Source organism: Eubalaena glacialis, chromosome 11 (assembly GCF_028564815.1).
Source record: "Eubalaena glacialis isolate mEubGla1 chromosome 11, mEubGla1.1.hap2.+ XY, whole genome shotgun sequence".
Classification (NCBI taxonomy): domain Eukaryota; kingdom Metazoa; phylum Chordata; class Mammalia; order Artiodactyla; family Balaenidae; genus Eubalaena; species Eubalaena glacialis.
This window is the reverse complement of record NC_083726.1, coordinates 89,933,050-90,077,228: the sequence shown is the minus strand read 5'-3', so window position 1 is coordinate 90,077,228 and position 144,179 is coordinate 89,933,050. Positions and strand designations below refer to the sequence as shown.

General features: G+C 39.1%; 1 protein-coding gene across 7 annotated transcripts; it reads left to right on the top strand.

The window, feature by feature from the left end:
* Positions 1-48,139: 48,139 nt before the first annotated feature.
* On the top strand, positions 48,140-122,525 carry RESF1 (retroelement silencing factor 1). Of its 7 annotated transcripts, none has more exons than XR_009702504.1 (6): positions 65,323-65,418; positions 65,696-65,760; positions 65,999-66,132; positions 70,015-75,007; positions 76,279-78,223; positions 78,852-78,913. XR_009702504.1 is itself a non-coding variant. In XM_061204929.1 (6 exons), exons 4-6 carry the CDS (start codon positions 70,072-70,074, stop codon positions 79,016-79,018), a joined length of 5,187 nt encoding a protein of 1,728 aa, XP_061060912.1. In that variant the 5' UTR covers positions 65,323-65,418; positions 65,696-65,760; positions 65,999-66,132; positions 70,015-70,071; the 3' UTR covers positions 79,019-79,532. The 7 variants fall into 7 exon arrangements, 6 of the variants coding, with proteins under 6 accessions (XP_061060913.1, XP_061060915.1, XP_061060912.1 ...); XM_061204929.1 differs by having other exon boundaries at positions 76,279-76,362; positions 78,852-79,532; XM_061204931.1 differs by having other exon boundaries at positions 65,696-65,782; positions 76,279-76,362; positions 78,852-79,532.
* The last annotated feature ends 21,654 nt before the right edge of the window (positions 122,526-144,179 follow it).

Genomic DNA, 144,179 nt, shown 5'->3' with positions numbered 1-144,179 from the left:
AGACCACACAAGCAGAAAAAGGCACCTTGAAGAAAACAGACTATGTAGGTGAAAGAAAACTTTACATAATTTGTGTTCAGTCAGTTTCCCAGAAGAAACCACCAAAGAAATTTGTTATGATTGCAAAAATAAACACCAAACTTAGTTTGTTAGAAATGTGCCAGGCAAGGGAGACACTGGCCAAATGAAACCAGTCAAATGGACTCTCTGAGAACTTTATAAAGTTTTGCTGGGAAGGAGTTAGTCAAAGGACGGAAGTTAGCAAGGGGTGGGGGGAGGGGCAGGAAGGAAAGTTAGGCAAGACAGGAAAGAGGTGGTCAGATTGCAAGTGAGTTGAGTCTCTGACTGCTTTGATAGGCTAGGCGAGGCTGTTTGTGAAAAAGTCTGTGGCTTTATCTTTCCTGAACACATGGGTCCAAGCTGAGCTGTTGATGAAATAATTTATCTGTTTTGCAAGTTGTGGTTTCTGTACAGTTTTTCTGTGTTTCAAGTTGTGGTTTCTGTAGTTTTTCATTTCTCAGTCCTGAGAAGTAAGAGAAGATATTGCATCCTTAAAACAAGAACAGGATATTATTTTTTAAAAGAGGAACATTCATAGAACAAAGAGGTTTTGGAAGTTAAAAATATGATAAGAAAAAACTGAATAAACGACAAGGAGATACGAAATAGGAGAAAAAAGATAAGAAACTTATACCAGTCTATGAAGTTCAGCAGCCAAATAATGGGGTTTCCAGGAAGAAAAAAAAAAACAAAAAACAGAGGGGAAGAAATCAACAGTGAAAAAATTCAAGGGAATTCCCTGGCAGTCCAGTGGCTAGGATTCTGTGCTTTCACTGCGGAGGGCGTGGGTACAATCCCTGGTCGGGGAACTAAAAACAACAACAACAACAACAACAAAAGAAATAATTCAAAGAAAATTCCCAGAACTGAAGGACCCAAATTGAAAGAGCCATCATAACAGATTAAAATTGTCCTACACCAAAGCATACGATTGTAAAATTTAAAACATTTAGGACAAAAGAAGAGATTCTCAAGCTTCCAGAAAAGTAGGTGAAAGGGGACAAGGGACAAAAAAGAAGAAAAGGAATCAGAGTTGCTCTGGACTTCTCAACAGCAATGTGGTGTAGAGAAGGAACAAGTTTCCCTTGACCCTCTGAGGGTCCCTGACTGAATCTGAAAATTAAACTGACAGACAGATTTACAGGAGAAAAGCATACAAATTTTATACAGTTTTTACAAGTACATGGGAGCCTTCATGGGAGAATAAAGACCTGAAGAAGTGATCAGAGCAGAAGGGTTTATACCTTTTAGACAAAGAAACATACATTTTGAAGAACTGACAAGACAAAGAGTTTGGGGCTATGAGTGGTAAATAGTGAAGAAGTAACAAGGTTTTTTATACAGGCTTCCAGGACCCGAATTCCCTGTCTCTAGTGATAAGAACGTCTTTCTCTTGATACAGAGAGGGTACCTAGAAGATTTATCTCCTGCTTTTTTGGGGAAGTGTATGCCAAGGTGCCATATTTTGGGGTAGCACATCCTGACATACAGTAATGTTTTAAAAATTCTGAAGGAAAATTTATTCCAGCAGAGAACTCTATTCAACCAAATTATCAAACAGGTGCCAGTTTATATAAAGACTTGCAAAGAGTAAGAAGAATACTTTCCATATGCCCTTCCTAAGGAAACTACTGAAGGATATGTGCACCAAAATGATAAAACTGAGAGAAAAGCAGGTGTGAAATATAGGAAACAGGAGAGAGGCAAAGGGATGCCTGAGATGATAGTGACAGAAAATCACAGGGTGAAAACCAGGCCACAAGTGTAGAAAAAGCAACTGGCCCAGACTGGGAGCAATGTAACTCAGGAGACAGATGTGTTGAGAATTATCCTCAAGATACCTACTGCCCTATTTAACCTGAGGTCAAAATCTTGTCTGCACTCGGCTTGTTTGTATCACTTGTGCTTCTCCCTCACTGCCTAGATCACCTGAGAATCATTTTATCCCATAGAAGTGTTCTACTTTAATCTATTCCTGAGATCTAGATGTAGGCCACAGTTAGCTAGAAATAGAAAATATAGAGCACTCTATGCTCCCTGACCATATTCCTGCTGGATGTCCTTTCCTGGGCCTACACCACAATCTTTTGTATGTTTTTCAGGACTCGTGACCCTGCCCTCATATTGCCCCAGATGAGGTTCTTACAAACTCTCAGAAGACACTCAGTTCTGATTGGGGATTTTGCACCAAACAGTGGCAGTGTTACATTTTCTTATCCAGATTCTTGCTATCTTACGTTCTTGCTACACATTGTTTCACAACCAAAAAGTACAGTGAATGCTTTCCTAATGAATGATGAATGGTCCCTCAAAACTGAATTGCAGAATATCTGGGATCTTTTTATTGCCAGAATAATGAAATGACCAGGTGCGTCTGCACAGTTAGGTTGCTGAGAATTCTGGGGAACAAGGAACTAATTGCCAGTTACTGTATATCATAATTCTCATTAAAAGGTTTTGTCCTTATATTGTTTAGACATACAAAGTAAGTTATGAAAGTTGTAAAGAAAGGAAATGGAATGATTAACATAAAAGTCAGGAAAGAAAGACCAGGAGAGTGTTTACTTCGGAAGGAAGGGAGGAAGATTCAGGCAAATTACCCTGGTAAAATCAGGACTTTCCTCCTTAATTTGCAATTCTCCAATTACTTCCTAAAGGAACACCAAAAAGACCTAGTGATCAAGCAAAGCTAAGTTTATTGGGCTTACTGCAATAAGAAAAGACACCACTCTGACACAGCCCTAGTAGTATCTCAAATGGACAAAGACTGGAGACTATTTTTAGGGTTTTACGGCCAGTGCAGGGGGACTTTATGATGGGTCTCCCAAAGTAGAGAGTTTAATGGAATTAGACAAAGCATACCCCATAATAGCTTTGAATTGTTTAGGAGAGCCAGATGAGGGCCTTGAGATAAGTATTGACCAGTAAGCTTGATGAATAAGCTATTTTAGTTGGTTCCTAGTTTTGTTTTCTATGAATAAATATTTCTGTGAAAGAGTATGTATGTTCTTTTTGCTTATCCTAGCATTGTTTAGCACAAAGGCAGGAAAGAATGCTTCATCTCAGAATTACTTAACACAAAAACAGGGAAATAGGGGCTTCCCTGGTGGCGCAGGGGTTAAGAATCCGCCTGCCAATGCAGGGGACGCAGGTTTGAGCCCTGGTCCGGGAAGATCCCACATGCCACGGAGCAACTAAGTTAGCGAGCCACAACTACTGAAGCCCACGCGCCAAGAGCCCGTGCTCCACAACAAGAGAAGCCACTGCAATGAGAAGCCCACGCACCACAACGAAGAGTAGCTCCCGCTTGCCGCAACTAGAGAAAGCCCGCACGCAGCAATGAAGACCCAACGCAAAAATAAAATAAATAAATAAATTTATTTTTAAAAAATTAAAAAAAAAAAAAGGGAAATATGTTGGTTTTGTTACCGAACTCTAGTTCATGTGCCTGATGCACAGTGAGGCTAAAAAAACCGAACCATTGAACTTCAGAGCAGAGAAAGATTTATTGCAGGGCCAAGCAAGGGGAACAGCTGACTCCTGCTCAAAATCTCCAAACTCCCCAATGGTTTTTTGGGAGAAGTTTTTACAGGCAAAATTTGGGGCAAGGGTGAAGCCAAATCCAGCCTCTGTACCCCAACACCAAGTTAAATCTAAGAGACAGACTTTTGGGTGAAGTAGAAAAGAATAGCTTTATTGCTTTGTCAGGCAAAAGGGGCCGCAGTGGGCTAATACCCTCAAAACTGTGTGTCCCCCACCTGGAGGGGGGGGGTAGTGAGGAGTTTTATAGTAATAATACAAAGAGGGCGTGATCAGCTCATGGACATTCTTCTAATTGGTTGGTGGTGAGGTAAGTGGGAGTCAGCATCATCAACCTTCTGGTTCCAACAGGTCTGGGGTCTACATGCTTGTGGACAGCATGCAGATAACTTCTCTCACCTGGTAGGGGTTTCAGTATCTGCAAGACAGCTCAAAGATATTGTTATATATATGCCTTGAGGGGGAACCAGGACTCTGCCCCAAGGCTGCACTATTGTTTCTTGACTGTTCCTCCCTTGTCTCTGCATCTTCTCCCTTCCCTAATTAGCAACTATTTGAACCTTCCCATTGGAACTCAGGGAAGGTCATGGAGGCTGAATGAAGCCTATTTCCTATAATGAGGAAATGGGGGATACCAAAAGGCTATTTTGCCCAGGAGCTTGCCCAGTAGCCCCACAGGGTCCTGCTCGGTTTCAACGGCTGCAGGGTGTCTGACTTTCCTCTGATTGGTTGGTGGTGAGGTAACAGAGCAGTGTTCCAGGAATATCAATCCTCAGTCTCTGGTTTCAACCAGTACGGGGTCTCAGCTTGTAGTTACCATCCTCCACCAGGGTGGGGGCCGTAGTTCCTGTAGAAGAACTCAAAGATATTGTTATGTATATTCTTGAGGAGGAACCAGTATCCTGCTTTAATCACTGCACTATTGTTTCTTGACTGCGCCTCCTTTGTTTCTGCATTCCCTCACTTCTTTGATTAGCAACTGTTTGAATCTGCCTTTTGGTACTCACTGAAGGTCTAGGAGGCTGAAAGGGCGCAGAAAGGGGCCTTGTACCCAGGAGGGTCTCACAGGGGCCTGCTCCGTTTCAGTTTCAGTTATCATAACTATTGTCTAAGATCCAAATAAGATAGAGACTGAAGAAAGTTGGGATATTTTTATTGAATCTGTAATTCCCTCTGGCATTATGGGAGAAGATTGTAACCAATCTCAAGTCTGACTAAGAGTTGGAAACCTTTACAAATATTTTTCTAGATGAGTCCCTGATATCTTCTACAACAGCAATAATTCCAATTCAAGCAAGCCTCTCCTTGATCTTAACAGCCAACAATGATAAACACTCTCCAGGGTCTTAAAGTAAGACCACAAGAATACAGATGAGAAAAGAGAACACTACATTTGCTGGCAGTTGGAGGGTCAGTCAGAAGTTGAGATGGTTGGGACTTCCCTGGTGGCACAGTGGTTAAAAATCCACCTGCCAAAACAGGGGACACGGGTTTGAGCCCTGGTCTGGGAAGATCCCACATGCCGCGGAGCAACTAAGCCCATGAGCCGCAACTACTGAGCCTGCGCTCTAGAGCCCGCGAGCCACAGCTACTGAGCCCGTGTGCCACCACTACTGAAGCCCACGTGCCTAGAGCCTGTGCTGCACAAGAGAAGCCACCGCAATGAGAAGCCCATGCACAGCAAACAAAGAGTAGCCCCCCACTTGCCACAACTAGAGAAATCCTGCACGCAGTAAAAAAGACCCAACGCAGCCAAAAATAAATAAATAAAATAATAAAAAAAGAAATTGAGATGGCTCACCACCCTCCCACTCCCGCCCCTTCTGACAGAAATTTTATAGGTCATAAAGGACATGAAGGAGTAAGAAAACAATGTAATGTGAGAGGTGAGGCAAATGTTCTGTTTCTTGTTATCCAAGATAGGTGGCTTAAGGGTTAGCCAGGTCCAGTTTAGCAAGGAACTTATAATTTAAGCTAGTCCTGGAGAATACATTCCTTTTAGCCAGAAAAATGAGTGCTTTAACCTGGGGCCTGCAATTCTGTTATGTAAAAGTTGTGATGGGGCTCAGGGTTAAGCTGCCCCTAAAATATGTAAATGTGGCATATTGATTATTTTAAATTAAAGGTACTTGAGAAACAGTCAGTGCAATAAGGACACTCTGACCCTCCTCTCTGTCCCCTTGAAAACTGGAAATAAATCTCTCATGGGAAAGGCACCTCCCTGCACCAGGAGGTAGGGAGACATCCTTATTGCTAGAAATAGGGAGCTCAGGGCCCAGAAGGCTATGTAAACAAATTCTGCTTGATTTCTTCGCTAATTAGTACCCAAGCTGAAGCTACTTTGTCTTGTCAGTTCTTCACAAATTTATTGCTTCTTTGTCTAAAATGTATATAAACAGCCTACTCTGGTCAATTCTTGGGTCCTATATCCATGAAACTTCCACACATATGAAATTAAAATTTTTCTTCTCCTTAATCTGTCTTGTGTCAACTTAATTATTAGACCACCCAAAAGAACCAAGAAGGGTAGGAGAAAATTCTTCCTTCCCCAACAGTTGTAATAGATTTTAATACAAGTTAAAGAACATCAAGTGCCATGGGAAAAAAAAAAATTTTTGCTATTTGTTTTGGGGTCCCCTATTCTTGCCATTTGGTGGTCTACCACAGACAATCAAGCTTCTAAGTGCCCATTAGGACATGCTAAAATCAAGAGTTCTGCATTGCTTATCCTGATTTAAGGCTAGAAAAAATTATGACCATTAATTTCCTGAAGTGTACCTCTTTTTTTTGCCTTTTTTTTTTTAACTGAAGTATAGTTGATTTACAATGTTGTGTTAATTTCTACTGTACAGCAAAGTGATTCAGTTCTCTCTCTCTCTCTCTCTCTATATATATGTATATATATTTATTTATTCTTTTCCATTATAGCTTATTACAAGATATTGAATATAGTTCCCTGTGCTATATAGTGGGACCTTGTTATCCATTTTATACATAGTAATTTGTGTCTGCTAATCCCAAACTCTTATCCCTCCCTCCCCCTTTCCCCTTTGGAAACCATAAATTTGTTTTCTATGTTTGTGAGTCAGTTTGTTTTGTAAATAAGTTCATTTGTATCATATTTTAGATTCCACACATAAGTGATGTCATATGATATTTGTCTTTCTCTGTCTGGCTTACTTCACTTAGTGTGATAATCTCTAGGTCCATCCATGTTGCTACAAATGGCATTATTTCATTCTTTTTTATGGTTGAGTAACATTCCATTGTATATATGTACCACATCTTCTTTATCCTCTCATCTGTCAATGGCCATTTAGGTTTCTTCCATGTCTTGGCTATTGTAAATAGTGCTGCTATGAATTTTGGGGTGCATGCATCTTTTCAAATTAGAGTTTTCTCCAGATATTTGCCCAGGAGTAGGATTGCTGGATCATATGGTAACTCTATTTATAGTTTTTTTAAGGAAGCTCCATACTGTTTTCTGTAGTGGCTGCACCTGAAGTGCAGCTTTTGAACTAAGACTTAACCCTGAACTTTGAGACCTGCCTGATCCCTTAAAGCTCCAATTTGTGAAAAATTACAAATTGTTAAAAGGGCATTTATGCTGAATTTTTTCAAAGCATGAATGTTAATCCAAAAATGTCAAGTGTCTAGGACTTCCCTACGGTTAAGAATCTGTGCTTCCAATACAGGGGGCGCAGGTTTGATCCCTGGTTGGGGAACTATGATCCCACATGTCCCGTGGCACAGCCAAAAAATTAAAACAAAAAAAAAAAGTCAAGTGTCTTCTGTACTTTAAATAAATACTCTCTCAGACAGAATCTTCATTCCTTTTTTTTTTTTGGCCTTTGCCACATGGCTTGCAATTCCATGACCAGGGATCAAACCCGGTCCCTGCAGTGAAAGCGCCAAGTCCTAACCATTGGATGAAGGAATTCCCTCCATTCTGTTTTGAAATCATCATACCTTAACTGCATTTAAGAGAGGAACCCTTTAGGGAAGGGCTTCATAAAGAAGTAAGAAAGGCAAAATGTAAGTGGGACATGTACCATCTTTGAAGTTACTTTCAATCAAAGAGCAGGATGAGAAAATCATAATTTGCCTGTATTTGGCATTCATGTTGTTTCCATATATGTTTTCCTCAAATAAATTCACATCATATGAAAAGAGCTTTGTGTGCTGTTTTCAAGGACGGATGTGGTGGGTAGAGAATGACTCTTCAAAGTCTAACTTAAATCAAGGCAGAAAAATGAGTTGCAGTTGTTTGGATGACTGTCCTTCAAATATGTGAGCTTGACATTATTTCGCAGTGCTATTGAACACAGCTTCTAAAGCTAGAAAGCCTTTGGTTCAAATTCTTGTTTTGCCATTTAGTTGCTGCCTGGTCTTGGGACAATTACGTCTGAGCCTTAGTTTTTGCATCTGATAAAAGGGGATAAATAACAGTATCTACTCACTGTGTCACTGAGAACATTAAATGCCATGAAGAATGTAAAACACTTAGTACCTTGCTCAATAAATATTAGTGATAATTTTAGTGACTCCCCAGTGCTATCCTAAAAATGTTAAAGATAAAACTCTTTAAGATGGCATTTCTTAAAAGCCTTTCTTAATCTGGCTCATCTCCCCAGTTTCACCAAACTGCACATAGTTTCCTCCACAAACTATAGTGTTCCTTGAGTCCTGGCCTGGCATTACTTCCTCTCTGAAGTCTCCATTGATTGGGTTAAGGTGCTCCTTGTGTGTACTTATCATAACTCCTGTTCATACCTTTCTATATCTTTGTACTTATGACTTGGTTTGTTTGAATGTTGTGAGCTCCTTGAGAGCACAGATTATGTCTTATTCATATTGTGAACCCAAGAGGCTAGTGCAGTGATTTGTAAATGGTAGATATTCAATGAGCACTGGATAATCGAACAATGAATGAATAAACAATGCTCAGACAAATTACTTCCAGGTTCTAAGCTTTTGTTTTGCAGGCCCTGGACCTCATTTATTTGAACATTCAGGAACAAACAAGTTTAAGGGAACTGAATCACACTAAATAGACTCTCAATGCAGTATATAAAACAGAATGCAACTTATTCAAAAATAACTCCTATCAATGTGATGGAAGAAACGTTCACCTACTGAGTTCTGAGGAAGCCATTCTGGCTTATACATGATTTGGTCTGAACCAGAACAACCTATCTTATGGCCTGTCAAACACGCATTGTACTTCTGCGTTAACCGTTAAAGAAAAGAATGCATTAACCAGAGGTAAAGAATGTCCACTTTGGGGACTTCCCTGGTGGTGCAGCGGTTAAGAATCCGCCTGCCAATTCAGGGGACATGGGTTCGAGCCCTGGTCTGGGGGAATATCCCACATACAGCGGAGCAACTAAGCCCTTGCACCACAACTACTGAGCCTGCACTGTAGAGCCCACGAGCCACAACTACTGAGCCCACGTGCCACAACTACTGAACCCACGCACCTAGAGCACGCGCACTGCAACGAAGCGTAGCCCCCACTCGCTGCAACTAGAGAAAGCCCGCACGCAGCAACAAAGACCCAATGCAGCCATAAATAAATAAATAATTAATAAATAAATAAAACCTTACTTTAAAAAATAATAATAATCCGCCTGCCAATGCAGGGGACACAGGTTTCAGCCCTGGTCTGGGAAGATCCCACATGCCACGGAGCAACTAAGCCCATGCGTCACAACTACTGAGTCCGTGTGCCCACAACTACTGAAGTCCGCATCAAGAGAAGCCACTGCAATGAGAAGCCCTCACCCCCCACCACTTGCCACAATTAGAGGAAGACCACGTGCAGCAAGGAAGACCCAAAGTAGCCAAAAAAAAAAAAAGAATGTCCACTTTGAAAAAAGGGATAAATGCCTCTCCCTCCCTTCCTATGATGCCAATGCTAGCACGTCTTCAAAGATAAGGCTCCCTTTCCAGACACCAAGGTCATGCTGACTTGCTGTGTACATGCTAATCTGTCTCTTTTGAAACATTAAAGGAATGTATCCCTGTCATATTTGATGTTTGTTTTTTGTTCTGACAAGATATAAAACTGGGCTTCCCTGGTGGCACAGTGGTTGAGAATCTGCCTGCCAATGCAGGGGACACGGGTTCGAGCCCTGTTCTGGGAAGATCCCACATGCCGCGGATCAACTGGGCCCGTGAGCCACAACTACTGAGCCTGCGCCTCTGGAGCTTGTGCTCCACAACAAGAGAGGCCGCGACGGTGAGAGGCCCGCGCACCGTGTTGAAGAGTGGCCCCCGCTGGCCGCAACTAGAGAAAGCCCTCGCACAGAAACGAAGGCCCAACACAGCCAAAAATAAATAAATAAATAAATAAATTAATTAATTAATTAAAAACCTCTCCTTCAGCAGGATTCATGTTACAAAACCTTCTTTAAAAAAAAAAAAAAAAAAAAAGATATAAAACTGTCCTGAAAACCATGCTTCTCCAGAGTGCTTTCTTCCATGGTGGAGACTGCACTCTGGGGCAATAGACCTCAGTTTGGCTCAAATAAAACTCACTTCTATTCTTATTATAGATTGTTTATTGATTATTTGCATAAAAAATGCATTGTCTCCCCTAGAGGAAAGTCTTTAGTAATAATCAATGTAATTTCTCAGGAGCCTGGTATATTCTGGGTACTGCCCTGTGCTCACGAAGGGCAAGTCTATCTCTTGATAATGGACCAATGTTAAGTAGGCTGTTGAGATTGCCTTAAAGATCTGGAAAATCAATGTATTAATGTACAATTACATCGAGCTCAGAATGTTCACTTCTGTATGAGGAGCACATTCTCTCCCAGCACTCAAGCTATACAGGAAGCCAATCACAATCATTAATTTACAAGGTAAAATCACTGTGACAGGAAGGGGAAACACTAAACTCAGAGACCTTATGATGTGAACGTTCTCTCTACAGGCTGACCTACCTATGAAGCCAAATCACAATTAGAATAAAAGTACCTACATGATCAAATATTTAATACTATCAGGCTGAAACAGAGAAGATTTGTTAAAGGGAACTGGCTACATCAAGTCTGTGGTTTACAGCCTCCTCCTTACTGAAAAGCACCAAAGAAAACTTGTAAACTATAGCTTTTATAACATTTACCTGGCTGACCTACCACCTTCACACTAACCCACGATGGGTGGGTTACTCTAGTAGGCACACTTTTTCTTAAAGCACCAGATAATAAATATTTTCAGCTTTGTGGGCCATGTGGTGTCTGTTACAAGTACTCAACTGTGTCATCTTAGCTCAAAAACAGCTGCAGGTAATGCTTAAGTGAGAGAACTCCCTGGTGGTCCAGTGGTTAGAACTCTAGGCTTTCACTGCTGAGGGTGCAGATTCAATCCCTGGTTGGGGAACTAAGACCCCACAAGCCACACTATGGTGTGGCCAAAAAAAAAAAAAAAAGGAAAAAAAAACCCCTTAAACGAATGAATTTGTCTATGTTCAAATAAAACCATTTATGGACACTAGAATTTGAATTTCCTTTTTAAAAAATTTTTCGTTCTTGTGGTTCTTTGGAACTCCTTTCTGTTCGCTAGGGGGGATGCAGCCCAATTCATGAATTGCTGAATAAAAGCCAATTCAGTTTTCAAATTTATGCAGTTGAATTTTGGTTTTTTTGAATTTTATTTTATTTATTTTTTTATACAGCAGTTTCTTATTAGTCATCAATTTTATACACATCAGTGTATACATGTCAATCCCAATCGCCCAATTCATCACACTCCCCCTACCGCTGCGGCTTTCCCCCCTTGGTGTCCATACGTTTGTTCTCTACATCTGTGTCTCAATTTCTGCCCTGCAAACTGGTTCATCTGTACCATTTTTCTAGGTTCCACATATATGTGTTAATAAACGATATTTGTTTTTCTCTTTCTGACTTACTTCACTCTGTATGACAGTCTCTAGATCCATGCACGTCTCAACAAATGACCCAATTTCGTTCCTTTTTATGGCTGAGTAATATTCCATTGTATATATGTACCACATCTTCTTTATACATTTGTCTGTTGACGGGCATTTAGGTTGCTTCCATGACCTGGCTCTTGTAAATAGTGCTGCAATGAACATTGGGGTGCATGTGTCTTTTGGAATTCTGGTTTTCTCTGGGTATATGCCCAGTAGTGGGATTGCTGGGTCATATGGTAATTGTATTTTTAGTTTTTGAAGGAACCTCCATACTGTTCTCCATAGTGGCTGTATCAATTTACATTCCCAGCAACAGTGCAAGAGGGTTCCCTTTTCTCCACACCCTCTCCAGCATTTGTTGTTTGTAGATTTTCTGATGAAGCCCATTCTAACTGGTGTGAGGTGATACCTCATTGTAGTTTTGATTTGCATTTCTCTAATAATTAGTGATGTTGAGCAGCTTTTCATGTGCTTCTTGGCCATCTGTATGTCTTCTTTGCAGAAATGTTTATTTAGCTCTTCTGCCCATTTTTGGATTGGGTTGTTTGTTTTTTTAATATTGAGCTGCATGAGCTGTTTATATATTTTGGAGATTAATCCTTTGTCCGTTGATTCGTTTGCAAATATTTTCTCCCATTCTGAGGGTTGACTTTTCGTCTTGTTTACGGTTTACTTGCTGTGCAAAAGCTTTGAAGTTTCATTCAGTCCCATTTGTTTCTTTATAGTGTCCGGTCTTACATTTAGGTCTCTAATCCATTTTGAGTTTATTTTTGTGTATGGTGTTAGGGAGTGTTCTAATTTCCTTCTTTTACATGTAGCTGTCCAGTTTTCCCAGCACCACTTGTTGAAGAGACTGTCTTTTCTCCATTGTATATCATTGCCTCCTTTGTCATAGATTAGTTGACCATAGGTGCATGGGTTGATCTCTGGGCTTTCTATCCTGTTCCATTGATCTATATTTCTGTTTGTGTGCCAGTACCACATTGTCTTGATTACTGTAGCTTTGTAGTATAGTCTGAAGTCAGGGAGTCTGATTCCTCTAGCTCCGTTTTTTTCCCTCAAGACTGCTTTGGCTATTTGGGGTCTTTTGTGTCTCCATACAAATTTTAACATTTTTTGTTCTAGTTCCATAAAAAATGCCATTGGTAATTTGATAGGGATTGAATTGAATCTGTAGATTGCTTTGGGTAGTATAGTCATTTTCACAATATTGATTCTTCCAATCCAAGAACGTGGTATATCTCTCCATCTGTTGGTATCATCTTTAATTTCTTTCATCAGTGTCTTATAGTTTTCTGCATACAGGTCTTTTGTCTCCCTAGGTAGGTTTATTCCTAGGTATTTTATTCTTTTTGTTGCAATGGTAAATGGGAGTGTTTCCTTAATTTCTCTTTCAGATTTTTCATCATTAGTGTATAGGAATGCAAGAGATTTCTGTGCATTAATTTTGTATTCTGCAACTTTACCAAATTCATTGATGAGCTCTAGTAGTTTTCTGGTGGCATCTTTAGGATTCTCTATGTATAGTATCATGTCATCTGCAAACAGTGACATTTTACTTCTTCTTTTCCAATTTGTATTCCTTTTATTTCTTTTTCTTCTCTGATTGCCGTGGCTAGGACTTCCAGAACGATGTTGAATAATAGTGGTGAGAGTGGACATCCTTGTCTTGTTCCTGATCTTAGAGGAAATGCTTTCAGTTTTTCACCATTGAGAATGATGTTTGCTGTGGGTTTGTCATATATGGCCATTATTATGTTGATGTAGGTTCCCTCAATGCCCACTTTCTGGAGAGTTTTTATCATAAACTGGTGTTGAATTTTGTCAAAAGCTTTTTCTGCATCTATTGAGATGATCATATGGTTTTTATTCTTCAATTTGTTAATATGGTGTGTCACATTGATTGATTTGCATATATTGAAGAATCCATGCACCCCTGGGATAAATCCCACTTGATCATGGTGTATGATCCTTTTAATGTGTTGTTGGATTCTGTCTGCTAGTATTTTGTTGAGGATTTTTGCATCTATATTGATGAGTGATATTGGTCTGTAATTTTCTTTTTTTTTTAGTACCTTTGTCTGGTTTTTTTTATCAAGGTGATGGTGGCCTCACAGAATGGGTTTGGGAGTGTTCCTTCCTCTCCAATTTTTTGGAAGACTTTGAGAGGGATGGGTGTTAGCTCTTCGCTAAATGTTTGATAGAATTCACCTGTGAAGCCATCTGGTCCTGGACTTTTGTTTGTTGGAAGATTTTTAATCACAGTTTCAATTTCATTACTTGTGATTGGTCTGTTCATATTTTCTGTTTCTTCCTGGTTCAGTCTTGGAAGGTTATACCTTTCTAAGAATTTGTCCATATCTTCCAGGTTGTCCTTTTTATTGGCATAGAATTGCTGGTAGTAGTCTTTTAGGATGCTTTGTATTTCTGCGGTTTCTGTTGTAACGTCTCCTTTTTCATTTCTAATTTTATTGATTTGAGTTCTCTCCCTCTTTTTCTTGATGAGTCTTGCTAATGGTTTATCAGTTTTGTTTATCTTCTCAAAGAATCAGCTTTTAGTTTTATTGATCTTCGCTATTGTTTTCTTTGTTTCTATTTCATTTATTTCTGCTCTGATCTTTATGATTTCTTTCCTTCTGCTAACTTTGGGTTTTGTTTGTTCTTCTTTCTCTAGTTCCTTTAGGTATAAGGTTAGATTGTTTATTTGAGATTTTTCTTATTTCTTTAGGTAGGCTTGTATAGCTATAAACTTCCCTCTTAGAACTGCTTTTGCTGCATCCCATAGGTTTTGGATGTCGTGTTTTCATTGTCATTTGTCTCTAGGTATTTTTTGATTTCCTCTTTGATTTCTTCAGTGATCTCTTGGTTATTTAGTAACGTAGTGTTTAGCCTCCATGTGTTTGTGATTTTTACGTTTTTTCCCCTGTAATTCATTTCTAATCTCATAGTGTTGTGGTCAGAAAAGATGCTTGATATGATTTCAATTTTCTTAAATTTGCTGAGGCTTGATTTGTGACCCAAGATGTGATCTATCCTGGAGAATGTTCCATGCGCACTTGAGGAGAAAGTGTAATCTGCTGTTTTTGGATGGAATGTCCTATAAATATCAGTTAAATCTATCTGGTCTATTGTGTCATTTAAAGCTTCTGTTTCCTTATTTATTTTCATTTTGGATGATCTGTCCATTGGTGCAAGTGAGGTGTTAAAGTCCCCCACAATTATTGTGTTACTGTTAATTTCCTCTTTTATAGCTGTTATGAGTTGCCTTATGTACTGAGGTGCTCCTATGTTGGGTGCATATATATTTATAATTGTTATATCTTCTTCTTGGATTGATCCCTTGATCATTATGTAGTTTCCTTATTTGTCTCTTATAACAGTTTTTATTTGAAAGTGTATTTTGTCTGATATGAGTGTTGCTACTCCAGCTTTCTTTTGATTTCCATTTGCATCGAATATCTTTTTCCATCCCCTCACTTTCAGTCTGTATGTGTCCCTAGGTCTGAAGTAGGCCTCTTGTAGACAACATATATATGGGTCTTGTTTTTGTATCCATTCAGCAAGCCTGTGTCTTTTGGTTGGAGCATTTAATCCATTCACGTTTAAGGTAATTATCGATATGTATGTTCCTGTGGCCATTTTCTTAATTGTTTTGGGTTTGTTTTTGTAGGTCCTTTTCTTCTCTTGTGTTTCCCACTTAGAGAAAGAAGTTCCTTTAGCATTTGCTGTAGAGCTGGTTTGGTGGACCTGAATTCTCTTAGCTTTTGCTTGTCTGTAAAGCTTTTGATTTTTCCATCGAATCTGAATGAGATCCTTGCCGGGTAGAGTAATCTTGGTTGTAGGTTCTTCCCTTTCATCACTTGAAGTATATCATGCCACTCCTTTCTGGCTTGTAGAGTTTCTGCTGAGAAATCAGCTGTTAACCTTATGGGAGTTCCCTTGTATGTTATTTGTCATTTTTCCCTTGCTGCTTTCAATAATTTTTCTTTGTCTTTAATTTTTGCCAATTTGATTACTATGGGTCTCGGCGTGTTTCTCCTTGGGTTTATCCTGTATGGGACTCGCTGTGCTTCCTGGACTTGGGTGGCTATTTCCTTTCCTATGTTAGGGAAGTTTTCGACTATAATCTCTTCAAATATTTTCTCTGCTCCTTTCTCTCTCTCTTCTCCTTCTGGGACCCCTATAATGCGAATGTTGTTGTGTTTAATGTTGTCCCAGAGGTCTCTTAGGCTGTCTTCATTTCTTTTCATTCTTTTTTCTTTATTCTGTTCTGCAGCAGTGAATTCCACCATTCTGTCTTCCAGGTCACCTATCCGTTCTTCTGTCTCAGTTATTCTGCTACTGATTCCTTCTAGTGTAGTTTTCATTTCAGTTATTGTATTGTTCATCTCTGTTTGTTTTTTCTTTAATTCTTCTAGGTCTTTGTTAAACATTTCTTGCATCTTCTCCATCTTTGTCTCCATTCTTTTTCCGAGGTCCTGGATCATCTTCACTATCATTATTCTGAATTCTTTTTCTGGAAGGTTGCCTATCTCCACTTCATTTCGTTGTTTTTCTGGGGTTTTATCTTGTTCCTTCATCTGGTACATAGCCCTCTGCCTTTTCATCTTGTCTGTCTTTCTGTGAATGTGGTTTTTGTTCCACAGGCTGCAGGATTGTAGTTCTTCTTGCTCCTGCTGTTTGCCCTCTGCTCTTCTATTATGAGTCTTGCATCTATATCTTTCAATGCTGGAGAGATCACAACTTATCACAGCAAGATTATTTTAGTGGAATTGCTGCTAGTGTTGGAGGGTCTCCTGCAGAGGTGGAGGGGTGGCTGTGGCTCACCATGGGGACAAGGACACTGGCAGCGGAAGTTCTGGGAAGTACTCCTTGGCGTGAGCCCTCCGAGAGTCTGCCATTAGCCCCAACAAAGAGCCCAGGTAGCTGAATTTTGTTTTTTAATAGGAGCTTCAAAAAAGTTTCTTTTTCCTATTAGTGATGGAAGGATTAAAGTGGAATCTGGTTGTAAAGGAAAACTCTACTCTTTCGTTTATGTTACACACAATAATCTCTGAATATTCAGAACACTCCAGTACACAGGATTCTCCACTGAAGAGTTCTGGTGTGGGTTTTCCACATGTTGACCTGAAATAAATAGTCTACCATATATTTCTCCAGCAAAGATGGGTTTATTTGGGATCAGCAGCGAATTGCAATTTGGGGTCTGCTACCATGGGGAGCCATGTGCAGGTCCCCACACAAAAAGGAAAGGACAACACTTTTATGAAGAGGAAAGGGAGTTGGAAAGGCTGTAGTAAACAAAGAATCTATGGCTCTTCATTGGCTGAATCCATGTCAGGATAGAAGAGGGATCTTTCTTCTTCCTGTTGGTCTTTGCTATCATCACAGGATGTGAGAGCTTCTCCTTCTGGTCTCTCAACTCTATTCAGCTGAGGTTTCTGTTTATTAATTTTTTACCCTTTACCCTTTTGATCAAGGTCTTTCTCTGAAAGCATTCCAGATCAAGAGTCAGGTTTTCTAGTTTACCAGCATTTTGTCCCTCAATGTCAGGAAGGACCTTTCCTGGGTGTAGTGTCTCATGTCAAAGTGAAAATACGCAGATTGGAAACCTATTGAAGTCACATTCAAGTAACAAGGAGGGGTAGAAAGGAGAACTCTCAGACCCTTTTTATCTAAAGTTCATATGTAATCAAGACCATAAACGTTGGAGATCCTCTAAAGCATTATGTCATCATTAATAGTTTGTCCAACAAACTTTCATCAGGCCTGGGCTGGGCATCTTGGGAAAGCTGTCTCATCAGATGTCATCTGCTTTATTTCCAGGATATCTTTACTTTCAGGTCACCAGATGATATGCAGGTCCAGTCAGGGTTCCATGCTTTTTTTAGGTGTCTCACATGAATCCAAGAGTCTGTTCCTGGAGTTTGATGGCACAAGGGTTGGCAGTACCTGATAGAGGTCTATCCAGTGAGGTAGAAGAGCATTCTTTTGGAAGTGTCTTTTCCCATAGACAAAATCTCCAGGTTGCAAAGTGTGATGCTTGAGGTCTTTGTCTCTCAAGGGAACACTGTGAAAAGATTGCCCTACCAAAGTGTGGTTATTTTTAACAGAAGCAATTAGGCCTTTGCAATATTGGAGTGTCTCTCCTTTTATCAGTTGTGGGTCAAAAGAGGAAGGAGCCAAGTGCACTGGATGTCCTGTGGCTCTCTCAAAGGGTGAAACTTTGTGAGTTCTCAGAGTGGTGGATCTGAGGTTTAGAAGAACCAAGGGCAATGTTTTAGCCAAGGTATTTGGAGGGCCTCTACAAATTTTGCCAAGTGAGTCTTAATAATGCCATTCATGTGTTCAACTAAACCAGAAGATTGAGGGTGGTAAAAGAGGAGACTTTATTCTTCCTATTGGGTTCTGCTATTATCCCAGGGCATGAGAGCTCCTCCTTCTGGTCTCCCAATTGTATTTACTTGAGGTTTCTGTTCATTAATTTTTTTTTTTTAATGTGGCTGTATTTGGAGATGAGGCCTTTTAAATTTATATATTTATTTATTTATTTATGGCTGTGTTGGGTCTTCATTTCTGTGCAAGGGCTTTCTCCAGTTGTGGCAAGCGGGGGCCACTCTTCATCGTGGTGCACGGGCCTCTCACTTTTGCGGCCTCTCCCGTTGTGGAGCACAGGCTCCAGACACACAGGCTCAGTAGTTGTGGCTCACGGGCCTAGTTGCTCCGCGGCATGTGGGATCTTCCCAGACCAGGGCTCGAACCCCTGTCCCCTGCATTGGCAGGCGGATTCTCAACCACTGCACCACCAGGGAAGCCCCATTAATTTTTTATACAAACTCTGAGCAATTCTGTGACACCAGCTGGGTGTCCTACAACTTAATTCAATTCTGACAATATCTACCTGGAGATAGCATCAGATCCCACAGGTTAAGGGTTCAATCCTACAAGACTCTCCCCTCAACTGCACTTCAGAGTCCAATCGCAAGTCCAGGTTGTCACCTGTGCTTCTGACGAACCAGCTGTAAATTGGAGGTTCTTATCGCCCCCTCCTTGGGTTTGATTAATTTGTTAGAGCAGCTCACAGAACTCAGGAAAACAGTTTACTTACTAGATTACCAGTTTATTACAAAGGATGTTAAAGGTTATGGATGAACAGCCAGATGAAGAGACACATAGGGCAAGGTTTGTGGGAAAGGTGGGAAAGTATGTAGAGCTTCTATGCCCTCTCTAGGTGTGTCACTCTTCCAGCATCTCCATGTGTCCAACCTAGAGGCTTTCCAAACCCTGTACTTCATGCTTCATTACACTGACATGACTGATTAAATCACTGGTCATTGATGATTGATTCAACATTCAGTCCCTCCCTCCTTCCCAGAGATGGGTGGTGGGGTGGGAGTGAAAGATCAAACTCTTTAATCAGCCATTGTTTTCCCTGACAACCAGCTTTAATCTTTAGGAGCTTACCAAAAGTTGTCTCATTAACATAAACTTGGGTGTGATTGGAAAGGGCTTGTAAAATTAATAACAAAAGACACCCATTTTACCTTAATTCTCCTGGAGTTATTTCAGGACATGGGAACACAACTAAATGTTATAATGAAAAAAGCCCCAGTGGCTCTTATATCTGAAATTACAAGGGTTTTGTCAGGAACAGTGGACCAATACTGAAAATTAATCAAAGGAAACCTCAACTAAATTATAGTTGGGAAGGCCTGTAGAGAAAGCTTTCACACCCTACCCCTCATTTTCAGTGACACAACAGATGTGAGGGAGAGAAGCCTAGAGTCTGGGTTGCCATTCTGAATTCTCAACTTGTGTCTTTCTTAATTTTCTAGCACATGAAGGAGATTTTCTAGTTATCATTTTATTGTCTATTTATAATTTAATAGTATTATAGTCAGAGAATGTCGTATATGTGATTTCAATCTTATGAGTTTTGTTGAAATTTGCCTTAAAGCCAAATACATAGTCAGATTCATGTATGCTTAAGGTGAAAGTGTTTTTTGCAGTGCAATGCAGTATTCTATGTTTCCAATATGTCAAATTTTGTAAAGCATAGAAATCAAATTGTCTGTTCCTTTTTTGATAATATGAATATTTTATTGAGTGATTGAAGTATTGTTGATTAACAACATTAGTTTCTTGTTTACAACATACTGATTCAATTTTTTATAGATTATACTTCATTTACAAATGGCTGTATTTCCCTCTGCTGTACAAAACTCTTCTGTGTTTTTGCTGAACATTTTGTCAATTATTAAATTCTTCCATTGTGATTATAGATTTATCTATTTATTCTGGTGATTCTGTCAGTTTTTGCTTTATACATATTTTTTCAGGCTATGATTTTAGGTTCATATAAAAGAAATTCAGGCATGGGCCCAAAATAGTGAAACTGCAGAACAACAATGGCAAAGAGAATATCATAAAACAGCAGGAGGGAAAAGAGATGATCTTTAAAGAAGCAGAGTTCAAAGAAGCAACCTGATTGAAGGACAATGTAATCTACACACAATGAAATGTTATCCTCAATGTGCTGAGAGTAAATAACAACAACCTGAAATTCTAACCCACTGAAAATATCTTTCAAGAATGAGGGCCAACATAAAAAAGAATGGAATAATGCCATTTGCAGCAACATGGATGGACCTAGAGATTATCATACTAAGTGAAGTAAGCCAGACAGAGAAAGATAAATATCATATGATATCACTTATATGTGGAATCTAAAAAAAAAAAAAAAAAAAAAAAAGATACAAATGAACTTATTTACAAAACAGAAAGAGACTCACAGACATAGAAAACACACTTATGTTTACTGGGGGCAGGGGGGGGGTTGTAGGGTACATTAGGGATACAGGGACCTACTGTATAGCATGGGGAACCATACTCAATATTTTCTAAAAACCTATATGGGAAAAGAATCTGAAAACTATATATATCTGAGTCACTGTGCTGTACACCTGAAAATAACATGATATTGTAAATCCACTATACTTCAATAAAAAAATAAAAATAAAAAAGAAGAAGAAGGACAAAAAAAGTCATTTTCAGACAAATAAGGCTGAGTCTTCAAGATATAAAAATCTTAGCCAGAAGGAAAGTGATCCCAGATGAAAGGTCTAAGATAAGAGAAGAAATAGGGGATGGAAGAAGGTATTCCATGCAAATGGAAATCAAAAGAAAGCTGGAGTAGCAATACTCATATCAGACAAAATACACTTTCAAATAAAAACTGTTATAAGAGACAAATAAGGACACTACATAATGATCAAGGGATCAATCCATGAAGAAGATATAACAATTGTAAATATATATGCACCCAACATAGGAACAACTCAGTATATAAGACAAATACTAAAGCCATAAAGGGAGAAATTGACAGTAACACAATAATAATGGGGGACTTTAACACCCCACTTTCATCAATGGATAGATCATGCAGACAGAAAATCAATAAGGAAACACAGGCCTTAAATGGCACATTAGACCAGATGGACTTAATTGATATTTATAGATATTTATAGATCAAAAGGATCAGAATACACATTTTTCTCAAGTGCACATGGAACATTCTCTAGGATTGACCACAGGCTGGGCCACAAAGTGAGCCTCGGTAAATATAAGAAAATTAAAATCATATCAAGCATCTTTTCCAACCACAACACTATGAGATTAGAGGTAAACTACAAAAAAAAAAAAAAAAAACCTGTAAAAAACACAAACACGTGGAGGCTAAACAATATGCTACTAAACAACTAATGAATCACTGAAGAAATCAAAGAGGAAATCAAAAAATACCTAGAGACAAATGAAAATGAAAGTACAACAATCCAAAACATATTGGATGAAGCAAAAGCTGTTCCAAGAGGGAAGTTTATAGCAATACAATCTTACCTGAGGAAACGAGAAAAATCTCAAATAAACATCTTAAACTTACACCTAAAGAAACTAGAGAAAGAAAAACAAACAAAACCTAAATTTAATAAAAGGAAAGAGATCATAAAGATCAGAGCAGAAATAAATGAAATAAAGAAAAAGAAAACAATAACAAAGATCAATGAAACCAAAAGCTGGTTCTTTGAAATGATAAGCAAATTTGATAAACCTTTAGCCAGACTCATCAAGAAAAAAAAGGTGAGGACTCAAATCAATAAAATTAGAAATGAAAAAGGAGAAGTTACAACTGACACCACAGAAATACAAAGGATCATAAGAGACTAATACAAGCAACTTTATGCCAATAAAATGGACAACCTGGAAGAAATGGACAGATTCTTTGAAAGGTGCAATCTCCCAAGACTGAACCAGGAAAAAATAGAATATATGAACAGACGAATCACAAGCACTGAAATTGAAACCTTGATTTAAAAACTCCCAACAGGGCTTCCCTGGTGGCGCAGTGGTTGAGAATCTGCCTGCCAATGCAGGGGACACGGGTTCGAGCCCTGGTCTGGGAAGATCCCACATGCCGCGGAGCAACTGGGCCCGTGAACCACAATTACTGAGCCTGCGCGTCTGGAGCCTGTGCTCCGCAACAAGAGAGGCCGCGATAGTGAGAGGTCCGCGCACCGCGATGAAGAGTGGCCCCTGCTTGCCACAACTAGAGAAAGCCCTCACACAGAAACGAAGACCCAACACAGCCAAAAATAAATAAATAAATAAATTAAAAAAAAAAAAAAAAAAAAAAACTCCCAACAAAAAAAGTCCAGGACCTGATGGCTTCACAGGTGAATTCTATCAAACATTTAGAGAAGACCTAACACTTATCCTCTGAAACTGTTCCAGAAAATTGCAGAGAAAGGAAAACTCCCAAACTCATTCTATGAGGCCACCATCATCCTGATAAAAAAACCAGACAAAGATAACACAAAAAAAGAAAATTACAGGCCAATATCACTGATAAACACAGATGCAAAAATCCTCATCAAAATGCTAGCAATCTGAATCCAACAATACATTGAAAGTATCATATACCATGATAAAGTGGGATTTGCCCCAGGGATGCAAGGATTTTTCAGTATCCACAAGTCAATCAGTGTGATATACCACATCAACAAATTAAAGAATGCAAACCTTATGATCATCCTGATAGTTGCAGAAAAAGCTTTTGACGAAATTCAGCACCCATTTATGATAAAAACTCTCCAGAAAGTGGGCATAGAGGGAATATACCTCAACATAATAAAGACCATATATGACAAACCTACAGCTAATGCCATACTCAACAGTGAAAAGCTGAAAGCATTTCCTCTAAGATCAGGAACAAGACAAGGATGTCCACTCTCGCCACTTTATTCAACATAGTTTTGGGAGTCCTAGCTACAGAAATCAGAGAAGAAAAAGAAATAAAAGGAATCCAAATTGGAAAAGAAGAAGTAAAACTGTCACTGTTTGCAGATGACATGATATTATACATAGAAAATCCTAAAGATGCTACCAGAAAACTACTAGAGCTCATCAATGAATCTGGTAAAGTTACAAGATACAAAATTAATGCACAGAAATCTCTTGCATTCCTATACACTAACAACAAAAGACCACACAGAGAAATTAAGGAAACAATCCCATTCACCATTGAAACAAAAAGAATAAAATACCTAGGAATAAACCTACCTAAGGAGTTAAAAGACCTGTCCTCAGAAACTATAAGACATTGATGAAAGAAATCAAAGATGACACAAACAGATGGAGAGATATACCATGTTCTTGGATTGGAAGAATTAATATTGTGAAACTGACTATAGTACCCAAGGCAATCTACAGATTTAATGCAATCCCTATCAAATTACCAATGGCATTTTTCACAGAACTAGAACAAAAAAAACTTAAAATATATATGGAGACACAAAAGATCCCAAATAGCCAAAGCAATCTTGAGAAAGAAAAACAGAACTGGAAGAGTGAGGCTCCCTGACTTCAGACTATACTGCAAAGCTATAGTCATCAAAACAGTATGGTACTGGTACAAAAATAGACTTATAGATCAATGGAACAGAATAGAAAGCCCAGAAATAAACCCATGCACCTATGGTCAATTAATCTATGACAAAGGAGGCAAGATTATACAATGGTGGACAGTCTCTTCAACAAATGGTGCTGGGAAAACAAGACAGCTACATGTAAAAAAAAATGAAATTAGAACATTTTTTAACACCATACACAAAAATAAGCTCAAAATGGATTAAAGACCTAAATGTGAGACCAGACACTATAAAACTCTTAGAGGAAAACTTATGCAGAACACTCTCTGACATAAGCCACAGCAATATTTTTTTCAATCCATCTCCCAAAGTAATAGAAATAAAAACAAAAATAAGCAAATGGACCTAATTAAACTCAAAAGCTTTTGCACAACAAAGGAAACCATAAACAAAACGAAAAGACAACCCACAGAATGGGAGAAAATATATATTTGCAAATGATGTGCTCGACAAAGGATTAGTCTCCAAAATTTACAGACAGCTCATGAGGCTTAATATCATCAAAACAAACAATCCAATCAAAAAATGGGTAGAAGGACGTCCCTGGTGGTCCAGTGGTTAAGAATCCACCTGCCAATGCAGGGGACATGGGTTCGATCCCTGGTCTGGGAAGATCTCACATGCCGCGGAGTAACTAAGCTTGTGGTCCATGACTACTGAGCACGTGCTCTACAGCCTGTGAGCTGCAACTACTGAGCCTGCGTGCCACAACTACTGAAGCCCACACGCCTAGAGCCCGTGCTCCGCAACAAGAGAAGCCACCGCAATGAGAAACCTGCACACCTCAATGAAGAGTTGCCCCTGCTCGCCGCAACTAGAGAAAGCCCGTGCACAGCAAAGAAGACCCAGTGCAGCCAAAAAAAATAAAAAGAAATGGGTCGAAGACCTAAATAGACATTTCTCCAAAGAAGACATACAGGTGGCCAAGAGGCACATGAAAAATGTTCAACATCACTAATTATTAGAGAAATGCAAATCAAAACTACAATGAGATATAACCTCACACCAGTCAAAGTGGCTATCATCAAAAATCCACAAACAATAAATGCTGGAGAGGATGTGGAGAGAAGGGAACCCTTCTACACTGCTGGTGGGAATGTAAATTTGTACAGCCACTATATCTGAAGTCAGACAGAGAAAGAGAAATATCATATGATATCACTTATGAGCAGAATCTAAAAAGAAATTATACAAATGAACTTATTTACAAAACAGAAACAGCCTCACAGACTTAGAGATGAACTTATGGTTACCAGGAGGAAAGGGTGGGGGGAAGGGATAGTTACTGAGTTTGGGATTGACATGTACACACTGCTACATTTAAAATGGATAACCAGCAAGGACTACTGTATAGCACAGGGAACTCTGCTCAATATTATGTAACAACCTAAGTGGGAAAAGAATTTGAAAAAGAATAGATACATGTGTATGTATAACTGAATCACTTTGCTATATACCTGAAATTATTGCAACATTGTTAATCAACTGAACTCCAATATAAAATAAAAAGATTTTTAAAAAAAGAAGAAATAAAGGGTTAAAAAAATGCTAAATATTAGATAAACCTAAACAAATATTTACTATAAAACAATAATAATTTAATAATATTTAAACTTAAAAGAAAAAATCCAAAATAATATTAAAATATATGGTAGGTTCATGTTTTGAAGGAGATAAAGATATTGATTACTTTAGACATTGTAATTTAAGTACTCACATTGCAATTTATAGGGTAATCACCATTAAAAAACAAAAACCACATTCTAAATACAAATAAGGTATATAACTTCCAAACTAGTAGGAAAAATATGAAAATTAAGCCAAAAGAAGGCAAAAAAGAATAGGAAGTAAAAGATAGTATAAACTAGGATAGTTTTTTTTTTTTTTTTTTTTGGCTGTGTTGGGTCTTCGTTGCTGTGCTCAGGCTTCTCTTCATTGTGGTGTGCGGACTTCTCATTGCGGTGGCTTCTCTTGTTGCAGAGCATGGGCTCTAGGTGCATGGGCTTCAGTAGTTGTGGCATGTGGACTCAGTAGTTGTGGTTCGTGGGCTCTAGAGCACAGGCTCAGTAGCTGTGGTGCACAGGTTTAGTTGCTCCACGGCATGTGGGATCTTCCCGGACATGGGATTGAACCCGTGTCCCCTGCATTGGCAGGTGGATTCTTAACCATTGTACCACCAGGGATGTCCTGGATAGTAGATTTTTATGTGACTAATTTCATTAAAGTTAAATGAACTTGATGCTTTAACAGGTAAAAGAAAAATATTGGATTTTAAAATCCATTCTATAGGCTGCCTACAAGACTTTTGAAAGGTTGAAAATAAATAGTAATAGAAAAGAATAGAATAGAAAGTAAATAGACAGAAAAGGTATGCCAGGCAAAAAAAAAAAAAAAAAAAAGCCAGCATATACACATTAAAATGAGAAACCAACAGAGTTCAATACAAATAGCATTATTAAAATGAACAGGTGCTAGCAGTGATCAAGATAAAAACATAAGACTGTTATTGGCTCACTCATCCTTGTCATTTTATAATTTAATCCAACATGGTGGTATGTCTTATATCTTCCATTATCAAAAGCTTTTTCTTTCTTTTCAAATTTCTTATTCTCCCTCTCCTCCCCCTCCTCCTCCTCCTTCTCCTCCTCACCTTCCTCCTTCTTCTTTTATTTCACTAAACCACCAGCATTAACCTTATGGGGGAAAAAAAAGTATCTCAATGTTTTATTTTGAATTTCTGTGATTACTTGTAAGGTTGAACATATCCTTTTTTTGGCATTTGGATTTCGTCCTTTATGTATTAGTGTCTCACAGCCTTTGCATATTTATCTAATGGCATCTTTACATATTTATATCTGGCTTGGTCAAAGAGGGAGACTACCACTCAATATCTGTAACTAAACAAATGAATTTCTGAGTTAAGGAAGGGAGAACTGGGACTTCCCTGGTGGCACAGTGGTTAAGAATCTGCCTGCCAATGCTGGGGACACGGGTTTGAGCCCTGGTCCGGGAAGATTCCACATGCCACAGAGCAACTAAGCCCACGCACCACAACTACTGAGCCTGCGCTCTAGAGTCCACGAGCCACAACTACTGAGACCGTGTGCCACAAATACTGAAGCCCGCGTGCCTAGAGCCCATGCTCTGCAATGAGAAGCCACCACAATGAGAAGCGCATGCACCGCAATGAAGACCCAACACCATCAAATTAATTAATTAATTAAATAAATAAATTAAAAAAAAAAAAGAAACGGAGAACTGTCAGGGAGTCCTTGAGCAAACTTCCGGCCTTGGCCAGGCAAGATGACAACCTCTTGTATGACTTATCTCACAACAGGAGGTCCTGATAAAGAAGGCTGATAACTGACCAGGAGAATTCAGGAGGGGCCGGAAGGAGGAAGGAGGAGACGTATGTCCTGCCAACCTCCCAGAAGCCGTCATGCTGGAATCCGTCATGGCTGAGAGATGTGTGAGCCGCCAAGAAGGACCCTGAGTCAGACCAAATATGGACACAAGCAAGATGACTGGCCAGAGACAACACAGAAACTAACCTCATCTCCATAAACCCTGAGATTGTGAGTCACATGGCAGAGCAGTTCTCCTGGGTTCCCTTACCCTGCTGCTCTCTGCCCAGGTGTCCCTTCCCAATAAAGTCTTTCACTTTGTCAGTATGTTTGGCTCCTTTGACAATTTATTTCCGAGTGTTAGACAAGAGCCTACTCTTGGGCCCTGGAATGAGTCCCCCTTCCTGCAACAGAACTATGCTGATTGGGCACAATATCCTTCAGAAAAGCTAACTTCCAGTCTTATGAGGTTCTTGGGAAGTAGTTTTCTAGTAGTTTTATTGATTATAGAGAGGCAAGAGTGGGTTTACATCGGCTTTACAAATGTGGCTTGTGCTAGTTACAGAGATGAGAGTGGGTTATTCTGGCAAGACTTGCTGAGTAGCTGATTTTCAGGGACACTGGGCTGTCTCGGACTGGTCAGCTTCCAAAGGCATTTTCACAAAAACAAATTGATTTAAGAGGGTTACTTGTTACCATGGCTATGAAACTATCAATCTCTCCTAGGAGCATATTTTTAATATTCAGCTCACCATATTAAAGATATTAAGCTTTTGTCATGTTGTTTACATTTTGTTTTCATTTTGTCTTTTAATTTGGAGACTCTTCAAATGTAAAAATCTACAGTTTGTCAGATTTCCTTGTCTCATTTATTTTTATTTTTATTTTTTGGCCTTGCCCCGCAGCTTGCAGGACCTTAGTTCCCCAACCAGGAATCAAATCCATGCCCCCTGCAGTGGAAGTGTGGTGTCCTAGTCACTGGACCTCCAGGGAATTCCTTCCTTGTCTTCTTATGCTTCCTATATTTTTATTTATTTATTTTTAATTTGCATATGTTTAATCGTTATTTAATAATACCCTTTTTTCCTTTTTTTTCTGTATAGCTTTATTAGAGTATAATTGCTTTACAATGCTGTGTTAATTTCTGCTGTACAACAAAGTGAAGCAGCTATATGTATACATATAGGTCATCACAAAGCACTGTGCTATACAGCAGCTTCCCACTAGCTATCTATTTTACATTTCGTAGTGTATATGTGTCAATGCTACTCTCTCACTACATCCCAGCTTCCCATTCCCCCCCATGTCCTCAGGTCCATTCTCTATGTCTGCATCTTTATTCCTGCCCTGCCACTAGGTCCATCAGTACCATTTTTCTAGATTCCATATATATGCCTTAGCATATGGTATTTGTTTTTCTCTTTCTGACTTACTTCACTCTGTATGACAGACTCCAGGTCCACTCACCTCACTACAAGTAACTCAATTTCATTCTTTTTTATGGCTGAGTAATATTCCATTGTATATATGTGCCACATCTTTATCCATTCATCTGTTGATGGACATTTAGGTTGCTTCCATGTCCTGGCTATTGTAAACAGTGCTGCAATGAACATTGTGGTACATGTATCTTTTTGAATTATAGTTTTCTCAGGGTATATGTCCAGTAGTGGGATTGCTGGGTCATATGGTAGTTCTATTTTTAGATTTTTAAGTAATCTCCATACTGTTCTCCATAGCGACTGTATCAATTTGCATTCCCACCAACAATGCAGGAGGGTCCCCTTTTCTCCACACCCACTCCAGTGTTTATTGTTTCTAGATTTTTTGATGATGGCCATTCTGACTGGTGTAAGGTGATACTTCACTGTGGTTTTGATTTGCATCTCTCTAATGATTAGTGATGTTGAGCATCTTTTCATGTGTTTGTTGGCAATCTGTATGTCTCCTTCGGAGAAATGTCTATTTAGGTCTTCTAACGATTTTTGGATTAGGTTGTTTGGTTTTTTGATATTGAGCTGCATGAGCTGCTTGTATATTTTGGAGATTAATCCTTTGTCTATTGCTTCATTGGCAAATATTTTCTCCCATTCTAAGGGCTGTCTTTTTGTCTTTTCTATGGTTTCCTTTGCTGTACAAAAGCTTTTAAGTTTCATTATGTCCCATTTGTTTATTTTTGTTTTTATTTCCATTACGCTAGGAGGTGTGTCAAAAAGTATCTTTCCTATCTTTTTAGTTTAAAATCTTTCACTACTCATGACATGTGATGAGGAATTTTCCACTTTTTATCATTAACTCTCATTTTCAAAGCAACTCTTTATATTGATTTGCAATAGTTTCATGTCTCCATATCTTGCTTCCTCTAAAATTCCAAGTTCCATGAGTTCAGGGTGTATATCAGTTTTTTCCCTCCACGGCACATATTATGGTATATGTGAGGTATGTGAGACTGCAGTGTGAAGCCTGGGGTGAAACAGGAGTATGTAATTAAGACTGAGAGATGATAGACTATCTAGTGGTGTAAGAGTTAGTAAACATTGATGGAAATCAAGGACAAGTTGGATGTGGGAAAAGATTCAGGAAGAGGTAACTGTGGATCCAAATTTGATAGAACTCAAATTGTCAACAAAACTTGTTCTCTTGGGCAACACAAATTTCTATCATATTAAAAAAATAATAGGGCTTCCCTGGTGGCGCAGTGGTTGAGAATCTGCCTGCTAATGCAGGGGACACAGGTTCGAGCCCTGGTCTGGGAAGATCCCACATGCCGCGGAGCAACTGGGCCCGTGAGCCACAACTACTGAGCCTGCGCGTCTGGAGCCTGTGCTCCGCAACGAGAGAGGCCACGACAGTGAGAGGCCCACACACCGCGATGAAGAGTGGCCCCTGCTCGCTGCAACTAGAGAAAGCCCTCACACAGAAATGAAGACCCAACAGAGCTAAAAAGATAAATAAAATAAATAAATTTATTAAAAAAAAAAAATAATAATAATTCTTCCCTTTATTTGACATTAGTTCAGTAGATTGGAAATAGTGGAGTCCTCTTGTGGGATCTTAGTTAGGGGAGATGATTAAGCATAAAGACTGGTCTTGTAAAAAAACCCCTAACAACTGAACTTAATAAATGCCCAGGGAAGATTAGAAGACTGAGGACTCAGGTGGTAGCTTTATTTAAATGGCTACTTCTGAACTTAGCAGACAAAAGTAACCATAATTATTGTGCTTCCTCTAGGGTGGTCCCTAAAGGTGCATAAATCCCCAAGCCACACCTAGTACATCCCTACGGGTAATCAAAATCACAAGGTGTTTTCCTTCCCCCAAAAGATTCTCAAATAATTTTGTGAATGTCATACTAAGTTAAAAGGCAGAAGGGCCTACATCTGAACCTCCTATTATGTGAGGTAATAGATTTCCTCATGATGATGAAAAAAAGGAAAGGGAGGGAGGGAGGGAGGGAGGGAGGGAGGGAGGGAGGGAGGAAGGAAGGGAAGAGAAAAGAAAAGAAAAGGAAAGAATCAAAGAAAGAAGGAAGAGAAAAGGGAAGGAAAGAAAAGAGACACAAAGAGGAAAAAGCAAATAGCTTAGAAATGAAAAGTCACATTCAATTACTTGACAGATGTGAAGGAGAGAAGCCTAGGGTCTGGGTTTCCTTGAGAAAAGTGCTCTGCCAGTTATAGGCTAATTGTAAAATGCTGTGGTTTTGACATGCAAAGATATCTGGAAGCCACCTAGTTCAACTCCTTGAATTTTTAAAGAAAAAAATCAAATGCTCAAAGGTTAAATCACTTACTAAAGTTAGTACCAGAGTTGGAACTATAATTGAGATCTTCTGATTCATAAACTAATGGTATGTTCTTTACAATATGCTTCATTATACACTCCAACCTCAACAGCTAATGGGTAAGAGAGCACAAACTCAGATAAACAAAAATGTGTAGCTACATGTTAATGATTCTGCATGAGATGATCTCTCTGGATGAATTCCTGAGAATGTAATTAACATTTCCCAGGAGTACTAAAGTCATATTTTCAATTCCTTATGCACCTCACATGATCAAATTTTGCTAGGCCCTAGGAAGAAGATAAATCACTTATGGATGGCTCTGATAAATATATCCTTCTTTTCCTACATCTTGCAAAATAATGAATTGGTATGGCATAGAAAGTTTTTAAGAAAAGATGGTTTTATCTGGTTAAGCATGACTTTTCCTGTTAGGACCTACTATTCATTTGCAGGGGTAAAAGACAACAAACCACACCGGAAAGGAGATTGATTTTATTCAGATCAGAGTACCTCAGCAGGGTGGACTTGCCTTAGACTTTTACAGGCAGGGGTAAACAAATATTGTTGGGGTGATTTACAGCTGAGGTTGTTTTATAAACTGGGTAAGTCTTAGTCAGTTAGTGGACGAATGTTTTTTTTTCTAGTTAGCTAGTTTCAGGGGACAAATAGTTCTAATCTTAGCTGAAAATCAGGAGACAAAGAATGGGAAGTTGGCTAGGTACGAAGCAGGTTCAGGCAAAGGCGCAGAGTCTGTTTCTGGCCTTGTCACACCTTTACCCAATCAACAATTTTTTTTTTTTTTGGCCATACCTCATGGCATGTGGGATCTTAGTTTCCCAACCAGAGATTGAACCTGTGCCCTGGCAGTGGAAGCGTGGTGTCTTAACCACTGGACTGCCAGGGAAGTCCCAACAATTATTGAATCACTCATTATTTCTTAATTAAACTAGATCCCTCAAGTAATCAAATTCTCCATTGTCTTGACCTGGGCTTGATGAAAAGCTCTGAGTTAACAAAATTAATTTATGGAATATATAACAGTTTTTTGTGAATGCTTTCAAATTTTTAGTTATCAATGTTTTTGCAATTGAAGTTGTCTACCAAGAGCTCTCAGAATGGATAGACTTCAGTACTGTAGCCAGGAATAACATAAATACTGTATAGAAAAAACTCAGGATAGTGGTGATAGTTGTACATCGTTGTGGATGTACTTAATGACACTAAATTTTACACTTAAAATGGTATGTTTTTGTTATATATATTTTACCACATATATTTTTCTTTTAAGTGTATAGAAAAAAGAAGAAATCAGAAAACATAATGGAAAAATCTTGTTTATAACAGTAAGAGAAACTAGACTATCTAAGAAGAAAATCATAAAACTGTTTAAAGAGGCATAAAAGAACACGAGGATAAATGGAGAGATTTACTATGTTCCTGGATTGGAGGACTCAATGTCAAAAAAACCAAGGAAGTTCTCCAATTTACCTATGCATTCTATGTAATGCAAAGGAACACTTAATAGAATTTATATACACATATACTATAGATAGACAGACACACATACACATATACAAACATTGATTCTATATTATCAATTATCTGGAATGAATAATTCAATGAGTAGTATTGTGAAAGGTGACTAGCTGTCTGGAAAGTGATAGTTGAACTCCTACAACTTACCTTACACCAAAATTAATTCCAGGTGGATCAATAAAAACAAAGAAAATCTAGACCTTCCTTCTACAAATGTACTAAAATCTTAAACAGGCATCACATTGATGATGCTGAAATTTGGCCTCTGTACACAGGTATCAAATTGAATCTTGGAGACAGAGCTCTGGGTAAAGTAGAAAAGAATAGCTTTATTGCTTTGCCAGTCAAAGGGGGCCACAGCAGGCTAATGCCCTCAAGACTGTGTGTCCCATCTCAGGGAGTGGGGGTTGTGAGGAGTTTTATAGTCAGGGGGCAGGGTTGCTGATAAGGATCAGGGTGCATCCACGGCCTGCATTCTTTCATTCTAGAGATCTTCTGGCATCAGGTGGTCTGTGATCTGTGGTTCTTGAGGCTATTGAACTGTGACCTTCTCTCTGGAACATCTTCTATTTGGTGATGGTTTCAGTTCTGCAGAAAAACTCAAAGATATTCTTATGTATATACCTTGAGGAGAAACCAGGACCCTGCCCCAAGGCTGCACTATTGTTTCTTGACTGCTCCTCCCTGTCTCTGCATCCCCTCCCTTCCCTGATTAGCAACTGTTTGAACCTGCCCTTTGGAATTCAGAGAAGGGAACACAGAAGGACTTTTGTGCCCAGGAACCCCACGGGTCCTGCCCAGTTTCAACATCAAACAGAAATTCCAGGAGGAGGGATGGAGTGGGAATTTGGGGTTAGCAGATGTAAGGGTTTATATATAGAATGGATAAACAACAAGGTCCTACTGTATAGCACAGAGAACTATATTCAATATCCTATGATAAACCATAATGGAAAAGAATACAGAAAAAACGTATATATATATATATATCTGAATCACTTTGCTGTATAGCAGTAATTAACACAACATTGTAAATCAACTATACTTCAATAATAAATAAATAAAATAAACAGAAATTCTAAATAGAAAATAGACAGGTAAAAATGCTAACAGTTCCCATAATAATCAGTAAAACTACAGTAAGTTATGTCTATATACCCACCAGAATGACTGAGTTTTAAAAGGTTGATAAAACCACATATTGGTGAGAAAGTCGGCAACAGGAAGCTTTATGCCCTGCTATTGGGAGTGTAAACTGATACAACTTCTTTGAAAAACTGTTTGGCATTGAACCTACCCAATGACTCCAAACTTCTACTCCTATCAATTCAAAAGAATATAATTTATTAATAAAAAAGAATATCTGGAGGAGTAGATTCACATAAATAACGTACTTTGAATAGAAGAATAAACATAAGGGATATGCTCTCCCAGATATCAAAATATAAAGCTATTAAACATTGTCATATTAAAGCAGTTATAAAGAAATGAGTCATTGAAAAAGAAGAAAGCTCAGAAATAGACTCAAGGAGATATATAGATAGATAGGTAGATAGATATTTATCTAATCTATGTTTCAAAAATAAATAAATAAATAAATGAAAATAAACAGAAATTTTATATATATATATATAAAAAATAACCTAAATTTTCATTTCAAATCAGTGGGAAAAGATGAGCTATTCAATAAGTGGTGTTTGTTTTGATGAAAAAGATGCTTACATTACATCAAATAATAAATACTTTGGGTGGGGAAGATTTAAAAATTTAAACAAAGTTGTAAGGTTACCAAAAAAATATTTTAGGGAAATACCTTTATAATTTTGAAGTGACAAGTATGTGTGTGTGTGTGTGTGTGTGTGTGTGTGTGTATGAATAAATATATACCTTAAATATACATTATATACATATACATTTATTTATAAATATATTTATAAATATATTACATATACATATACATATGTAATATATAAATATATACATTTAAAGAAAAATTTTCCCAAACTTAGAGTTTGAGTGATAATAGCTTGATTTTTTAATGCATGACAGAACATTTACTAAGTCTGTTTGCTCTAACGTGACACTCTTGGGAAATAGCATATATTTGACAACCATAAACAACTGATGTAGATGCAGAAAGACTACTGTTCTGTAAGATGAAAAGTTTACTTGTAAACTTGGTAAGTTGTTAGGATGCTTGCTACCTGGTAGAGATGTTATTACCAAATGTGACAGGTCTTTATTGCTCTGAAAAAGTTAACCACTCATAACGAATTTAGCAATCTTATTTGGTGTTTCTTTCCCCTCTGACTATGTAAGAATCTGTTCTTCAAATGCTTCTCAAATCAACTCTTTTCTTACCTGTTGGTTACTTTACAATGAAGCCAAATCAAGTCTCTGTACCCCGGCACCAAATTAAATCTCTGAGACAGAGTTTTGGATGAAGTAGAAAAGAATAGCTTTATTGCTCTGCCAGGCAAAGTGGGCCACAGCACGCTAATGCCCTCAAAACTGTGTGTCCCCACCTGGGGGGGTAGTGAGAAGTTTTATAGTAATGGTTCAAAGAGGGAGGGCGTGATCAGCTCATGGACATTCTTCTGATTTGTTGGTGGTGAGGTAAGTGGGAGTCAGCATCAACCTTCTTGTTCCAACTGGTCTGGGGTCTACATGTTTGTGGGCAGCATGCAGATAACTTCTTTCACCTGGTAGGGGTTTCAGTATCTGCAAAACAGCTCAAAGATATTGCTATGTATATACCTTGAGGGGGAACCAGGACTCTGCCCCAAGACTGCACTATTGTTTCTTGACTGTTCCTCCCTTGTCTCCCCTCCCTTCCCTAATTAGCAATTGTTTGAGCCTTCCCCTTGGAACTCAGGGGAAATGGAGGCTGAATGAAACCCTATTTCCTTAATCAAGAAACGGGGGACACAGAGGCATAGCCAGCTGGGGAAGAATCTCATCTCGTTGCCTTAAAGAAATGGGGGACACAGAAAGGCCCAGGAGCCCCACAGGGGCTCAGTTTCAATGATTCAATAAAACTTAGATGTGTACTAACAAATCTATCAAAGAATTTTGTCCTTTGATATAATTGTATGTTCACAGAAAAGGCCCTGGAACGATATGGACAGAAGAAATTGGACAGCAATTATTTCTGAGGATGGAAGTTGGAAATTGAATTTTTATAACATTTCTGCATTACTTTTGTATTTAAAAAAAATTCTGACTGGGCTTCCCTGGTGGCGCAGTGGTTAAGAATCCACCTGCCAATGCAGGAGACACGGGTTCAAGCCCTGGTCCGGGAAGATCCCACATGCCATGGAGCAACTAAGCCCATGCGCCACAACTACTGACCCTGCGCTCTAGAGCCTGTGAGCCACAACTACTGAGCCCGTGTGCCACAACTACTGAAGCCTGCGCGCCTAGAACCCGTGCTCCGCAACAAGAGAAGCCACCGCAATGAGAAGCCCGCGCACCCCAATGAAGAGTAGCTCACCGCAACTAGAGAAAAGTCCGCATGCAGCAATGAAGACCTAGTGCAGCCAAAAATAAATAAAATTAAATTAATTAATTAATTTTAAAAAAATTCTGACTTAAAAAAATATTATGTCTAAGTGAAAGTAAAGAAAGCAGAATGATCCATGAACTCTCTGTTCACCACTAGAGAAATGATTTAGCAAACTATGGTACCTCTATTCCTTGGAAAAATATTCCATCATTAAAATTATGATTTTGAAGATTATAACATGTAAAACTATTTTTTTGTGTGTGGCCGTACCACGTGGCTTGTGGGATCTTAGTTCCCCAACCAGGGACTGAACCTGGGCTCTCAGCAGTGAACGCGCAGAGTCCTAACCACTGGGCGGCCAGGGAATTCCCTAAAACTATTTTTTTAAGAAAACAAAAACTATGCATAGAAAAGAAAGCGTATGAGGAAAAACATCACATTGAAGAAAAATTAATGAATTTCTCTATGGGAGAAATGGAGAATTTTATTCAAGCCAACCTGAAGACAAGCCAACCAGGAGACAGATGGTCTTTCAGAAAACTCTGAGGACGGTTCCACTTGCTAGAAGTAGAAGTCACAATTATATACATTTTGGACACAAAGGATTGGCCATCAAAATGACACACTGCCATTTTACACAAAGGTCACCAAGGATACATAATCTAGATCTACAGGTACCAAGAGTGCAACAGGTCACCATGACTCCTCACAGCATTAGGAAAAGAATGTTATCTTCTAAGGAGTTATGTTTCTGGAGTCAGAAGAAGGAAAAAAAAATTGATCTTTATGATTGAGCAGACATTCCCACCTTTGAGGAGGTCTGGTTAATGTATAACGCAGATGTACGTTGCACATTAGCGGGGGTCCAAGGCAGGTAGGGAATATGTTCTGCTTAAATTTTCTTATCCTGTCTTAAAACATGAATTTTATTCCATCAACCAGTATATTAATGATTATATTTGAGTAATAGGTTATTAATAATATTTTATTTTATTTTTCAGGATTTTCCTCATTGTCTAATGAGCATTTATTATTTTTTATAATGAGGAAAATGTTGGTACAAACAAAACACAGCATATTTCAGCATGCCCTGACTCTTCTTTTAAGATGTGTGATGCAATAGGTTGGCCTCTTGGGGCTTTTACAAAAACTTGTAGTTTGTGTTCCTCCCCATACCTAAGAATTTTACCTCACATAATGAGTATTTGATAGTTGTTTTGTAAAGGAGGGCAAGTTAACACTTTAAACTGTGATTGAATTACATAGACAGTAGGTCTCTTGCAAGTTTTAACTAGGAAGACAACATTTCTGTACTGTGTTGTTAAGCAAAGCAACTTCTTCAGATGGTCTATTTGGAAAACAATCCATTTTAACTTAGACAGTGAGAGGAAAAACCCTACCCTCTTAGGTTTATTGCCTGGAGGTGTGCTAATTAAACTAACAAAAGACAGATTAACAGGTGAAAAGGCACTCTTTTTTTGTTTGTTTTTTTAATGTGCATAAGAGTTCACAGAAAAGAAGTACAACTCAAAGAAGAAAAGCTTGTATGCCCTTTCAACAAAAGAAAAGGGGTTTGGGCTTCAAGGGACAAAAATGGTAAGGAAGTGAAACTAATGGAACATAAGGGCTATTTCAGCAAGAATTTGTTTATGCAAATTGACACTTCCCTACCTGTTGGGGTGGGGGTGTGTGTGGAAGTGATACTTAATGTCTCAGCTCAAAATAATCCTTCTGTTAATGTGGCATATTTGGAGGTGGCATATTCTGATCCCTTTCAAACTGCTGTCCTACAAAATAAAACAACCAGTTATTTTACCGGTATAATTGGTTTATTCAGGAAGAGCAGAGGGATTGCAATTAGAGAAAAGAAAGCTGTAACAAAAACCATAGACAAGCCCAATTAGCAAAGGAGGGGAAAGTTACTTTCTAGAGAAAGAAGAGGAAGTTGGGAGGCATTTTTTAAAAGATTTATTTATTATTTATTTATTTAACTTATTTTTGGCTGTATCGGGTCTTAGTTGCGGTACACAGGATCTTCGCTGAGGCTTTGAGGGATCTTTCGTTGCGGTGCGTGGACTCTTCGTTGTGGTGTGCGGGCTTCTCTCTAGTTGTGGCACATGGGTTCCAGGGCGTGTGGGCTCTGTAGTTTGCGGCTAGCAGGCTCTAGCTGAGGCACAAGAGCTCAGTGGTTGTGGTGCGTGGCCTTAGTTGCCCCGCGGCATGTGGGATCTTAGTTCCCTGACCAGGGATTGAACCTGTGTCTCCTGCATTGTAAGGTGGATTCTTTACCACTGGACCACCAGGGAAGTCCCGGGAGGCGTCGTTTTGAACAAAAGTCCATTGGAGGAAAGTGAGAGTCAGGGTGGCCCAGCTTTTCCCATTGGCCGGGCTTGTTGCTGGGCAAAAGAAATCTTCCTGTTGAGGTCTGTAATTGATGCTTCCTGTTGGGTTGTAACTGATGACAAGTGGTAGTGCATGAGGCCTCCCCATTCTGGCCTCTTAATTCCATTTTTTTTTTTATTTATGGCTGTGTTGGGTCTTCATTTCTGTGCGAGGGCTTTCTCTAGTTGTGGCAAGCGGGGGCCACTCTTCATCGCGGTGCGCGGGCCTCTCACTATCGCGGCCTCTCTTGTTGCGGAGCACAGGCTCCAGACACGCAGGCTCAGTAATTGTGGCTCACGGGCCCAGCTGCTCCGCGGCACGTGGGATCTTCCCAGACCAGGGCTCGAACCTGTGTCCCCTGCATTAGCAGGCAGATTCTCAACCACTGCGCCACCAGGGAAGCCCTCTTAATTACATTTTAAATGAGGTTTCCTTTATTCTGTTTCAGAAAACAAAAATGAATAGTCAAAATACTTATGGGGTAAAAAAAAATCACCATTCTGCACACAGAATTTATTGCTGTGCAGAGTTTATGCTCTTCGGGGAGGTAGGATGACCCAGCAGTTATGAGTAGAAGCTCTCAATTGCCCAGCTTTTCGTATTCTAGTAGCGTGCTTTGGGCAAATTTATTAATCTCTTTGAGCTCAATTTGTTCACCTGGAAAACAGTATTGTAGTAAAGATCAAAAGAGATAAGGCACACTTAGCGAAATGTCTGGCACATAGCAAACAATGAATGTAGCAAATATAATTTTATGTTCCTCCTTAGAAGATGCTTTTTTCATAAGTGTACTGACTTCTTGTATCAAGCAGCGTTTGATAGGAGAGGCAGAAACACCATGAATAATTGAATAAGAAATTTATTATAGGCATTAGACCTTAGACAATTATGGTAGCTGATTGAGAAGTCTGTGCAAGGCTATTGGCTCTCTACTGTGTAGGGCCTTAAGTCATCCAGGCTGGTAATCAGGGAGGCTGGATGTAAAGTAAGGACAAGCAAGAACTAGAATCCATAAGGATAAACTAGAAACCACAAGGATAAACCATGATGTTGAGTGAACTACAGGAGAAGTTGGTGCCCTTCACCATGGAACTACCCATGCATATGGCCCAGGACTAGGAAAAGCTGAATGAGGAGATATGGGGTGTGCTTGGGGAACTATGGATTGGTACCACTGTACCCCCAGAAGGTGTGTTAGCAGATCAGTAACAATATATGCTCATTATGACAATGCCTGACACCCTATACTGACTTTCAGTGTGAAAAAAATGAGAGCTGCTTCACTTAGGCCTTCCAAAAAATGCTCATACTTCTCCTGTGGCCAACTGTAACTCAGAATCATGCAGGAAAAGAAATTCTGGGAAAGTTAGTTTGAATTTAGCTATGCTGACATACTACAAAGACATCATACTACTTGTATTGTTTATGATCCTGTCTACTTTAGTCTGAAACTGAAAACTTGGAGGAAAAAATATACCATAGCATTCAGAATTCTTTTATTTTGAAATTTGGGGTCTTCTAATAGCAAAAACAGTTATCTTCTCTGTTCTATTTAATGAATTTGTGGTGAAGAAAACAAATATTATTTACTTCAAAAAATGTAAGTTTTCTTTTTCTTTCTTTTTTTTTTTTTTTTTTTAGTCATGCTGAGTGGCTTATGTGATGTCCCCTGACCAGGGATTGAACACGGCCCCGCCAGTGCAAGCCCGGAGTCCTAACCACGAAGCCACCAGGGAATTCCCTAAACATGTAATTTTTAATGACATGTATCACATCACATAATTTGTTTAGCAAAGGACTGTCAAACTCTTGTGCAGATTTGGCCTCTGGAAGAGGGTTGGATCCAAGCAAATCTGAGTGGGTTGTGTCAGCATGTCTAGCTTGATTGCCTCCTTGTTTGGTACTCAACTAGTTCCCGTCCACAGATGGCTTTAATTATGGACATTTAAAGGAGTTTCTAAGAAGTCAGAGTGAGGCAGGTAAATTCCCAAATAAGCCTATGACAGTTATGAGGTTTGCCTTCCATTGAATGAGGCAGAAAAGTGGTGGGGTCTAGAGTATTCCTGCAATGGATGAAATATGTGCAGGGAGAGAGGAGATGAGTTTTTAGGAAGTCAATCGAGAGGCAGAAAAATGCTACGTATTTTCATCAAAAATAAGGTCTGAACAGCACCATGGACCATGAGGTTAAATGCAGCTACTAAGGCTAAGTAACCAGCTGCTGCCATTGCACCCAAACAAGGTAGATGGGCTTTTGCTATGGGGTCAAAATGAGGGGATATAATCAATGGGTCTCTGATTCCATTATGCTGTTGTTAAGACCCCTAGAGTCTGTCCTGATTTTTTTATACAAATAGAAAGAAACATTTATGATAATTATGGAGTCCAAGAGTAGTGAATCTATTCAGGGCAAGGATTCAGGTGTGTCAACTAGTTAAGATCATACAAAGGAGCAGCCAGTATAGAAAGTCAGGAATCCAATGTCTACAATATCCCATGAGTCAAGAACTCTTCTAAATTATGCTTTGGTTATTAGCCAGGTAAAGTTATGAAGAACTTCCACTCTCAGAAGGGAAAGAGACTTTCCATTTTGTATGACGATGTCATGACCAACATAATGCACTTTGGTCTGAAAATTGGAGTTTATCCTTTGAAAAGTTATGTCCCTCATTTGCTAATACTGTCAGCAGGTGGAGGGAATCAATTCTTCAAGACTTTCTATCTGGAGAGTATAACAAAAGAAGTACACAGTATACTGGGTAGGAAAAACCCAAACAAACTTTTTGGCCAACCCAATATTAGCGTTTCCCCATCTCTGTGTCTCATAAAGAGATGAACTAACTGGTAGAGATCAGAGATTCCATACTATAAATTTCTACGATGACTGTAAATTCTTCAGTAAATTTCCCTCTTTCCTTAGGAGGATTCATAAAGTTCTTAACTACATTATGCAAACCTGATCTTGACCAAAGTCTATGTATTTATTTATTAAAAAAAAATTTTTTTTTTGGCCACACCTTGTGGCCTGCGGGATCTCAGTTCCCTGGCAAGGGATCCAAACTGCGCCCCCTGCAGTGCAAGCAGGGAGTCAACCACTGGAGTGCCAGGGAACTCCTTGACCAAAGTTTAAAGGTATAAGGCCAGCAAGCTTGGTCATAATTTTTACCTGTTATAAGACATTATGAAGGTACTTTGTTTAGTGAAAGGGGTATGTTTAAGAAGGAGCAATGGAGAAAAGGGTAAAGGATCTAGGGAAGGTACAGGAAGAAGAGGATGAACGGAATAAGGAGGAGGAGGAAGAAGGTAAGGTACAGGGGTCAAGGAGGAAAGTCAATCTAGGGTTGGATCAGGAGAGGGAGAAGAGATTTTAAGGTTGGATTTTAGATCCTCCACATTGTTATTAGCCTTTCCTGAGGCATCATTAATGGCAGGAACTTTAGAGTTTTCTTTTAGAGGGCTCTTCATACTGTTGCCAGACTCAATGGGTCCGTCGGTTGGGGTGCATAGTCAACGAACATGCCAAGTACTTTTGATCAAAGCAGAAGCACTTATTACTTGTGACAAGTAAGGAGGCAGGGAGATAGATAGCTCTCAAACCACTGTCTCTCTGAACAGCAAGATCAGGGAAGTTTTAAGCTAAGGGCACATGCATATTCAGGAAAGGATGAGTGCAATCTTCTATGTAGAGGTGGAGTTCTAGATGCGCTTGCCAGTGCGACCATAGGCTCAGACGTTGCTGTTCAAAACATGGTGGCAAGCCCCACCCTTAAGGTGGAGGTTTTAGCGTTAAAATGAGGCAGAGGTTACTCTAGGTTGACAAAATCCAGGCACCTAATTGAATGAAGTCAAGAGGGTCAGCAAAGGTCAGCATCATCAATTCTTAGGCTCCACTTAGTCTGGTGGTTGTGTGCTCCAGGGGGTTTGGATCCTGCAAAACAGCTCAAGAATGTGCTTCAGGCTGATCTTTACCTTTGAAACAGAACTGGGAGTCTTTATGACTGATTTATTATCTTTGCTACGGTTGTTTCTCTTTCTTGATAATAGTCGTTTGTTCCTACATTCTTTGTTCCTTTTGAAATCATTAATTTCTGAGACATATTCTTTGTTTCCACAGGAAGACCTAGGAAACCATAGTTTACCTTTCCCCGGATCATCAGTAAACAGAACACAGAGGGGTTCTGAAATAAACTTGTCCAATGCATGTTACAATTTCTCTCATTGCCTGGTATTCTACTTCTGCAAGATATGATATAATCTGGTTTAACCCCATTCCCTTCCTTACTACTGTCTTACTAACAATGCCCATTTGAAAATGCAGGTGACTGAATTTTGGAATCTTTCAACCATTTGTGTCTAAGGTGGCAAGCAAATGAATTATCTTATTCATATCCCAAGTTCTCCAGAATAACCACTGAAGATCTAAAGTGTCCTTGGTAAGATCCTACCAGAGCTTCCAACATTTAGTGCTATTCACCCCCACAACTTTGATCCCATTTTCAAATGACAAGAGCAGAGAAGAATAAGTGGGCCAGGAAAGCGTCTTGGAACTACGAGCCCAGTTCATCTGTGAGAACCCGGAATAGTGAAAACAAATCAAGTGGCTTGCACCACAGACAATAAAAAGAATAAATGTTTAGGTGGCTCTTCAACACAGAGAGCAGGTCAGGAGCAGGGCTCACTGAAGCAACCAGTCCTTGCAATTTGAGGGGACATGAAAAGGGGTCTCGGGCATGTTCTGTTCTACTTGATGTGGCTGGGGGCTGAGCAGCAGAGGGTCCAGTCCTGATTGGAATTTATTGGAGAAGGCTGGGTATGAGCAGTCTAACCTGTGAAACGATGGCATTTTAGCAGGAGGGGGTCTGTTGAAGTGTGGCCAATTTGGGGAATAGATGGCCGAAGAGGGTTCCTTGGGAAAGAGAGGAATAATTCTTGTGGATTGGTAGCCATTGTTTGGTCAAGAGGAATGGGGGGAGACAGGTAAGGGCTATGGTCATGTGCAAGAAGGGGTGAGGAGGAACCGCTGTGGAGACAAGGACATCAGAGGACCACTCATGTCCTTCAGTCTCTCACAACCTTCAATATCACCTTGGATATCCCACTGAGAATGAACAGACCTGACACAACTGGGCAGTCTTTAAAAGCCAGTTGAATTCATCCCCCTTAACCATGAATCTGAAAAGAATAGTAGCTTCAACAAAGGATTGATTAGCAGCATCAGTCCCCAAAACTCAAAGCTTTTAGCACCTGAATTGCTGAGCTATTTTCCTTTTTGATTGCTGAACCCTGTGGCTACCTTCTCACTTTTTGTTCTTTGTTTTCCAAATTGACCTTGAATTTTGTTTTCCAGTTAGTAATTCAACGCACCAGATCTTTTTGACTGTTCAAATAATCACAACAATGAGATCACTTTACATAGATTGAAAAGTTAATATCCATTGTCAATGATAGAGAAAGAATAACTTTCTTGGCATTACTGAAAATAGTTATAGCCTTAAAAGGATGTAATCTGGCAATATCTGTTATGTTGAAATTACAGTTCAGCCTAGCAATTTTCCTCCTGGGAATCCTTCCAATACTTATGGATTGTTCACAAGTGGCAAAAATTGGAAATGAAGCGAGTTTCATTAGGTAATGATGAATTTTAGGTAATTATTAAAAATGACTTAGAGCTATTACTGTAACCTGGAGGGACTGCTATGGCTTGTTGAATAAAGTAAGAATCAGAGAAGTGTGAACAATATTCTATTTAATAAAATGGTGAGTAAGATCTCTATATACGTATATTAATATATGGTTAAATGAGCATGGAGAAAAGTACTAAAGTACACATGGATTAGGGGGAATTAGTGGTTTATCCTTATACTAATATCACACTTCTTGATTATTATATAGTACATCTTTAAATCAGGTTGTGAAAGTCCTTTTTAACTGTTCTTCTTCAGGATTGTTTTCATTGTCCTCGGTCTGAACCTGCATTTCCAGGTTCTGGTCTCCAATTATTCCCCTTCTTGTCAAATCCAAAGGGTATTTTCCAGTTTATTCTTACCTGATCTTTAACAGGACTGAAGGTTTTTTACTCACGTGAACTGCTCTCTTTCTCTGCCTCTGTGATATCATTCTCCTAGTTTTTCTTCTGTCTTTCTGGCTATTCCCATGTCTCTTTAAGGCGTATCTTCCTCCCTTGCCATTAAACATTGGAGATTTTCAAGACTTGGTCTGGATTTTTCCTCATTCTACACTTCACATAAATGAGTACTGTTTCATAACCAGAGCTTTAATCAACTTATAAAAGATAGAACTTTACTTCTCTCTCAGTAATAGTCTAGGTGGTCCCTGCTGGTGGAGAGCTCTTCTTTACAGAACTTTCAGGACCCGGTTTACTTCTGTTTTGTTCCTTAAACATTCCCTTGGGCAGAGGTTATAACCTGGAGTCCATTATATTGGTTTTCTGTTGCTGACACAACAAATTACTACAAACTGAGCTGCTTGAACAACACCTCCTTATTTTCTCACAGAGTTTCATTTTCAAGCTCATTCAGGTTGTTGGCATAATTTATTTCCTTCTCGTGCTTTCCATGTGGCCCTCTCTATATTTAAGCCAGTGACAGTTGAGCCCTTCTCATGCTTTCATTCTCAGACTATCCCCTGTGCCACATCTCTCTGGCTTCCTCTCCTATCTTCATCTTCTGGGTTTTAAGGTTCATATGATTATGCTGGGCCCACCAAGACCCAGATAATTCAGGCTAAATTGCCTATTTTAAGGTCAGCTGATTAGTGCTCTTAGTTATATCTGCAAAGTCCCTTTTGTATGTAAGTAACATAACCATGGAGTAACACCCGGAGGTGAAGGTCACAGGGGCCAAACTTATGCCTACCATATCCATGGATAGAATTCAGGAATACCATGAATTCGGATGGCAAAACAATTAACTCTGTTTTCACTAACATTTTATTGAAATGTGCCATTTCCTTCAATTATAAATGTTGGCAACAAAGACACAGAAATATAGCAGTATTAACAATAAATGTTTCACCATAAAAATCACAGGTAAGGTATTCTTATATTATGCAGATAATCTTGAAATGTCATTTATGTCCGTCAGTTCCAAAATCACAGTTATTAGATCTGTTACTAGATCTTATTTATTTTGTTAATAAAGAAACACATATTATCATACTACACATTTGTTTTTTTTAATATTTTTATAACTTTCATACTGAATTAATTTCCTTTGTAATCTTATATATTTTATTTTAAGCATTCCAAAACATTATTCTAAGAAGGGGTCTATGGGCTCCACCAAACTGCCAAAGAGATTTAAAGCACCAGAAAAAAAAAAGAATTCCTGCCTTCAGAAATAGTTTTCCTTTCTAAGATTGAAATTAGGTTACTGCCATTTCTATATTCCAATATAAACAAATAGAGAAAGAGGAATTTCAGGGTAAGACATTCCTTCAGGCAGAAGTTGCATACAACATTTTTGCTCATATGTCATTGTAAGAATGTGGCAACACTTAGCTGCAAGGGAGGCTTGGGGAATGTATTCTCCAGTTAAGTGACCTTGTACCTAGCAGGAAGGAGAAACAGAATATAGGGGACAACCAAGAAAAGAAAAAGAAAACCAATGACCTCATTTACCTCTTAAATTAATAATGGGCATCTTTTGTACAAATTTCTTACTATAGACATGCTAATAATGTCATGCACTTTTCTAAAACATGTTTTATAAGTTTAGGAGTTAACAAGCCTTGAGGCTAAGTATTATGGTCTTGAAAGATTGAGATAGCATCTATAGTCAAAGTAATTTGACTAAAGAGAGACTTTCTTTTGAATATTGTGAAACACAGGGAGAGGATTTGTAATTTATGATAGGGGACATAGCATAGAACAATCTAATCTTTTGGGGAATCTTTCCCCAGCCTGACCAGTAGAATAACAAGTTTTTTTGTTTAGCATACTGAATTATAAATACCTTAAAGAGAAGGCAACTTAAAGTCCAGCCCCTGATTAAACAACTTTCAGGTTCTAGAGATTGTGTACTCCCCTTGCAAGTCTCCTTGCTGGTGACCCTTCAGGCCTGCTATATTGACAAATGTCAGTTGTACTTTAGGAGTGGTGGAAAGACCACACTTTTGGAAAATCAGACAAGCTTTATTCATCTAAAGAAGACAGGAGAAAGTCAGCACAAACAGAGGCAAGGATACACAGCAGAGAGATCAGCTGCTTCATTTCAGAATGAGTTGTAGCTTCCCGGGCATTAAATCTTGCTGGGCATTAAGCCTTCCTTAGGCTATATAGGAGTGGGGTCCATGTCAGACTTTCTTGCAACAAAACTCCCTGTTTCTTGGGTTCACTTCCGTTTGCTGACCTGTGTGGCTTAGGCTCTGGAAAACCCCTTATCTGAGCCAAGGACACCACCCCATGTTCTGGGAGCTGCTTTTAGTTATGTATTAGTTCATGTAACTATCTCAACGATCCTATGAGGTAAGTGTTAGTGTTATTTTTAATTTACAGATGAGAAAACTGAGCAGAGACAGGTTAAGTGATTTCCCCAAAGTTGTATGTCTAGTGAGTGCAGAGCCATGATCTACACCTTAAGAGGGCAAAGGACTACCCTGCCCTACATATTACAAGAACTAACCAACTCTGCCCTTTCTCATTCTTATTCACTCAGATTGGATTCCCTTGTTTACTTTGTTGACTTTAAAAATAAAAGTTATTTTACCAGCAAAAATGGGTTTATTCGGGAATAGCAGAGGAATTGTAACAGAGAAGAACAAACCTGATACCTTTAGCTCTAACCTTTGCGCTTTGTGGCCCCGTAGCCTGTGCTTAGTCATGCTGGTTCTGCACCTTTGTCCAAAAAAATGTTGCCTAGAGCCTGAAATGTACTTTATAGCGCATTCTCAAGGCTCTGCCTTCCAGGCTTGACCTTTAAAGGTATAAGACTTTTCATTTACATAGAGATAAACAGTTGCAGAACAAAGAATAACATTTGTCTTGTTGGAGGTTTACAGGAACATGGTGACCAGACCTTTGTGGACAGCTACAAGAACAAAGGATTCTCACATCCCCTCCAGGGTCTGGCCTGCACCAAGAAGTCTACAACAACCAACCACACCCCCTCCCCCTTTAGTATTAAAAGAAGCCTGAATTCTAGCTACTGTAAGATGTTTCTTTGGGACACTGGTCTGCCATCTTCTCCAACTGCTGCCTTTCTGAATAAAGTCGCTATTCCTTGCCCCAACACCTGGTCTCTCGATTTATTGGCCTGTCATGGGGCAAGTGGTATCAGTTTGCACTTGGTGACCGAATTGCAATTTGGGTCAAGCAAGCTATAGCAAAAGCCATAGGCAAGTCCAACAAACAAAGGAAAGTTACTTTATAGAGAAAAAGGAGGAATTTGGGAGGGGTTCTTTTGAAGGAAAGTGCATGGTGAAAAGTGAGTGTGATGACGGTTTCTCATTGGCTGAGTTGCTGGGGTAGTCTATTTCTTGTATGAACTGCAATGTACATCTTTGCTCTTTGGGGCCTGTAATTGACAATTCTTTCTGTAATTGACTGGGAGTGGTACTGTACTGCATGAGAGCTCCCCCTTCTGGCCTCCCAACTCTATTTTGGTGAGGTTTCCCTTTATTAATTTTCACAACTTTCTCCTGTAGAAATCCCCCAGCAAAAAGAGTCTATTTCCTTTTCTTTGAGAAGGTTTCTCTGCGTTAATGGATGGTCCCCCTTGTTAGAAATTTTCAGCCCGGAGTTAGACTTACTGAATTGGCAGTTTTGCAGGTGGTGCTCTTCAGTCCCTTTTTAACAAATCCTTCGAAAGAATCTGATGCAAGTTAAAGGCGGAGAGCCACTGTTTTCTTCCTCAGATACGTGAACTAGCTTTGCAAGTTTGGGAGATGACTGGGGGGCGGGGCTGGCCCCGGACGCTACTTCATGCGATCGGCACTAGGACCCCGGCGCCGGGGACCGGGTCTCGCAGCGGCCGTTGCGCCCGGGGCGGGGTTGTGCTGTTCCGGGAGCGGGGCCTCCAACTCGACCCGCCCCTGGAGGCGGACCCGAGTTGACTTAAACTCTGGGGCCGCGAGGCGCTGCGTTTTCCCCCGCTCACCCTGGCTGGGTTGCTTGCCCGTTGGTAAGTGGCGGGGAGGGGGGCCTGGTTCCCGGCCGGCAGTCGCATGTCTTCTCTGGTCTTGGCGGGGCTGGGGGTGCCGGGAGTCCAGGTGTCTGCGGGCGGGGGCTGGGCGTGTGGCGGCGAGCGCTTTTGTTCTGCGGCGGGGACAGAGTGACGGCTGCGGGGGCTCCGGGGACTCGGGCCTCGGGCCCGCGGTGAGCGCGCCCCGCTGGCCGCCGCCCAGAGCTGGGCGGGCCCACCGGGCTCGGCTCGCTGCCCTCCCGCGGCGCGGGGCCGGCCCGGAGGAGCCGCGGACTCAGAGCCTGACCCAGAGGGCGGCGCCTCGCCGGGTGTTTTCTGTGGATCGCCTTACTCTTCACGGTAGAGGTCGCGGGTGCCGACTGCGAGGACGCATTTTGTTAAACTCCAAGGCGATTGGTTAGGCTGGATGTGAGAGTGGCTTATGTTTTTATTGATTTCCTGTCGCTGGCTTGAAAAAAAGATCTTTGTTTTGCATTTATTTTTCTAGTGTTTTTTTCCTCCCCACCCCCATTATGCAGAACCTCCCGAAACAATTGCTTCGCTTGCATCTCCAAGTGGCCCGCGAACGCGCTTGTGCCGGAGACGCTTTCTGTTCCTCTGCAATAGTTAGTCCCTCGAGGCATTTTTAAATGCACAAATGCGTACCGATTTTAGATGTTCTCGAGGGACGCGAATTCCCTAAGCAGATGACCTTAGGATCCTGAGTTCAGCAAGCTTACGGAGAATGGTTTCACTGAAAACAATTTGTAATACTTCTAGTGCCTATATTCAAAATAAAGAGAACAGCAAGGGATGGGGATGAGCTTGGGTGCATTTAAATAGGCGGGTCGCAGAGCTTGTTTGGGGATTTTTCTGATTAATGCGTTAGCTGTAAACCACATTTAAATTTTATTTAGTGTTATTATGCATGAGTTAAGGTTTTACTTATTTTTTTTACTGTACAGTTGGCTTCTCGTTTACTAATCCAATAAAGAATTAAGTTAAAGTGTTGCTTAGCGTGATAAAATAATAGTGGCCCAGGAGGAGCGCACGTGAATTATCACTTAAAAAGTGAATGGTATTTTAAGGCAGACCCAGTTTCTGTTACTTTGCCTTCTTAATAAGAATTCAGTAAACTTAGTTTGCTTTTGGTGCAACCTTAAGGAACAGTTTGCACAGCAATGTCATATCAAGTAAACAGATTAGTGTGTATTTTTATTATAAATTTAATGTGAACTTTATATAAATTCAACTATAAATTTTGTATTAAATTATATATTATATATTTAAGTTTTATATTGTTATTATCAGTTATAAAATGTTTCTTGCTGTTCCTAGGACCAAAGAAGTAAACACTGTGTGGAGTGGTACTGACACGTTTGGAGGGAAATGGGAACATATACAGTAATGAATGAGTAATATCATATTTAAAGGTAAGCGTGTCACCTCTAAGTAGTCTACTCTAGTTTATCTGTTGTGGAACAAAATTATTAAGTTGAATCAGCATTGGTTAAATATTAAACTATAGGATGCTGTGGATTTCACGTCAAAGCTTGAGAAATATGGTTGGCATAGCATGGAGAATTCAGTTGTTTATCTTTGCAAGAAAAGGAGTAGGAGATGATGGTAAGGCGACTGTGGTCTAAGTTACTGAGGAAGAGGTCTACTTAACATTATTCTCGACATGGTCTGTCTCTTATTTTATTTTTTAAATTCGTTGTATGTGGCACATGGGGTAGGAGGAAGGCAGCACAGAGCAGAACTCTGGGAGAACCATTCCCTGAAATATCAACCTATAAAGCCAAAGAGGTCATTTCAGGGCTTCCATCCTGTGAACTCCAAGTAGTGTTAGGAAATCTTCTGTAATGATTAAGACCATGGTCCCTGCAGTCAGACTGCTGAGCGTCAGATTTTGGCTCTACCACTTGCCATCTCTGCAACCTTGGGAGAATTATTTAACTTCTCTGCCTCAGTTTTCTCATCTTCTGTGAAAAGGGGGTAACAGTAGTACCTAGCTCGCAGGATTGTTGTGATAAGTTAATGAGTTTGGTAGATCACACTTGGAAGAGCTCCTGGTAAATGGTAAGTGCTTAATAAATCTTAGCTGTTGTCATGAGAAGAAGTATATTTTATGGCCTAAGAAAATTAACACTGTCTTACAGGAGATTCAGTTTGCTCATTTAAGCTCTAAATCAATTTATCAAGTTTGTGTTGATTAGACCCTTCACTGTAGATCATGTTGGAGGTTCTGTTTTTGTAAGGAAGTACCAGACACAACTCTGGTTTTTACCTGCAGCCGTGTTTTTTTTTTAATTAATTAATTTATTTATTTTTGGCTGCGTTGGGTCTTCGTTGCTGCGCGCAGGCTGTCTCTAGTTGCGGCTAGGGCTTCTCATTGCGCTGGCTTCTCTTGTTGCGGAGCACAGGCTCTAGGCTCGTGGACTTCAGTAGTTATAGCACACGGGCTCAGTAGTTGTGGCACATGGGCTTAGTTGCTCCGCGGCATGTGGGATCTTCTTGGACCGGGGCTCGAAGCCGTGTCCCCTGCATTGGCAGGCGGATTCTTAACCACTGCGCCACCAGGGAAGCCCTAAAGGCGTAATCTTAAAAAAAAAAATGTAATCTTGTGGACCTTTGAAGAACTCTAAGTGCTTTGTTGACAGACAGCTATGTAGTGTGTCTATGCTTGATATCCTAAGTGTGCTTGTAAATTGAAGGGCAGTGTTAGAGGCTAGCCTGTTGAGGTAAATTTCTCAAGTGATTGCAGAGATTTAATGACAGTCATCTAAGATTCTCTTGAGATGTGTTAAATTACAAGACTTCATTTGTAAATAAAATCTTAACTTGTGGTTAAAATTGTGGTTAAAGAAATAATATTGTCCACTTAGGTTTCAAGAAACAAAAAATCATAAGCAAATTTTTTTAAGCCCCCAAAGAGAATTTTTTGGATCACATAACTTAAGTGTTCATGTGAGAAGATATACAGATTGCCAACAAACACATGAAAGGATGCTCAACATCACTAATCATTAGAGAAATGCAAATGTAGGTGATACCTACAATGAGGTATCACCTCACACCAGTCAGAATGGCCATCAAAAAATCCACAAACAATAAATGCTGGAGAGGGTGTGGAGAAAAGGGAACCCTCTTGCACTGTTGGTGGGAATGTAAATTGATACAGCCACTATGGAGAACAGTATGGAGGTTCCTTAAAAAACTAAAAATAGAACTACCATCCCACCCAGCAATCCCACTACTGGGCATTTACCCTGAGAAAACCATAATTCAAAAAGAGTCATGTACCACAATGTTCATTGCAGCTCTATTTACAATAGCCAGGACATGGAAGCAACCTAAGTGTCCATCAACAGATGAACGGATAAAGAAGATGTGGCACATATATACAATGGAATATTACTCAGCCATAAAAAGAAACGAAATTGAGTTATTTGTAGTGAGGTGGATGGCCCTAGAGTCTGTCATACAGAGCGAAATAAGTCAAAGAGAAAAACAAACACCATATGTTAACACATATATATGGAATCAAAAAAAAAATGGTTCTGAAGAACCTAAGGGCAGGACAGGAATAAAGACACAGACGTAGAGAATGGACTTGACGACACAGGGAGGGGAAGGGTAAGCTGGGACGAAGTGAGAGAGTGGCACTGACATATATACACTACCAAATGTAAAATAGATAGCAAGTGGGAATCAGCCGCATAGTACAGGGAGACCAGTGAAGTGCTTTGTGACCACCTAGAGGGGTGGGATAGGGAGGATGGGAGGGAGACGCCAAGAGGGAAGAGATATGGGGATATATGTATATGTGTAGCTGATTCACTTTGTTATAAAGCAGAAACTAATATACCATTGTAAAGCAATAAAGGTGTTAAAAAAAAAAAGTTCATGTGGCTTGACTTTCAGGTTTGGCTGGATCCAACATTTGAATCTGAAAGAAAGTTTTAAAGACTTGAGACACTGTCTTTGAGTTCTGCTGTCCTCTTTGGCATTGACTTCATTCTCAGGCACAGCTCCCCCTTCATTGGGTAGCCCTAACATCTCCAGGTATATAACCAGTCAGCTTCAACTTGCACAGAGCATGTCTTTTGTCTGGTTGCTCTGCCAGGTCTATAATTACATTAGTGCTCATCATGTCATGTGCCCATGTCTGTGCTAACTGGGAAATGTTTTGTTTTTTTAAACTGTAGTTTAGAGATATAATTCATATATCATATTCATATAATTGTTTATTCACTTACAGTGTACAGTGGTTTTGCATATATTCACAGTGTGCAACCATTACCACAATCACTTTTAGAACATATTCTTGCCCCCAAAAAGAATCTCTACTCATTATACTCTCCATATATTCTCTATACTCTCCATTCTCCCCCAACCTATGCATCTCCAGGCAACCGTTAATCTAGTTTGTCTCTAGATTTGTGTATTCTGAACATTTCTTATAGATGATGTCATATGTGATCTTTTACGACTCTTTTCTCACCTAGCGTGATGTTTTCAAGATTGATTCATGATAAGCATGTATGTATTTCATTCCTTTTTATTAGCAAGTAATAATTCCATTGTGTGGTTATGCCACATTTTGTTTTCCTTTCATCAGTTGACACACATTTGGATTGTTTCCACTTTTTGGCTACTCTGAATAATGTTGCTGTGAGCATTCATGTACAAGTGTTTGTATGGACATACATTTTCAATTCGCATATGTATATATCTAGGAGTGGAATTGCTCTGTCATATCATATGGTAACTATATTTGACCTTTTGAGAAATTGCCAGACTGTTTTTGATGAACCATATACATTCTCAGTAGTAACAGCAATGCATAGGAGGAGTTCCAGTTTGTCCACATCTTTACCAACACTTGTATTTTTGATTGTAGCTATCATAGTGAGCATTAAGTGGCATCCTGTGATTTTATTGCTTTCCTGTGGTAGTTAATGATGTTGAGCATCTTTTTGTGCATATTGCCTATTTGTATATCTTTGGAAAAAGTGTCTATTCAAAATCTCCGTTAAATTCAAGTTGTTTTTATATTGTCGAGGTGTAAAAGTTCTTTATATATTTTGGATTCTAGTTTCTTCCTAGTGATCATATATATGAGGGTTTGTTTTTGGATTCTATTCCATTGATCAATGTCTATCGTAGTTCAGTCCCACATGACTTTGTTTACTCTAGTTTTTTTTCTTTTTTTTTTTTTAGCCTTTGGTATTAGTTATTATAATTAGTTGTTGCATAATTACCCCAAATATTAGTGGCTTAAAACAGCAAATAGTTATCTCATATAGTTACTATGGGTCAGGAATCAGGGAATGGCTTAGCTGAGTGGTTCTGGCTCAGGGCTTTTCATGAGGCTGCTGTCAAGATATTGGCAGGAGCTGCACACAGTTTTTGAAGGCTTGACTGAGGCTCAGGGATTTGCTTCCAAGATGGCTCACTGACATAGCTGTTGGAAGGAGGCTTTAGTTTTTTGCCATGTGAGTATCTCCATATTTTGCCTGAGTGTCCCGATGACGTGACTGCTGGCTCTTCCCCTTCTCATCAGGTCCTTTCAGATGGGCAGCAGCATCATTGGAAACCACAGAGGTTCAAGGTACAGGGAAGGCTTGCAAGATCATCAGTACCATTAGAGAGAGTGCAAAACTAAAAAGGCTCCCAGTGTGATGTGCACCCTTGCTCAATGGTAGCTCTTCTTATTAATTTGCAATTACTATTTTAAGATCTGCTGGTAGTGCAGGGTCTCCTGCAGAGGTGGGTGGAGTGGTGCTGTGGCTCACGGGGACAAGGACACTGGCAGCAGCAGTTCTGGGAAATACCCATTGGCGTAAGCCCCACCAAAGAGCCTGTAGCGGTTTACTCTAGTTTTGTAGTTTAAAGTTTTGAAATTGGGAAGTGTGAGTCCTTCAACTTTATACTCTTTTTCAAAATGAATTTTAGGGTCAGGTTCTCAATTTCTGCAAAGAAGACATCTGGGACTTTGGTAAGGGTTGTAATGACTCTGTAGACCAATTTGAGGAGTAGTGCCATCTTGAGAGTATCAAATCTTCCAGTCCATGAATGTGGGATGTGTTTCCATTTATTTAAGTCTTTAATTTCTTTTGGCAATGTTTTGTAATATTCAGAGTGTACAATTTTTGCTTTTCATTAAATTTATTCCAAAGTATTTCATTCTTTTTGCTGTTACTGTAAATGGAATTGTTTTCTAGATTGTTGTATAGAAATAAATTTGGTTTTTGTATACTGAGCTTGTACTAGGCGACCTAGTCAAACTAGTTCTGTTAGTTTTTTAGTGGATTCCTTACAACTTCCTATGTACAAGATGATGCCATCTGTAAATAGAGGTAGTTTTATTTCTTAATTTCCAATCTGGATGTCTTTTATTTCTTTTTTCTTTTTGCCAAGTGCCATGGCTAGAACCCCTCCTACAATGTTGAATAGAAGTGGCAAGAGCAGATATCCTTGTCTTGTTCTTGATCTTGTAAAGGGAAAAACATTCAGATTTTAAAGCTGTGGCTTTTTTGTAGATGCCTTTTATCCAGTTGAGGAAGTTCCCCTTTGTTTCTAGTTTTAGTGTTTTTATCTGAAAGGGTGTTCGATTTTAGGATACATTTAATTTCAGTCGTAGTAGATGCTTTTTCTACATGTGCTTGAGATGATCATGTGGTTTGTGTCCTTTATTCTATTGATGTGTTATATGACATTGGTTCAACATAAAAAATTTAAAAATCAATCTTGCATTTCTGGGTAAGTACCAGTTGGTCATGGCGTATACTTATTTTTATATGCTGTTATATTTGGTTCGCTAGTATTTTGTTGAAGATTTTTGCATCTATATTCATAACAGATTGGTCTGTAGTTTTATTGTGATTTTATGTATTTATTTCCTGATTTTAGAATTGGCCTCAAAATTGATTTGGGAAGTACTCTCTCTTTTATGTTCTAGAAGAGTTTGTAGAGTGGGTTTTAAATGTTTAAGTTTTTGGCATGAATCACCAGAAAGTCATCTGGGCCTAACCATTTCTTTTTGGGTTGTTTTTTGGTTATTAATTCAATTTCTTTATGGGTCTGTTCCGATTTCCTGTATCTTCTTGAGTCAGTTTTGGTCAGTGTGTCTTTTGGGATTCTGCACCCAATTCCAATGTGTGTGTGTGTGGGGTTCCCCACCATACCACCAACAAGCAATTCTCTGGGGACATCAGTTGGGTGTCCTACAATTCAACTTGTTACCAAGTCCAAGCTCCCTCTTATTTGCTGCACGACAGGCCAGTAAATCAGGAGACAAGGTGTTGAGGCAAGGAATATGACTTTATTCCGAAAGCCGGCAGACGGAAAAGATGGCAGACTAGTGTCTCAAAAGAACCATCTTATCAGGGTTTGGATGCCAGTTTCTTTTGTAGAACAGAGAGGGGGAGGAGGTGAGGAAGTGAAGTAAAAAGGCCATAAGTTTTGCAAATATCCCCTGGAATGGCCAGCCTCAGGGAGGAGGGGATGTGTTGATTTCTTCTTTCTTGCAGCCATCCACAGGTGGACAGGGTCCGGACACTTCCCTGAACAAAGGCACTTTGGTTTAACATTCAGGGGCAGGGTTCCCTGAGTCAGGCCATTAGGTATAGACAGTATCCTTTTAGTGAACAAAAGCAGCGGAAAGCAAAGGTTAAAGTAAAAGAACCAGATCCAACATGTAGTTAGATTTGGCTCTTCCCTGTTACAAACTCAATTCTGACACTATCTACCCGGAAATGCCATCAGATTCCACAGGTCAAAGCCTCAGTCCCACAAGCTGCCTCGCCCCCCACTTCAGATGCGCAAGCCCACATTGTCACCTGTGCTTCTGACTGGGTACAGATTGGAGGTTCCCGGGACCGACCCTCTCCTTGAACTTCATACACCAGTCTCAAGTCCAGGTTGATACCTGTATTTCTGATCGATTGGTAAGAGGTTTCTAAGACCCCCCTCCTCTGTTTCTGATCGATTGGTAAGAGGTTTCTAAGACCCCCCCTCCTCTGTTCAATTAATTTGCTAGAGAGGCTCACAGAACTCAGAGAAACATTTTACTTACTAGATTACTGGTTTATTGCAAAGGATATTAAAGGATATTGTTACACAATACTCAACTGAGTAAATTTGAGGATCTAATTGGCTTTTTTCAACAATTCATGAATTGAGAGTAAATTGGAGCTCTGAGGAGCTGTACAGAATGGAAGGCTTTTATAGAAACCGGGGCCAGAGAAGGAGGTTATTAGCAAAAAAAAAAGAAAGTATTGTTTCAGGCAAGGTTACCTCACTAGTGCTGACCAGGAAATTCCAGAAATTTAAGTCCTGGGAGATTTTGAAACTGCAATTAAATCTTAGTTTGCTGTCCTGGGGGCAAGTGGCTCCAACCTAGGACCTGTTGTTTTTGGTTTTTTTATTTTTTAACAATAGAAATCATCAACCAGATGGAAGAGTGGAAGAGATGTGTAGGGTGAAGTACATGGGAGGAAGGGATGTGGAGCTTCCATGCCACTTCTCCCCAGATCATGTGTTCATCAACCCCAAAGCTCCCCAACCCTGTCCTTTGGGGTTTTTATGGAGACCTCTTTACACAGTCATGATTGATTAAATCACTGGCCATTGGTGATTGATTCAACCTCCAGCTCCTCTCCCGTCCTGGAGATGTGGAGTTGGGGAGGGAGGTACGGGGCTGGGGGTGAGGGGTGGGACTGAAAGTTCAACCCTCTAATTGTTAACTTAAACATAGTGAGACCAAACAAACTGAAATGTCAGAGTTTGCAGCAGAGAAAGGTTTATTGCAAGGCCATGCAAGGAGATGAGGTGGCTCATGCCCTGAAAAGCCTTGAGCTCCCTGAAGGGTTTCAGCAAAGCATTTTCAAAGGCCAGGTGATTGGGGCGGGGCTCTCAGGGTACGTGATCAGCTTGCGCACAGTTCTCTGATTGGCTGATGGTGAGGCAGCAGGGTGGTGTCACAGGGGTTAATCTCATCAGTCCTTAGGCTCCAGGAGGCCTGGGGATATGTGCTCATGATCATCATGTAGTTTGTCCAACAACTCAGGAAATTTGCATCAAATACTATTATCTAGGTACTTCAGAGAGGAGCTAAAGCAGAGGATATGGGGGAAGGCCTGTCTCAGGAAGGCCCCATAGGGTCCTGCTGTGTTACAAAATCATCTGGTTGGTTCTCCTGGCAACCAGCCTCCATCCTTAGGTGCAGTCAGAAAGTCACCTCAGTGATATAACAAAAGACACCTTTATCACTCTCACTAAGGAAAATCCGAGGGTTTTAGGAGCTTTGTGCCAGAAATGGGGATGAAGACCTAATAATGTATTTCTTATTATAAATTATAATATCACAGGGGTTTGTCCTTTTCATCCAAATGATCTGAATATATTGGCATACAGTTGTTCATAGTATCTCTTTTTAAATGTAGGGTTGGTAGTAATGTCCTTATTCCTGAGTTTAGTAATCTGAGTCTTTTTTCTTGCTCAGTCTAGCTAAAGGTTTATCAATTTTGTTGATCTTTTCAGAGACCCAACCTGTGGTTTTGTTAGTTTTCTCTCTTTTTGTATTCTTGTGGCTAAAGTTTATGACAGCAAAGGATACAATATAGGACCAACGGGAAAAAGATGTGCATAGGCAAAGTCCATAGAAGTCAGGTGTGTGCTTCCAGATTATCCCTCCATTGAGAGCTGCATGGACATGCTTTCTCTGCAGCTGGAGACTGCAGGAACACATGGTCTCAGGAAGCAATTATATACAGTAAAAATTCTTAAAGACCCTAAAGAACATTTGTTTATGTAGGTTACATCAATGTTTACTGCATTAAAAACTGAAACAGGAATTTTTTAAAACTATTTTATTTAAAAATAACAGTAGGACTTCCCTGGTGGCGCAGTGGTTAAGAATCCACCTGCCAATGCAGGGGACCACGGGTTCGAGCCCTGGTCCAGGAGGATCCCACATGCTGCGGAGCAACTAAGCCCATGTGCCACAACTACTGAGCCCACGTGCCACAACTACTGAAGCCCGCGCGCCTAGAGCCCGTGCTCCGCAACAAGAGAAGCCACCACAATGAGAAGCCCATACACCACAACGAAGAGTACCTCCCCACTCGCCGCAACTAGAGAAAGCCCGCGCTCAGCAACAAAAGACCCAACGCAGCCAAAAATAAATAAATGAATAATAATAAAAAAAAACCATAGTAAATTCTTACATGTTAATATAAATGTTTTCCAAAACAACACAAAACACCAGTGAAAAGAGTGGCATTGTTTTGTATTTTTGCAAATCTCTTTAATGTCTGGCTAATAGTTGGATTCTTATATCTGCTTCTGCATTCAGTTTCTTGCTACATGTTACTTTAGTTGAAGTAGTTGAAGGGTGTTTATTGGATGACAGAAATTCATCTTCAGTAGGTCACTGTTTCATTATGCCCCTAAAGATTCACTGCCACAATTTCTATCAGTTTTTACATTTTCCTTCTGTATGATCATGTCATTGGGCAGTGTTGTGGCTAGGGTGGCTTAGAGCATGGGATTATTCACTTTACAACTGAGTGCCATTCCTTCTCATCCAGCAAAATTTGAATGGCTCCTCTATGCTGGTGGGGAAGGAAGACAGTACTGATCATGGGGGTAGGGGGCGTTTAGAAACCATTAATCTAATTTACTCCAGACTGTTGCCACCATCTTCAGTATAACTACAGGCCAATGGAAGATCTTAATCTAAGGACACTTAGAAACTCAGCAGCTGCTGACTTTGGGAGTGGATGTCCTTGGAGCTGTGTCCTTGGGCAAAGGCCTGAATACCTCACCCTATTAGTCATGATTTCTCATGGTTTCCTGATTAGAACCCTCTTGTGTACATTTTCTAGACTGTAGTTATGGCTCTGAATTTAACTGCTTGCTGGATCTGTCATCCTTTACCTGACCCTGCCGACAAGAAGGTAGCTTCTGTCCTATATCTTTCTTCGGGTACTTGAGGTCTCTTTGCATCATTAATCTTAACCTCCAGTTTTATAGAATCTGAATCTTAACCCCATGACAACAAAATGCCTCTGTTGTAGTTTTTGGAATCCTGTCAACAACCTGGGACTACCAGAGCAAACACTATAATGTGCCGATTATGACAGTGGTAACCAACAGGGAGGAAAAGATTTTTATTAGATTTCTCTTCAGGGGCATTTTGGCATACTTTATGGGAACTGTTCACTTCTACTCAGGGAGTTTGTCTACCTCAAGAGGCACAGAATTGCCTCATTCCTATTGTAATAAGTGATGCTTATCTCCTAATGCAGTTTGTACCCCAGTAGAATATTGTTAAGTAGCTTATACTTGCCTACCAAATATTAATCATCTATACTTGAGGCAGTTGTCAGGGATTTCCAGATACTTGAGACCACTACCCCTCTAATGGGTCATGTTTCCTTGAGGTGGGAACCTAGAGGGCCCAAATGAGTTGCTAGGCAGAACTCCAAGGAAGGATAACTGACTTCTTCCTGTGTGCTCTGTGATCTTTAGTTCCCACTTTAGGGAGTAATATGCCTAGAAAAGGTGGTCTGAAATTTGTCTGACCTCTACTATAAAGACACAACAAACTAGTGTAAACTTTCTAGCCCCAGTGATCATCGCATTGCTCTGAATTTCCTGCTGCCATCATGATGAGTGCCAACACCTCATGCTGTACTGAGATTAATCAGTCAGGGAAAGGAGAGCAATTTATTCCCGCTTCTCCATTCTCCCAGGAGGAAGCCATGTGGCTCTGACTGGTGAACCTTGATGGCATCTGGGACATATGGGGAGCCTGGTTGTGGCCTGATCATCCTGCTGAGAGTCACTGTCTAGTCACTCTTACCCAGTGTTACCTAAGAGGAAGTATAATTAAGTAGGGTGTCTGATTGTGTTGGCCTGTGCTTCTGAATCGAATTTGGAGCTAGGTACCTGAAAGATTGGAGAGTAGACGTGTAGGTGAACAGCTTCACCATGGGGCTCTGATGACCTTTCTTTTCCTTTAAAAGCCTCACAGGCAAAGTTTAGCTTAATCTCAGTCTGACCCACACCTTGGCAGGACACCCCACAGGTCCTCCTGGCAGCCTCCTGAGAAATGCCACAATGTGGTTTCTCTTCCTCCCTAGTTCCACTTGCACTCAAGACTTGACAGCCTCCCTTCCCTTGGGGTATAACTGCAGGCTATGAGATGACTGCGGTTTACAGTTCTCATCCGCCTTGGTACTACCTTGTGGGACTAGGGACACTGAAGTTGGTTTTGCTGTTTGAGTGGGTAAAAAACTACATGAGAATCCATTCAGTCTTGTCTCCTTTCTATCTGCAGCAGTGTAGAGAGCCGACCTAACAGCTGGGACAGTGGCCCTGCCAGCCGCGGTGCTCCTGCTTGGGACTGCTTGGCTTCGTGCATTTGTTGTGACCATTAGATGTATTTAGTATTCAATACGGTTCTTGACATAAATTTTCAAGTGTTAGCTGTTACTATTTATAAGTTGTGTTATAAAGGTAAAATTTAGGGTAGTCTATTCTTGAAAGCCTAATTCAAGGACTGATAAAAGCCTTATTTCTCTTAGGACTAAGGACACAAAAAGTCAGAGCTGGAATAGGTTGAGTAAATCTTGATACTTTTGGAATTCCTCAGAAGTGGGTTTTACCACTTACATGTTGGTATTTTTGGTTTTGTTGATTTTAAAGAAGAATCTATAGCTTTTTCCATTGGAGATGAGTTTTGCAATGAAAAATACTGGTTTTTCCTCAATTTAATCACATCAGTGGACTCTCCAAATAAACACATTAGAAGTGGAACTAAAGACATGAGGGAAGGTTCCAATTTAAAATACCAGAAGAGATATATGTTTTTTTCAGGTATGAGAAGAGTACTGTATTTTTTAAGAAATCCTGTATTTTTGAGGTACTGAAATGCTTACAGATGAAATCATGTAATGTTTATGGTTGACACAGATGTGAAGGGAGGGGTGGAGACTTTTTCCCATTTGCAGATTTAAATAGGGACTTCTCTTTAACTTGGTGTTCAACAATTATAGAGAACATTTATTCATTTGACAAACATTTATTGAAGCCTGCTAGACAACTGTCTAGATATGCATCTTTTTTTATTTTATTTTTTTTTAATTTCTGGGCCACGCCACGCGGCATACTAGTTCCCTGACCAGGGATGGAACCTGTGCCCCCTGCAGTGGACACGCAGAGTCTTAACCACTGTTTTGCCAGGGAAGTCCCTAGATACGCATCTTTTGCTTTGCCCTGAGACAGTCTTTTTAAAAGCCTATCACTCTTGGCTTTTAATAGCATTATCTTTCACTATAATAATGTTCCAGTTTCTTTGATAAATTAATGGTTACCCTTGCATATAAAAAATTCTTGATGTGGCTTAATTTGCCCTTTCATGTTCTGTTTCTTACTACTATGTCTGGCCTAAAGTAAGCCTGGCCATGGCAAACCATAATATGATAGGTCCATTTCAGTAGAGTTTTTTCTGTTGGTGGTTATAAATGCTTGTGCATTTGTGTTGAAGATAGATATTAATATGATTATTCTTCAAAGGTATGATTTTTAGGTTATTTTTTGGTGTGTAATTTTCTGTAATAAGGCTGACTTCAAATAAAGGAGGCTTTCCAGTTAAACCATATTTGCATTGTATGGATATAGAATATTTTAAAATAAAAAAAATTCACAAGCCTTTTCTTAACCTTAGTAAGGTCTTTATGAAGATTTTATGTGAAAATCCACATGCATTGTTACATTTATAGTCTACTGCAGCCATTCACTTCCCTTCTTTTCCAGCTTCACTAATTCATCTTAATTTCGCAGTTTACAACTTGCTATTCACAACTTCCTATGCCATGGATTTTAGTGACTTGCTTTCTTCCCACTTTTCTCACAGGAAGTAATAGTAATAATATATATAATATTTAAATCCAGAGACTGTCAGACCTAAAGATAGACTTCAGGGTTTTTTTTAATGAAAAATTTTAAAAGACTGTTTTTGTGATGACACACAGGAAGCCTCCATGGAGTCTCTCTTTGGAATAGGAGTATATGAATTATGACTCTAAATCCCCCCAGTGTAGACCATAGCACTTTATCAATGTCAACACACCCGGGCTGCTTGCCTCCCTTCCCAGTGAGGGCCACCACAGTTTATCAGCATCAACATATTAGTATTGCTTGTTCTCCAAACCGTAAAACCTACAGCCAGATGGGTGGGTTAGTAGAGCCAAACTTTGTGCGGCTATATCAAGGATCATTATTTACGGTTTGCTAATTTACCTATACCTATTCATAGTTAGGAAGATTCCCCACAACAGAATATAAGAATCCAGTGCTTTCATAGCTTGCTGGCACATGCACCTGTCACTGGGCTGCTTGCTGACCCTTTTGCCACTTGACAAGAGTACATGAACTATTGGATCCAATCCATAGTAACTGCCAGAGAGGAGAGAACCTTAAAACTACAAAGCAACCAATGGACAATTGTGCACTAACCTGCAACCTAAGGTACTCTAGTTTTTTGATTTTTTTTTTTTTTTTTAATCCGCACTGGAAACTAGAAATGTGGGTGTATATAATACGTTGAAAACTCCTATTTCCTTGTTGATTTTTTTTTCCCCCCTGCCAATTCTGTTCACTATTGAAAGTGGGGAATTGAAGTCTTTGACTCTTGGTGAATTGCCTATTTTTTACTTTGTGTTTTGCTTCTTGTATATTTTTTATATAAATTTATTCATTTTTTAAAAAATTTATTTATTTTTGGCTGCATTGGGTCTTCGTTGCTGCACGGGCTTTCTCTAGTTGCAGAGAGTGGGGGCCACTCTTCGTTATGGTGCGCGGCCTTCTCATTGTGGTGGCTTCTCTTGTTGCAGAGCATGGGTTCTAGGTGTGTGGGCTTCAGTAGTTGTGGCTCGCGAGCTCTGGAGCGCAGGCTCAGTAGTTGTGGCACATGGGCTTAGTTGCTCCGCAGCATTTGGGATCTTCCCGGATCAGGGCTGGAACCTGTGTTCCCTGCATTGGCAGGTGGATTCTTAACTGCTGTGCCACCAGGGAAGTCCCTACTTCTTGTATTTTAATGCTCTCTCTCTTTTTTTAAATTTAATTTTATTTATTTATTTATTTTATTTTTGGCTGCATTAGGTCTTCACAGCTGCACGTGGGCTTTCTCTAGTTGTGGCGAGCGGGGGCTACTCTTCGTTGCGGTGCGTGGGCTTCTCATTGTGGTCGCCTCTCCTGTTGTGGAGCACCGGCTCTAGGCGCATGGGCTTCAGTAGTTGCAGCACATGGGCTCAGTAGTTGTGGCTCCCGGGCTATAGAGCGCAGGCTCAGCAGTTGTGGTGCACGGGCCCAGTCGCTCCGAGGCGTGTGGGATCTTCCCGGACCAGGGCTCAAACCCGTGTCCCTTGCATTGGCAGGTGGATTCTTAACCACTGTGCCACCAGGGAAGCCCTTAATGCTCTCTTAAGTGTGTATATATTTATAGTTGTTATGTCTTGCTTGGTGGACTGACCCTTTTATGGTTATAAAAAGTCTCTCTTTAGTAACATTATTTGTTTTAGTGTATTTTTTCTGATAATTAGTATAGTCATTCTCCCTTTATTGTGGCTGTTATATGCCTAATATCTTTTTTTTATCCTTTTTAAAAATTTTTTATTTATTTATTTATTTGGCTGCGCCGGGTGTTAGTTGCAGCACGAGGGATCTTTGTTGTGGCATGTGGGATCTTTAGTTGCAACACACGGGATCTTTTAGTTATGGCATGTGGGATATAGTTCTCTGACCAGACCTGGGCCCCTTGCATTAGGAGTGCAGAGTCTTAACTGCTGGACCACCAGGGAAGTCCCTCTTTTTTTATCCTTTTATTTCCAATCTGTTTTTATCTTTGACTGAAAGGTATGCCTATTGGAGATAGCATATAGTTAGCTAGCCATTTTTTAAAAATATAATCTGACATTCTGCCGTATGGATTGTTTAATCCACTCACTTTTAATGTTATTATGATATAGTTGGATTTACATCTCCTGTTTGTACTTTTTATTTTCTGTCTCATATCTTTTTGTCCCTCACTGTTTTTTGCATTAAGTGAATATTTTGTAATGTAGCATTTTAGCTTCTTTAATAATTTTTTCAGTATATACTTTTGTTATTTTATGGAATCACATATTACTTTTATTTTTTATTTATTTATTTTTGGCTGCATTGGGTCTTTGTTGCTGAGCGCGGGCTTTCTCTAGTTGTGGCGAGTGGGGGCTACTCTTTGTTGCGGTGCACAGGCTTCTCATTGTGGTGGCTTCTCTTGTTGCGGAGCACCGCTCTAGGCGCGCGGGCTTCAGTAGTGGTGGCTTATGGGCTCTAGAGCACAGGCTCAGTAGTTGTAGCGCGTGGGCTTAGTTGCTCCACGGCATGTGGGATCTTCCCGGACCAGGGATTGAACCCTTGTCCCCTGCATTGGCAGATGGATTCTTAACCACTGCGCCACCAGGGAAGTCCCACCTTTATTTTTTTTTAATATTTGTTTGTTTAATTTTGGCTGTGCCGGGTCTTAGTTGTGGCATGCAGGATCTTTAGTTGTGGCATGTGGACTTCTTAGCTATGGCATGCATGTGGGATCTAGTTCCCCAATCAGGGATTGAACCCCCGCCCCCTGCATTGGGAGCACGTTGGAGTCTTACCCACTGGACCACCAGGGAAGTCCCAGAAATTACTTTTAAAAAAATCATATTTGTTTCTACCTTTAAAGGTCTTAAGCATTTAAAATCTGATTTGTTATATTTGTGATTTTTAACCAAGTTAAAAGACTGTCACTGGTGTGGGGGGGGGGTAGTAGAGAGCTGAACAATGTAGGGCCCAGTGAGATTATTTGTTGTGTTTTTTGAGTACCAGTAATCCTGGTGTATGTGCGTGGATGTGTGCGCCTGTGTATGTGTAACTGACTTAATCCAGTAGAGACAGGTTGATACTAGGAATACAGGGAAAGGGAGTAGGATTTTATCTCTCTCTCTCTCTCTTTTTTTTTTTGTTTTTTGGCTGTGCTGCGCGGCTTGCAGGATCTTAGTTCCCTGACCAGGCATTGAACCCGGGCCCATAGCAGTCAAAGCACTTAGTCGTAACCACTGGACCACCAGGGAATTCCTGGGAGCAAGATTTTAAATGTAGAGATTTGATACTGTAAGTACAGACTGCATTTACAAGGCTGTGTCTTATAGATTTGGTGACAGGAGGATGATGGATAGTACTATTTTTTTCTCTCTGAAATATAAGCAGCTGAGTAGGGGGAACATGTGTATGGGTTAGGGTGGCAGGGGACCAGGGAGGAGAGAAGAATGGAAAAATTAAATTACTTTAATATAAATAAAATTTCAACAAAATGAAGTAGAATTGTCAGGCATTGTTGATATGTGCAATGTGTGAACTCATTTTGTTGGCCTGTGTGTTTTTTCCCCAGAAAACTTTGGCTACTCCTGTGCAGAGAGGTTCTTAAAGAGTTCAGCCGTAGCTGGAATTTGTTAGGTAAATGCCATGGCCCTCACAGGTGAGGGGAGATAAGAGGGCGGGGTGCCAATTTGGGGACAAAAGAGTTTATTTTTCCAAGAAAAATTTAAATGATAGACCATGGAAATCCTGTCTCTGGTTATCTCCATTAAAATATATCTTCAGAAGGTCTAAGAATACATTGTATCCAAAAGTAGAGGCTGCAGTCAGGAAAAAGGTCTTTTTTGTTTTGTTCTGTTTTTGTTTTTGGCTGCAGCAAGTGGCATGTGGGATCTTCGTTCCCCGACCAGGGATGAAACCAGCGCCCCCTGCAGTGGAAGTGCGGAGTCTTAACCACTGGACTGCCACGGAGGTCCCTTAACTCTCTCCTTTTAATTTAGGTAGTTCAAGGTTGGTTTTCCAGGCTTCAGTTTTTTTCTATGCCAGCAAAGGAGAGAGAGGGGGTAAAAACCCAACAACCCCAAATTATTTGTAAGGAGCATTTCTCTTCCTACCCATAGGCTCTGTGTTAGTCTGCAGGTCTGCCCTAACAAAATAACCACAGCTTGGGTAGCTTAAACAATAAATTTCTGCAGGTCTAGAGTCTGGAAGTCTGAGATCAATGTGTTTGGTTTCTCCTGAGGTCTCTCTCATTGGCTTGCACACAGCTACCTTCTCTGTGTCTCCTCAGATGGTCTTTCCTGTGTGTGTATACACCTGGGTGTCTCTCTTATAAGGACACTAATCCTGTTGGGTTAAGGCCCCACCCTTATGACCTCATTTAACCTTAATTGCCTCACTCAAGGCCCTATCTCCAAATATAGTGAACTGGACTTAAACATATAAATTTTGAGGGAACAGAATTCAGTCTGTAACAGCCTCCCATCCCCAAGCTCACATAAGAAATAGGGCAAATTATTGGGAATTTATCATTAACTCTTTTGTAGTACTGCTACTTGGTAGTACTGCTTTTTACTTTGTATTATACTTCTCCCTGATCAGTTGTCTTATTAAGGAGCTTTCCTGGGAGAAAGCATGTGAAGAATATACAGATCTTTCTCCTTGGGACCTGTTTTTAAACCATAATGTGCATGCTGTCATGCTGGACAAGGGTGATCTGGCTCCCCGACAAATTAAACTCTCAAGAGAGGGAGGTTTCTTTACTACCTTAATCAAATGACAGGTCAGGACAAACATAGAGTTCACCAATGACTTTGACTTTCACATAAGTGAGAAGAAGCAAGCAGAGAAATAGAAAGCAAAAATGTATGTAAAAATGCAGAATGAAAGTTAAAACCACTTGAGCACGAAGTGCTTGTAACGAACCAAATCCATGCATCCATAATAGAAAAGTCCATTTGGTCCAAGACACTAGTCTCCTCAACGAGGCACTCAAGCAGGTCTGGATTACTGCTGGGTCACACGTGATGAGGTGAAGACTGTCCATTTGGGCAAAGCCTCTGGTGGCCAGTGCCTTGGTGAATGGATCCTCGACAAGAGATGAAGTTACAGCAACACTTGTCTCAAATGCAAACAGTCCCAGCTCACCTAAGTTTATAGTCCCAGGAGCACGTTATCTCCAAGATCAGATGTTCAGTTTGGGAGGGGGAGAGTTTCTAATGCCACCTGTGTCACCTTAGGTCACCTTGGCAGGAGATCCCCAAAATGTCTGCCTCTTCCTTCCAGCATGCACAGATCAATCTTGGCTCAGGTACAGCAATGACAAAAAATGAAACCTCTGAAGTCATGGAGTCAGTTTCTAGTCACGGCTTTATTTCATGCTTGACACCAGGCCTCAAAAGGTTCCCTTCTACTGTATTATTTATGAGCAAATACATAAATAAACATATATATCAAGAAATTAAACACATGGTAACATGTGCCTTCTTCAATCTAGTTTGAGTACACTATGGCCCATCATGTAATAGATCTAAAAGATCTACAGATTGTTTTGGATTTTCTACATAGCGTCTGTTAATAGCTTTATATTTTCCTTCACAATTTTTATACTTTCTAGGATCTCCAGTGCAACAATGAATAGAAGTGGGTGATAGTGGCATCTTTATTTAAGTTATCTATTATTATTAATAATAATATTACTGTTGTTGATCTGAATTTTTGAAATTACCATTTATCAAAATTAAGGAAACTTCTATTCTTGGTTTTATACAATTGTTCTTTTAATGAATTTTAATTGAATTTTATCAAAAGTTCTTGCATCTGTTGAAATGATCATATGATTTTTAAAATAATTATAATGTAATTACTTTGATTAATTTTCAGTGACAAACTTTGTATTCCTGAAATAAACTCAGTTTGATCATGATGTTATCCTTTTCATGTATCACCCCATTTGGTTTGCTAACATTTTGCTCAGGACTTTTGTGTTTGTTTCTGAGAGATTGGCTTCTTAATTGTCTCTTTTCAGCTTTGGTATGATAGGCTCAGTAAATAAGCTATGAAGTGTTTCCTCTTTTATCCTTTTAAAGAGGTTATATTGGATTATCTCTTCCATAATTGGTAGAACACTCCAGTACAGCCACACGGCCCTGCTGTTTTCTTTGTGAAGATATTTAATTATAGATGTTAGGATATGTTTTTTCAAGGAATTTCTCTATTCCACCTAAATTTTAAATGTTTGGAAATACTCAAGATAAATACATTACCATTTTAATGTCTGTAAGATCTCTAGTGATAGCCTCTTTTCCCAATACAGTGGATTTTTTTTTATGATGATCAGTGTTGTCAGAGGCTTATTGATTTTTATTTGTTACCAACTTGTGACTTATTGAATCTCTCTTCTCATTTTGTTTATTTCACTCTGTCTTTTCCTTGGATTAACTTGTTATTTTTAACTTTGTATGATGAATACAGAGATTGTTTCCCAGTCTTCTTTTAAATAAGTCTATTTAATGTTATAAGTTATTCTCAAGTCATATGTTAACATGGGGTTGGGAGCCCATTATGGACTGAACTGTGTGTCTTGTCCCCCACCCCCCCACCAAATGCATATGTTGAAGCTCTGACCTCCAGTGTGACTATTTTTAGAGATGGGGCCTTTAGGGAGATAATTAAGGTAAATGAGGTCATAAGATTGGGGTCTGATTCAGTAGGTCTGGTATCCTACTGGATAATTAGAGGAAGAGACACCAGAGCTCACTGCATTCTTTATTTCTTAATTATTTGGCAGTTCCCTAGGTCCTTTTTCTACAATTTCTAGATTAATTCCACTGTGAATTAATCTGAATTATTGTAATCCTTCAAAAATGAGATTTGCTTATGGCCTAGCCATATGGTCAGTACCGGTAAAAATTCCATGTGCATTGGAAAGAATGTGTGTTCTGCAGTTGTTTGGTATACTATTAATACGTTTAAGTCAACTTTGTTTGCCCTATCAGTTGTTACAGATTTGTCCATTTTTAGATATGTCCCTGTACTGTTGGTGAGAGTATAAATTATTTCAGTCTTTTTGGAAGGCAGTTTGTCACTGCTTATGGAAATAATTTTAGTGTCTTTTGACATATTGATTTCACTTGTAGGAATTTGCAGAAACAGCACAAATATAAAAGCATAAATACAAGAATTCTTAGTATAGGATAGTTTATAAGTGCAAAAACTTAAGAAAACCAAATGTCCATCAATAGAGAAATGGTTAAATGGTGATATACACAGAAAGTGGAATGTTATGCACAGTGAGATAGATATGTGTGTAGTTGAAATGATAAGATATCCTAGGTATAGTAATGAAAATGAGGCTAACTGTAGACAGCATGTTTGGTAGGACTCCATTTGTCTTAAAAGATGAGGTTTTATCTATGTATTGGTGTTTTTTTATATATAGAAATTTTCTGAAAGAAAGGTAACAGTAGATACCGCTAGGGAGTTAGACATTGGAGATGGCCAGTAGTAAGGGCTTCTTAGTATATGCTTGATTTTTAAAAAATTTTATTTTTTACAGTGATCATGGGTTACTTAGAATAAAGAGCTAGTTAAAATAAATAAATGCAGAAAGTAATTGTCTCAAGTGTAACAAACAAAATACTAACTATACTGGGTAGAATGAATTTCTGTTGAACACGCCAGAAAATTTTATTGACATTTGCCATATTTATTATTACATCTTCCTTTGCTGTTCCTCTTATCCAAATCAAAGATGAAGCTTTCTCTAGTCTGAGGTTTCAGGAATTTTGCTAGACATAGTCAGCATTGGTGATAAGGTAAACTAAGAAAATTATCTTAGAAATTCTGACCTGGCAAAACAGCTTTTTAATAAAAGATCTTTATTTCCTACAGATTCCTGACATTCAAAACAGCTGGCTTTTAATACACTGCTACTGCATCAAATCGACGATGAACTGGAATGCAAAATCAGAGAGTGTCACCTTACCACCACAGTATCCTAAAAAACAGGCATCTTTTTTGGAGCAAGCTTTAGTAAACACACTTACCACAGCATCTCAAAGTTCTTTAAACCATCCTGGAAGTAACCAAGAACCATGCCTATTTCTCAGTAATTTAAATCCAGTTTCACAGCCGCTGCTCAACATCAGAAATTATAAAACTCCTCAACAAATCCCTGTTTCTGATATGCATAGTGGGACCATTGTGACCTCACAAACTTCAGTAGAAAGAATAACATATGCAAATGTTAAAGGACCCAAACAACCAAATCACGATTTGCAAATGTCTTCAGGAGTTACACAGGATGTATGGTTGAACTCACCAATGAGGAATTCTATGCTTTCTCATACAGGGGCAACTGTATCTCATCAGACTGGTTTTGGAACGAATATGTCCAATGTACGTGCACTACAGAATCAATTTCTAACATCAGATACCTATTCTATGCAACTACAAATGATCCCTTCTAATTCCGGAAGAGTTCCTATAACTTATCAAGGAAACCCGAGACTTAACCTACCTTTATCAGAGCAACAGGTTGATTGGGCACAGCAGTGTGCATCCAGTGGATTGACTTACCCAGATTACAGACCACTTCCAAAGCAATATAGTTATTCATCACGAAGCTTTTTGCAGGATCCTACTCTTCAGAAACAAACCCCTATGTCATCTGTATCATTACAAGTTAAAAATAGTCAATCTCCAAATCCTGCCCTGACTTTACAGTCAAAGCAGATTGCAACTGTACCGTCGTATCAATATGTAGTTACTCAAACTGACAAAAGACCTCCTCCTCCTCCTTATGACTGTAGGTATGCAAGTCAGCCTCTGCAAAGTACTCAGCATGTTGTTAAACACACTTCTATGGAAGTTCCTCAGAGTCAAGAAATGCACTTATCTGAAATGAGAAAAGACTTTTGTAGAGGCTTTCAGCAGCAGTGGCAAAACCTTAATGAAAATTTCAACACAGTGGGAAATTCCTGTAACCTGAGAGTAAATACCAATGTCAATCAGCCTTTTAATGAACCTGTTAGATCTTCTGTGGATGGTGTTCAGGCTCTTGCTCAAAATAATCAAGAGAAAAGAGTGGATTCTCGAAATCTAACTTCAAATCAAGTACTGGACACAAGTGCCACAAAAGAAAAGTTAGTGAGGGATATTAAAACATTAGTAGAAATAAAAAAGAAGTTTTCGGACCTTGCAAGGAAAATTAAAATTAATAAAAATCTTTTGATGGCAGCAGGTTGTATTAAAACAACTAATACCTCTTATAGTGAATCAGCTCAAAATTGTGGGTTGTCTCTGAAACAAACTGCCAAAATCCAGTCTGGACCACAGGTAACCCTAGGCCCTCCAGATGCTGTGGAGGATAAACCACCAACGGTAATGGAATCTGCAGAAGAAACAAATAGAACACACAATACATTGAATTCCAACCTTCAGGACGGAAATTTTAACCAAGTCAGTTCTGTTTTACTAAATTCTGGCTGTTCGCAAGTTGTGAGTTCTTTAAAGACATCAACTGTTGAGATTACCCAGGCAATATTAAATAACACCCAATTTTCATCAGGAAATTTAGTCAACGTTGCACAAAATGTGCCAACAAATTCTGAAGCAACTTCTCTTCCTCAGTCTACATCCTTTGAGGAATATGTTTCAAAATATCCAAATAAAAATAGGCTAATTCTCAGTTTACTTGCATCTGGAAATAAAACTCAGAAAAAATTATTAAAAGATACTAATGAACGTATTCATGATTCTAAACTGCATAGTTTTGAAATGAATCCAAATATCCAGAACACTGGTAACCAAGTGAATTTGAAACCCATGGAAACTCCAGGTACTCCAAGTACTTGTAATATAAATGCCAAGATTTCAAACAACTCTTCTTACTTTGAGCATAAATCCTTCAATGGAATGTCTTCTAAAAGTGACTCTCACTTTTCCATGGAATTGCTGGCAACATGTCTTTCTTTGTGGAAAAAGCAACCTTCAGAACCTACAGAAGAAAAACAGTGTAATGAGTCAAAAACAAACACAACAGCAGTTGGAATTTCAAAGCCTGTGGACATCTGTGAGAAGAGTCCATTTTCAGCTGTGGGAAATTCTCAGAATAAAATTGTAAATAGCTCACAAGAAACAGTTTTATCAATGGCAGCACAGAATTATGAGTCTTCAGGAGCAACTACTACAAAGGGGATTGCTGTAGTATCACCCTTAATTCTCTCAGATGTCAAAACATTGTCTGTCAAAGGTATAACACCCGAAGCTTTACCTGAAACAATGTATCCAGTTATTAAAGAAGGCAGTGTTTGTAGCTTACAAAACAAATCGATGGAAAATACTGCTGCTTTGAACGTTAATGAACCAGTGACAAGTACCACAAACACCAAGATTTTCCCACTAATTCAGAAGGATAAGCAAAGTGAATCAACTAATACTAATTCAGAAGTCACACCTAATACCAATCAAGGAAAGCATAACAAATCAGAACCAGATATCCAGTATCCTGTGAGTAATCAGCAAACCACATATATATCAAAGGACAGTGATATTGTGGGCAGAGATGTATTACAGATTGGCAGTATTTGTTCCCTTGTTGAAGGTGATACCGCTTATAATTCCCAAATAGCAAAGATATTCAACTTGCCCTCTTTGCAAAAGGTTGAGCCACAGAAACCTCTACCCAATCACCAAGTAATGAATAATAGACAAAATGAACAATTTGACAATATCACTGGAAATAAAGACTTTGACTTTCAAAAAGAGAATTTTGTACAGTGCACAGATGTTTCACATGAAATAACTGATCAGTTAGAGTCACTGCAACCTCCAGAACCATCGACTTTGAAGTACATTGGAGCAACGAGTGGAATTCTTGAGGAAAGCAGTTTGGAGCATATCACTAAAAATGAAAGCATGGCTAATGATATGTGTTCACCAGCTGCTATTCAGCACGATAGTTACCCTCAGGAAGCGGCCCAGGATCCTACAACAAATGAGAATCTCAAAGATAAGACATCGATCTTATACCTACATGATCAGCTGTCAGAACTTTTAAAAGAGTTTCCCTATGGTATTGAACCTGTGAACATGCATGAAGGTTTTGTGGTCCAACAAATGGCACACCGAATCTCAAAAGCTCAAACTTGTGATAAAACCAGTTGTGACTCCAAAGACTTAACAGACCAGATACAAATTACAATATTAAATTCAGAGCAAATGAAAGAATTATTTCCTGAACAGGATGATCAACCCAATGATGTAGACAAACTGACAGAGCCTCAGAAAGAAAAGCCTGTCACAAAAGAAGGGAACCAGTGTGACCCACAAGCACATACAGTTGAAGAAACCTGTGATTCTGTAATACTGGATTCAGAAAAAGATGATGTCCGTTGCTGTGCATTGGGGTGGCTGTCTATGGTTTATGAAGGAGTACCTCAATGCCAGTGTAATTCCACTAAGAACTCAACTTCAAAGGAAGAAAAAGGGAAAGATCCACATTCTCCTTTGGAGACCAACGGTTATAAACAAGGAGAGAGAACCTCTGACAGAGATGTTCCTATTGCATTTAACAGTCTTCCAAATAATCAGCTGAAGATTCCTCTGACTTGTCCAGTTGAGAAAAAACCTTTTCCTGAAACAGAGCAAGGCAGGAATATAAAAGATAAATCCAAATCAGAACATAACAGCTCATTAAGGACAGAACAAGAATTATCTGGTCACTTTTTATCTAAAGGTGATAAAAAACCAGATTCTTTGCAGAGTCACAAAAGAAAAAGAAAACTGCAATTTCATGAGATAACTTTTCACTCCACTAACAAAATTGCAAAATTTTCTCAAGAGAGCCTGCAGAGGAAGCTCATGGCACAAAACTTACGACCGCTAAAACCAAAGATGGGTTTTTTGACAAGTAAAAATAAAGATTTGCATGTGAAGAATGGTTCTTTGGTACAGTCAGTATCACCGGAAAAAAGAAAATTGAAAGCAAGTGGCTCTAAACAAAAAGTTTTGGAAAAGAAGTTAGATGAAGGGAGCATACTTGATTCAGAGATAAAGAGGAAGAAGTATGATAAACAAGAGCAGAATAAGAATGTGGGAGGTGGTGCATTTAAATTCTGTAACCTTTTCTCAACCACAGGTGAAAGAGCCAGAATTAAAGAAAAGACAGTGTCAAATGTTAAGTCCTCAGGCTCTATGGATAGCTCATCTAAAATTAATAGAGTTCTATCACCAAAGGAGTATTTATCAAGGCAGAAGCATAAAGAAGCATTAAAGAAAAACTATCTGAAAAATGTACCATGTGATTCTCAGTATATGAGGTCCAATAAACTTTCTACACGAGTGGGAAGTTGTGGGAGATCAAATGAGAGACACAATGGCAGTGTACAGACCTCTAAGGAATCATTAAATATTGGTACAAGCCATGGTAAAAACCTCAAAGCCCATCATTCCAAAGAGCCTAAAACATACATTTCAAGGAATATTAAAGGAACAGTTGGTGGAAAGCAACCTGATAAAATGTGGATTGATAAAACCAAATTAGACAAAAATTTAAGTAATGTAAATAATGATGTTGAATTCAGCCAAATGGCTTCCCAAGCAAAGGATCAAAGGAAACTGTATCTGAACAGAGTTGCATTTAAATGCACTGAACGTGAGCGCATTTGTCTCACAAAATTAGACAATTCACCCAGGAAGCTTAATAAAGAAAAGAGACCAGAAAATAAACCTAAGACCCTTTTACCTGTGAAAGATACCACAGAGAAACTAAGCATGCTGGAGTTTAAATTATGTCCAGATGGACTATTTAAGAATACAAACCCTGTTGAAGACCAGAAGGATCTGCCATCTACTCCTAGGAAGGAGCAAGCTCCTGTGCAAGGTCCAGTATGATTTTTTTGATGGTGTCTGCAACATTGTAATACTGTAGTTAAGCAAGTGACAGAGCATCTCTCCTGACTTCCCTGTAGCTAGGAGAGACTTAAATGCATTTTGCCTTTACTTAGTATTTAGTTTTCTCAGTAAGTTGATGGTTCATTGGGCAATATTTGTTTCAAGTTTGTGTCCCACTTATTTTAAATTATACTACATTCACATTAAAGACAAGAGGTATATAAAATTGTAAGGTTTGCCAAATACAAAGATTTCCTTTTGTGCCAAGAAGTGAAAAACATTCTTTGTGCTAAGTCAGAAAAGCATCAAGTGTACATTATTTCAGGTCTTGCCTTTGTTCATTCTCTTCTGGGGCTTGCAGTTTCAAAGCCCTGTGAATTTGAAACTTTGGTCTAAATGTTAGGAGATATGTAATGTTAATGAAATCTTTTTGTACATACGGAAGTGGTTTGACTTACTGTCATCTTTGAAGCAGTTGGTGATTGTGTTATCACTAAAGTTAAAGTGGTACCTTCTAGTCTACTCATGAAATACGCAATGAGAGGATCTTGGAAGCAATGTGGTCCATTGTTGAGTTACCAAACCCGAATGGAAATCATGACTATTGGTTAGCCGAAGGGTAGAATTCTCAATGTAGTGCAAGATGGAAGGAGAAAATAGAGGACTCATTATTTGTGGTAGAAGGAAACATTTATGGGTTGTGGATAGTATATGTAAAACATTGTGTTGAGAAACCCAGATTGGAAAACTAAAGGATTTGAATGGAAATCGTAGTTTCTCCTGTACTGTGTTCAGACAGTATCTGTTTGGGTGCATAAAATTACAATGTAAATAAGGTACTTTTTCTTGGAAGGTGGTAGGGATATATGAGTATATAGAGTATAAAATTCATTTTGTAAAGTACTGGTGATTACACTTGGTTCTTAAAACTAGATCCTTAGAATCTGAGGGCCTGGTTGGAAGTGGGTGCAGCAGCAGTGTGAGGTACATTCTGTCTCATGTGCCCTTAAGTATCTTGAGATGTGTTGGTGTTCAGCCCAAGTGGGAGAAACATAATTACATAATGAAGGTAAACTTTTAAATTGTGAGATTCAGGCACGTCATATGGGAGAAAGCATTTTTCCAGGCCCTTTTTAGTTATGTGTGAATATATCTGATGCCTTCTAAAATCTAATTTAGGCTTACATGGTTTTCCTTCATTATAGTACTAAAAGAGATAAATAGCAATATCTAGAGATCTGAAAATGAATATTTAAATAGTTTCAGGAATAAAAAGTACAAAAGAAGACTGGTTAAAATGTGTGACTGAGGAGAAAAGGATGCCGGAAGCCAACCAAGAAATAGGTAAAGCCGTCTGTTTAAGTTTTTATTTTACTTACCTGGCACTCTGTCATATATAAGCTGGATTACAGTTATGAAACTATTGTGAAGTTTGGTTTTTATCCATATTCTTTTAAAAAATAGTTCAGTGTCTGTATGAGTGGTAGGAAGACATTCTCCTATTTTTTCTGTCATGCTGTGGACAGAGAAGTAGTGATCTATTTCCTTTTAACAAGAGAATTCTCATCACAGTGACTTAAGACAAGGGGTTGGCATACTTCTTCTGTGTAGATAGGTTTTGCAAATCATAATGTCTCTCCTAAATACTCTAACATTGCAGTGAGAAGTGGCTGTAGAATAATGAGCTATAGCATGGGCTATGTTCCAATTAAACTTTACCAAAACTTGCTAGAGGCTGGGCTTGGCCCACAGGCATACCCTGTTAGCCAACCCCTAGATTAGATTATTTGCAAGTTAGTTAATTAAATTCTCAAAACCAGGGAGACAAAGATGTTCCCATTTATCAATGAGAGGTTAGATCATTTGGCTAAAGTTACATAGCCAGTAACTCAATAGGGACTTGAACCACTTCCCTGTCTTCAAAGTTTATTAAGTGTGGAATTTGAGTTATTTTGATGACGAAAGACTGATGCTCCTAGTTTTTTGTTTTGTTTTGGTTTTGGGTTTTTTTTTGTTGTTGTTGTTGGGAAGGGTTTTGGGCTGAGGGCCAACCAGAAAACCAGAATTTTTAGTATCTGATTTTTAATTAGTGGAATGAATGTATTTTGTGTTTTAGGGTTTTGCATTGAGAACTGGAACCTAGGGTTCAGGAATTTTATTTTAGTTTTGGTTAATTAAATACACAAAGAAGAGTTCATAAGAGTCTTGAAAATTGGGAGAAGCAGAATTTTGCCAGGAGCAACAATAAAGAGAAGCAAGAGAAGAAGTGTGACAAAGGTTGAGAAGAGTTTATAAAGAATATATGTAAGCAGGCATGTAGAAATGGAGTCTTATACATTGAAGATACATAAAGGGAAAAAGAAACCTGAATGAAAGAATCGAAGGAAGAAGAAATGTACACTCTTAATTAGAACAGGAAGACAACTGAAAGAGGGGGAAATGAATTAGAGAGTAGAAAACACACCCCTACAGTTGGAACACAGGAAGTGAAATATGAGAAAGATGGAAATGGGTGTGGAGATTGCAGCAAGAAAGTACCTTGGAAAAAGGGAGGGCCATAAGTTTTGCCTCAGAGAGAGTTGAGAGGCATAACTGGAATCTGAATCTGAAAATACTCAGAAGACAGATATATGCACAGGTTGACCAGAGGCTCAGGGAGCAGCATGAGCTAAATGACAGACATGAAGATACCTGCAGACAGGATGAGCAATAAACACTGAAGGTGGAACATCAGTACTCAGGATCACTATGAAAATGACACAAAGCAGGGCCCAGGCACAATGAGAGATGCAGCAGGGTGAGAGAAAAGCTAAGAAACAAGTCCAGAGCTCTGTCAAAAGTCTTACGAGACTCAGGGAAATCATGAAAGACAGAACATACCAAGAGGAAGAGGCTGGAGAACTGGAACTCCCAGAGAGCTATAAAAAACACACTTTAGATAAGCGACACCTAAATTTGGTGGCAAAGGTTGGAGCGTAGATGGAGCAAGCCGTGAAACTCAGGGTGAGGTAGAAGAAGAGGAGGTGACAGAATCCAGCGGAAAGCAGCTTAGAGCTGCTGCTCAGGTATCAGCATTCATAACAGAAAGCTGATGTGCACGGAGAGGAATTTGAAACAGATAAAGAATTAAGAGTAACCATCCTCTGTTACCAAAAAAATAAAGAAAGAAGAGGACAGAGTGCTTGACCCACCCAGGCAGAAAAAGGTAAAAGAAAACTTATTCAGAAAGGAGTGGCTAGAGCAGGAATGTAAAGTACGGGAATTCAGAATTGGAACAGCTTCTGAGATATAGAGGCACATCTAGAAATACACAGAAAGAGGAAAAGCTGGCTGGGCCCATCAAAAAAGGGATAGTGAGGCTAATGACAGCACTGAAATAGTCTAAAGAAATAGAAAAATACAGATATTTCTTAGAATACCTAGTGCATAGCAAGACCAGAATATGCAAGCTGTACTTTCCATTTACTCTTTGGAACTGGCTTGCGTTTGTGCTTTTTATATTGCTAGTTTAGATGGCTGTTAAGAAAGTCACGTTCATAATAGTGTGCAAATAATAAGAGTTTTTATTGGGCAAGGGTACAGGTAGAGCAGAATAGCCCTGGGCAGTGAAGATGGGGATGAGGTTAGAAAACAGCCCCCAAAGGAGAGGCAAGATGTCCTGTGTATCTACTTTATAATTCTGTAGGTAAAGAGCCATAGTTTGTCACACTTAACTCTTTCCCTAATTTTTTATCCCAGAGAACAACGCATGTTTTCCGTCTCAATTTATATTGATTGTATACTAGTCACTAACATTAAGAGTAATAAAGTAAATAAAATTTTTGTTTCCTTAGATGATAATGTTTTGGCTAATTCAAGACTCTCCAAGAGAAGTTTCAGTGCAGATGGATTTGAGACACTACAAAACCCAGTAAAAGATTCAAAAGCAATGTTTCAAACCTACAAAAAGATGTACATGGAGAAGAGAAGCAGAAGTCTTGGTAGCAGTCCTTTAGAATAATTTTGAGACTTTAATTCTTCTGATGGTTCTCTAATTGCCACAAGAAAATTTCTGTCACTTTCTGTTCAAATTATTTTTCTGGAAATACTCAGATTGCCGTGATAAAATTTCTCAGAGAGTTTGGTTACCATTTTAGGTTATGTATATCATTGAAGTTACTTAATTAAATTGGCTTGAGAACCTTATTTTTGGGTAGCAGACGTAAGAAATAGATGGTATTTGTCAGGGAAACCATAAGGTATTGAATTCTGACATTATTGAACCAGTTTACCATTATTTTAAAAGGAATTATTATACAAATCTTGTTATGAAATGCTAACTATCCATCCTAAGGGAGACCTGTTCATTACTTAAGGACTTGTTTATTTCCTCTGGGACTGTATTTTTGTTTCTAAAACTTATTAGCAAAATTTATTTTTCAGAAATCCTCACTGTGAATGTCAAAGTATATTCTTAAGTATTTTATACTGAATTGTAAACTTTTTGTCGGAGTCTTGTTTTATACTTGTTAAACTGAACATAATTTTTGGATAATGTTTAAACATTACTTTTCATACTTGAAATAAACATTTATTTTTTAAAAAGTATATCCGAAACAGTTTGATTTGTGTTTGATTTCCTGCCCTCACAAGAGAGCACATTTTAGAAAGGTGTTTTTAAAAGGAGAAATGCTAATTAAGCTGTCACAAGTAAATATTTTCAGGTTCATTCATTAGAAGAGCAAAAATTTACTAGGTTCAGGAAATTGCAAGGAAGGCAAAATATAACTCTTCAGATGTTTCTGGGCTTTATTTTATGACTACTAGAAGTAGAAATGTGTTGTTTTCATAAAATCTTGATGCTACATAGTTCACATATATTAAAACTACATTTCTGGGAGTAGAGAGAAATGGAGAGTTGGATGTATAGTTTCAGTTTTGCTAGTGCGAATATTCTTACCACTATTGAACTGTGCACTTAAAAGTGCATGAGATGGTAAACTCATATGTATATTTTATCACAAGTTTTAAAAATACATTCTGAAGACTTCAGAAGACTGGGCTTCTCAAAATATTAAATAGCATGCTTCCACAGGAAAAGCCATTGTGCTCATCCTGAGCAATGTCAGTAGAAGGATCAGTTAGAAAAGCAATGGTTGGTAGAACTGGCACCATAGCACCAGTCAAGGCAATGCAGTGGCTCCAAACTATGAATATTAGTGGTCATTATATTGGTCATTGTGTTCTTTTTTTTTTTAACTGTTTATTTTACATTGGAGTATAGTTGATTAACAGTGTTGTGATAGTTTCAGGTGTACAGCGAACTGATTCAGTTATACATGTATCTATACTTCTTCAAATTCTATTCCCATTTAGGTTTTTAAATAATATCGAGCAGAGTTCCCTGTGCTATACAGTAGGTCCTTGGTTATCCATATTTTTATTGGGGTATAGTTGCTTTACAATGTTGTGTTTGGTTATCCATTTTAAATATAGCAGTGTGTACATGCCAATCCCAAACTCCCTAACTATCCCTTCCCCCCTGGTAACCACAAGTTCATTCCTTAAGTCTGTTAGTCTGTTTCTGTTTTGTAAATAAGTTCATTTGTATCAGTTCTTTTTAGATTCCACATATAAGCGATAACATACGATATTTCTCTTACTTCACTCAGTCTGACTTAATTTCACTCAGCATAACAATCTCTAGGTCCATCCATGTTGCTGCAAATGGCATTATTTCATTGGTTTTAATGACTGAGTAATATTCCATTGTATATATATACCACATTTCCCTTTATCCATTCCTCTGTTGATGGACATTCAGGTTGCTTCCATATCTTGGCTATTGTAAACAATGCTGCAATGAACATTGGCGTGCATGTATCCTTTCTGACCATGTGTTTCTCCAGATATATGCCCCAGAGTGGGATTGCAGGATCATATGGTAGCTCTATATTTAGATTTTTAAGGAACCTCCGTACTGTTCTCCATAATGGCTTCACCAATTCACATTCCCACCAACAGTGCAAGAGGGTTCCCTCTCTCTACACCCTCTCCAGCATTTATTGTTTGTAGATTTTTTGATGATAGCCATTTTGACTGGTGTGAGGTGATGTCTCATTGTAGTTTTGATTTGCATTTCTCTAATAATTAGTGATGTTGAACATCTTTTCATGTGCCTCTTGGCCATCTGTATGTCTTCTTTGGAGAAATGTCTGTTTAGGTCTTCTGTCCATTTTTTGATTGGGTTGTTTGTTTTGATGATATTAAGCCACATGAGCTGCTTGTAAATTTTGGAGACTAATCCCTTGTTGGTCACTTCATTTGCAAATATTTTTGTCCATTTTGTAGGTTGTCTTTTCGTTTTGTTTATGGTTTCCTTTGCTCTGCAGAAGCTTTTAAGTTTAATTAGTTCCCATTTGTTTATTTTTATTTTCATTACTCTAGGAGGTGGATCAAAGAAGATATTGCTGCGATTTATGTCAAAGATTGTTCTGCCTATGTTTTCCTCTAAGAGTTTTATAGTGTCCGGTCTTACATTTAGGTCTTTGATCCAGTTTGAGTTTATTTTTGTGTATGGTGTTCAAGAATGTTCTAATTTCATTTTTTTACATGTAGTTGTCCTGTTTTCCCAGCACCATTTGTTGAAGAGACTGCCTTTCCACCATTGTATAATCTTGCTTCCTTTGTCATAGATTGACCATAGGTGCCTGGGTTTATTTCTGGACTTTCTAACCTCTTTCTATCAATGGACCCATTGATCTGTTTCTGTTTTTGTGCCAGTACCATACTGTTTTGATAACTGTAGCTTTGTAGTATAGTGTGAAGTCAGGGAACCTGATTCCTCCAGCTCCGTTTTTGTATCTCAAGATTGCTTTGGCTATTTGGGGTCTTTTGTGTCTCCATACAAATTTTAAGATTTTTTGTTCTAGTTTGGTGAAAAATGCCATTGGTAATTTGATAGGGATTGCATTGAATCTGTAGATTGACTTGTGTAGTATAGTCATTTTCACATTATTGATTCTTCCAATCCAACATGATATATCTTTCCATCTGTTTGTGTCATCTTCTATTTCTTTCATCAGTGTCTTATACTTTTCAGAGTACAAGTCTTTTGTCTCCTTAGGTAGGGTTATTCCTAGGTATCAATATTTTATTCTGTTTGATGCAGTGGTAAACGGGGTGTTGTTAGTGTATAAAAATACAACAGATTTCTGTGTATTAATTTTGAAACCGGCAACTTTACCAAATTCATTGATGAGCCCTAGTAGTTTTCTGGTAGTATCTTTAGGATTCTCTATGTATAGTATCATGTCATGTGCAAACAGTGACAGTTTTACTACTTCTTTTACAATTTGGATTCCTTTTATTTCTTTTTCTTCTCTGATTGCCGTCACTAGGACTTCCAAAACTATGTTAAATAAAAGTGGCGAGAGTGGGCATCCTTGTCTTGTTCCTGATCTTAGAGGAAATGCTTTCAGCTTTTCACTGTTGAGTATGGTGTTAGCTGTAGGTTTGTTTTATATGGACTTTATTATGTTGAGGTAGGTTCCTCTCCCTCATTTTCTGGAGAGTTTTTATCATAAATGGGTGCTGAATTTTGTCAAAAGCTTTTTCTGCATCTATCAAGATGATCGTATGGATTTTATTCTTCAATTTGTTGGTGTGGTGTATCACACTGATTGATTTGTGGATATTGAAAAATCCTTGCATCCCTGGGATAAATCCCACTTGATCATGGTGTATGATCTTTTTAATGTATTGTTGGATTTGGATTGCTAGTATTTTGTTGAGGATTTTTGCATCTATGTTCATCAGTGATAATTGGCCTGTAATTTTCTTTTTTCGTGTTATCTTTGTCTGGTTGTGGTATCAGGGTGATGGTGACCTCATAGAATGAGTTTGGGAGTGTTCCTTCCTCTGCAATTTTTTGGAACAGTTTTAGAAGGATAGGTGTTAGCTCTTCTCTAAATGTTTGATAGAATTCGCCTGTGAAGCCCTCAGGTCCTTGACTTGTTTATTGGGCGCTTTTTAATCATAGTCTCAATTTCAGTGCTTGTGATTGGTCTGTTCATATTTTCTATTTCTTCCTGGTTCAGTCTTGGGAGATTGTACCTTTCAAAGAATTTGGCCATTTCTTCCAGGTTGTCCATTTTATTGGCACCTTTCAAAGAATTTGGCCATTTCTTCCAGGTTGTCCATTTTATTGGCACCTTTCAAAGAATTTGGCCATTTCTTCCAGGTTGTCCATTTTATTGGCACCTTTCAAAGAATTTGGCCATTTCTTCCAGGTTGTCCATTTTATTGGCATACAGTTGCTTGTATTAGTCTCTTATGATTCTTTGTATTTCTATGGTGTCAGTTGTAATTTTTCCTTTTTCTTGATTTGAGTCCTCTCCCCTTTTTTTTCTTGAGTCTGGCTAAAGGTTTATCAATTTGTTTATCTTTTCAAAGAACCAGCTTTTATTTAGTTAGTTAGTTTTAAAAATTTATTTGGCTGCGTCGGGTCATACTTGTGGCATGCAGGATCTTGGCACGTGCAGGATTTTTGTTGCCGCGTGCAGGCTCATTAGTTGTGGCATGCGAACTCTTAGTTGTGGCATGTGGGATCTAGTTCCCTGACCAGGGATTGAACCCGGGCCCCCTGCTTTGTGAGCGTGGAGTCTTAGCCATTGGACCATCAGGGAAGTCCCAGAACCAACTTTTTAGTTTTATTGAAATTTGCTGTTGTTTTCTTTGTCTGTATTTCATTTATTTCTCCTCTGATCTTTATGATTTCTTTCCTTCTGGTAACTAGATTTTGTTTGTTTTTCTTTCTCTTGTTGCTTTAGATGTAAGGTTAGGTTGTTTGAGATTTTTCTTGTTTCCTGAGGTAAGATTGTACTGCTCTAAACTTTCCTCTTAGAACTGCTTTTGCTGCATCCAATAGGTTTTGGATCATTGTGCTTTCATTTTCATTTATCTTTAGGTATTTTTTGATTTTTTTCAGTGATCCATGGGTTGTTTAGTAGCCTATTGTTTAGCCTCCACGTGTTTGTGTTTCTTATAGTTTTTTTCCTGTAGTTTATTTTCTAATCTCATAGCGTTGTGGTCAGAAAAGATGCTTGATATGATTTCAATTTTCTTAAATTTACCAAGGCTTGCTTTGTGTCCCAGCATGTGGTCAATCCTGGAGAATGTTCCATGTGCATTTGAGAAGAATGTGTCTTCTGCTGCTTTTGGATGGAATGCTCTATAAATATCAATTAAGTCCATCTGATCTAGTGTGTCATTTAAGGCCTGTGTTTCCTTATTGATTTTCTGTCCGGATTGTCTGTCCATTGGTGTAAGTGGGATGTTAAAGTCCCCTAATATTATTGTGTTACTGTTTCCCTTTATGGCTGTTAGTATTTGCCTTATGTATTGAAGTGCTCCTATTGGGTACATACATATTTACAATCGTTGTATCATCTTCTTGGATTGATCCCTTTATCATTATGTAGTGTCCTTGTTTGTCTCTTATAACAGTCTTTATTTTAACGTCTATTTTTGTCTGATATGAGTATTGCTACTCCCGCTTTCTTTTGATTTCCATTTGCATGGAATACCTTCTCATCCCCTCTCTTTCAGTCTGTATGTGTCAGTAAGTCTGAAGTGGGCCTCTTGTAGACAGCATATATATGGGTCTTGTTTTTGTATCCATTCAGCTAGTCTGTGTCTTTTGGTTGGTGCATTTAATCCATTTACATTTAAGGTAATTATTGATATGTATGTTCCTATTGTCATTTTCTTAATTGTTTTGGGTTTGTTTTTGTAGGTCTTTTTTCTTCCCTTCGTCTTTTCTCTTCTGTGGTTTGATGACCATCTTTAGTGTTGTCTTTGGGTTGCGTGTGTGTGTGTGTGTGTGTGTGTGTGTATCTATTGTAGTTCTTAGGTTTGCTGTTCCCATGTGGTATTGATATAGCAGTCTCTATATGTTCAGGTTGTTTTAAGTTGCTGGTCTCTTTCTTTCTCACCTAGAGGAGTTCCTTTAGCATTTGTTGCAAAGCTGGTCTTGTGGTGCTGAATTCTCTTTAGCTTTTACTTGTCTGTAAAGCTTTTGATTTCTCCATCATATCTGAATGAGAGCCTTGCTGGGTAGAGTATTCTTGGTTGTAGGTTCTTCCCTTTCATCACTTAAAATATATCGTGCCACTCCCTTCTTTCTGGCCTGCAGAGTCTGTGCTGAGAAATCAGCTGATAACCTTATGGGAGTTCCTTTGTATGTTATTTGTCGTTTTTCCCTTGTTGCTTTTAATACTTTTTCATTTTCTTTAATTTTTGTAAATTTGATTAGTATGTGTCTCAGCGTGTTCCTCCTTGGGTTTATCCTGCCTGGGACTCTCTGCTCTTCCTCGACTTGGGTGACTGTTTCCTTTCCCATGTTAGGGAAATTTTCAGCTATTATCTCTTCAGATATTTTCTCATGTTCTTTCTCTCTTCTCCTTCTGGGACCCCTATAATGTGAATGTTGGTGCTTTTTTTTTTTTAATATTTATTCATTTATTTTGGTTGCGCCGGGTCTTAGTTGCAGCGCATGGGATCTTTAGTTGTAGCATGTAGACTTCCTAGTTGTGGCATGTAGACTTCATATTTATGGCATGCAGACTTCTTAGTTGTGGCACGCAAAATCTTAGTTGCGTGGCGTGCATGCGGGATCTAGTTCCCTGACCATGGATCAAACCCAGGGCCCCTGCATTATGAGCACAGAGTCTTACCCACTGGACCACCAGGGAAGTCCCTGTTGGTGCGTTTAATGTTGTCCCATAGTGCTCTTAGACTGTTTTCATTTCTTTTCATTCTTTTTTCTTTATTCTTTTCCATGGCAGTGATTTTCCCCCATTCTGTCTTCCAGGTCGCTTATCCATTCTGCTGTCTCAGTTATTCTGCTTTTGATTCCTTCTACTGTATTTTTCATTTCAGTTATTGTATTGTTCCTCTCTGTTTGTTTGTTCTTTAGTTCTTCTAGGTCTTTGTTAAACATTTCTTGCATCTTCTCAATCTTTGCCTCCATTCTTTTCCATGGTCCTGGATCATCTTCACTATCATTATTCTGAATTCTTTTTCCAGAAGATTGCCTATCTCCAGTTCACTTAGTTGTTTTTCTGGGATTTTATCTTGTTCCTTCATTTGGGATGTAAACCTCTACCATTTCATTTTGTCAAACTTTCTGTGATTGTGGTTTTCGTTCTGCAGGCTGTAGGACTGTAGTTCTTGCTTCTTCTGTCTGCCCTCTGGTGAATGAGGCTATCTAAGAGACTTGTGCAAGATTCCTGATGGGAGGGACTGGTGGTGGATAGAGCTGGGTCTTGTCCCTCTGGACCGGGCAGTGCTCAGTAAAACTTTAATCTGCTTGTCTGCTGATGGGTGGAGCTGTGTTCCCTCCCATTTGGTAGTTCGGTCTGAGCAACCCAGCATTGGAGCCTACAGGCTGTTTGGTGGGACTAATGGTGGCCTCTGGGAGGGCTCACACAGTTAGTACTTCCCAGAACTGGTGCTGCCAGTGTCTTTGTCCCCTCAGTGAGCCACAGCCGCCCCCCACCTCTGCAGGAGACCTTCCAATACTAGCAGGTAGGTCTGGCACTGCTTTTTCTCCCCTGGATCCTGATGTGTGCAAGACTTTGTGTGTGCCCTTTAAGAGTGGAGTTTCTGTTTCCCCTAGTCCTGTGGAAGTCCTGCAGTCAAATCCCAGCGGCCTTCAAAGCCGGATTATCTGGGTACCCCTCCTCCTGTTGCAGGACCCTGAGGCTGGGAAGCCTGACTTGGGGCTCAAAACTTTCACTCTAGTGGGAGATCTTCTGTGGTATAATTGTTTTCCAGTTTGTGGGTCACCCACTTGGTGTGTATGGGATTTGATTTTATCGTGATTGCACCCCTCCTACCCTCTCGTTGTGGCTTCTCCGTTGTCTTTGGATGTAGCGTATCTTTTTTTGGTAGGTTCCAGCGTTTTTTTGTTGATGGTTGTTCAGCAGTTAGTTGTGATTCTTGTAAGAAAGTGTGAGGACACATCCTTCTACTCCGCCATCTTAGAAGAATGGTCATTGTGTTCTTTAGTGCTGGAATCTTTCAATTAAAAAAAAAAGTCTCCCTTAAGAATGTCTTTGATAAAGTGGTGAAAGTTGTTTATGTTGTTAAATCTCAACCCCTGAATATACATCTTTTAAATATCCTAAGTGATGAACTAGCAAGTACACATAAAGAAATGTATGCATTCCCAAATGATTTGAACCAAGAGAGATACAGAAGCAATGGTGGTGTGATGGTCATTGAGAAGAAGTAGTCCCATGGAACATCATATTTACTTGAAGGAATCATGGACACGTGTGTCTCGAACTTTGTCATCCTGATATTTCAAGGGGAATAAAAATACTTGTTGCCAATGATAATTTGAGCTTTTGAAGAGAAATTAGGATTTTGGAAATTTTGTATTCAAGACGCTGAGCTTGATAGCATCCCATTACCTGGATCTCTAGTCAACTCAATGAGAATATTAATGAACTCAATTATTTTTGATGTTGTGTGGTAAGAAGTGTCAATATTTGGAAGATCTGTATACCTTAGTGAACCAATATTTCTGATGACCAGTGCGAAGAGATAAGAGATCCTTTCAAAATGCCACGTAGACCAATGGATTTTAATAAAACTGAAAATTTCTTTGTGGTGACAGCTTCTACATTGCAACTAAACCTTCAGGAAACAATTGCTTGTCAACTTTTGGCACAGTATTAAAGAAGAATAGTGCATGATTATCTGAAAAGGCTATGAACACACTCTTTGTTCACATAAAAAGCTATGCCTGTATGTGAGATCGGATTTTTTTGACATACTTCAAGACAACATAGCTTAACAACAGAAGGCACAAGTAAGAATTCAGCTCAGTGCTTTGTGATGACCTAGAGGGGTAGGATAGGGATGGTAGGCTCAAGAGGGAGGGGATATGGGGATATATGTATACATATAGCTGATTCACATTGTTGTACAGCATAAACTGACACAGCATTGTAAAGCAATTGTACTCCAATAAAGATGTAAAAAAGAAAAGAATTCAGCGGTCCACCGTAAACTTAGATATTAGAAATTTGCAAAAATGTAAAACAATGGTAAACTTTTGTCAAATGTTTTGATAATTATTTTTCATTAAAAAAAATTTTTTTTTTGACCACACCACATGGCATGTGGGATCTTAATTCCCTGACCAGGGATGGAATGGGTTTAATAATTTAATAATAATAATAAACCCAGGGAATAATGGGTTTAATTTTAAATGAAAAATGCTTTAAAAATGTGTTTCAACTTCTCATGGAATAAATTTTGATAAGTATCTTTTGAGTTTCCTCAGTTTTTAAGATTGTAAAAAAAAATCTCAGTGGTTAAAGTGGTGATTCAAGCACTTTAACCACTGAGGCACAAGCACAATTAGGTGGATATGTTCCATCTTGCCTCATTACCAAAAAGTCAACATTAAATTTCAAATACTTAAATCGGATAAGACATTTAGAGTTGCACATGTGTATTTAACAATGTTGAATTGGCTGCTATCATTATTCTTTAATTTTTTAATAGTTAATGTTTTCACTTTAGGCATGGTGTTTACATGTTGAGGCTTGCACCTTACAGGTACCAATGAAGATTTTATAACATCTAATTTCAGTGGTTAATTTCAGCAGAGAATGAAAGAAGACTGCTTTGACTTAAAATTAGTAAAAAGAAATTCGATCTTTTAAGTGTTTGAGGCTCAGGGCAATTGTGTGTAGAATATTCCTTTATGCATAATATGAAGAAAGACAAACCCTCAATGAAAGAAAGGATCAAAGAAGAGGTCCTTCAGGAAGAAGGGAATAAAAAATAGAAAGTGAGATGCAAGAGTGAAAGATCAAACAAATCAGTAGACATCCATGTAAAGAACTGACCACAGAAAGAAAGTGATAATAAGACTAATTTTAGAGGAGAAATATAGAGTGAAAATATCCATCTGAACGGTGACATTGTTCTGGAGGGAGAGCTAATAGGACTTGATGGTGGATTGGATAAGGGAGAAGAAGAGAGAAGAATCTTGTTTCTGGATTGTGCCACGGTGTGGGTGCCACTGAGTGGGTGGAGAGGTCTGCCTTGCCTGTGTGGGAACAGGTGTCTTGGGACTGAGGATTGATTGCGTTAAGCATGTGGCCAGTTTCAGTGGAGCTTTTGCAATGGCCATCTCCTTTTCTTGCAGGCCATGATGGAAGGCAACAATCTTAAATGAGTTAACCCTAACCTCTTAGTGGTTGAGTCACCCAGTATAGATTCTAGAAAGGAATGTAGTCATGAACTTGTACCCAGGGCACCATCTTCCCAGCAGCATTATTTTCATAGATGGTATTTCAGGGTAAATTTTAATGGAAGGAATGTCTGTGGTTTAATATGAGATTTTTATAATTTATCCTAACTTTTGCTTTGCCTAATTAGAATCTATTTGTCTATGAGATAATAGAATTTTTTTAAAAAAATAGCCAGAAACCTGGACTATTGACCTGAATGGAAAGAGAAGGGAAGGAAAGGAAATTTAGCCTTTCCTTTTCTAAGTCCTTTTAGTTGCTTTCCTCCTGTCTTTTATTCTCTGATCTCTCTGTTGATCAACTCCAAGTTGATGATTTGCTTGAGATTCTAGGCTGTTGAAATTGTGGGGACCCAGTGATCAGGGAACTGCTGCCATCACAGCTGCATTTTAGGTATGTTACATTCCATTGGTCACTGGGAATTTGCATGCTCTGATTGCTTTGAACTACATATCCAAAATGTGGCTCCTACCTTCTAATGCTATAATTTCTTGGGGTCCAAACTCTATTTTTAAGACATCAAAATATCAAATGTAAATCCTATACTTAATCATGGTTGCATGGCCTGAGCAAAATATCAAGTTAGGTTTGGTGAGAATTATCTTAACTCTGTTCCTTTTAGATGCTTCAAAGGATCTTGTAGGAAACAAAATGTGTGGATAGTTAATTTTTCTCTTCAGATTCAAGTATACCCTTTATTAATTAACGCTTACTCATTTCCTCTCATTAATGATAAGTTAATATTCACAGTAAACCAGGAAGTTACATTGTCCTTGTTTTATACATATGAGAACATTGAGCTACAGAAAATTAACTTAAGGTCAAACAGCTTTTAAGCTTACCTAAGAATTAATATAATCATCAAACAACTTATAATTTGACCCCAAATACTAAAATCAACAATTACAGTACAGTTACCAAGGAGCATTTCCATTACATGATGCATATCAACACCTACCCGTGCTCCATGAATAGAAGTACTGGAATAATTGGCCAGAATATGTGTTCTAAGTAATCCCAGCATAGGACTCACACAGACTGTCCTTCAGCTTCCACCTGTATTTGGCTTTGCACTTAAAATTTCTAGTGGCCTTGTGCTTTTTCTGTCGTAACTTCCTCCTGTGTCACTGTGACCTTAACTTTGCTTACTGCCTCCCTTTTCTTCATTTCTGACTGAGTACCACCTACCAACTTCGTATATTTGGAATATACTATCATCATGTGCTTCTTTTTTTGCAGAATGAAGCTCATTGTTAGATCCCTGTATCCGTTATTGTCATAGTTTAGGGCTTGAAACAAGCATTTACTATGTCACAGTTCCTGTGGGTCAGAAGTCTGATGTGGCTTAACTGGGTGCTCCTCCTCAAGGTCTGTCATAAGGCTGCAGTCAAGGTGTTGGCTGGGATCGTGTTCTCATCTGAAGGCTTGACTTGGAAGGATCCACTTCCAAGTTCACTCATGTGATTCTTGGCAGGATTCAGGCTTCTCAAACTGTTAGACTGAGGGCCTCAGTTCCTTACAGGCATTGGCCTGGAGCCTCTTTCAATTCTTTGCTATGCAGATCTCTTCATAAGGCAGCTGACTTTCCTCAAAGCAGTAGAACATGAGTGTGAGAGAGGCAGGATGAAAGTCACAATCTTTTTGTAACAATCTCAGAAATGACATCCTATCATTTGTGCTATATTCTGTTTGTTAGCAGTGAGTCACAAAGGTCCAGCCTGCACTCAAGGTGAGGGGGTAATCCGAGGGTATAAATATGAAGGGGTAGGGATCACTAGGGACCGTCCTAGAAGCTGCCTAACAGTGTTTTCCTAAATTAAACCCTAAATTGTTCCTTCTTCATATGGGAATGGAAGGCCTGAATGGACATGTGAACTTTCTGTTTGATTCGTGTAGCTCTATGCTTATTCTAGGGAAGCCTGGAAGTCAGGCTCCTTGGTCAAGATAAGGATAGACAGTGACACACCTGGTTAACCAGTTGCCTAGACGGGTTTTAGCTACCTGATGTGGAGTATAAAAGACCCCTGGGTAGACTTGTGCCTCGGCATCCCTGAGATTGCAGTATCTCACTCCTGTCTTGGTGGTTCATAGTCCAAAGACTAAGAAAGGGCCCTGGGAGCTGTGTCCAGAAGCCTCAGAATTCTTTATGGCTGTCTGTGCTTTTTTTCTTATGCTGTACTACATACTTTTATTTTAAAATTACTTAAGTATATCCTGTGAAGTCACGGGAACCCTTTCAATGATCCAGTCGCATGGAATTGCTGCAGTTGGGCAGTACTATTACCACACTGTATGCACTTCAGATATAGCCACTGTGTCTGAATTCCACTGGTATTGAAGGGGCTTTGGAAACTCTGCTAGCATCAGTCAAATCATCCATGGGGCTGCAAAGAACCTCATTAAATGCCTTTCCCTAAAGTCAGTTTTTCTTTTAGGGTTAGACCTCTTTCTGCACTGCTTTCCATGCCATTCTCTCCCATTGCTTCTTTCTTTGTACAGTACCGCCTTGCTGAGTTTTCTACTGCTGTAGGAGTGCTTATTGTATTACATTACAATTACTCTCAATTCCTGGAGAAATTAGGAGCTCCTTGAGTGCAGGGACCCTGAATTAGTTATATTTGTATTATAGTGCCTATTGTCTAGCACAGTGCTGTCCAATAGAAATGAAATGTGAGCCACATATGTAATGTTAAATTTTCTAGTTGTTGGGACTTCCCTGGTGGTGCAGTGGTTAAGAATCCACCTGCCACTGCTGGGGACACAGGTTCAATCCATAGTCCGGGAATATCCCACATGCCATGGAGCAACAAAGCCCATGCACCACAACTACTCAGCCTGCACTCTATAGAGCCCACAAGCCACCACTGCTGAGCCTGCATGCCACAGCGACTGAAGCCCCTGCTCTGAGAACCCGTGCTCCGCAACAAGACAAGCCACCACAATGAGAAGCCCACACACCGCAATGAAGAGTAGCCCCCGCTCTCCACAACTAGAGAAAGCCTGCACACAGCAACGAAGACCCAAGGCAGCCAAAAATAAAAATAAAAATAAATAAATGATAAATTAAAAAAATTTTTTTTCTAGTAGTCACATTAAAAAGAGTAAAAAGAAACTGGTGAGGGGCTTCCCTGGTGGCGCAGTGGTTGAGAATCTGCCTGCCAATGCAGGGGACACGGGTTCGAGCCCTGGTCTGGGAGGATCCCACATGCCACGGAGCAACTGGGCCCATGAGCCATAATTACTAAGCCTGCGCGTCTGGAGCCTGTGCTGCGCAACAAGAGAGGCCGCGATAGTGAGAGGCCTGCGCACCGTGATGAAGAGTGGCCCCCGCTTGCCACAACTAGAGAAAGCCCTCGCTCAGAAACGAAGACCCAACACAGCCATAAATAAATAAAAAAATAAATTTAAATTACTTATTAAAAGAAAAAAGAGGATAAAAAAAAAGAAACTGGTGAAATTAATTTTAATAATATATTTTATCTAAGTCAATATATTTAAAATGTATTGTCAGGGGACTTCCCTGGTGGTCCACTGGTTAAGACTCCATACTTCCAATGCAGAGGGCATGGGTTTGATCCCTGGTCAGGGAACTAAGATCCCACATGCTGCATGGTGTAGCCAAAAAAAAAAAAAGTATTGTCATCATGTATTGATATAAAAATTATTATTAATGAGATATTTTACATCTTTTTCTTTCTTTTTTTTCTTTTCTTGGTACTGAGAGTTTGAATTCTGGTGTGTATTTTACATGTACAGGGCATCCTATTTTAGATTAGCATTTCAGATTCTTTTTTTTTTTTTGGCTGTGTTGGGTCTTTGTTGCTGTGCATGGGCTTTCTCTGGTTGTGAAGAGTGGGGGCTACTCTTTGTTGTGGTGCATGGGCTTCTCATTGCAGTGGCTTCTCTTGTTGCAGAGCGCAGGCTCTAGGCATGCGGGCTTCAGTAGTTGTGGCACGCGGGCTCAGTAGTTGTGGCACGCGAGCTCTAGAGTGCAGGCTCAGTAGTTGTGGTGCACAGGCTTAGTTGCTCCGCGGCATGTGGGGTCTTCCTGGGCCAGGGCTCGAACCCATGTCCCCTGCATTGGCAGGTGTATTCTTAACCACTGCGCCACCAGGGAAGCCGCATTTCAGATTCTTAATAGCCACTTGTGGCCACTAATTGGACAGCACAGGCCAGCACATAAAAGGTGCTCAAGTATCTGTAGGTACACAAGAGGTCCTCACTTTTTGAGGATTTGTCAAGTGCTCTGCCGATCTATCGCTCATATTATCTTATTTAATACACACACCACCTTGAGATGCAGGTATCATTATCCCCAGTGTGAAACAGGAAAACACTTATTTTCTTCATCATTGTGTACCCAATTCCTAGCTTATTTTCTTTTTTAATTTATTTTTATTTTTGGCTGCCTTGGGTCTTCGTTGCTACACATGGGCTTTCTCTAGTTGCAGCGAGCGGGGGCTACTCTTTGTTGCATTACGTGGGCTTCTCATTGCGGTGGCTTCTCTTGTTGCAGAGCATGGGCTCTAGGTGCGCAGGCTTCAGTAGTTGTGGCACACAGATTCAGTAGTTGTGGCTCATGGATTCTAGAGCACAGGCTCAGTAGCTGTGACACACGGGCTTAGTTGCTCTGCGGCATGTGGGATCTTCCTGGACCAGGGCTTGAACCTGTGTCCCCTGCATTGGCAGGCAGATTCTTAACCACTGCTTCACCAGGGAAATCCCTATTTTCTTAATAATTATTTATTTTATGACTAAGTAAATGACTATTGAGGAGTGAACATTTGGGCTTAAAAAGGTTAGATAACTTGTGTTAAGTGAGTAATAGAACCAGGATTCGAACCCAGCTCGGACTTGACTCCAGAGCTCTTCACTGTCCTCTGTGCTTCCTCTACAGACAGATGAAAGAACTGATACGTTAATTAATAACTAGCACATTAATAAGGACATGAAATACAACCACAAATATAAGAATCCATCATGTAGCACTTATGTGAAACGCTTGTTGAATCAGAAAATGTTTAAGCGTCAGAACATGTTTAAAAGTGAGGTTATTCAAAAATAAATATTAAGAGGCACTTGTGGTATGGCATGTGACTAGTAAAAACTGAATTCTTATTGCAACCAACCTCATTATATCCTACCACTAGAAAGAGAATAACTCTTAAATAGCCTTTGAGTTACTAATAGTGCAAAACCCCACAGTGCTTTTATGAGCAAAATAAATTCTTGAGTGTAATTAAATATGAAGCAGAGAGAGAGAGGACTGGTTCATTCACCTGTGTAGCAGCTACAAACAGGCATAATCTGGACAGCCAAAACCAAGACTAAGTGACCAGCAGAACTTGTGTAGGGATTGCCTATCTGCTTTGATAGGCCTTTTTTTACTTTAACTTTCTCAAAACATAATTTTATTGGAGTATAGTTGATTTACAATGTTGTGTTAGTTTCAGGTATACAGCAAAGAGATTCAGTTATACATATACATATATCCATTCTTTTTCAGTTTCTTTTCCCATACAGATTATTTCAGAATGTTGAGTAGAGTTCCCTGTGCTATACAGTAGGTCCTTTTTGATTATCCATTTTATATATAGTAGTGTGTATATGTTAATCCCAAACTCCTACTTTATCCCTCCCCCCCACGTTTCCCCTTTGATAACCATTAGTTTGTTTTCAAAATCTGAGTGTGTTTCTGTTTTATAAATAAGTTCATAGTTATCATTTTTTAAAATTAGATTCCAGGTATGAGTGATATCATATGATATTTGTCTTTCTTTGTCTGACTTACTTCACTCAGTGTGATAGTCTCTAGTTCCATCCATGTGGCTGCAAATAGCATTATTTCATTCTTTTTTTTTTTTTTAATTGGGGTATAGTTGTTTTACAATGTTGTGTTCGTTTCTACTGTACAGCGAAGTGGAGTTCCCTGTGCTATACAGCAGGTTCTCATTAGTTATCTATTTTATACATATTAATGTATATATGTCAATCGCAATCTCCCAATTCATCCCACCCCACCCCTTTCCCCCTTGGTATCCATATGTTTGTTCTCTACATCTTTGTCTCTATTTCTCCCTTGCAAACCAGCTCATCTGTACCATTTTTCTAGATTCCATATATATGCGTTAATATATGATATTTGTTTTTCTCCTTCTGACTTACTTCACTCTGTACGACAGTCTGTAGGTCCACCCATGTCTCTGTAAATGACCCAGTTTTGTTCCTTTTTATAGCTGAGTAATATTCCTTTGTGTATATGTACCACATCTTCTTTATCCATCCATCTGTCAATGGTCATTTAGGTTGGTTCCATGACCGAGCTATTGTAAATAGTGCTGCAGTGAACATTGGGGTGCATGTGTCTTTTTTATTTTTAATGGCTTTTCTGTTTTTTGTTTTAAATTTTATTTATTTATTTATTTATTTATGGCTGTGTTGGGTCTTCGTTTCTGTGCGAGGGCTTTCTCTAGTTGCGGCAAGCGGGGGCTACTCTTCATCGCGGTGCACGGGCCTCTCACTATCGCGGCCTCTCTTGTTGCGGAGCACAGGCTCCAGATGCGCAGGCTCAGTAATTGTGGCTCACAGGCCTAGTTGCTCCGTGGCATGTGGGATCTTCCCAGACCAGGGCTCGAACCCGTGTCCCCTGCATTGGCAGGCAGACTCTCAACCACTGTGCCACCAGGGAAGCCCCATGTGTCTTTTGAATTATGGTTTTCTCTGGGTATATGCCCAGTAGTGGGATTGCTGGGTCATATGGTAATTCTATTTTTAGTTTTTGAAGGAACCTCCATGCTGTTCTCCATAGTGGCTTGGGGGAATTTACATTCCCACCAACAGTGCAAGAGGGTTCCCTTTTCTCCACACCCTGTCAAGCGTTTATTGTTTGTAGATTTTCTGATGATGCCCATTCTAACTGGTGTGAGGTGATACCTCATTGTGGGTTTGATTTGCATTTCTCTAATAATTAGTGATGTTGAGCATCTTTTCATGTGCCACTTGGCCATCTGTATGTCTTCTTTGGCGAAATGTCTAGGTCTTCTGCCCATTTTTGGATTGGGTTGTTTGTTTTTTTGGTATTGAGCTGCATGTGCTGTTTGTATATTCTGGAGATTAATCCTCTGTCCGTTGATTCTTTTGCAAATATTTTCTTCCTTTCTGAGGGTTGTCTTTTTGTCTTGTTTATGGTTTCCTTTGCTGTGCAAAAGCTTTTAAGTTTCATTAGGTCCCATTTGTTTATTTTTGTTTTTATTTTATTTACTCTAGGAGGTGGGTCAATAAATATCTTGCTGTGATTTATGTCAAAGAGTGTTCTTCCTGTTTTCCCCTAAGAGTTTTATAGTGTCCGGTCTTACATTTAGGTCTTTAATCCATTTGGAGTTTTGTGTATGGTGTTAGGAAGTGTTCTAATTTCACTCTTTTTTGTGTAGCTGTCCAGTTTTCTCAGCACCACTTATTGAAGAGACTGTCTTTTCTCCACTGTATATTCTTGACTCCTTTGTCATAGATTAGTTGACCATAGGTGCATAGGTTTATCTCTGGGCTTTCTATCCTGTTCCATTGATCTATATTTCTGTTTTTGTGCCAGTACCATATTATCTTGATTACTGTAGCTTTGTAGTATAGTCTGAAGTCAGGGAGTCTGATTCCTCCAGCTCCAGTTTTGTTTTGTTTTGGTTTTTTCCTCAAGATTGCTTTGGCTATTCAGGGTCTTTTGTGTCTCCATACAAATTTTAAGATTTTTTGTTCTAGTTCAGTGAAAAATGCCATTGGTAATTTGATAGGGATTGCATTGAATCTGTAGGTTGCCTTGTGTAGTATAGTCATTTTCACATCATTGATTCTTCCAATCCAGCAACATGATATATCTTTCCATCTGTTGGTGTCATCTTTGATATCTTTCATCAGTGTCTTATAGTTTTCTGAGTACAGGTCTTTTACCTCCTTAGGTAGATTTATTCCAAGGTATTTTATTCTTTTTGTTGCAGTGGTGAATGGGATTGTTTCCTTAATTTCTCTTTCTGATCTTTTGCTGTTAGTGTATAGGAATGCAAGAGATTTCTGTGCATTAATTTTGTATTCTGCAACCTTACCAAATTCATTGATTAGTTCTAGTAGTTTTCTGGTGGCATCTTTAGGATTTTCTATGTATAGTATCATGTCATCTGCAAACAGTGACAGTTTTACTTCTTCTTTTCCAATTTGGATTCCTTTTATTTCTTTTTCTTCTCTGATTGCTGTGGCTACGACTTCCAAAACTATGTTGAATAACAGTGGCAAGAGTGGACATCCTTGTTTTGTTCCTGATCTTAGAGGAAATGCTTTCAGTTTTCACCATTGAGAATAATGTTTGTTATGGGTTTGTCATATATGGCCTTTATTATGTTGAGGGTATATTCCCTCTATGCCCACTTTCTGGAGAGTTTTTATCGTAAATAGGTGTTGAATTTTGTCAGAAGCTTTTTCTGCATCTATTGAGATGTTCATATGGTTTTTATTCTTCAATTTGTTAATATGGTGTATCACATTGATTGATTTGCGTATATTGAAAAATCCTTGTATCCTTGGGATAAATCCTACTTGATCATGGTGTATGATCCTTTCAATGCGTTGTTGGATTCTGTTTGGTAGTATTTGTTGAGGATTTTTGCATCTATGTTCATCAGTGATATTGCTCTGTAATTTTCTATTTTTGTAATATCTTTGTTTGGTTTTGGTACCAGGGTGATGGTGGCCTCATAGAACGAGTTTGGGAGTGTTCCTTCTTCTGCAACTTTTTGGAAGAGTTCTTTTTTATGGCTGAGTAATATTCTATTGTGTATATATACCACATTTTCTTTATCTGTTCCTCTGTCAATGGACATTTAGGTTGCTTCCATGTCTTGGCTATTGTAAATAATGCTGCAGTGAACATTGGGGTGCATTTATCTTTTTGTGTAATATTTATTTATTTATTTATTTATTTATTTTGGCTGAACTGGGTCTTAGTTGTGGCATGCAGGATCTTTAGTTGTGGCACATGGGATCTTTTTTTAGTTGCGGTGTGCATGTGGGATCTGGTTCCCCAACCACAGATCATACCTGTGCCCCTGCATTGGGAGCACAGAGTCTTATTCACTGGACCACCAGGGAAGTCCCAGGGGTGCATGTATCTTCTTGAATTATGGTTTTCTCTGGATGTATGCCCAGGAGTGGGATTGCTGAGTTATATGGTAGTTCTATTTTTAGTGTTTCAAGGACTCACCTTACTGTTCTCCATAGTGGTTGTACCAGTTTACATTCCCACCAACAGTGTAGGAAGGTTCCCTTTTCTTCACACCCTCTCCAGCATTTATTGTTTGTAGACTTTTTGATGATGGCCATTCTGACTGGTGTGAGGTGATACCTCACTGTAGTTTTGATTTGCATTTCTCTGATAATTAGTGATATTGAGCATCTTTTCATGTGCTTTTTGGCAATCTGTATGTCTTCTTTGGAGAAATGTCTATTTAGATCTTCTGCCTGTTTTGCTTTTTTTTTTTTTTTTTTGACAAAAAGCTGCATGAGCTGTCTGTATATTTTGGAGATTAATCCCTTGTTGGTCGCTTCATTTGAAAATATTTTCTCCCATTCTGTGGGTTGTCTTTTCATTTTGTTTGTGGTTTCCTTTGCTGTGCAGAGGCTTTTAAGTTTAATTAGGTCTCATTTGTTTATTTTTGTTTTTATTTTTATTACTCTAGGAGGTGGATCAAAGACGATATTGCTGCAATTTATGTCAAACAGTGTTCTGTCTGTGTTTTCCTCTAAGAGTTTTACAGTGTCCGGCCTTATATCCAGGCCTTTGATCCGTTTTGAGTTTATTTTTGTATATGGTATTAGAGAATGTTCTAATTTTATTCTTTTACATGTAGCTGTCTAGTTTTCCCAGCACCACTTATTGAAGAGACTGTCTTTTCTCCATTGTACATTCTTGCCTCCTTTGTCATAGATTAATTGACCATAGGTGCATGGGTTGTTTTGATAGGCCTATAGGAACCTTGTCGGTTAGCTAATTAGGGGGATATCACTGGCTACTTCAACTCTGACTTTATAGCAGTACTGTTCAGTAGTTCTGTATCTGACTGACAGTGTAGCTGCTAGCCACATATATCTCTTGAGGAACTGAATTTTTAACTCTTTAGTTTTAATTAATTTAAACTTAAATAGTTCATGTGGCTATTTGGCCGTATGTTCCTTATTGGATAGTATAGTGTTATAGGATGGGTGGAAAATTCCAAGTGTATCTCTCAGTCATTAGGATCGCCACAGGCTTTTGCCAGACAGGCATAGGACCTAGTATAGCCTGTCTGATGCCTTATCTAGGTTCCCTTGTGGGCTGACTGAGCACCTGGCTGCCCTCTAGCCTCCTGATCTTAATTCTTTCAACTTCTGTGACATCGACCAGTAACAATGTGTATACTTGGTTGTAGTTTAGACATCTGCTTTCAAGTGTTTTGCTTTCTGTTATAGAGTGAAATTTGTCATATTGACATCCTAGAGAACACTGGTCCATTTCCTTGATGATATGTTAATTGGACCTGACAAGTAGAAAATAATTAGCATTCTCTAAGACTTAATAAAGCACATGCACACCAGAGGATGTGAAATAAACCTTTTAAAAAATTCAAGGGCCGGCCACATTAGTTACGTTTTGAAGGCCTGGTAGTAGTCTGGTGCAAGTTGCACAAGTTACAGAGAAGAACAAACCTGACTCCATACTGGATCTATTCCTTTAGCTCTAACTTTTGTGCTCTGTTGCCTGTGCTTAGTCATGCTGGCTCTGCACCTTTGTCTAAAAGAATGTTGCCTATAACCTGAAATGTAAGTGATAGCCCATTCTCAAGACTCTGCCTCCCAGGCTTGACCTTTAAAGGTATAATACTTTTCATTCATATGGAGATAAAAAGTTGCAGAACAGAATAACATTTGTCTTGTTGGAGGTTTACAGTAACATGGTGACCAGACCTATGTGGATAGCTGCAAGAACAAAGGATTATCATGTCCCCTCCAGGGTCTGGTCTGCACCAAGAAGTCTGCAACAACCAGCCACACTCCCTCCCCTTTTAATATAAAAGAAGTCTGAATTCTAACTCGGGTAAGATGTTTCTTTGGGACTGTAGTTCACTATCTTCTCGGTCTGCTGGCTTTCTAAATAAAGTCTCTATTCCTTGCCCCAGCACCTCATCTCTCAATTTATTGGCCTGTCGTGCAGCAAGCAGTATGAGCTTGGACACCACCGCAAAGAGGCATGATATTTAATGAGTCTCTGGATGTGCTGTTCTAAGCAGTTTATATCGTAACTCGCAGGACTCCAGGTCTCTGTGAGGCCCCAGGCAAGAGAAAGTTCCCCAGCAGGCCCAGGCTGTGGTGCAAGCTGCCCTGCCCCTCAGGCCTAGTGGCCCTGCAAGCCCAGTGATACAGGGAGTTTCAGTGCTGTCTGTAGCCTCTCACAAACGTCTTTTAGGAGAATCCTAGCAAAGCCCCTAGCACCATGTCCTCCTTTGCTAACAAGTGTTCTCCATTAGAGAAGAAGCTCCTAGGTTGCTACTGGGCCCTGTTCTGAGAACACGAATTGACTATGCAACCTGAACTGCCCAGGAATATAGTGTTATCTGATTCACAAAGCTCCATAATTGGACTGGTGCAGCAGCATTTTACAGTTAAGTGAAAATAGTATGTACATTACTAGTCCACGCAGGTCTTGAAGGCATAATTAAAACATATAAGCAAGTAGCCCAGCATTCTCTCATACCTGCTCCTTCTGCACTGGCTTTCCCTCAGTCCACACATACGGCCTTCTGAGGAGTGAATCGAAGGAAAGAAAGTAGGGTCCTGGTTTACCGATTGGTTTGTACAGTATGCTGACTCCAACCAGAAGTATTTTATAGCCCTACTCAGAGATGATACGAAATGACAGTGATGAAGCCAAAGTCATTATAGCCTGCCACCAGGAACAGAGGAGAATCAATCCTCTAAATCGTTTTTAGTTCCTTATACTCTAACACTTCACAGCCTTTACAAGAGCAAATTCTTGGTTGTAATTAAATGTGAAGCAGAAACAGAAAGTACTGCTTCATCTACCTCTGTAGCAGCTATAAACTAGTCCAGACAGACCAAAACCAACGTTAACTACCAGAACATATGTAGAAAATGCCATATCTGGTTTGATGAACCTATTAAGCAAGTGCCAGAGTGGCTGAAGAGCCAGTGTATCTGGTTATTAATTTTGGAAGTGGATGCATAAGTATCCTATGTATGAAGCAGTGTTGATTCATGGACAGTGGCTAATGGGTTGACCTGCTGAATGGAACCTTAGGAACAACAAGATTGGAAGATTGGTGAAGTCTGGGGGGAAAGTTATGTGGAGGACCTCTCAGAATGGGCATGTATGACAAATCTGTAACCCATATCAGTGCTCATCAGAGGGCATCTACTGCAGAATAGCCTCTCAATAATCAGATGGACAGTACATTCTGTCCTATGGTAACAGGCAACCTATTTCCCCAGCTGCCTGGTACTTGCTTAACAGGCCCATTTATAAAGTGACATGGCAACAGGAAAGGAGGCTGTGCATGGACTTTTCTTCACGGAGGCTTATCTGGCTTCGGCCTCTGCCGGGTCCTCACGTGTTAAGAGTCAAGGCCATGCTGAGCCCCTGATTGAACACACTGTTCCCCAGGGAACCAGTGAGCCATTTGGAGGCAAATTGATACATTGGACACTTTCCATCATGGAAGGAGCAGCTACTTGTCCTCTCGGGAATAGAAACATACTCCAGATATGGATTTGCCTTTCCTGCCTAAAATGCTTCTACTGGCACTAAACAGAAGGCCTCATTCATTGCAGTTCGTATTCCATTCATTCATATTCTACACAAATCACCTCAGACCGAGGAATTTGTTTACAGGGAAGGACATAATGAAATGGAATTATACTCAAAGAATTCACTAGCATTATCACAAGCCCCAAAAACCCAGAAGCGTCTGGCTTGACAAAGTGGTAGAATGGCTCAGTGACTACATCAGCTAGAAGAAAATTACCTTACAGGATTGGGGTGCTGTTGTACAGGATGAATATGTGACTTAAACCAGTAGAAACACATGGCGACATCTCCCTCACAGCTAAATACATGAGCCCAGGGACCAAGTGGAGGAGGTTCAGAAAGGTCCTATTCACTTCTTCCCCTTGCTTTTTAAAAATTGAGGTATAATTCACATACGCGTATAGTGTGTACAATTCGGTGATTCAGTGTTTTCACAAAGTTGTGCAGCCATAACCACTATCTAATTCCAGCACACGCGCATCGCCTCCAAAAGCAACCCCGTACCCTTAGCAGTCCCCTCCATTCCCCTCCCCTGAGCCCTAGGTAACCACTAATCTGCTTTCCGCCTCCATGGATTTATTTGCCTATTCTGGATATTTCGTATGAATGAAATCATGTAATATGTGGCATTTTGCATCTGGTTCCTTTCATTTAGCATGATGCTTTCAAGGTTCATCCATGTTATAGCACGTACCAATACTTCATTCCTTTTTATGGCTGAATAATATTCCATTGTATGGCCTTCTACTTTTAAAAATAATAATCCACTTAAGGAAAGTTTTCTTTCCATTCTATAATCATTGGGCTCAGAGGGTTTGGAGGTCCCAGTGTCCAGTGAAAAGCGTGTTCCACTAGTGAGCACTGACATAGTTCTGTTCATTTAGGAGCAGATACTCCCTCCTACAATTTTGGGTTTCTCATGCTACTTAAACAACAAGCAGAGAAACAGGGGCCACACAAATGGCTGGGAAATTGATCCTGATTACCAAGGGGAAATTAGGTTGCTGCTAACTAATGGGGGAAAGAGGTCAGTTCATGTCTCCAACTCATGGAAATGGGGATGAGGGAACAGATTTAAGAAATGTAGAGGAGGTTGTATCACCAAGACTTTGTGATTGATGAGCTGTAGGGATTGAGGACAAGGAAGGACTCACTGTCATTCTTTCTTATATTTTGTTCTGTTTGCTTGCTTTCTATCTATTTTTCTTTCTTTCTTTCTTTTTTTTGGCTGCCGCAGGGCTTGTGAGATCTAAGTTCCCTGACCAGGGATTGAACCCAGGCCCTTGGCAGTGAGAGCACAGAGTCCTAACCACTGCACCGCCAGGGAATTCCCTATCTATTTTTCTATTAGTTACTGGGAGAGGGTGAAAAAATAATTGAAAACAATAGCCAACAATAATTGAGAAATAGCCAAATTCTCTCAGTTTTGTCACTTTTGTTCCCATGTAACAGTCTGTTTTGAAACTCTATTTTTTTTTAATTAATTAATTTATTTCTTTATTTATTGGCTGCATTGGGTCTTCGTTGCTGCGCGTGGGCTTTCTCTAGTTGCGGCGAGCGGGGGCTACTCTTCGTTGCAGTGCACAGGCTTCTCATTGCGGTGGCTTCTCTTGTTGCGGAGCACGGGCTCTAGGCGCGCGGGCTTCAGTAGTTGCGGCATGCGGGCTCAGTAGTTGTGGCTCACGGGCTCTAGAGTGCAGGCTCAATAGTTGTGGCGCACAGACTTAGTTGCTCCATGGCATGTGGGATCTTCCCAGACCAGGGCTCAAACCCATGTCCCCTGCATTGGCAGGCAGATTCTTAACCACTGCGCCACCAGGGAAGTCCTGAAACTTTATTATTAAGTGCATATATATTTAGGACTGTTATGTCTTCTTGATGAATTCTTCCTTTTATCATATGAAATATATGTCTCTCTGCTAATATTCCTTGTTGTGAAGTCTGCCTGTCTGATATACACAGCCAATCCAGCTTTCTTATGACTAGTATTTGCATGGTATAACTTTTTTCATGCTTTTAATTTTAACCTATTTGAGTCTTCACATTTAAAGATTATATGAACAACATGTAGCAGCATATATATTTAATATTAATATTGTTCTTTATATATTAAGATATTAATTCTTTATTATACTTGCTGCAGTTATTTTTCAGAACCACATCCCGTTGATCTCTTGTATTAGTGGATTTTATTTATTTATTTATTTATTTATTTATTTATCTATCTATCTATTTATTTATTTATTGGCCGCACCACGCAACATGTGGGATCTTAGCTCCCTGCCCAGGGATTGAACCTGCGCTTCCTGCATGGGAAGCACAGAGTCTTAACCACTGGACCATCAGGGAAGTCCCTGGATTTTAAAAAGAGAATTTTTGAAAGGAAAGTGAAAATAGAGACTACTTGCCTTAATTCTTTGTTCCATGAAATTCTTATCTAGGAAGATAGGACTGCAAAGAATTAATAACTTCACTGCTTACCTTAGGATATGTTGACCAAGCAGTGTATCTGGGCAGATCATCCACAGAAATAGCTCTCCTATTAAAGTAACAGCTTGCTCACCTGGACAAAGAGCTTGCTTCTCTGACACCAGTTTGTTTATCAAAAACTACTCAGAAATCTTCACTTTGCTGTCATAAACTTTGCCCTGTTCCAAACAAGTCTCTGCCTTGAAGGACCATCTTTAAATCACAACTCTAGGCCTTCAAACTCTTGATCCTCATTAGTCCTAACCTAATCTGCACCCTCGCTCCTGAGTCACAGTTAAGTCAAGGTGGCCTCTCCTCTGCTGCAGTAAAATTAGTAAACTCAGCTTGACTGAGTAGATTTCTTTGGTGGTCTTATCGGAAGTTGAGAAAATTTTGAAAGTAAAATGACTTGGCATTTTTTTCACAATTTTTAGGTAAATAAAATTCTCTGTCAAATATAGAATCTATAATCATTCCTACTTTTATATCCTACTTGCATTTCTTCCTACTGCTCACTTATCTAAATCAGATTAAAATGACAACACTTGGGGAATTTCCTGGCAGTCCAGTGGTTAGAACTCCACACTTTCACTGCTGAGGGCCAGGGTTCAATCCCTGGTTGGGTAACTAAGATCCCGCAAGTGTTGTGGCCAAAAAAAAAAAAGAAATAAAAAAATAAAACGAGGGGCTTCCCCGGAGGCACAGTGGTTAAGAATCCTCCTGCCAGTGCAGGAGGCACGGGTTCAAGCCCTGGTCCAGGAAGATCCCACATGCCGCGGAGCAACTAAGCCCATGCGCCACGACTACTGAGCCCGTGTGCCACAACTACTGAAGCCCGCGCACCTAGAGCCCCTGCTCCCAACAAGAGAAGCCACCACAATGAGAAGCCTGCACAGCACAACGAAGAGTAGCCCCACTCGCCACAGGAAGATCCAACGCAGCCAAAAATAAAATAAATAAATTTATACAAAAAAATAAAATGATAACACTTGCTTGGCATTTTGAGCCAACCAAAATAATACAAATTTGTTAACATTCTGAAGGTCAAATTCTTATTTTGCCATATAATTATTAGTATGCTCTCAATATAGCAAGTAAATATATTTAATCAATATTAGGACTTGCGGGACTTCTCTCGTGGCACAGTGGTGAGGAATCCGCTTGCCAGTGCAGGGGACATGGGTTTGAGCCCTGGTCTGGGAAGATCCCACATGCCACAGAGCAGCTAAGCCCGTGCACCACAACTACTGAGCCTGTGTGCCACAACTACTGAAGCCCATGTGCCTAGAGCCCATGCTCTGCAACATAGAGAAGCCACTGCAATGAGAAGCCCACACACCGCAAGGAAGAGTATCCCCTCTCGCTGCAATTAGAGAGAAAGCCTGTGCGCAGCAATGAAGACCCAATGCAGCTAAAAATAAATAAATTAATTAATTAATTAATTTAAAAAAAAGATTAGGATTTGCATCTTTGAATGGAGAAGCTGAACAATTACTTTTACCTCTGCTGTTACGTCTACAATATTCCTAGTTACTTTAACTTAATGTGAAAATTTATAGAAAATAGAATATGGTAGGTTTGTTACACTTTGATTCTTCATATCTTCAGAGCAATGTTTTGGAGTTCAAATATGATCATGTCAGCACTCTGTGCATCATTTCTGATGCCTTTCTATTGCTCCAAACATCCTTAGTACAGGTAAAAGGCGCTGCATCCTGTGGCTCCTGCCTAATTGTCGGTTTTCATGTCTCAGCGTGCTCTTCTCTCACTGTTTCCCAATGCCCAAGCTTCCCTCCTTTCTTTGAGCACCCCCAAATTCCTCTAACATTCAAGGCCTTCACATTTGCAGTGCCCTTTCCTGGAACACTTCCCCCTTCCCCTTCTACATTCCTTTTTTCTCCTCTAAGCCTCATCTTTTAGATTTCAGCTTAAATAGCACTTGCTAGGAATCATCCCCAGGCTTCCTAGTCTAGGTTAAGTCTTTCTTTTATAATTTTCTTTGGACTCTGCCTTGTCCCTCCTGGCACAAATTTCAGTTGTAAGTTTATGGCTATTTGCATGTTTGTTCCATGTTGTCTTTCCCACTGGGCTCTAAGTTCTTTGAGGCACTTTGTTTACTGTACAAGACAGTGCCTGTCTCAGAGCAGGACTCCATGGATATTTGTGGAGCAGATGAATGAATTTATAAAACTGACTTTTAAACTACTGTTTTTCTTCATAATCATCCTCTCAATATAGGAAAGTGTTAAATAAAATAATGTGGGACTTCCCTGGTGGTCCAGTGGGTAAGACACCACGCTCCCAATGCAGGGGGCCTGGGTTCGATCCCTGGTTGGGGAACTAGATCCCCCATGCATGCTGCAACTATGAGTTTGCATGCCACAACCAAGAGTCTGCATGCCACACCTAAGAAGTCCTCATGCCTCAACTAAAGATCCTGCATGCTGCAACTAAGACCCAGCATAGCCAAAATAAATTAATTAATTTTAAAAAGAGTTGTTTATTAAAAAAATGATGATAAAATAAAATAACTTATTTTTTTTCCATGCCAAGGTCCTGACAAATTTTAAGACAAATTAATTATAGCTACAGCTTTGCTTCCCAGTGCCTATTTTTATTTATTTAACAAAAACTTATATATAATTTCCAATGTGCAAGGCATTGCCTTAAGTGCTTTACAATTAGGCACTCATTTTGTTGTAATAATAATGCTCTGAGGTAGGTACTATTATTATCGCCCTTTTATTATTTTTATTTTATTAAAATTTTTTTTTTATATTTGACTGCACCACTCAGCTTGCAGGTTCTTAGTTCCCTGTCCAGGGATGGAACCTGCGCCTTTGACAGTGAAAGCGCAGAGTCCTAACCACAGGACTGCCAGGGAATTCCTGTTATCGCCCTTTTATAGATTAGGAAAGTGAAGCACCAAGAGGTAAAATACATTGTCCAAGGTCACACAGCTAGTAAATGGCAGAGCTGGGATTTGAACTCAGGGAGGCTGATTCCGGAGTCTGTACTTTTGGCCATGATTCCATGCTGTGAAGAATAGTGCCTTGCACATAGTAGGTGCTCAATGAATGCTTGTTGGATGAAAAGTGTTTTTCTGTAATCTTTCTTTGCCCAGGTTCCAGCTAGTGTTTGATTTCAAGGCAGAAACTACATCTTTGAATTCTGTATCTCAGTGCCTAACAGGCACAACCTGACTATCAGCTAATTGGAAGGGCAGGATGAAATCACTACTCCCTGACTCTAAATCCTAGATTCTTTAACTCCTACTGAAGTTGGGCTTACAGGCCATTGTGAGGGCGAGTGGCTTTATAGTGCATGAATCAGATTGAAATCTTTGAAAAACAGGTTTAATTTGTCAAATGCTTTTTCTGCATCTATTGAGATAATTATATAATTTTTATCCTTCATTTTGTTAATGTGGCGTATCACATTGATTGATTTGCAAATGTTGAACCATTCTTGCATCCCTGGAATAAATACCACTTGATCATAGCATATAAACCTTCTGGTGTATTGTTATACTCAGTTTGCTAATAATTTGTTGAGGATTTTTGAATCTATGTTCATCAGGGATATTGACCTGTAATTTTCTTGTTGTCCTTGCTTGCTTTTGGTATCAGGGTAATAATGTTGGCCTTGTAAAATGAGTTTGGAAGTGTTCCCTCTTCTTCAATTTTTTGGAAGAGTTTGAGAAGGATAGGTTTATATCTTTTTTGAATTTGGGGGAGTATTCACCTGTGAAGTTGTCTGGTCCTGGACTTTGTTTTTTGGAAGATTTTTGATTACTGTTTCAATCTCTTTACTAGTGATTGGCCTGTTCAGATTTTCTATTTCTTCATGATTCAGTCTTGGAAGGTTGTATGATTCTAAGAATTTATCCATTTTTCTAGGTTGTCCAGTTTGTTGTCATATAGGTGTTCATGGTATTCTCTTGTAATTCTTTTTATTTCTGTGATATCAGTTGCAACTTCTCCTCTTTTATTTCTGACTTTATTTATTGGAACCTTCTCTCTCTATTTTTTTCTTAGTGAGTCTAGCTAAAAGTTTGTCAATCTTATTTATCTTTTCAAAGAACCAGCTCTTAGTTTCATTGATCTTTTTTTTATTGTCTTTTTAGTTTCTATTTTATTTATTTCTGCTCTGATCTTTGTATTTCCTTCCCTCTACTAACTTTGGGCCTTGTTTGCTCTTCTTTTTCTAGTTCTTTTAGGTGTAAGGTTAGAGTGTTTATTTGAATTTTTTCTTATTTCTTGAGGTAGGCCTGTATTGCTATAAACTCTCCTTGTAGTACCACTTTTGCTGCATTCCTTAGATTTTGGTATGTCATGTTTTCATTTTCATTTGTCTTCAGATATTTTTTATTTCTCCTTTGGGTTCTATGTTGACTCAATAGTTGTTCAGTAACATGTTGTTTAGTCTCCACATATTTGTGATTTTTCCAGCTTTCTTCTTGTAGTTGATTTATACTTTCAAACCACTGTGGTAGGAAAAGATGCTTGATATGATTTCAATCTTCATAAATTTATTGAGACTTGTTTTGTTTTCCAACTTATGGTCTATCCTTGAGAATTTTCTATATGCATTTGAGAAGAACTTGTATTCTGATGCTTTTGGTTGGAATGTTCTCTATAATTCTATTAAGTCCATCTAATCTAATGTTTTATCTAAGGCCACTGTTTCCTTGTTGGCTTTCTGTCTGAATGATCTATCCATTGATGTAAGTAGAGTATCAAAGTCCTCCTCTATTATTGTGTTGCTGTCAGTTTCTTCCTTTAGATCTGTTAATAATTGCTTTATATCTTTTTGTGCTCCTGTGTTAGGTACATATATATGAATAATCGTTATGTCTTCTTGATGAGTTGTCCCTTTTATCATTATATGACATCCATCTTTGTCTCTTGTTGCCCTTTTTGGCTTGAAGTCTATTTTGTCTGATATGAGTATGGCTACATCTGCTTTATTTGGCTGCTATTTGCTTGGAGTATCATCTTTTATCCCTTCACTTTTGAGCCTATTTTTGTCTTTAGAGCTGAGATGAGTCTTCTGGAGGCAGCATATAATTGGGTCTTGTTTTTTAATTCATCAGCCACTTTGTGTCTTTTGAGTCATGAATTCAATCAATTTACATTTAGGGTGATTATTGATAAATGAGAACTTAGTAATGCCATTTTAGCTTTTATTTTCTGGTTGCTCTGTATCTCTGTTGTTTCTTTTTTTGTGTGTATTTCTGTCTGCCATTTTATTTTCATGGTTTTCTATGATGTTTTTCTCAGTTTCCTCTTTTTATATGTTTTGTGTCTCTGCCCTAGACTTAAGTTTTGTTTGTATCAAATGTCTCATAGATAAAATAGTCCTTTTTCTGTTGATAGCATGTTATCTTCATTTGCCTATATGAGTTCTGTCCTTTTTCTCTTCCCCTTTTATGTTATTGTTGTCTCAAATTATCCCGTTTTATGTTGTGAGTTTGTTAACAAATTGAAGTAGCTATAGTTATTTTTACTGCTTTTTTTCCCCTTTAAACTTTATGCTATAATTATTTAACAACCTATTCTGATACGGAGTTACAATTTTCTGATTCTGACTCTCTCTTTATCACCTTACTCAAAGTTTTGTGTACTTTTGCCTTTTTCTTTCAGGTGGAAGAGCTCTTTTCAACATTTCTTGTAAGGCACAACTAGTGTTGATGAACTCCCTCAGCTTTTGTTTGTCTGAGAAAGCCTTTATTTCTCCTTATCTGAAGGATAACTTTGCTGGATAGAGTATTCTTTTTTTTTTTTAATAAATTTATTTTATTTATTTATTTTGGCTGTGTTGGGTCTTCGTTGCTGCGTGTGGGCTTTCTCTAGTTGCAGCAAGCAGGGACTACTCTTCATTGCGGTGTGTGGGCTTCTCATTGCGGTGGCTTCTCTTGTTGCAGAGCATGGACTCTAGGCACACAGGCTTCAGTAGTTGTGGCTCATGGGCTCAGTAGTTTTGGCTCATGGGCTGTAGAGCCCAGGCTCAGTAGTTGTGGCGCATGGGCTTAGTTGCTCCGCGGCATGTGGGATCTTCCCGGACCAGGGCTTGAACCCGTGTCCCTTGCATTGGCAGGTGGATTCTTAACCACTGCACCACCAGGGAAGCCCTGGATAGAGTATTCTTTGCTGACAGTTTTTACCTTTCAATTTTTTTTTTAAATGTTTATTTATTTATTTATTTATTTATTTAGCTGCACCAGGTCTTGGTTATGGCACGTGGGATCTTTAGTTGTGGCATGCAGGCTCTTAGTTGAGGCTAGCAGGATCTAGTTCCCTGACCAGGGATCGAATCCAGGCCCCCTGCATTGGGAGCACAGAGTCCCAACCACTGGACCACCAGGGAAGTCCCTATCTTTCAATGCTTTCAGTGTGTTATTCTACTCCTGGCATGCAGAGTTTCTGCTGAGAAATCTGCTGACAGCCTAATGTTTTGTTTGTTTATTACTTTTTGGGTTTTTTTTGTAGGTTACCATCTTTTTTTCCTTGGTTTCCTTTATTTATTTATTTATTTATTTTTATTAGTGCATTAATTTATCCGATTAAAGCAGTCCTAATTTTCTTTTTTTTTTTTATAAATTTATTTATTTATTTTTGGCTGTGTTGGGTCTTCGTTTCTATGCAAGGGCTTTCTCCAGTTGTGGCGAGCGGGGGCCACTCTTCATCGCGGTGCGCGGGCCTCTCACTGTCGCGGCCTCTCCCGTTGCGGAGCACAGGCTCCAGACGCGCAGGCTCAGTAGTTGTGGCTCACGGGCCTAGCCGCTCTGCGGCATGTGGGATCCTCCCGGACCGGGGCACGAACCCGTGTCCCCTGCATTGGCAGGCGGATTCCTAACCACTGCGCCACCAGGGAAGCCCCCCTTGGTTTCCTTTAAAATTCTTTCTTTATCATTGACTTTTGATAGTTTTACTAGAATGTTTCTTTGAGGAGGTCTTTTCGCATTGGGGTAATTAGGTGTTCTCTTAGCTTAGTGGACTTGTATATCTGGTTCCTTCCCCAGGTTTGGGAAGTTCTCAGCAATTATTTCTTTAAATAAACTCTGCAAACTTCTCCCTCTCTTCTCCTTCTGGAATACCCATTATCCTTATGTTGCCTTTCCTAATAGAGTTGGATATTTCTCATAACATTTCTTCATTATTTTTTTTTAATAAATTTATTTATTTTATTTATTTATTTTTGGCTGCATTGGGTCTTCATTGATGCACGCGGGCTTTCTCTAGTTGCAGCGAGTGGGAGCTACTCTTTGTTGTGGTGTGTGGGCTTCTCATTGCGGTGGCTTCTCTTGTTGTGGAGCACCAGCTCCAGGTGCACAGGCTTCAGTAGTTGTGGCAGGAGGGGTAAGTAGTTGTGGCTTGCAGGCTCTAGCGTGCAGATTCCATAGTTATGGCGTATGGGCTTAGTTGCTCCATGGCATGTGGGATCTTCCCGGACCAGGGCTCAAACCCGTGTACCCTGAATTGGCAGGCTGATTCTTAACCACTGCGCCACCAGGGAAGTCCCCTTCATTATTTTTTAGACCTTAGTTCTCTCTCCTCTTCTACCTGTATCATTTCTCAATTTCTGTCTTCAAGCTCACTAATTCTCTCTGCTATATGGTCTGCTATATTTCCAGTGCTTTCTAATGCATTCTTCATCCCAGCTCTAGCATTTCTGTTTAGCTCTTTGTAGAGTTTCAACCTTCTTGATAAAGTATTCTTTCTGTTCATTAATTTTATTCCTAAGCTCATTGAACTGCCTTTTTGAACTTTCTGTAGCTCATCAAGTTTCTTCATGATAGCTATATTGAACTCTCTAACAGTTAGATCCCAATATTCTATGAATTTAAGTTTGTTTCTGGCAAATTGTCTCTTTTTTGTGTGATACTGTGTTACTGTGGTTTTTCATGGTGCTTGATGACTTGTTTCTCTGCTGGCACATTTGAAGTAGTGAATACCTTTCTTCTTTAGGTAAAGCTTTTTTTACATAATACTAACAATACATAGGTTAGTAATTAGAGGCCTTTCTTTTGTTTTTCAGTAAGCAGTGCTATAGCATAAGTTTTTGGTTTTTCTTACCTGAGCTGCTTCTGGCTATATTTGAGAATCAGCATTTTCCACCCTCCACTGCCTCTGCTAGAGGTATCACAGGCACCTTGTCTTCACTACTTGTGCCCCAAGCATCACTGGTGCCTTAACTGCTGTCAGTGTTGCTGCTGTTGCTAGTGTCACCACATGCGGCATTGGGATACTGGGTGCCTCTGCCACATGTAGGGTCACCTGGGTCACAGGCTCTGCCAATGCGGGGAAGGAGAAGTGGGGGGAGCTGGGTCATAGGCACCTCTGCCACATGGGGGTTGTCAGGTTCACAGGCACTGCTGTTGCAGGCAAGGGGGCCAGGGTTGCAGGCACCTTTGCATCTGGAGGGACAGGGACCCAGGCCCTGCTGCTGCTGCTCAGTTTCCTGTGGTGACAGGTGCTGTCATGGCCAGGGGGTGGTGTCTTGTGCTCCCCCTTCCCTGCTGCTACCAGGTTCTCTGAGTCTGCAGGGTCAGTTGCTGTGCTTGGGGGGCTAAGATCGCAGGCACTGCCTCCACTCTTCACCTGGTTCTGCCTTCACTATGTGTTCCAGTCCACCCACCTTTTGAGGTGCAGATGTGTGGAACTCTCCAGTGTCCTGGTGTGTTGGTCAGAGGAACCTTTGTTGAGTTATGAATGTTTTACTGATTGTAGATTGAAGGGGAGAGAAAAAGGAGGGTGTCATGCCACTATGATGCCGATGTCACTCCAAGACTTTATTATTTAGTAGATTTAAGTTCACAGCAAAATTGATAGGAAGGTACAGAGAGTTCCCATATACCCTCTGCCCACACATGCATAGGCTCTCCCATTGCCAACATCCCCACCAGAGTGGTACATTTGTTACAACTGATGAACCTGCAGTGATATATCGTAATAACCCAAAGTCCACAGTTTACCTTAGGGTTCACTCTTGGTGTTGTACATTCTATGGATTTGGACAAACATATAATGACACATATCCATCGTTACAGTATCATACATAGAATTTTCATTGCCTTTTCCAGAATGTCATAGTTGGAATCATACAGTAGGGATGTAGGCTTTTCAGGTTGGCTTCTTTCACTTAATGATATGCTTTTAAGGTTCCCACATGTCTTTTTATGGCTTGGTTGCTCTTTTTTTTTTTTTTAAAGCATTGAATAATATGCCATTGTCTGGATGTACCATTTTTTTGGGGGGGTGGGGGGTGCTGCGTTGGGCCTTCATTGATGTGCGTGGGCTTTCTCTAGTTGGAGCAAGCGGGGACTACGCTTCGTTATGGTGCACGGACTTCTCATTGAGGTGGCTTCTCTTGTTGCAGAGCATGGGCTCTAGGCACACGGGCTTCAGTAGTCGCAGCACGCAAGCTCAGTAGTGGTGGCACACGGGCCCTAGAGTGCAAGGGCTTCTGTAGTTGCAGCACACGAGCTCAGTAGCTGTGGCTTGCGGGCTCCAGAGCACAGGCTCAGTAGTTGTGGTGCACGGGCTCAGTTGCTCCACAGCATGTGGGATCTTCCCACACCAGAGATCAAACCCATGTCCCCTGCACTGACATGTGGATTCTTAACCACTGTGCCACCAGGGACGTCCCTGGATTTACCATTATTTATCCATTCACCTACTGAAGGACATCTTTGTTGCTTCTAAGTTTTCGTATGAATAAAGCTGCCATAAACATCTGTGTGCAGGTTTTCATGTGGACATAAGTTTTCAACTCCTTTGGCTAAATACCAAGGAACATGATTGCTGGATCACATAGTAAGAGTATGTTTAGTTTTGTAAGAAACGACCAAACTGTCTTCCAAAGTGGCTGTACCTTGTTGCATTCCTACCAGTAATACATGAGAGTTCCTGTTGCTCCAAAGCCTTTCCAGCATTCGGTGTTGTCAGTATTTTGGATTTGGTCCCTCTAATAGGTGTATAGTGGAATCTCGTTGTTGTTTTAATTTGCATTTCCCTGATGACCTGTGATGTGGAGGATCTCTTCATATGCTTATTTGCCTATCTGTATCTTCTTTGATGAAGTGTCTGTTGAGGTCTTTGACCCATTTTGATAAATCAGGTTGTTTGTTTTCTTATTGTGGAGTTTTAAGAGTTCTTTATATATTTTGGATAACATCACTTTATCAGATGTGTCCTTTGCAAACCTTCTCTCCCAGTCTGTGGCTTGTCTTCTCGTTCTTTTCATGTTGTCTTTTATAAAGCAGAAGTTTTTAGTTTAAATGCAGTCCTGCTTATCAATTATTTCTTTAATGGATCATGGCTTTGGTGTTGTATCCAAAAAGGTATCACCACACCTAAGTTAATCTAGGTTTTCTCCTATGTTATCTTTTAGGAGTTTTATAGTTTTGTGGTTTACATTTAGGTCTATGATCCATTTTGAGTTAATTTTGATGAAGGATATAAGGTCTATATCTAGATTCATTTTTTTGCAGGTGGATGTCTGGTTGTTCCAGCATCATTTGTTGAAGAAATTATCCTTGCTCCATTATATTGCCTTTGCTCTTTTGTCAAAGATGACTATATTTATGTGGATCTACTTCTGGTCTCTATTGTTCCATTGATCTATTTGTCTGTTCTTTCATTAATATCACACTATTTTGATTATTGTGACTTTATAGTAAATCTTGAAGTCAGGTAGTGTCAGTCTTCCAACCTTGTTCTTCTTCAATATTGCATTAGCTATTCCGGGTCTTTTGCCCATCCATATAATTTTTAGAATTAGTTTGTTGATATTCACAAAACAGCTTGCTGTGATTTTGATTGGGATCACTTTGAATCTATAGACCAAGTTGGAAAAAACTGACATCTTGACAATAATGAGTCTTCCTATTCTTGAACATGGAATATTTCTTCATTTATTTAGTTCTTTAATTTTGTCATCAGAGTTTTATAGTTTCCTCACATAAATCTTGTACATATTTTGTTAATTTATACCTAAGTATTTAATTTTAGGGGTGCTAAAGTTAATGGTATTGTGTTTTTAATTTCAAATTCCATTTTTCATTTCTGGTATATAGGAACATGATTGACTTTTGTATACAGGCATACCTCTGATAAAATGCAATAAAGCAAATATCACAATAAAGCGAGTCGTGAATTTTTTGGTTTCCCAGTGCATATAAAAGTTATGTTTACACTATACTATTGTCTATTAAGTATGCAATAGCATTATGTTTAAAAAAATACATACTTAAATTTTAAAATACTTTATTGCTAAAAAATGCTAACCATTATCTCAGCTTTCAGCAAGTCATAATATTTTTGCTGGTAATGGGGTTTGAAATATTGCGAGAATTACCAAAATGTGACACAGAGACATGAAGTAAGCAAATACTGTTTAAAAAATGGTGTCAGGCTTCCCTGGTGGCGCAGTGGTTGGGAGTCCGCCTGCCAATGCAAGGGACACGGGTTCGGGCCCTGGTCTGGGGGGATCCCACATGCCGCGGAGCAGCTAGGCCCATGTGTCCCAGCTGCTGGGCCTGTGCTCTGGAGCCTGTGGGCCACAGTTGCCGAAGCCTGTGCACCTGGGGCCCTTGCTCCACGGCGGGAGAGGCCACTGCAATGAGAAGCCCGCGTGCAGCAGCGAAGACTCAATGCAGCCAAAAATAAATAAATAAAATAAAAAAATTTTTTTAAATGGTATCAATAGACTTTGCTCAACACATGGTTGCCACAACCTTCAAGTTGCAAAAAAACAAAACAAAACAAAAAACCCCACAATATCTGCAAAGCACGATAAAACAAAGTACAATAAAATGAGGTGTGCCTGTATTAACCTTGTGTCCTGCAACTGTGCTATAATTGTTTATTAGTTCCAGGAGATTTTTGGTTGATTCTTTCAGATTTTCTATATAGATGTCATGTGCATGTCATGTGCAAACAAAGACTGTTTTTATTTCTTCTTTCCCAAACTATATCTTTTATTTCCTTTACTTGTCTTAATGCATTAGTGAGGACTTCCAGTACAATGTTGACAGGGAGTGGTGAGAGAGGACATCTTTGCCTTGTTCCTGATCTTGGTAGGCAAGCTTCTAGTTTCCCATGAGAAGTATGATGTTAGCTGTAGGTTTTCTGCAGATATTTTTTTATCAAGTTAAGGAAGTTACCCTCTGTTCATAGTTTATTGATGGTTTTTATCATGAGTGGGTGTTGGATTTTGTCAAATGCGTTTTCTGCATCCATTGACATGATTATGTGACTTTTCTTCTTTAGCCTGTATATGCGATGGATTATATTCGTTGATTTTGTTTTTTGTTTTTTTGGCTGCATTGGGTCTTCGTTGCTGCGCACAGGCTTTCGCTAGTTGTGGCGAGCAGGGGCTACTCTTGGTTGCGGTGTGCGGGCTTCTCACTGTGGTGGCTTCTCTTGTTGTGGAGCACTGGCTCTAGGTGTGCAGGCTTCAGTAGTTGTGGTGCGGGCTCAGTAGTTGTGGCGCACAGGCTTAGTTGCTCCGTGGAATGTGGGATCTTCCCAGACCAGGGCTTGAACCTGTGTCCCCTGCATTGGCAGGCAGATTCTTAACCACTGCGCCACCAGGGAAGCCCTATTCATTGATTTTTGAGTGTTGAACCAGTCTTGCATGCCTTGCATCCCACTTTGTCATGGTGCAAAATTCTTTTCATACATTATTGGATTCAATTTGCTAATATTTTGTTGAGGATTTTTTCATCTATGTTCATGAGAGATATTGTTCATGTAGTTTTTTTCCTCCTAGTATTGTCTTTGTCTGGTTTTGTCATTACAGTAATGTGAGCCTCATAGAATGAGTTAGGAAGTATTCACTATGCTTCTATCCTCTGAAGAGACTGTAGAGAATTGGTATAATTTCATCCTTGAATGTTTGGTAGGATTCACCAGTGAACCACCTGGGCCTGGTGCTTTCTGTTTTGGAATGTTATTAAGTATTGATTCAATTTTTAAAATAGATTCAGGCCTACTCAGATTGCCTGTTTCTTCTTGTGTGAGTTTTGGAAGATTGTGTCTTTCAAGGAATTGGTCCATTTCATCTAGTTTATCGAATTTGTGGGCGTAGAGTTGTTCATAATATTCCTTTAATATCCTTTAATGTCCGTGGGATATGTAGTGATGTTCTCTCTTTTGTTTCTGACATTAGTAATTGTTGTCCACTGTCTTTTTTCCTTAGTTAGCTTGTCTAGAGGCTTATTGATTTTATTGATCTTTTCAGAGAAATAGCTTTTGGTTTCATTGATTTTCTCTATTGATTTCCTGTTTTCAATGTTATTGATTTCTGCCCTAATTTTTATTTTTTGCTTACTTTGCTTTTAATTTGCTCTTCTTGTTCTAGTTTCCTAAGGTAGAAACAGATCATTGGTTTTATATCTTTCTTCTTTTCTCTTATATACATTCAATACTATAAATTTCCCTCTGAGCATTGCTTTTGTTACATCCCACATGTCTTTATAAGTTGTGTTTACATTTTTGTTTGTTCAAAATATTTAAAAATTTCTCTTGAGATTTCTTCCTTGAACTATATGTTAAGTATTTTAGTATTTCCAGTTATATATTTTAGTATTTTAGTATTTCCAGTTATATTTATGTTATTGATTTATTTTAGTATTATTTTAGTATTTCCAGTTATATTTCTGATATTGATTTCTAGTTTAATTTTAGTATTTTAGTACTTCCACATATTTTAGTATTTCCAGTTATATTTCTGATATTGAGTTCTAGTTTAATTTCATTGTTGTTTGAGAGAAGATACTGTATGATTTCTATTTATTTAAATGTGTTAACGTATGTTTTATGGCCCAGAATTTGGTCTATCTTGGTGAATATTCCATATAAGCTTGAAAAGAATGTCTATTCTGCTGTTGCTGGATGAAGTAGTCTCTAGATGTGAACTACATCCAGTTGATTAATGGTGTTATTGAGTTAATTGTGTCCTTACTGATTTTCTGCTTGCTGGATCTGTCCTCATCTGATAGAGGAGTGTTGAAGTCTCCAAATATGATAGTGGATTCATTTTTTCTCTTTGTAGTTTTATCAGTTTTTGTCTTACAGTTTTTGCCCTGTTGTTAAATGCATACACATTTAGGATTGTTATGTGTTCTTGGAGAATTGATCCCTTTATCATTATGTGATGCCCTTCTTTATCCCTGATACCTTTCCTTGCTTTGAAGTCTTCTCTGTCTGAAATTAATTTAGCTACTCCTGCTCTCTTTTGATTAGTGTTAGTATGGTACATTTTTCTTCATCTATTTACTTTTAATATTATGTGTTTTTTTAATATAATTTTATTTATTTATTTATATTTTTTATTTTTGGCTGCATTGGGTCTTCGTTGCTATGTGCAGGCTTTCTCTAGTTGTGGCAAGCAGGGGCTTCTCTTCATTGCGGTGCACAGGCTTCTCATTGCGGTGGTTTCTCTTGTTACAGAGCACAGGCTCTAGGCCATGCGGGCTTCAGTAGTTGTAGCACGTGGGCTCAGTTGTTGTGGCTCGCAGGTGCTAGAGCACAGGCTCAGTAGTTGTGGTGCATGGGCTTAGTTGCTCCACGGCATGTGGGATCTTCCTGGACCAGGCCTCAAACCCATGTCCCCTGCATTGGCAGGCGGATTCTTAACCACTGTGCCACCAGGGAAGTCCCTGGGTTTTGTTTTTAGATCCACTCTGACAATCTCTGTCTTTTAACTGGTACATTTATACCATTGGCATTCAAAGTGATTTTTTTAAAAAATTTTTTGGCTGTGCTGCACAGCATGTGGGATCTTAGTTCCCCGACCAGGGATTGAACCCATGCCCCCTGCAGTGGAAGCACAGAGTCTTAATCACTGGACCGCCTGGGAAGTTCCTCAAAGTGATTATTAACATAGTAGATTAATACCTATCATATTTGTTACTGTTTTCTATTTTTTGCCCTTGTTCTTTGTTCCTTTATTTTTGTCTTTCACTCTTTCTCTGCTTTTTGTCACTTTCATTGAGCTTTTTATGATTCCATTTTCTCTCCTTCCTCTTGCACACACACATACACTCACACACATATATGTATAAAAAGAATTTTTTTTTTTTTACCATTTTTATTGGTTGTCCTAGAGTTAGCAATAAGCATTTACAAGTAATCCAAGTCCACTTTCAAATAATAGTATACCTCTTCCTGGGTAGTGTGCATACTTTATTATAATAAAAGAATCCTAATTCCTCCCTCCTATCCCTTGTATCATCGCTGTCATTCATTTCACTTATAAAAAGCATACATAGCATATATATACATATATAAGATATATACATAAGCATACATAATCAAATACATTGCTGCTATTATTCTGAGCCAACTGTTATCTGCTAGATCAATTAAGAGTAAGAAAAATAAAAGTTTTTATTTTACTTTCATTTATTCTTTCTTCAATGCTGTTCCTTTCCTAATGTACATCTGAGTTTCTGACCTATACAATTTTCCTTCTCTCTAAAGAACTTCTTTTAATATTTCTTGCATGGCAGGTGTACTGGCAGCAGATTCCCTCAATTTTTGTTTGTCTGAGAAAGTCTTCATTTCTTTTTCACCTTTGAAGGATAATTTCACAGGGTACAGAATTCTATGTTGGTGGGTTTTTTCTCTCGAAGTATTTCATTCCACTATCTTCTTGCTTGCATGTTTTCTGAGAAGTCAGATGTAATTCTTAGCATATTAATTATAGATGTTTTAAATTCCTGGTCTAATAATTCCAACATCCTTGCCATGTTTGGTTCTGATGCTTGCTCTACCTCTTCAAGTTGTGTTTTTTGCCTTTTAGCATGCCTTGAAATTTTTTTCTTGATAGCCAGACAGGATGTACCAGGTAAAAAGAACTACTATAAATAGGACTTTAGTAATGTGATGATAAATTGTGAGGGGGATGAGAAGCCTTCCACAGTCCTATGATTAGGTCTTAATGTTAGTGAGCCTATACCTCTGAACTGTGAACTTCAAAGGTGTTTCCCAGCTTTTTCTCCCTACTTAGGTGGCACAGCATGGCTAGAGTGGGTGGGAGTTGGGTATTTTCCTTCTCCCAGTTCAATTGGGCTCTGATAATACCCCAGCAAATTAGGTTCTGGTTAACTAGTTTCCCCTGAAGACAGGCCTGTTAAGAACAGCGTGCTCTGGTATATTTCAAAATAGTTCCTTTCTCCTCCCCGGGCCAGAAGCACTGATATTTTCGCTGATATTTACTGTGAGAACCTGTTTGAGCTCCTGCAGGTATAATTCACAAAAATGTAGTGTTCCCTCTATAACTGAGTCCCCCTGGAGTTTTTAACACTCATGTTTATCCATACTGAGCCTCCAACAATTTGTCAATTAGAATTCGGATTTCCTACCCCAGCACTGTTTCCCATGGTGGCTTTCACTTTTGAGTCTCTGCTCTGGAAGACCTGGATTCCATGTACTTGCCAGTCTGTCTCTCCAGTCTTGGGGGCAGCAGTTTGCCCTGTTACAAGAAAAGTTGTTGATTTTTCAGTCCATTCAGCCTTTTACTTGTTGTTAGGACAGAGTGGCACTTCTAACATCCTTACATGTGGAACCAGAAACCAGAAGTTTTCACTATTTTTCCACTTAACAAAGAGTTAGACTAACTTTAAACAAGGAGGACAAAGGTCCTTTTATCAATGACCATTGATACAAATAGTTATACAAATTATTACACAATTTAATTTAATATACTATTTAACTCACTTGTTTTTAAGTTAGAAATAAGGAGTATATAATTCTACCCAACAAGTAAGTCAAAGAAAAATATACTCCAAAGGGAAAGCAGTAAGAGTGGAAGAAAAGAAGCATTGAAAAAGGGCACTGACAGATAGATCAAGAAAGAATGAGAAATGAAGAATCAAACAGAAGGAACAGAGATAAAGGATGAATCCCACATACACATACCTAAACACAAGCTGCAGAGACATAAAGAGCCTATACTCAAAAAGAACTACAAGTGTGGACTGTAGCATCATCTAGCTAAGTCTCTTTATCTTTCAAGTCATAGCTGATGTTCTGGTTTTGTTACGAGTTTACGTATTTAACTTCTCACTTATTCAACTAAAAAATTATTGGACATCTTCTATGTACCCATCACTGTGTTAGGAGTAGGAGGTACGGCAATAAATAAGACAGTGACACTGATCTTAGAGAAGTTACAATTTGGCAGGAGAGACAGGCATTGGTTTTTAAATTTAAATCACACCACTTTCAACATACACACACACACACACACACACAGTGGCAATCTGAGGTGATGGATATGTTAATTAGTTTGATGTAATCATTTCATAATATATAGATAGGTCAAAACATGACTTTGTACACCTTAAATGTATACAATTTTTATGTCAATTATATCTCGATAAAGCTAGAAAAAAATCATGTTATATTTTTAAAACATATTTTACAGGAAAATAAGAAATCCTCGGGACTTCCCTGGTGGTGCAGGGGTTAAGAATCTGCCTGCCAGTGCAGGGGACGTGGGTTCGAGCCCTGGTCTGGGAAGATCCCACATGCTCTGGAGCAACTAAACCTGTGCGCCACAACTACTGAGCCTGCACTCCAAAGCCCATGAGCTACAACTACTAGCCCACGTGCCACAATTACTGAAGCCTACGCGCCTAGAGCCCATGCTCCGCAACAAGAGAAGCCACTGCAATGAGAAGCCTGCGCACCACAACTAAGAATAGCCCCCACTCGCCACAACTAGAGAAAGCCCGCACACAGCAACAAAGACCCAACGCAGCCAAAAATAAATAAATAATTAAAAAAAAAAAAAGAAATCCTCTATGAGTTCCATTGTACTGTTTTAGACTTAAAACTCCTCTTCCAGAAACAGACTCACAGATACAGAAAACAAACTAGTGGTTATCAGAGGGGAGAGGGGTGGGGGAGGGGCAAAATAGGTGAAGGGGATCAAGAGATACAAAGTAGTAGTTGTAAAGTACAGAAGTTACAAGGATATAATGTACAGCACAGAGAACATAGTCAATATTTTATAATAACTTTGTATGGAGAGTAATTTATAAAAACTATTGAATTACTATGTTGAACACCTGAAAGTAACATCATATTGTAAGTCAACTATATAGTTCAATAAATAATAAGTAAATAAAAGAAATAAACCTTGGATCAAAGAAGAAATTGCAATGGATATGTGGACAAAGAATTTCGCTTGCTATATCAGTAAACAAAGGATATTGTGGCCATTGCAGATGCCCCCTGACGGTGCACCCTTAGGGGATTCAGGATGGAGAAAAGCAGGATACTGGCCCTAGATAAGGTACATATCAAAGGAATAATTCCATTAAGCCGAGACTCTTGCATCTTCCCATACACAGAAAAGTGCTAAATTATTTAACTTGAGATATCTCGTTTTTCTTTAATTAGCAGTTATCTTTTTTTTAAATTGAATTGTAGTTGATTTACAATGTTGTGTTAGTTTCAGGTGTACAGCAAAATGATTCATTTATATATATATTCTTTTTCAGATTTTTTTCCATTATAGGTTATTACAAGATATTGGATATAGTTCCCTGTTCTATACAGTAGTACCTTGTTGTCTATCTCTGCTACACATAGTAGTGTGTAATCTCAATCTCCTAATTTTTTTTTAATAGATCTTTATTGGAGTATAATTGCTCCACAATACTGTGTTAGTTTCTGTTTCACAACAAAGCAAATCAGCCATATGCATACACATGTCCCCATATCCCCTCCCTCTTGAGCCTCCCTCCCACCCTCCCTATCCCACACCTCTAGGTCATCGCAAAGCACCGAGCCAATCTCCCTGTGCTATGCTGCTGCTTCCCACCAGCCAACTGTTTTACATTCGGTAGTGCATATATGTCGATGCTACTCTCACTTTGCTCCAGCTTCCCCCTCCCACCCCGTGTCCTCAAGTCCATTCTCTATGTCTACATCTTCATTCCTGCCCTCCAACTAGGTTCATCAGTACCATTTATTTTGTTTATTTATTTATTTAGATTCCATATATACATTAGCATACGGTATTTGTTTTTCTGACTTACTTCACTCTGTATGACAGACTCTAGGTCCATCCACCTCACTACAAATAACTCAATTTCGTTTCTTTTTATGGCTGAGTAATATTCCATTGTATATATGTGCCACATCTTCTTTATGCATTGATCTGTCGATGGACATTTAGGTTAGTTCCATGTCCTGGCTATTGTAAATAGTGCTGCAATGAACATTGTGGTACATGTCTCTTTTTGAATTATGGTTTTCTCAGGGTATATGCCCAGTAGTGGGATTGCTGGGTCATATGGTAGTTCTATTTTTAGTTTTTTAAGGAACCTCCATACTGTTTTCCATAGTGGTTGTATCAATTTACATTCCCACCAACAGTACAGGAGGGTTCCCTTTTCACCACACCTTTTACAGCATTTATTGTTTCTAGAGTTTTTTGATAATGGCCATTCTGACCTGTGTGAGGTGATACCTCATTGTAGTTTTGATCTGCATTTCTCTAATAATCAGTGATGTTGAGCATCTTTTCATGTGCCTCTTGGCCATCTGTATGTCTTCTTTGGTGAAATGTCTATTTAGGTCTTCCACACATTTTTTAATTGCATTGTTTGTTTTTTTGATATTGAGCTCCGTGAACTGTTTATATATTTTGGAGATTAATCCTTTGTCTGTTGTTTCATTTGCAAATATTTTCTCCCATTTTGAGGATTGTCTTTTTGTCTTGTTTATGGTTTCCTTTGCTGTGCAAAAGCTTTGAAGTTTAATTAAGTCCTAGCAGTTATCTTTTGATGTTTGACTACCTGGGATTTTTTTTGCAAAAATTCCTATGTATCCTGGTTCCTCTCTTACCTCTTTGGAACGGTCTCTCAGAGCTATCTAAGTCTTAAGTCTTCAGTAATGCCCCAAATAAAACATAATTCTCAGCTTTTTGGGTGTGCATTTTTTTTTTCAGTTGACAGATACTAAACATGTTTGAGAGGGGAAAAAACTCTTCTTCTAAAGGCTCTTAATCTTAAAATATGTGTTTAATACTAAGGTCTCAGTACAGTTTTTCAGACATTTAAATGCAAAAACTTTCATAAATTAGCAGCATGGGGAAAAATGGCTTAGTTGCTAAACAAAATAAAGTTTGCTTTAGGGAAAGAGCAGTATAGGAAAGTAGACAACATTTTTTTAATATATATTTATTTATTTATTTGGTTGTGCCAGGTCCATTGCGGCTCGCGGGCTTCTTAGTTGTGGCATGCAAACTCTTAGTTGTGGCATGCATGTGGGATCTAGTTCCCTGACCAGGGATCGAACCCGGGCCCCCTGCATTGGGAGCGCGGAATCTTATCCACTGCGCCACCAGGGAAGTACCTAGACAACATTTTTGAATAGTTGTCCATGAATATATCTTTTATCTTCCCGATTTGAAAAAAAAAAAAAAACCAAAAAACCAAAAGTACAAAGAATAATATAACAAACACTCCTTGGGGAAGTATAATTAGAAACAAAATCTTCCCCCAGCCCAGTAAACCTCTCCATGAAGGTAGTAGAAAAAGAAAACAGTTCTTTTTTTTTTTCGATTGAGTGAACATTAAACTAAAATGTGATGTGTATCACAGGCAGTGTCCTAAGAGATTGTAAAGACAGAAAGAAATCTCACACTTTTATATAGCCAGGTAGATGCAACCCATCACATACATGTTCTCAAGATAAATGATAACTAGTCCTCCAGAGAGCACAATTTGTCACACACCCTAAGTTCACCTGGAAATTGGAGCGGTCATCCCCCGCTCGCCGCAACTAGAGAAAGCCCGCACGCAGCAACGAAGACCCAGCGCAGCCAAAAATAAATAAATAAATAAATTTATTTTTTTTAAAAAGAGTGTATATATATATGTATAACTGAATCACTTTGCTGTATAGTAGAAATTAACACAACATTGTAAATCAACTATATTTCAATTAAAAAATAAAAAGTTAAAAAAAAAAGAGAACAATAGATGAAGTGCCTTGCAAAGAGGAGCTCTCACTGGATCTAATATGACTGTGCTTTGCATATATGCTGTGCCCAAATCTTGCTCTGATCTGAGAAAGAAGCTTGACTCTCCCTGCATGATCCAACCAAAGAAATGTGGTCAAGTCATGTGAAGATTAGTCATGCTCTGAAAGCTGGGCCTAAGTCGGATTCCTGCCAGTGGCTGGCACATTTCCCCTCCCCCAAGCCTCTGTGCTTCAGAAACTGGAAAGTCCTTATCCTTGGGTACAGGGTGATGTGCAGCAGCAATAAATAGCAATAGGAAGAATATGAGCAACAGGTGTTGGAGACTTGTCAGTTAGCAAGAGAGTGTTACTTCCATATAAGGATGTAATGATGTGGCTCCCCAGGTTAGAAAGATGCCAAAGGCCAAGACCAGAAAGACTGGGTGCCTCAACTTCTATCTCCTACAGTGTAACTATGTTCAATAGAATGTGTGCTCCCTGCTACCCTGATCTGTGTATCCTTTAATGCAGCAGTTCTTCCAGTGTAGTTCAAAGACCCTGGGGATCCCCCAATCCTTCCAGGGGTTCCATAAAGTCAAAACTATTTTCAAAATAATGCTATGCCATTATTTGCTTTTTTCATTGCCTTTCTCTTATGAATGTGGAATGAAATGTTCCAGAGGCTACATGGCATCTGGTATCATAACAGATTAAATCTATAGCAGATATGAGAATCCAGCTGTCTTCTGGTTGGCTAAACATCAAAGAGATTTGCAAAAATGTAAAACAATGCCTCTATTCTCAGAGAAAATTGGTTTTTTGGGGGGAGTTTATTATTTTTCAATGTATTTTTCATGATTATTATTGCTATTTAAAATAGATTAATAAATCTCTTTAAGTTTAGTTTTAATTTGTAATGTAGTAAATATTGATAAATATAAACTATGTAGATAAAAGTTCATTGGAATCCTCAATAATTTTTAAGAGTATTAATGTGTCCTGAGCCAAAAACATTTGAGAACTGCTGCTAAAACACTTGCTACTTTGTTTAACTAATGGTAAACCTCACCCATTTACCATAAATGATAGACTTTTGGTTGAGTTTTCTTCCATTCCATGAAAAGGCTCAACTCTTCCAAAACATTATTTTGCTACTGATTCTGTCTTTAACCATTTGCATTGAAATCTTTTACATCTAGTTTTGTGTTAATTCAAAAGCCTTAAATAATTGCGTAGAGTAATACAACTTATTTCTTATTAGAAAATTATCTGTTAATAAACCAGATGCCTGTTATACTGTAAATTATTAATGGCATTACCAATTCCCACCCCCCCCCTTCTCTTTTCTTTATTTTTCTAAGACATATATAGCAGTGAAAACCCATTTGGGGGGTACTCTCTTCTTTCTGCAGTTGTTAGTTATTAGAATAAAGGTGATTTGGGTTATTTCTAATTCTAACACTATATTCACTTGGGTTCCCACTGAAGCAGACCCTAAAGAAAGGATTTGAAAGCAAGTAATTTATTTGGAATGTGATCTTAGGAAACACTGGTTAGAGGAATAGAGAAGTGAGACAAAGATGGAAAGGAAGGCAGTTAAAGAAAGGGTGAGTTATCAAGTTAGCTACCACTGTGAGCAACTGTAGCTTAATCCTGCTGGGGAACTCTGGGAGTTGGTGTAGAAAGCATGCCTCCCAGTCATCCCACCAGAGGGGTGAGGGAGCTGAGGTATTTATACACCAATTGCCTTCAGTAATTGGTCATGGACTGCTGGGGGAATGTTTAAATGCAGGCCACTAGAGAAAACCCTCAGACCATTGGAAATCAGCCAAGCATACACTATAGAGTCAGGAGCATGGATAGGGGCACCAACAGTGACAGCTACAAACACAATGCAAAGCTTTTCATCATAAACACTATAATATTTTGTATGTTTTGGAAGATTTAGATAATTGGTATCAACTTATATTATTGGAGAAGGCAAGAGTTGAAGAGGAAACTTGAGGTGGTCCAGATGGTAGCTTAGACTTGACTGTGTGGAAATAAACAAAGACCACCCAAATGAGAACAAGCAAAGGCTATTTATTCAGAGCTTGCTATAGCAAGGGAGTCAGCCACAATCACTTGTATTTTAATAAAGACTTAAGGCAGGCAGAGGAGAGGGAAAGCTTTATAGTGGAAAAGGGAAGCCTCCAGGTATGTCATGATCAGAGGTTGCTGGTATGGAGAAGCTGGTGGCCAGCTCACTAGAAATGGAACATCCTATGTGATTGGTTAGGGGAACATAATTGTCTTTCTCCGGTTAGTCCCTAGTTGGAATCCAGGGCAAAAATTAGAGAAGCTGGCAGTTATCGACCAAAGCCCAGATATCAGAGCATACCTAAAGCCTTCTCTTTTTTCCACTATAAAGCTTTCCCACTTCTCTGCCTGCCTTTGAGTCTCTGCCAAACACAGGTGATGGTGACTGACTCCCTTGCTATAGCAAGCTCTGAATAGCTTTGCCTGTTCTCATTCAGTTAGTCTTTATTTTCACAGACCAAACTATATTTACTCTCACCCCCATGCTCCGACCTTATATTTAGTTTGTGCCAGCCATATTAAACTTCTCACTTTCTCCAAATAAACATATCAGCCTCTGGCATGTAGGAACTGTCTGTCTTTGCTCGTGTTGTATGTCTCCTCTATCTAGAAAATCCTTTTACTGCTTCTCCAGCTGATAGAACAAATCCTACTCATTCTACTCCAAAGCCCAGCTCAAATATCACCTCATCTGTGCAGAATTTCCTAACCCTTTCAGGGAGAATTAATTGAGCTCCAATTCTGAGATCCTATTACACTTTACTCTTGCCGTGTTAGCATAACCTCTCAAACCGTATTATAGCCATATTTTTTCAGTTAGTGTCTGTATCCTCTTAGGAAATGGAAACTCCTTTAGGGTAGGGCACATTAGTTTACCTCTTTCTATTGCTCTTCACTTAGAAAATGCTCAGTAAATGTTTGTAAAATGAAGTTGAATTAAATTATTACTCCAAACCTTATTTTTGCTATATTCTATAAAACCAGAGGTAGAGGAGAGGATTGGTTGTTGTCTAATTAATTTTACTGGCTAAACAGTTATGTTAAGCCTCAAAATACCTGTTTTATTTAGTTTTTAATCTATCTCATTTGAAAGGATATTCAAGCTCATCAAATCTGTCATTGTCATCTCCCCCCTTTCAAGGTTCTTTTTCATTTAAAAAGAATACTTCTAGTCTGTGAATATTTTCTCCCATTCTTTAGGTTGCCTTTTCATTTTGTTGATTCTTTGCTGTGCAAAAGCTTTTTAGTTTGATGTAGTCCCACTTGTTTATTTTTGCTTTTCTTGCCAGTGATTTTGGTGTCAAATCCAAAAAAATCATTGCCAAGACCAATGTCAAGGAGCTCTTACCCAATGTTTTCTTCTAGGAGTTTTACCGTTTCAGGTCTTACATTGAAGTTTTTAATCCATTTTGAATTGATTTTTGTGTATGGTGTGAGGTAAGAATCCAATTCTTTTTTTTTTTTTTTAATAAATTTATTTATTTATTTATTTTCATTTTTTGCTGTGTTGGGTCTTCGTTTCTGTGCGAGGGCTTTCTCTAGTTGCGGCAAGTGGGGACCACTCTTCATCGCGGTGCGTGGGCCTCTCACTATCGTGGCCTCTCTTGTTGCGGAGCACAAGCTCCAGATGCGCAGGCTCAGTAATTGTGGCTCACGGGCTTAGTTGCTCCGCGGCATGTGGGATCTTCCCAGACCAGGGCTCGAACCCGTGTCCCCTGCATTGGCAGGCAGATTCTCAACCACTGTGCCACCAGGGAAGCCCTCCAATTCTTTTGCATGTGGATATCCAGTTTTTCCAACACCATTTATTGAAGATACTATCCTTTCCCCGTAGTGTATTATTGGAACCTTGCTGAAAATTCATTGTAGGTTTATTTCTGGGCTCTCTGTTCTGTTACAGTTCTATGTGTCTGTTTTTATGCCAGTACCACACTATTTGACTACTAAAGCTTTGTAATGTTGTTTGAAGTCAGGAAGTGTGATGTCACCAGCTTTATTCTTCTTGCTCAAGATTGCTTTGGCTATTCAGGGTCTTTTGTGGGTCCATATGAATTTTAGGATTATTTTTCCTATTTCTGTGAAAAATGCCATTGGAATTTTGATAGAGATTACATCAAATCTGTAGATCACTTTGGGTAGAACGGACATGTGATAAGGGGGTAATTTCCAAAATATAAAGGAGCACATACATCTTAATAGCAAAAAACCAAATAAACCAATTGAAAAATTGGCAGAAGACCTAAATAGATGTTTTTCTAAAGAAGACATACAAATGACCAGCAAGTACTTGAAAAAGTCCTCAACATTACTAATCAGCAGGAAATGCAAATCCAAACCATGAGATATCACTTCACACCTGTTAGGACAGCAATTTTTTTTTTTTTGGCTGCGTTGGGTCTTTGTTGCTGTGTGTGGGCTTTCTCTAGTTGCGGCAAGTGAGGGCTACTCTTGGTTGTGGTACATGGGCTTCTCATTGCGGTGGCTTCTCTTGTTGTGGAGCATGGGCTCTAGGCACGTGGGCTTCAGTAGTTGCAGCACGTGGGCTCGGTAGTTGCAGTACACAGGCCCTAGAGCACATGGGCTTCAGTAGTTGCGGCACACGGGCTTCAGTAGTTGCGGCATGTGGGCTCAGTAGTTGTGGCGCGTGGGTTTAGTAGTTGTGGCTCACAGCTCTAGAGTGCAGACTCAGTAGTTGTGGTGCACGGGCTTGGTTGCTCCATGGCATGTGGGATCTTCCCAGACTAGGGATTGAACCCATGTCCCCTGCATTGGCAGGTGGATTCTTAACCACTGTGCCACAAGGGAAGTCCTAGGACAGCTATTATCAAAAAGAAGATAACAAGTGCTGGCAAGGATGTGGAGAAAATGGAACCCTTGTGCACTATGGGTGGGAATGTAAATTGGTGCAGCCACTACAGAAAACAGTATGTGAACTGCATGTCATATAAATACATATCGTAAAAGTAGAACTACAATACCATCCAGGAATCCTTCTTCTGGGCATGTAGCCAAAGGAAATGAAATCAATATCTAGAAGAGATATCTGCACTCCCATGTTTATTACAGCATATTCACAGTAGCCAAGATATGGAAACAACCTAAGTGTCCATCAATAGATGGATGGATAAAGGAGATGAATGGATAAAGAATATGTGCTGGAATATTATTCAACCATAAAAAAGAAGGAAATCATGCCATTTATGACAACTGGAGGACATTATGGTAAGTAAAATAAACCAGATAAAGAAAGACAAATATTTATGATCTCACTTACATGTGGAATCTAAGGATAATGTTGAACTCATAGAAACAGAGAGTACAAAGGTGGTTACCAGAGGCTGGAGGGTAGGGGAAAAGGGGAAATGCTGGTCAAAGGGTACAAGCCTTCAATTATAGGATGAATAAATTCTGGAGACCTAATATATAGCTTGGTGACTGTTAATAGTTAATAGTATTGTATTTTATACTTGAAATTTGCTAAGAGAGTAGATTTCAAGTGTTCTCACCACATCCCAAAAGAAATGATAATTATATGAGGTAATGGATATGTTACTTACTTTGACAATGGTGATCATTTCACAATGTATACATATATCAAAATATCACATTGTACACCTTTAATATATACAATTTTATTTGTCAATCATACCTCGGTAAAGCTGGGGAAAAAAAGAAGTAAGCTGAGAGTAAAATATAACTAAAACCGTTGTTTTATTAAGGCATAATTAATGAAACTACTATTGGTAAAAACAAAACAAAACAAGAGAAAAAAACCCTAAACAAATGGTATTTTTATGGATGGGACAACCCAATATAATAAACATATAAGTTCCTCCCCCCCCCCCCCCACACACACAAAGAATACTTCTGAAAATCAACAACCTTCCTTTTCATGACTGGGGTGTTATAGGAGGAAACTGTTATAGATGCCAAATGCAGAGGTAAACATTTTGAGAATCACTCACAGTTAATACCAGAGATGGAGGCAGAAACACACCACTCTGGTTATTTGGTCTACCATCAAATCAATATTGTTTAAATATATGTTCCACATTTATTTAGAAGAAGTGCATTACTTGGAGAGTCTAAAGTCACACAGCCAGATGGCTTATAGTTACCAAATCTTCGCTCCTCAGAGACAAGTTAGGATCACTGAGTATGACCTTGGGAGATCTCATTACCTTGCCAACTCAAGCAGCTCAGTGACAACCACACTGATCTCTAACCACAACAGGATATCCTTAAGAGATCTGAGAAATAAATTTCCTCCATATTCCCGTACATTACCAGGTCCCTGGAGGTTTGCTTTGGACAGCCACAACTCAGCTTGTCCCATTTTAAAAAACATATTTAAACAAAATGCTGTTATTAATAGACGTATTAAAATAAGCTGGGATGGGTTTGGTAGACCTGCACTTTGCACTTCTAGCTTCTGCCATGGCCTCATTTAGTAGTTTGTGAGGCACATGTGCCATGAACAGGGCTCTCATTTTCAATGGGCAAGACAATCTACCTTTTCCCAAGGCTTGCTAGATATCACTTAACCAACACCTCCCTCCTCAAGGACTGCAGGCAGAGGCAGAGTGCTTGTTGTTAAATAAAGGGTGCTCCAACACTGGTGGCTGGGACAACCAACTCAGTCAGGTCCAGTGACGGTGGCAGAAGGATTGGATGCTGTTGCTGCTGCCCACTTGATAACATCTGCCAGTTGTGCCATGGCCCATGCTTCCATCAAAGAACTGCACAGAGCCTCCAGGCCACCTAATTATAGGTGAATTGTCTATGAAATAAGTGAAGGAAATAGGCTGAGCAGTCCTGCCACAGTGTATATGGAGTAGTCTGGTCACTCTTGCTTCAGTGGTTTTATTACATATTGTATAAATATATGTGCATTATACTATATATAGTGTAAATCTACAACCATTTATTTATTATACTGTATGTTAGTTTTCCTCCAAAATCTCCTTCAGGAAGAATAAGCTCTTAAAACATTCTTATAGGATGAAAAACTAAGTCCATTTTGGTTTTTAAGAAAGTTAATGATGAATGTATAAATTGTACAAAATATTTATTAATATTTACCATGGCCAGTAATGGTTATAGTAACATCACTGATGACATGAAAAGTAGAAGACCCAAATTTGCTGAAGAAAAGTCAGCATCTACTTCCAACGTTAGTTAACATGTCTTTAAAGACAAGTGTGCCTCAAGATGACACATGCAGACTCAGAGGTGTATTTACTTCTCAGCCTGTGAAGCATGACTTCTCATTTAGACCAAATGACAGCTCTTCTAAATTAATTTTGCTCACTTTCAAGTCTAGGTTTTCTTGTGCACATGTGAAAAGTAAAGTGATATCTGTATTGGCTGTCTTAGTGGAAAGAGGACTTTGCAGCCAATTCAGTAATGTCCATTTTATATTGGTGTCATCAATATAATTCCAAAAATAGTTTGATTTTTTTCTATATGATTCATGGAACCAAATGAAGTTTTTAGAAGCTCATTCTGTCAAATGTGAAACATCTAACTTTGTTGTGAATACTACTGTAATTTTAGTTAAAAAGTTCACTGAAGTAAAATCATTTGGTTTTTCACTGATAAAAGTAATGTAAATTTTGAGGCAGTACAGCTTTATGATAAAACAATGTTCTTGTTAAATTAAGAGACCCATGGGGCTTTCCTGGTGGCGCAGTGGTTAAGAATCCACCTGCCAATGCAGGGGACATGGGTTCGAGCCCTGGTCTGGGAAGATCCCACATGCCCTGGAGCAACTAAGCCTGTGCACCACAACTACTGAGCCTGCGTGCCACAACTGCTGAAACCTGCACACCTAGAGCCCGTGCTCCACAACAAGAGAAGTCACTGCAATGAGAAGCCCGCGTGCTGCAACGAAGAGTAACCCCCATTCGCCACTACTAGAGAAAGCCTGCGCACAGCAACGAAGACCCAACACAGTCAAAAATTAATTAATTAATTAATTAATTTAAAAAACAAAGAAACCCATGGATCAGAAATGTTCTTGGAATTGATTGAGATGCACACATAATTCATAATTGTTTTTTAAAATCTATAATAATCTACCAATGGCAATAGAAACCATACCGTAAAAATTTATTTAAAATTTTATATACACAGATTAATTAGAATACAAAATATTGGTGAAGCTAATTTGAATTCAGATAAGAACTATTATTAATTTAAAAATTGAAATATCTGAGCCTCACAGGAACTCTTTTTTTTTTAAACATCTTTATTGGAGTATAATTGCTTTACAATGGTGTGTTAGTTTCTGCTTTATAACAAAGTGAATCAGTCATACATATACATATGTTCCCACATCTCCTCCCTCCTGCATCTCCCTCCCTCCCACCTCCCCATCCCACCCCCCCAGGCGGTCACAAAGCACAGAGCTGATCTCCCTGTGCTATGTGGTTGCTTCCCACTAGCTATCTATTTTACATTTGGTAGTGTATATATGTCCATGCCACTCTCTCACTTTGTCCCAGCTTACCCTTCCCTCTCCCCGTATCCTCAAGTCCATTCTCTAGTAGGTCTGTGTCTTTATTCCCATCTTGCCCCTAGGAAGAACTCTTTTTTTAAGTAAACCCAAGTGGCCTATAATGGCATTGAACCTTTTGGTTAGGGAGTCCTGTTCAAGTGCCTTGTATCTAAAATGAGATAAAAACCTTTAATCAAAATATTTCAGAAATGCAGTGCCCCCAAAATTTCAGTTTCCAAAGCTTTTAGCAAAGTGTAATTATTGAATACAAAACTTGCAAATAATAAGATATTGCAATTTACCTCTACAAAAGCAAGGAAAAGCTGAAAGATTTAAACAATGAGAGTTGAAATACTTAATTTTGAAATTCTATAATTTTGATTTAAAATATCTTGACTTCTAAGAATAGCTTTTTAATGGAATGCCTTCTTTCAATTGGATAAATAGTACGGGCATACCTCAGAGATATTGCATTCCAGACCACTGAAATAAAGCTAATATTGCAATAAGGCAAGTCACATGAATTTTTCGGTTTCCCAGTACACATAAAAGTTATATTTATACTATATTGTAGTTATTAAGTGTGCAACTGCATTATGTCTTAAAAAACAATGTACATAACTTAATTTAAAAATACCTCTAATTTTAATTCCTTTATTATTTGCACGACATCTGCAGTTACTTCCTCCACTGATGTATTAAACCACTCAAAGTCATCCATGAGGGTTGGAATCAATTTTTTCCAAGCTCCTATTAATGTTGATATTTTGACCTCTTTGCATGAATCACAAATGTTCTTCCTGACATGTAGAATGGACCTCGTCCCCCAAGAGCTCTGATGGAGATGTACAGCCAGATTAATGTTGTTTTCATGCCTGCTAACACAACATTCATTCTGCAACCCATGGATCAAGGAGTAATTTCAACTTTCAAATCTTATTATTTAAGAAACACATTTTGTAAGGCTATAGCTACCATAGATGGTGATTCCTCTGATGGATCTGAGTAAGTAAATTGAAAACCTTCTGGAAGGGATTCACCATTCTAGATTCTAGAATTAGAAGTGGAGCCTGAAGATGTGACTGAATTGCTGCAATCTCATGACAAAACTCAAATGGATGAGGAGTTGCTTCTTACGGATGAGCAAAGAAAGTGGGTTCTTGAGATAGAATCTCTCCTGGTGAAGATGCTGTGAAGATTATTGAAACGACAAAGGATTTAGAATATTACATACACTCAATTGATAAAGCAGTAGCAAGGTTTGAGAGGATTTTTTCCAATTTTGAAAGCGTTTCTACTGTGAGTAAAATGTTATCCAACAGCATTGCATGCTACAGAGAAACTGTTCATGAAAGGAAGAGTCAATCAATGTGGCAAACTTCACTGTTGTCTTATTTTAAGAAATTGTCACAGCCATCCCAACTTTCAGCAGCCACCACCCTGATCAGTAAGCAGCCATGAACATCACTTCTGGGCAAGACCCTCCACTTGCCAAAAGGTTATGACTTCCTGAAGACTCAGATGATGGTTGGCATTTTTTAGCAATAATGTATTTTTAAATTAAGGTATGTACATTTTTTTTAGGCATATGATATTGCACACTTAATAGAATACAATATAGTGTAAAGATAACTTTTATATGCACTGGGAAACCAAGAAAATTCATGTGACTCGCTTTATTGCAATATTAGATTTAGTCTCTGAGGTATGCCTGTACCTGAAGGAAACAAAGTCATTATCTCAAAGAGATAGCTGCACTCCCATGTTCATTGCAGCATTATTCGCAGTAGCCAAGATATAGAAACAACCTCTGTTTGTCAACAGATGAATGGATAAAGAAGATGTGATAACACACACACAAACACACACACACACACTGGAATGTTATTCAGCCACGAAAAAGAAGGAAACTCTGCCATTTGCAGAAATATGGATGAATCTAGAGGACATAATGCTAAGTGAAATTAGTCAGACAGTGAAAGACAAAAACTGCACAATCCCACTTATGTGTGGAATCAATTTACAAAAAAAATAGGGCTTCCTTGGTGGCGCAGTGGTTGAGAATCTGCCTGCTAATGCAGGGGACACGGGTTCGCGCCCTGGTCTGGGAAGATCCCACATGCCGCGGAGCAACTAGGCCCGTGAGCCACAACTACTGAGCCTGCGCATCTGGAGCCTGTGCTCTGCAACAAGAGAGGCCGCAATAGTGAGAGGCCCGCGCACCGCGATGAAGAGCGGCCCCCGCTTGCCACAACTAGAGAAAGCCCTGGCACAGAAACGAAGACCTAACACAGCCAAAAATAAATAAATAAACAAATGTGGGGTTTAAAAAAGAAAAAGAAAAAAGAATATTATTAAAAATAATAATAAAATAAAAAAATAATAATAAAATAAAGGTTGAGTCATAGAAACAGAACAGAATGGTGGTTACCACGGCCAAAGGGTTGAGGGGGAAGGTGGAGGTGGGGAAGGAGATGGGAGATGCTGGTCAAAGGATTCGGTTATAAGAAGCATAAGCTCTGGGGAACTAATGTACAGCATGGTGACTATATTAAATATTACTTTGTTGTGTGCTTGAAATTTGCTGAGAGTAGACCTCAGCATTTTCACCACGTACACACATACACACACACAGATAGCTATGTGAGGTGATGGATGTGTTAATTAACCTGATTGTGGTGGTCATTTCACAAAGTATATATGTATATCAAATCATCATGTTGGGGAATAACCAAGATGGCGGAGTAGAAGGACGTGCTCTCACTCCCTCTTGCGAGAGCACCAGAATCACAACTGGCTGCTGGACAATCATCGACAGGAAGACACTGGACTTCACCAAGGAGGATACCCCACGTCCAAGGACAGAGGAGAAGCCACAGTGAGACGGTAGGAGGGGCGCAATCAGAGTAAAATCAAATCCCATAACTGCTGGGTGGGTGACTCACAGACTGGCGAGCACTTATACCACAGAAGTCCACCCACTGGAGTGAAAGTTCTGAGCCCCACGTCAGGCTTCCCAACCTGGGGGTCCGGCAACGGGAGGAGGAATTCATAGAGAATCAGACTTTGAAGCCTAGTGGGAATTGGTTGCAGGACTTCGACAGGACTGGGGGAAACAGAGAACCCACTCTTGGAGGCCGTACACAAACTAGTGTGTGCATCGGGACCCAGGGGAAGGAGCAGTGACCCTGGGGGAGACTGAACCAGACATAACTGCTGGTGTTGGGGGGTCTCCTGCAGAGGCGGGGGCTGGCTCTGTTTCACCGTGGGGACAAGGACACTGGCAGCGGAGGTTCTGGGAAGTACTCCTTGGCGTGAGCCCTCCCAGAGTCTGCCATTAGCCCCACCAAAGAGCCCGGGTAGCCTCCAGTGTTGGGTTGCCTCAGGCAAAACAACCAACAGGGAGGGAACCCAGCCCCACCCAGCAACAGTCAAGTGGATTAAAGTTTTACAGAGCTCTGACCGCCACAGCAACAGTCAGCTCTACCCACCTCCAGAGCCTTCCATCAAGCCTCTTAGATAGCCTCAACCACCAGAGGGCAGACAGCAAAAGCAAGAAAAACTACAGTCCTGCAGCCTGTGGAACAGAAACCACATTTACAGAAAGATAGACAAGATGAAAAGGCAGAGGGCTATATACCAGATGAAGGAACAAGAAAAAACCCCAGAAAAACAACTAAATGAAGTGGAGATAGGCAACCTGCCAGAAAAAGAATTCAGAATAATGATAGTGAAGATGATCCAGGACCTTGGAATAAGAATGGAGGCAAAGATTGAGAAGATGCAAGAAATGATTAACAAAGACCTAGAAGAATTAAAGAACAAACAAACAGAGATGACCAATACAATAACTGAAATGAAAACTACACTAGAAGGAATCAATAGTAGAATAACTGAGGCAGAAGAACGGATAAGTGACCTGGAAGACAGAATGGTGGAATTCACTGCTGCGGAACAGACTAAAGAAAAAAGAATGAAAAGAAATGAAGACACCTAAGAGACCTCTGGGACAACATTAAACACAACAACATTCGCATTATAGGGGTCCCAGAAGGAGAAGAGAGAGAGAAAGGACCAGAGAAAATATTTGAAGAGATTATAGTCGAAAACTTCCCTAACATGGGAAAGGAAATAGCCACCCAAGTCCAGGAAGCGCAGAGAGTCCCATACAGGATAAACCCAAGGAGAAGCACGCCGAGACACATAGTAATCAAAGTGGCAAAAATTAAAGACAAAGAAAAATTATTGAAAGCAGCAAGGGAAAAATGACAAATAACATACAAGGGAACTCCCATAAGGTTAACAGCTGATTTCTCAGCAGAAACTCTACAAGCCAGAAGGGAGTGGCATGATATACTTCAAGTGATGAAAGGGAAGAACCTACAACCAAGATTACTCTACCCGGCAAGGATCTCATTTAGATTTGATGGAGAAATCAAAAGCTTTACAGACAAGCAAAAGCTAAGAGAATTCAGCACCACCAAACCAGCTCTACAACAAATGTTAAAGGAACTTCTCTAAGTGGGAAACACAAGAGAAGAAAAGGACCTACAAAAACAAACCCAAAACAATTAAGAAAATGGTCATAGGAACATACATATCGATAATTACCTTAAACGTGAATGGATTAAATGCTCCAGCCAAAAGACACAGGCTTGCTGAATGGATACAAAAACAAGACCCATATATATGCTGTCTACAAGAGACCCACTTTAGACCTAGGGACACATACAGACTGAAAGTGAGGGGATGGAAAAAGATATTCCATGCAAATGGAAATCAAAAGAAAGCTGGAGTAGCTATACTCATATCAGATAAAATAGACTTTAAAATAAAGAATGTTACAAGAGACAAGGAAGGACACTACATAATGATCAAGGGATCAATCCAAGAAGAAGATATAACAATTATAAATATATATGCACCCAACATAGGAGCACCTCATTACATAAGGCAATTGCTAACAGCTATAAAAGAGGAAATTGATAGTAACACAATAATAGTGGGGGACTTTAACACCTCACTTACACCAATGGACAGATCATCCAAAATGAAAATAAATACGGAAACAGAAGCTTTAAATGACACAATAGACCAGATAGATTTAATTGATATTTATAGGACATTCCATCCAAAAACAGCAGATTACACGTTCTTCTCAAGTGCGCACGGAACATTCTCCAGGATAGACCACATCTTGGGTCACAAATCAAGCCTCAGTAAATTTAAGAAAATTGAAATCATATCAAGCATCTTTTCTGACCACAACGCTATGAGATTAGAAATGAATTACAGGGGAAAAAGCATAAAATACACAAACACATGGAGGCTAAACAATACGTTACTAAATAACCAAGAGATTACTGAAGAAATCAAAGAGGAAATCAAAAAATACCTAGAGACAAATGACAATGAAAACACGACAACCCAAAACCTATGGGATGCTGCAAAAGCAGTTCTAAGAGGGAAGTTTATAGCTATACAAGCCTACCTAAAGAAACAAGAAAAATCTCAAGTAAACAATCTAACCTTACACCTAAAGAAACTAGAGAAAGAAGAACAAACAAAACCCAAAGTTAGCAGAAGGAAAGAAATCATAAACATCAGAGCAGAAATAAATGAAATAGAAACAAAGAAAACAATAGCAAAGATCAATAAAACTAAAAGCTGGTTCTTTGAGAAGATAAACAAAATTGATAAGCCATTAGCCAGACTCATCAAGAAAAAGAGGGAGAGGACTCAAATCAATAAAATCAGAAATGAAAAAGGAGAAGTTACAACAGACACCGCAGAAATACAAAGCATCCTAAGAGACTACTACAAGCAACTTTATGCCAATAAAATGGACAACCTGGAAGAAATGGACAAATTCTTAGAAAGGTATAACCTTCCAAGACTGAACCAGGAAGAAGCAGAAAATATGAACAGACCAATCACAAGTAATGAAATTGAAACTGTGATTAAAAATCTTCCAACAAACAAAAGTCCAGGACCAGATGGCTTCACAGGTGAATTCTATCAAACATTTAGAGAAGAGCTAACACCTATCCTTCTCAAACTCTTCCAAAAAATTGCAGAGGAAGGAACACTCCCAAACTCATTCTATGAGGCCACCATCACCCTGATACCAAAACCAGACAAAGACACTACAAAAAAAGAAAATTACAGACCAATATCACTGATGAATATAGATGCAAAAATCCTCAACAAAATACTAGCAAACAGAATCCAACAACACATTAAAAGGATCATACACCACGATCAAATGGGATTTATCCCAGGGATGCAAGGATTCTTCAATATACGCAAATCAATCAATGTGATACACCATATTAACAAATTGAAGAATAAAAACCATATGATCATCTCAATAGATGCAGAAAAAGCTTTTGACAAAATTCAACACCAATTTATGATAAAAACTCTCCAGAAAGTAGGCATAGAGGGAACCTACCTCAACATAATAAAGGCCATATATGACAAACCCACAGCAAACATCATTCTCAACGGTGAAAAACTGAAAGCATTTCCTCTAAGATCAGGAACGAGACAAGGATGTCCACTCTCACCACTATTATTCAACATCGTTCTGGAAGTCCTAGCCACGGCAATCAGAGAAGAAAAAGAAATAAAAGGAATACAAATTGGAAAAGAAGAAGTAAAACTGTCACTGTTTGCAGATGACATGATACTATACATAGAGAATCCTAAAACTGCCACCAGAAAACTGCTAGAGCTAATTAATGAATATGGTAAAGTTGCAGGATACAAAATTAATGCACAGAAATCTCTTGCATTCCTATACACTAATGATGAAAAATCTGAAAGAGAAATTATGGAAACACTCCCATTTACCATTGCAACAAAAAGAATAAAATACCTAGGAATAAACCTACCTAGGGAGACAAAAGACCTGTATGCAGAAAACTATAAGACACTGATGAAAGAAATTAAAGATGATACCAACAGATGGAGAGATATACCATGTTCTTGGATTGGAAGAATCAACATTGTGAAAATGACTATACTACCCAAAGCAATCTACAGATTCAATGCAATCCCTATCAAATTACCAATGGCATTTTTTATGGAGCTAGAACAAATCATCTTAAAATTTGTATGGAGACACAAAAGACCCCGAATAGCCAAAGCAGTCTTGAGGGAAAAAAACGGAGCTGGAGGAATCAGACTCCCTGACTTCAGACTATACTACAAAGCTACAGTAATCAAGACAATATGGTACTGGCACAAAAACAGAAACATAGATCAATGGAACAAGATAGAAAGCCCAGAGATAAACCCACGCACCTATGGTCAACTAATCTATGACAAAGGAGGCAAAGATATACGATGGAGAAAAGACAGTCTCTTCAATAAGTGGTGCTGGGAAAACTGGACAGCTACATGTAAAAGAATGAAATTAGAATACTCCCTAACACCATACACAAAAATAAACTCAAAATGGATTAGAGACCTAAATGTAAGACTGGACACTATAAAACTCTTAGAGGAAAACATAGGAAGAACACTCTTTGACATAAATCACAGCAAGATCTTTTTTGATCCTCCTCCTAGAGTAATGGAAATAAAAACAAAAATAAACAAATGGGACCTAATGAAACTTCAAAGCTTTTGCACAGCAAAGGAAACCATAAACAAGACGAAAAGACAACCCTCAGAATGGGAGAAAATATTTGCAAACGAATCAACAGACAAAGGATTAATCTCCAAAATATATAAACAGCTCATTCAGCTCAATATTAAAGAAACAAACAACCCAATCCAAAAATGGGCAGAAGACCTAAATAGACATTTCTCCAAAGAAGACATACAGACGGCCAAGAAGCACATGAAAAGATGCTCAACATCACTAATTATTAGAGAAATGCAAATCAAAACTACAATGAGGTATCACCTCACACCAATTAGAATGGTCATCATCAGAAAATCTACAAACAACAAATGCTGGAGAGGGTGTGGAGAAAAGGGAACCCTCTTGCACTGTTGCTGGGAATGTAAATTGATACAGCCACTATGGAGAACAATATGGAGGTTCCTTAAAAAACTAAAAATAGAATTACCGTATGACCCAGCAATCCCACTACTGGGCATATACCCAGAGAAAACCATAATTCAAAAAGACACATGCACCCGAATGTTCATTGCAGCACTATTTACAATAGCCAGGTCATGGAAGCAACCTAAATGCCCATCAACAGACGAATGGATAAAGAAGATGTGGTACATATATACAATGGAATATTACTCAGCCATAAAAAGGAACGAAATTGAGTCATTTGTTGAGACGTGGATGAATCTAGAGACTGTCATACAGAGTGAAGTAAGTCAGAAAGAGAAAAACAAATATTGTATATTAACGCATGTATGTGGAACCTAGAAAAATGGTACAGATGAGCCGGTTTGCAGGGCAGAAGTTGAGACACAGATGTAGAGAACAGACATATGGACACCAAGGGGGGAAAACTGCGGTGGGGTGGGGATAGTGGTGTGCTGAATTGGGCGATTGGGATTGACATGTATACACTGATGTGTATAAAATTGATGACTAATAAGAACCTGCAGTATAAACAAACAAACAAACAAAACAACTAATACTAAACTTTCATTGGGTTATTTGTATGGAAATATGTTAATATAAATGTTTCAGACATTACATGAAATTTCTAAATATCTTATATGTTCTGGTATAATGTTATAAGTCATAATCCTAGTTATTACTTTAAAATGTGTATCTCAGAAATAACTAATTTTCTTGTCAACTGCATTATTATGAACTTTCATCAAATCTTTAACCGTGGTCATTTTTAAGTCTTTTGTCATTTACAGACAGTTCTGGGTGTACTCTGATGCTTTTGTTAATATGTTCCTATAAAAGGGTTTCATCTTCAGGAAATTCATGGAAAAGACTCTGACAAGTACAGGTTTCTGGTACCTGACTGTACTGCTGAACTGAATGAATAAGCATTTTCAGAACTCTAATGAAAAACTGATGAGCTCATAAAAGTGCTAACAAAAGATCAAGATGAAAAAAAAAAAAATTAATTACATGGGACTGAGTGAGCTGATGAGGATGAGTATAATTTTTGTGACTTTCTGGTTGAATTTTAAAAAAGAAAAAATCCCACAAGAACTCAGAGGCAAAGAATATACAAATCAATTTTCACTGCAAAGTAAAGGAGCTGTTGCAGTGGAGGATTACTGGACTGCATGTCACTATTATGACATAGTATGAGTGTGTTTCATGTTTGGTAATTGCAATCATTGTTGCTTTTGTTGTGGTCATCCATGTACAATGCTTGGTGTCAGTCTATTTATCTCTTGTAAAAATAAAATACAGTGTGTGTGAGAAAAAAAAAAAAAAGAAAACTATAAGACACTGATGAAAGAAATTAAAGATGATACCAACAGATGGAGAGATATACCATGTTCTTGGATTGGAAGAATCAACATTGTGAAAATGACTATACTACCCAAAGCAATCTACAGATTCAATGCAATCCCTATCAAATTACCAATGGCATTTTTTACAGAGCTAGAACAAATCATCTTAAAATTTGTATGGAGACACAAAAGACCCCGAATAGCCAAAGCAGTCTTGAGGGAAAAAAACGGAGCTGGAGGAATCAGGCTCCCTGACTTCAGACTATACTACAAAGCTACAGTAATCAAGACAATATGGTACTGGCACAAAAACAGAAACATAGATCAATGGAACAAGATAGAAAGCCCAGAGATAAACCCACGCACCTATGGTCAACTAATCTATGACAAAGGAGGCAAAGATATACAATGGAGAAAAGACAGTCTCTTCAATAAGTGGTGCTGGGAAAACTGGACAACTACATGTAAAAGAATGAAATTAGAATACTCCCTAACACCATACACAAAAATAAACTCAAAATGGATTAGAGACCTAAATGTAAGACTGGACACTATAAAACTCTTAGAGG

Excerpts from the sequence above, each read along its gene's own strand:
- RESF1 (XM_061204930.1), top strand. The coding sequence starts at position 70,072 with ATGAACTGGAATGCAAAATCAGAGAGTGTCACCTTACCACCACAGTAT. Across the intron at positions 75,008-76,278 it reads GGAGCAAGCTCCTGTGCAAG|TTTCAGGAATAAAAAGTACA; the intron begins GTCCAGTATGAT and ends ATATTTAAATAG. Across the intron at positions 76,363-78,851 it reads GGAAGCCAACCAAGAAATAG|ATGATAATGTTTTGGCTAAT; the intron begins GTAAAGCCGTCT and ends TTGTTTCCTTAG.